Below are 144179 nucleotides of genomic sequence, written 5' to 3'. Positions count from 1 at the left end.
AGCACTCATCATGATTTACATCATATGCAATACATCACATCATAATTAGAAAGCACAAGTATTGCATGCATAATTGCAAATCATAAATGTTTCATATCATGATGGTATCAATTTTGTCAAATTATATCCTACCATGCATGATCAATAACTCCTCATTTGTATTTCATGCATTATTTCATTTCATCTCATAAGGAATATCAAGAAAAGTTATTGGATGAGGAGATAAATATTTTATGAATACACGGAATTGTATAAAAATCATATCATAAGTGTTTCGTGTATTCATATTATCACATAAAGCATATTATCATTTTTAAGATTCATAACATGAATAACGTTATTACTATTTCATCAAAATCAATTTCGAGATTCACACAATATCATGAAATCATTAATCTCGATAAGATGGGAAAAGCATTTAACATGATTGATGCATGATTCATATTTAAAGTGTATCTTATGTCGTAAATATGAATCAAGCATTTGTCAAATCTGAAATCATCCTCAAAATTACATTCAATAAATTCATGTATGACAAGCATAGATTTATTGAAAAATCAATAAGATAGAGGATTACATTTCAAGTGTTCATCAATTGTAGCATTTCATCATATGGTAAGATATCAATGCGTAAAACTGTGAAACAAGATTTTGTTTGATATCTTGATACAGGGCATGATGTACACATTTCGAATATTTTAGCAAGTGTAGCATTGCATCACATGGTAAGATATCAGCTCGTATGATGCAAATTTTTTGTTTGATATCTTGATACAGGGCATATAGCAATGATAGCAATCATATATTTCTTGGTGATGCAAGTACGGCCTAATCATAGCATCAGTGATAGCAACCATATTATCATCAGTAATAGCAACCATATCATTATCAGTAATAGCAACCATATCATTATCAGTAATAGCAACCATATCATTTCATATTTTTGCATTTACATTATTAAATTATTAAAAATATAATTTTCAAGAAAATTTAAAGAAAAAGAAAAATGCATCATGAAGAACATCATGTAATTTCGAAGTAAATTAAAGGCATTTTGATTACCTTAGCGTCGAAAGGCGTAGAGGCGTAGTTTGCTACCTCGCCTTTGTTGATTTTCTCCTCGTCTTCGGAGGAGCTCGATTCATCCCAGTTTTTGTTCTTCTTCTTGCGTTCAAAGCAAGTAGTTCCGTTCTTTTTACTTTTTAATTTTTGTTTCATTTGTAGTTGAAGTTCACCATCACTTGAGCTTATGCTCGAGTGGTCTTCAAATGTTCTATGTCCCAAATCCTTCCTGTTCTTTGGAAGGTGGTTCTCAAGTTCTTCACGTGCATTGCACGTCATTTCATATGTGATCAATGAACCAATTAGTTCTTCAAGTGGAAATTGGTTCAAGTTTTTCGATTCTTGAATAGCAGTTACTTTTGAATCCCAAGTTTTAGAAAGTGAGCGCAAAACTTTGTTAACGAGTTCAAAATCCGAAAAGCTTTTACCAAGTGATTTTAAACCATTGACGACATCCGTAAAACGGGTGTACATGTTAACAACGGTTTCGCTTGGTTTCATATGAAAAAGCTCGAAATCATGCAGTAAAATATTAACTTTCGAGTTTTTGACTCTACTAGTTCCCTCGTGCGTGATTTCAAGAGCACGCCAAATATCGAAAGCCGTTTCGCACAAAGAAACCCGATTGAACTCATTTTTGTCCAAAGCGCAAAATAAGGCATTCATAGCCTTTGCGTTTAAAGAAAAATACTTCTTCTCTAAATCCGACCATTCGTTCATCGGTTTAGAGGGAAGTTGAAAACCGTTTTCAACGATATTCCATAAATCCAGATTTAGAGAAATCAAGAAAACTCTCATTCGAGTTTTCCAATAAGTGTAGTCCAATCCGTTAAAGAACGGTGGACGAAAGACCGAAAAGCCCTCTTGAAGAGCCATTTCTGTCGGGTGTAAATCCGAAATGAGAAATACCCCGCTCTGATACCAATTGTTAGGATCGAGAGCACTAAGAGGGGGGGGTGAATTAGTGCAGCGGATATCTTTTAGCGATTAAAAACAAAAGCTGCGTTCGTTCGATAAAAATCAGTTTTGAAGCAAAAGCCGACTCAAAGATAACTTACGTCTAAACGCAGTTTTATGTCTAAACACAGATTTACGTCTAAACACAGATTTACGTCTAAACGCAGATTTACGTCCAAACTCAGTTTACGTCTAAAACGCAGTTTTACGTTTAAACGTAGTTTATGTCTAAACGCAGTTTTACGTCTAAAACGCAGATTTACGTCTAAACGCAGATTTACGTCTAAACGCAGATTTACGTCTAAACGCAGTTTGCGTCTAAGCGCAGTTTGCGTCTAAACACAGTTTGCGTCTAAGCGTAGTTTACGTCTAAACGCAGTTTGCGTCTAAACGCAGTTTGCGTCTATGCGCAGTTTGCGTCTAAACGCAGTTTGCGTCTAAACGCAGATGACAGTTTGCAGTTCTAAATGAAATCAAGACGTAAACGTAAACTGCACAGAACCTTGTTCGTAAAAGCGCAGAAGATAGTTTGCAGTTGTAAATGAAATCAAGACGTGAACGTAAACTGCACAGAACCTTGTCCGTAAAAAAAGTGCAGAAGATAGTTTGCAGTTGTAAGTGAAATCAAGACGTAAACGTAAACTGCACAGAACTCATTCGTAAAAGCGCAGAGAGACAGTTTGCAGTTTGTAGATGGAATCAAGACGTAAACGTAAACTGCACAGAATTCGTTCGTAAAATCGCAGAGAGCAGTTTGCAGTTTGTAAATGGAATTAAGACGTGAACGTAAACTGCACAGAACTCGTTCGTAAAAGCGCAGAGAGCAGTAGCAATGTAGGAGGTTTGCAGTAATGATAAAGTGCTCAAAATAAACGCAAACTAGAGATTTAGAGTGGTTCGGTCAGTCTTGACCTACTCCACTTTTGGCTTCCTCCACCGATGAGGTTACCGACGTCAACTAGAGGCCTTCCTTCAATAGGCGAAGGCCAACTACCCTCTTACAGATTCACTCCTTTTGACGGGCTTAGGAGACAACCCTTACAGATGTTTTCTCTCCTCTCTTTACAACTCAAACTTGAAGAACAGAAGGAGGAGGAAAACTAGCAGTTTTGAGCTCTAAGAACCACTGAAAAGATCAAGATTTCGGGTAAGTTCTTACTCTTTTCAGTGCTGAATGGGTGGGGTATTTATAGGCCCCAACCCAATTCAAATTTGGAGCTCAAAACGATCAAATCCCGGAATTCCGGGATCAGGCAGTTGCACCTCTTGACTGGAGAGGTTGCACCGCCTGGCAGAGCTCGAAGACCGAGCTCAGGCGGTGCCACCTCTCTGTCAGGGAGGTTGCACCGCCCAGTCTTGCTCGAAGACTGAGCCCCAGGCGGTGCTACCTCCTGGCTGGGGCGGTTGCACCTCCCAGTCTCGCTGGGAGACATAGCCTGGGCGGTGCTACCTCCTGGCTGGGGCGGTGCCACCTCTTTCACTATTTCAGCTCACTTGGTTTGGCTCCAAACTTGGCCCAAACCAGTCCGAACTTGGGCCAAATTGGCCCCTACTTGGGTTATAGGATTAACACCTAATCCTAACCCTAATTAATGTGCTAACTATGATTTTAAAAACATTTTCTAAGCTATTACAAAGTCCGCAAGTCAAGACTTCTTCTGGCGAGCTTCCGGCAAACTTCCGGCGGTCTTCCGATGAACTCTCGGAAACCATTCTGCGGACTCCCGGCAAGCTCCTAGACTTCACGATTTGTTCTTAGCAAGTTCCAACGAGCTTCTTCGGCAAGCTCCGATCTTTCTCGGCGAGCTCCGCGAACTCCCAACGAACCTTCCGGCGAGCTTCCGAAAAACCCTTCGGCAAGCTCCCAACTCATTCTCGGCTAGTTCCGGTAGCATTCCCGACGAACCTTCGGACTTCCGTCGAACTCTCGAACTGGCAACAAATCCTTCGCGCTTGACTCCGACACTTTGTTTCGCTTTATGTCTTCATCGTTATCATAGTTAATCCTGCACAATTAAAACAAAACTTCGATCGAGACAATTAATCCTAAGCAATTAACCAAGTTGTCCGGCATGTCATTGGTCCCTCGACGCTTCGTCCGATTCTTCGGCGCATCGTCCTTTCCTGCAGCCTATTGCCCAATCGGCCAGTTGACTCCGCAACTCCGATATCCTTGGCACAATACCCGCTCTTCTTGGCCCGATGCCCGAGTCCACGGCCCGAAGCCTTCTGTCGATACGTCGACCGATCCACCGGCCCGACGTCCAATCTTTTGACATGTTCCTTCGGCACAACATGATTTTCCTGCTTTAATTGTCTCATCCTGATCGAAGCACCCTGCGTCACTCAAAACATAGATTAAATCATAAACATATATCAAGGAGTTTCATCATCAAAATACGAGATTCAACATCTAGTACTACCATGAGAAGAGTGAGGATGAGACATAAAGATAAAGATCCTATTATTGAATCATCGAAAGATGAAACCATTGGTAAGTGTTTAATTTTTTTTTATTTTGAGTCACTATGTTAAATGCATAGTTGTTGAATCATAATATGTGTTACATTCTTAAATTAAGAATTTTTAAAAATACTTTAATAAAGCATAAAATTTGTTGAAGATCCTAAAAATATTGTTAGAGTACTGATAGATAATACAATTCAAAAAATAAATTAATTTTTTCTTTTATATCGAATATGTCAAGAACTACTTGATCTATAAAAAATACTATAATATCGTATGTAATAAAAAGACTACTTAAAGAGTATCATTTGTTATAAAATGTATAAAATTACTATTTAATATGTATGTTGAATTATCTGTTGATGATGTTTTTACTTCTAATTATAAATATTTTTTTTTTGTTGATTATAAGAGTTGTTTCGTGAGAACGAAGGAGATGGAATAGAAAACAACTTAGATAGAATTTTGATGATCTATAAGATATAAGATTGGTACACTTTAAGGTAACAATTTATTTTTCTTGGCACCGTATTGATCATTAACAACTTCTGCCATGCTTTGAAGACTTCTGATCTTGAAGACCTATATTTTAACATGTACTTGGTGGAACAGTTACGTAGGGATGGCACAGATGAGAAACTTATTTACCAAAAAGACAAACTTCTACCATGTTGTAACAATGGTTGCGTGATGATCAATTTGATGTTTTAAACTATATGTATTGATCAGAAATAAACAGTCTTCTGTCGGTCAAGTTGATAGACGCTTATGATGTTATTTTCATATATCTGTAGTTACCTACAGCACGTTATCCAAGCATAGATAGATACCTTTTTCTTGGCTTGCAGTACAAATTCAAAGTTTATCTTCTAATTAAAGATCTGTCAGACCAGCATTGCTTGTAAAATGCTTCAAGTTGAATCAAATCTATAAGAGACAACTAAGTAGCACATTGTGGATAGGAGCACATCCTACTGAGTTACGAATTCTATAAGTTGATGAATCAAAGCCTCAAGTGTATAGTACAGCAAAGCTAAAAAAAAATGAAACCTACTGAGTTACTCATGAATTCTAAAAAAGTTGAAAACTGTATCGGAAAGTTAAAAATAATGTCAAATCATCATGCCCCAGATACGCTAATCAGTGATCCGTTGAAGTGCTACAATGGCAAAGATTAGCGATTGTGCGTCATAAGGTAACCCTTCAATGATCACTGGTAACAATTCTCTTTGATTCACAATATTCTAAGACTGGTTGGTTGTCTAAAAATGACATCTATAGTTTAACAGTCGTTATATATAGAATAAAGAGCACAGTTGATCAGTGTAGGCTGCCGTCGTTATAGTTGGAACATTATGAAAAGTTCAAAGAAAATAGTGTAATGTTGTGAGGCTGTCATGTCATGATTATAACATATACCAAATTGCTAATACAATTGGAATCTATAAAACAATTTGATGTCATTTCATAGAGAAGGAGAAGGAGAAGCAAAAGCAAACAGATGAATCAGTGATGGTGGAAACCCAATCATCTCTAAACATGAATCTAGACATCCTTATCGTCCTCACGTGCAATGGAAAGCTCCCGAACCCACCGTTATCAATCAGCGGCACTTTTGTCATCCTCCACTTTGTCCTTAGCAAACTATAGAAGTTTCAGAATCGACCCACCAGCCTTCTTCGGCGCCACAGCGAACACTCCCAATTGTACAACGGACAAGTGATGAGCGAGTAGGTACGGTAGTCAAGCGGATGTGGTAGGCGAGCTGGGTCCGATGGAGTGATAGCAAACAGTGCAGGTGCTACGATCGAGCGATGCAAGAGCGGCGACAGTCGAGTAGGTTCTGTGCAGTGGCGATGAACGGTGCAAGTGAGGTGAAGATTAAGCGATGTAGGTACAGCTGCGACGAGCAGTGTAGGTGCGACGATGATCGAGTGGTGTAGGAGCAACGATCGAGTGATGTAGGTGTGGCATCGACGAGCGATGCAGGTGCAACAAGTAGCGGGCAAGTAGATCGAAAAGAGAAGAAGAAGAAAAATCGATTAAGGCGAGAAGTAAATATAAATTTAATAATTTAAAAATAATAAAATTATGTTTTTATCCTTTTCATTCATATCATTTTTTTTACACGTAATAACACATATGATTTTTTAAATCAATCAAGTTAACGAGAAAATTTGAGATTAAATATTTCACATTCTTATATATATAAGTTTCAATGCTATTTACTAAAGTACAGAAATCAAAATTAGTAATATGTAATTACCCAGAAATTGCATGGCCATGGTCACGGCTCCCAATGCTCCTGCCGCCAGCCCAACCTGCATCAACAGTCCCACCCAAACATGCGGTTCCCATTCGACTTCCCGAAAAGGCGAGATTCGTTTCGACTCCAAGAAGCCCTTACCGACATGTTTTGAGTTTCCAATTAGAATTCCGCGTCCCCTATTTTGGAGCCACCACGATAGGATCTCCACACCCGCTCAAGACATGGCTCTCTCTACCTCAAATTCCGTTTCCATAGCCCAAAACTTCCATCACGACCTCCCTTCTCGTGCTTCCTTCATAAGAACAACAACATTATCAATCTTGAAAACAAGAAGAAGAAGAAGAAGAAGAAGAAGAAGAGACAGAAGTGGCACCCAAGCCCATCATCTGCTTGTGATAGTGAATCCTTTATACGACTCTAATCCGCTAACCTGTCGTCTTCCTCGCTCCTCTTTTTCCCCGATGCAAGACACTTCTTCCTCTTCTACTTATTCGCCGCGTGCGACAGTTCGGAGCTCGCTGATCGAGCCCGACGGCGGCGCGCTCGTGGAGTTGGTGGTGCCGGAGGCCGAGCGTGCCGCGAGGCGGGCGGAGGCGTCTCGATTGCCTGCGGTGAGGATCGGGCCGGTCGACCTGGAGTGGGTCCACGTGGTCGCGGATGGGTGGGCGAGCCCACTGAGGGGGTTCATGAGGGAGGCGGAGTACCTGCAGAGCCTGCATTTCCGCTCGCTCCGACTCGCTGATGGCTCCGTCGTGAACATGTCTCTGCCGATCGTTCTCGCGATTGGGGACGAGGAAAAGGAGGCCATCGGGAAAGCGCCGGATGTCGCTCTGACTAGCCCCGGCGGCGATTTTGTTGCCATTCTCAGAAGGTTCGTGGTTGCTTCTTTTCTAATATATATATGTATATGCTTAATGAACTCGCGTGCGTTTCCTGGTTTCGGGGTTCTCTTTTATTTATAATATCTGAATTCTCTTTGCGCTCTTATAGATACAAACGCGAATTATAGAAAGTAATGAACCGAGTTCTGTGGATAGCATTTCAACTGTCTGGGAAAGAACATCATTGGTGGCTGATCTTGGATTATTTTTCGATGTAAACTAAGACAGGAAAGTCCACAATGGATTTCAACATTTGAATGGTGAGGCATTGTATTAGAAGAGAAAATGTAAAATTTTAAATTCATGCCTTTATGATTACACGATGCGTGATGTTTCAGCAGTATATCTGCTATGACGCAGGGTTACATTAGATAAAAGATTAAATTAGATGAAGAAATTGGCACAAGAGGGGAGAGCTTTTCTGTTGCTAATGAAAGTGAGATGAGTGAACAGAGGCATTATGCACATTGTTATGATAATACAATTCATAACTAAAACAATACCAGCTCTGATGAATCTTCTGTTTCAGAATTATACATGATACAGAAAATGACAAGAAAAAGGGAATTAGTGCATTCTTTTCTCCTTTTCTTGACATGCTGTCGAAGTTGACAACGGCCTTTCTTCTTGAGACTGTTGTCGTACATTGGATTGCTATAAATTCTTAAGTTTTATTGGATGTTTTTTACTGTTACTATAGCTTCTATTTGACATTGATATTTATGAAATACCCAAATTAAAAGGATATACCAATGATTCCATAAATTTTTTCCATGGGGTACAGCTTGATTGCTGAAGCTCTTTTGCTGGCTCAAAATTTGAAAGTATTTTATTAAGCTGGATTTACTGGAGATTTGAATTAGGACAAAATTTATTGTTTCTGCAGACAAATTTTAAACTATTGGGATATGTGGTGCAAGTTAATGCTTATGGATGTTTCATACAGTAATTTGCCAGCATTTGCTAATTTATTTAGTTGACTGTAGAAAGTCATCAGGACTCTTGAATAATTATTGTTTTCATGTTTTACATAGCTTTTAGCTTTGCAAAATGTCTGCAAAACTGGGACCTATATTTTATTTCACATGATAAAAGCCCTTTTCTTTGGAGGAATACTTTGCAGCAACATTTAATCTTCGTTTCATTCTGTATGCTTCACTTTATAATTACTTGTATCCACCTATGGATCAGAGATGATCAACCAAGTCCAAGTCCAAGTCTAAGTCCAATTCCAAATCCAAGTCCAAGTCCAAATCTATGTCCAAGTCCAAGTCCAATTCGAGTTGCAGTCGAATTGAGAAAGACTTCACTGATTAGCAGTCTAAGAGTCCCCCTCTACAACTATAGATAAAGGGGTCAATAGCCTTAGAAAACACAAAAGAGAGAGGTAGTGACAGTCTAGAGAGAGGCGGTTGCCCTAGAGAGAAGGGGAAAGAAAGAGGGAAGCAGCAACAAGTTGCAGCCTCAAGAAGTCTGAGCTATCGTTCAATAAGTCTGACCTTGTTGCTCAAGAAGTCTCTTCATAGTTGCATGTTTAGTTATTCCTTTTCAAGAAGTAGATTGTTTTCCCTTTCAATTTTCTCTTTTGTTTTAGTGACTCTATCAATCCTCCCACAAAGTGTAAATTCGCTTAAGGATCAAATCACTTAATCCTTTCCCCAAACAGATCAGGTGGCATCAGAGCGATGATCCTCATTTACGGTTGGTTATCACCGGGCAAGGATGTAAAGATTCAGGAAAACTATAGGAATTGAAGTTTCAACACCGATCGCTGCTAAATAGAGACGATGATGCAATGGTAGAAAGTACTCCAACAATATCAACGGATCTTATTGCCAAAGCCACATTGCTCATGTAAAAGATGGAATACGTACTAGGTTGGATCCAATCTCAAGCCAACACGACAATGAAAGAGATGGAGATAAGCACATCAAGGCAAAAGAGGAGCCATCTTCATTGAATACGATAACCATTTGTCGAAGATGGACGATGATGATGATGATGATGCCATGGAACCTATGGCAAAGGCAAGGCTCCAACCTTTTCAAGTCGAGGCTTGGATTGACATCCCCATCTACAATGGCTCCATCAACACAAAGCTGCTAGATGCTAGGCTCGATCAACTCAACACCTACTTTACCCTATACTAGTATAGTAGCGAAGACAAGTTTGTACTCGTGTGACTCAAGTTAACAAGCCATGCTCTAGAATGGTGGAATGTCTATCTATGAGCCTACGGCGACAAAGAGATGACAATGGGGTAGTTTAAAATGTTCATCCAATAAGAATTCTACCCAATGTGGATGGTGATGATTATGATGCCATGGAACCTGTGGTGAAGGCAAGGCTCCAACATTTTTAAGTCGAGGCTCGAATTGACATCCCCATCTACAATGGCTCCATCAACATAGAGATGTTAGATGGTAGCCTTGATCAACTTGATACCTACTTTTCCCTATACGGGTATCAGTGATTTCAATAGGCGCTCGGGCGCTCGCATAGGCTCTTGGGCGAGGCGAGGCCCAAGCGCCTCGCTTCATGTCTAGGCGCCTCGCTTCATAAAGGCGCCGCTTGGGCGCTCACCCGAGCCCAGGCATCAGGCGCTTCGGCGAGCACTTGGGTTAAAACAAGCGACCGAACCAGATTTTTAGGTCTGGTTGGTCTCCGGTGCTTTAGTTGGTTTAATCGAACCAACTAAATCACCGATATCAGGCTCTCTCTCGCGATTTCCCCGACTTCCCCAACCCTAACACTTGCAATCGCGATTTCTTCTCCGCTGTCGCTGTTCTCTACTGCCGCTGCCATTATCGCTGCTTGTCGCTATTATCGCTACTCGCTACTACCAAAAACGCTGCTCGCCGACTGCTCGCCATTGCTGTCGCCGCTCGCAACTCCCGCACTGACTCCCGCTGTCGCTCGCCGCTCCCGCTCTAGCTACGGTTGTCGCTTGCTACCGCTGCCGTTGCCTCAGCAGCCTCGGTCTTCTCACACTCTTCTCACTATACTGTTAATAGTATATTAACAGTATACTGCTAACTGTATACTAATAATAATATTTTTATTTATTAGGTTAATAATATATTATTTTAATTTTAATACTATTAAATATTTAAATAAAAAATATTCTCTTATGATTTATTTATTTATTGTGATTTTGTACCTGATTTTCTTAATTTAATAGCATATTTTTATTTAAATAATTATATTTATTAATTATATTATATATTTTTATATTTTAGCTCCTCGCTTCGCTCGGGCGAGTGCCTTGAGCATTTTTGGACCTTGGCGTTTTTTGGCGCCTAGCGCTTTTTAAATCACTGACTGGTATAGTAGTGAAGACAAAGTTATGCTCTCGTGACTCAAGTTAACAAGTCATGCTCTAGTATGGTGGAATGCCTGTCTATGAGCCTATAGTGACAAAGATATGACATTGGGGCAGCTTAAATATTCATCCGATAAGAATTCTGCCCAATGTGTTACCTTAAAGATTGTAGGAAAAGATTGCAAAACTTGCACCAAGGACGAGACCAATGGGTGCAAGACTATACCACCGAGTTTCGATGACAAGTGTTGGGGCTCAGAATCTCCTTTGACAGCCACTTAACAGTGATGAAATTTACCATCGGTTTGCATGCTCAGATCAACACTTAATTGAGCCTCTTCAAGGTTTGTGACATCTTGAGTGCCAGCAAGACAACCATAGTGATCGAAAGGAAAAATAAAACCCACACTAAGAGGATTGTAGAGAAGGCTAAAGAGGGTTACTCAAAGGCTAAGAAAAATTTCGATAACAGTAAGAATCCTTCTTCCTTGAAGAGAAGTGACCTCTTTTGCGATCACTATAAAATTGCAAGACATATAAGAGAGATGTGCTGGAAGGTTTACCTAGAATTTTTCCTAAAAAAATTGAAGAAGAACTACCAAAGTCGATTGACAATGGTTTTGATGGTCGACGAAGATTTTATTGAACATATGCTGGTTGATCGTGCAGATCTGGGTGATGGTGAGGCTAAAGATTATAGACTCGAGTACATTCCCCGGTCCAAAGGTTCGAGAAGGGCTCTTTACACTAAAAATTCATGTGAAGCAAGAAGTCATTGATGTGATCATTGACACCAACAGTTAATTTATATGACATGATTGATTTAAACAAAGAAAAAAAATCAGTTGGAGCATCAGAGACTGCATGATTTTATTTATATAAAGTATAATCAAGCACTCATGGTGGATATAATTTGCGAGATAGGTTAAATCCGATTTTGTTATATGACATCCATGATTCAAATGAATAGATAATAGGACAAATGATTATTAACATATTAAATGCCGAAGATGCTTATGTTTTTCTTCTTTTACGGTGATAGTTTGAGATTGGGAGATGTAGCAGACAAGAACATTATCTTGTAAAAATAAAGATGAGTTTAAAAGTTTCAAGTTTAATACTTGTAATTATTGAGTAGTAGAAAGCTAATATGAAGAAGACGAACAAGAGTATGAGGGATACAAATCAAACGATGGAGATGATGACAAAATCAAGGATGTTTATGATGAAGTGGACCTTAATGATCTTCTCTTGTTTTATTATTTTTGTTGTTAGATTTATACAATGTAATACTTTAATGCTTTATAGATGGTTAAATGAATATAATCTGATCTTTTAGTGGTGATATTTTGAATATGAGCTGATATGGAACTCGTGTATTGTTTAATTTTCATTTTAATAATTATCTTCCCTTTTTTTTGTAATTTTTGTATTGGTGAGCATCTCGCTTCACTTGGGTGAGCACCTAGTGCTTTTGGCATCTTGGAACCTTGACGCTTTTAACAACACTAATCTCATGGTCATATTGACACTCCCAGGATGCACAATCCTTACTCCAAGCTCAGGTTCATTGTTGACATTATTGTTGTGACTTTCATATTGATCAACAATGTCGGTTCAAATACATGCATATGCATTTCTTCCCACTATTTTTTTTAATACAGCCTTAGGGTTTTTCAGGTATCTAGCTCTATCATAAAATCTTGTTTTATCTCCTGCACACCATTGTACATTTGTTGACATTGGAAAATCCACCCTATTTAGCTGGTCCAATTAATGTAGTCATCGTCAATGCACTACCAATGATGATGGTGCTCGAAGCGATAGGTGTGCTATCATGCTAAATTGATAGTCTCTTGCTTCAGTGTCATTCTCCTACAAAAAGATATCAATTTTAGTTAGGTACACAGATTTTTAAATTACATTTGATATTCAAAATCAAGGTTGAATTTATAAGGGATCGCCTGGATCCCTGCAAATCTGACTTTGATTCTTGTGAATTAAGCCGAGATCCATGAAGATCAAGGCTAGATCAACATGTGTAGCCTTGATCCATATGGATTTAGGTTTTATCTGCATGGATTCAGACTTGATCCTCATTAATTTAGTCTAGAGCCGCTAGGAACTATGCTAGATCAATGAGGACATTCATATGAATCTTGATTATATCTATGAGGATCTAGGTTAGATCAGTGATGGTCGAAGGCTGGAAGGTCTAGCCCTCATCTGTAAGGATTTAGCCTAGATTTATGAATCTAAAGTTTGATTTAGGTATTTTCTTCATAGATTTGGGGTTAGATCCACAACATCATTCTTACAATACAAGAAATTACAAGAATCATAGTTTGAAAATAAGATTCATATTTACCTTTTCTGAGAGAAAAGTTGAGCGATCTTTTGAGAATAAGGATTCAGTTTGTTGAGATTGCTCTCCAATTCGATAGAATTTGAGTTTGAAGTGTGGGATTATGAGACTTTAGGAGAAAAATTGGGTTAAAAATTTTTGATATTAGACGAGGGAATAAAGAGAGGTCAAACAGGATGAAACAAGGTGTTTTAGTATCTTTTAAAAGCCCAAGAAACCCTTAATGGGTATTTGTTGGATCTGGTTATTGTTGGCATGCTTATTGCCCAGTAGACTGGTTCCGACAGTCTAAACTGGGTGATAAGCTGGTTTACTAGGGTTACCACATGGTAATGTCTAGACTAGATGGAAAGAAGTTGCCTTAAGAGCGTATTAGTCCGACCAGTTTTTTAAACATTGTTAGCAACATTCACATGTGCTAGGGTGATAAGATGTCATTGAAAACTCCTGCATTGGCTGCCCAATTACCCCAGAATCACCTACATAGGAACAGTTGGTCCGCCAGCTTGGGTGGCCTTGTCTCTCATAAAGTTGATTCAATGATGGTTGATGGGATATTTTGTCTAACTGATGACAATATAATAGCCAATGATGAGTTCATCAAATCACCAGAAATTTGCATTGCAACAGCAATAATAAGAAAACCAACAATGAAGGATTCAAAAAGAAACAAATAATTAAATAAGGAGGTATTGAGAAGATGAGAAAATGAATGACATATCAGCCTAATTGTTTGATTTCTTTTTCATTTTAAATGATGGAAAATTTTATCTATATTTTGGATGGCTTTTTCTACATGCTGAAACTTATTACTTGCATGATAAATGAAATGAAGCCTATTGCATTCTATGGAGATCAACGTCAATAATCAAGTCAAGCCTTAATGTTAAAAGATTGGGTTTTTGGGCTTTTGAAATTCTGGTGGGGAGTGTGCCTCCTGTAAGTTGAGGCTCTAAATGTGAGCCACAGTGTAGCTTAGTTTGCCATAAGTGGCCTTCAGCATCTCTAAACTTTGTTTCCATATGCTAGTGCATAATATTTGGAATATGCAAATGAATGTTGATATTCCGATATTAGTAAAGTGCTTCAATTTGCTGTCCATGTTGGTATCTATATTGCATATTCTGATCTTTCTATGCCAAGCATTGACTTGAGTGATAGGAAGTAGTACAATGTCTATTGACTTATCTTATCTTCATTTTGTAGTGCATCCCAGTTTGCTTATTAAATCTAAATTTTAATTCTTCACCATGCTATAATGTCTAACATGGTTTACTTGTTGGGCAGAATTGAAATATACAGGCATAACAAAGAAGAAAGAATTGCTAGAACATGGGGAACAATATCTCCTGGGTTACCCTATGTTGAGGAGGTAATTACCCGGGCTGGAAATTGGTTGATCGGTGGGGATCTTGAAGTGTTGGAACCAATCAAATACAATGATGGTCTTGACCAATACAGGCTCTCTCCTCGAGAATTACGCAAGGAATTCGACAAACGTGAGGCTGATGCTGTATTTGCTTTTCAGTTGAGGAATCCTGTACATAATGGCCATGCCTTGTTGATGAATGACACCCGTAGGCGCCTCTTAGATTTGGGCTATAAAAATCCTTTATTACTACTTCATCCTTTAGGAGGTTTTACCAAGGCAGATGATGTGCCCTTGTCTGTGAGGATGGAACAACATAGCAAGGTCAATTTTTATTGTCCTTGTTTTAACTTTAGTTATTGGCTATGATTATATGGAATTCCTAAGAGCCTGATACGTTATAAGCCGTCATCTATGAAACAGGTTCTAGAAGATGGAGTCCTTGACCCTAAGACAACCATTGTGGCAATCTTTCCTTCTCCTATGCATTATGCAGGGCCAACAGAAGTACAATGGCATGCTAAAGCACGGATTAATGCAGGTGCTAATTTCTATATTGTTGGTCGTGACCCTGCCGGAATAAGTCATCCAACTGAGAAACGGGATTTATATGATCCTGATCATGGGAAAAAAGTATTAGGCATGGCTCCAGGCTTGGAGAAACTTAATATTTTGCCTTTCAAGGTATGTATGTGGATCTCACTAATTTGAACTTTTTGTTTGTCTCATTACATTTTATAAGTTGTATGATTGTGGAACTGAAGGATTGACTTTTTAACTACATGCATTTAGTTATTCTCTCATGCAAGGATTTGAATATTAGTCCAATAATAATACCAGTAATGGTTAGGAAAGATATGGTATTAACATACCCGATGTATGTTGACCTGTACCATCTAGTATCATCGAGAAAAGGAACATACAAATATATATCTAGAATGGTATCAAACTGCATGTAATATTACCGATGTTTCTTTGTACTACTCACAATATACTGGTGGAAATGAACTGGTCAAAATATGCTTGCATATAAAAAGTTTGTAATTTCGGTAGATTATAGAAGTAGACATTGGAGTTAGTATCAATTTGACCAGCTACAGAATGTTTGCTCTAGGTTGGATTGGCTAAAGCTATTTTTTGGCATAGCAGTACTTTTTTATTTTTTTGTGCCTGCGAATATTTCATTTGTATTCTATTGAAGTAATTGATTTGCATGTATGAGTTTGCCCCAAAAGAGGGACAAAGAATGATGGTGGGACCTGGATAGTTTTAAAATGGTTATGGTACAAACAATTCATGTCTGGTGTTGAAACACTTCTCTGTTTTAATTAATGAGAGCTTCAGCTTTCCTGAATTTAGGTATCCTAGAAAGTTTATTGGTTGTGCCCTCCTTTTACTGGATACATGTTTAACTATGTCTAGAGAAGGAAGTGCTGTAGGTTCGTAATATATGTATGTTTTCAATCCAGCAATCTTTTTGGATGATAATATACAATCTGAAAGATGGAAGCCAGTTGAAGCTTCTTTATAATATAACTACTTTTTGTTGATAAAACTTTTAATCTGAAAGTTCCATAGTTTTACATATAGATCTAATGTTATTAATAATATATTTTCATCTGTTAAATCTTTTACTCTTCTCTGTTTTATGGTGTTATTCGCAGGTAGCAGCTTATGACACTGTGGGAAAGAAGATGTCATTTTTTGATCCTTCTCGTGCTCAAGATTTTCTCTTCATCTCAGGAACTAAGGTATGACGTCTGTCTCTTTGGCTTGCTTCTATCCCTTAAAAGCATCTCATTTTAAATTGATAGAGTTTTGCCGGGAAACTCTACCCATTTAAGAGGAATATATATTTAATAGTTTCGATGAATATGTTATTTATCCAAGTATTCGATAACTTAACACGTACCTTTTACATGTTGCTACAGATGCGTACGTATGCAAGAAATGGGGAGAACCCTCCTGATGGTTTTATGTGCCCTGGTGGATGGAATGTTTTAGTGAACTATTACCAGCGCTTGCAAAAGGAAGAAACAGGAAAAGAATCTGCTGTTGTATCTCTCAAATCATAGTAAACTGATGGCATGCATGAACATTGGGATGGTGATTTGCCACGCTCGTAGATCAGAATATCCCATTAAGCAGAGTTTATTTCTTTGGCATTTTGGTTTTGTTGCTTTTGGTGTCTGTCCCAAACTGAGCATCTGTTTTTTTCTATCATCCATTGAAGTTCCTTTAGGAATACTGTCAAGTTAAGATATTACAGTCAAATCGAATTTACAGACAACTGGTTCTTGCAGTATAGGAGAGGAGGGAGACATTTGGTTCTATCCAATCGAATTATTATGATCGCTGTTCTCTATGCATTTATGCGTTTCATGTGTATTTTAGAGCTCAACGTCTCCATCTTTATTGTTGATTTGCCGTAGAAAAATTAGGAATAGAAGGAAAAAAATCAATGGAAATGTTCAATTTATCAGCTTTTCTATTTTTTCTTCGTAGATATGGACTGCCAATGCAAAAATTTTCTTTTTAGTTTCGTGTTATTTATCTCGAAACAAAGGAAAATCATTGGCTTAGATAACATACTTATTACCAAAGTTATTGGGGTTTTCCTCCCACTAATTGTTTTGATATAACAAAATAATATATTTTTATGTATTTGTATAGTACAACATCTTATTATGTGTACGCCAAGTGTTTTATCAGGATAAATGGATATGAAAACTATGTATTGATATTTGAGGGCTCAAAATGCCTCTATTCTTCAGCCATATAATAAATGAAAGTAATATGAGATTCACTCTAGTAATACATTCCCCATGTTCATGAACGTTTGTTTGGAAGATGTTACTGAACAGATTTTGCCTATTATTGAAAGATGATATCAACTGGGCATTTTCTCATGCATGTGGTGTAACATTCCAATTAGGCTAACTAGCTTATAACTTTACATTCATCATATTCTTATAAGTCAATCTGAATCTTGCTCACATCTAATATGAGATTAATTGGCTGTTATATGTGCTACCTCTTTAGAACTGAAAGACATTTGGTTGGAAGATGTTGCTTAATAAGTTGCCTATTATAGAAAAATTGTATCAGCTGGGCATTTTTTTTCCTATGCACGTTAACACCTCTTTGGAACTAAAAGTGATAAATAAACATATTTATTTATTAATTACTCTTTTGTTTGGTTGGAAGATGTTGTTTAATAGGTGATATCTATTATTGAAAGAATACACCAATTGGGCATTTTCTCCTGCGTTACCTCTTTGGAACTTAACTAAAAGTGATAAACAATAATACTTATTTATTGATTGCTCTTTTGCCAAATAGTTTAGGTTATGTTTCAACAAAAATTAGATTTTTCAACTGAGTGAATCTTGGCATGATGGACAATAACTCAAGCAAGTAACTAAGATCGATCAATAAGGCTCATTAACTTTGAGAATATTAATTTTATACACTTTTGGTTAATAAGGAAGGCTTGAAATATGATGGTTTTAGAGAAAAAATTAGATGACTTTTCTAGAAAATACTCATATTTTGAGTTTTTTTTTTAATTAGCACCCCTCATTTTATTATTTTTTTTCCAAGCAGTATCCCTAATTAAAAAAAGTTAGCAAACTATCTCTAAAATAGTTTCTCGCTTGTTATAGTGTTTTGACCATCATAATAAAAATATTATAAGACCTACTCAAAAGTATCGTAAATGATCTAAATGGAATCTTAATCACAATCAAACTAATCAATAGCGTTCATAAAATTTTTAATACCATAATAAAATACTATAAATCCTATTAAAAATATACTATAAATGAGCCAAATGAAAATATTATAATAGTTAAAAATAGTAAAAAAAAAAAAAGAAGCATAAAGATTTGTTGAAAAAAAATTTGAGGGGTGTTTTGGATATTTTTTAATTAGTGATGTTGCTTGAAAAAAAATAAAAAGAGAGGGCACTTTTTGGAAAATACCTAAAATATGAGTATTTTCTAGGAAAATCATAAAAAAAAACTATTCCTACTTCTATTTTCTATAAAGTAATTATGAATGCTGCATAGGATCACTGTTTTACAGTAAATTAAATTTATACTTACAGAGTTATCACTCATTATATATGCTATTTTGCAGATAAGAACATTACTATCTCACCTTAGCAATGAGAAAGAGTAAGCATGAGCCCTTGCTAGTATAGATATAGATGATGACTTATAGATATTTTAATGTGTATAGATTATAAACGGTGTATAGGTAAACCATGTAATTTGTTTAGCAAGTTAATATATTTCAAATTTGTCCATTTTTTCACTACACTATTTTTGAGAGCATATGTTATGGATGGAATAAAGTTCAATAAATCTAGTGGAAAAACCGTATGGATCGTCAGACTTGGGTTAAATGGCAAATGCCTACTCAGAATTAATTCAAACTAAATACAAATGGCTCTTTTATTTCTTAATTGTTTATGATACCTATAATTGTTTAAAATAACTTGATTATTTTAATATAAGAACCTTTAATATTTTTTAAATTATATAATTTTATATTGAAAACTTAGTGTAGGGACCTAATTGAGAATTCTAGAATTTAAGAGTGGTTTGTGATAAGTTAGTGGGAAAAAAAGTAATTGCATACTGTTATTTTGTTGCTACCTTATTCTTGCTCTATCCTGGACACATTAAAATGTTATTTTCTTGCTTGCCACTTTACAACATTAAGATTTAGCTAAGAACTAAAAATTACAGAACAAAAGTTAGAATCTTACATGTTGTAACTAAAAATTACCTACCATGGCACACTTGGGAAAGAGAGGGAAGTGAAGGAGAAGAAAAAGAGAAGTTGCTTGGTTTTGGTTTGAGAATTTGGTCTAATTTGGTATCTCCAAGTAAAAAAATAGAAGGTATTTGCTCTAATTTAATATCTCTATGTAATTAACCCTCTATTAGCAAACATTCTATCTGATCCTAAAGAAAAATGATCTCTAGTTTCTTATTATTTATGAGTAATTAGTTATCCCTTGCTCTGAGTATAAACTTCAATTGAGTTATAAACTCCAAAATCCTAAAATTAAGAGCATGCTTATCTTTATTTTAACTGTAATGTTATGTATGAAATTATAAATTGAGTACAATTTATCTTTTATAAAGTAGACTTGTAGATCTTTTCATCAACCATCATATGAATGATTCGAAACACAAACGTCTATCTAAACATGTATTTGAAGTGATCCCTTCGATTCTTCGTAACTCTATATAGACAATTCTAATTTATATGAAACTTATTTTATTGAAAAATAGACTCCTTTATCATTCCATCAAAATATTATTTGAATGAATTGGATCAACAATATCCACTCAAATGCTTGTTCCAGCTAATCATTCAGAGATTTCTTTAGTCCTCTTCTTCCTCCTTCGCAGAAGTACAAACTTACCGCCACAAAATAAATACATACGGTTCTTCCATCCATCTGAAATTTTGATTATTATTTAATGTTAATTTTAATAAATAATCGGACAAATTTAACTTGTTGAATTTTTAAACAAGCAAAATAATTAAAATATAAAAATAATTTAACTTGTTTAACATTTTGGTAATACATTTTGCTGATGTTTATCTTTGTAGCGATGCAAACCATGCTAAGCAGCATGATTAATCCAACATGATGTTATTTTCTTATTATTTAAAAATATCTATGCATGGAAATATTAAGTAATAAATAAAAATTATGAATATTGATATATGAGAGTATATTGTTAAAATCGAGTTGGCACTAAGAGGGGGGGGGTGAATTAGTGCAGCGGATAAAATTACGTCGGTTTGAAAAATTCTTCGTTTGATTAAAATCGATTTCGGAAAGATGTTAATTTAAAACACGTTTGTAAGAGTGTGAAGCTAAAGTAACGAGGAAGTATGACAATTTGCAATAAATAGAAATAGCAAACCAGAAATACAAACTAGATTTTATAGCGATTCGATCATCGTGACCTATATCCACTCCCGATTCCTCTTCCGTCGAGGCCATCGGTATCCACTAACGGTCTTTCTTCAATAAGCGAAGACCAACCTCTTTCTTATAAGTATATTCTCCTTTTGACAGGCTCAGAAGGAGAGAACCTTTACACCCTCACAACCTCCTCTTTTAGACTTCGCTAATACTCAATTCTTATGTGTGAGATGAGAGAGGTATTTATAAGCTTCAAGTGGATTCAAACTTGGAGTCTAAAAGTGTCTCATCCCTAATTTTTGGGGTATTGGATGTACCACCGCCTATGTTGGACAATACCATAGCTTACAGCACTGACACTTGACTGTACCACCGCCTAACACCCTGCCACTAGGTGGTACCACTACCCAATCTAGTGGTACCACCACTTGATAGTCTCTCGGAGACTGTGTTTGGGCAGTACCGCTGCTTGACATAATCTTGGATCACTGTTTGGGCTTTTTACTTGGCCCAACACAACCCAAACTTGGGCCTAGTTGGCCCCTAATTGAGTTGGCTTAATTACATTCTAAACTGACTCAATTAGACTTTAAACTAACTCAATCTAGACATAATCGATTATAAGCAAATCTTATGTTATCCAGCACGTTATTGGTTCTTCCGGCGCTTCATCCGATCCTTCGGCGTATTACCTAATCAGCATGTTGTCTTCTCGCAATATCTGATCTCCTTGCCGCAATGTCCGATCTTCTTGGCCCGATGCCCAAATTCATGAACCGAAACCTTCTACCGACACGTCGATCGATCCTCCGGTCCAACGTCCAATCTTATGATATGTTTGCTCCGGCCCAACATCTGATTCCTCCTGCTTTAATTGATTTATCTTTTATGATCGAAGCTACTCCTGCATCACTTAAACGCACATTACATGACAAATACATCAATTAATTTTATTATCAAAATTCGAGATTCAACGCATATAGGTACAACAAGTAAACTACTGTTGATAGTACAACTTCTTATTCGGATTAGGGAGTCATTAAAATGCGATAGCTAGATAATTCCTCAATAATTTATAAGAAATAATGTGGTCTTCTCTATGTCGTCGGAATAATAAAGAGCATACTCAGAGAATAAAATCTTTTCATTCATCATTGCATGTTCGACTTATGCTATAATGATCTTAACTATGTATAACAAGTACATGCATATATAAAATATTTAGATACTACATTTATTATTTTCAATAAGGAAATTTGATAATTATGAGACAGACTATGTGCATGACTGATTTTATTTATAACCGACATTGTATGAATGCATATTGAATGAATCAATCCCTGGATAAATTTATATACTCTCTTGTCCCTATTTTGTATCAATTTTGTTCACATATGATATACACATTTGATTATATGTATGAAATACGCACTACACCAGAATGTTATTATTGATTTTTTCTTTAATTTTTGTTCCCTAATGGCATTTATGCTCAATAAATTTACCCTTTTGGATTATAAAGATAAGTAGCGTTAGAAGAATGTCTGATATGAAAAGAAAATTATGCTACATGGTATAGAATATCGTAATGGAAACAGATTCATGCATGATAACATACATGAAGTGTAAAGTTAGGAATTAAATTATCGCATGATGTTGTGAATCACGCAAGTCAAAGAGAACAAAACTGTCTGGAGTTTATACCTGCGCTGCTGAAACCTCAAAAAACCATGAATTTTTCATGGTTCATCCATATAGTTTAGCGATAGGAATGCCTTCAGAAAGTAGCTCCAGCAAATCAACGTTCACGTACGTCTTATGCAATGTACATGTTCATTATTAGAAAACAACTGATCATTTGCAAAACATGCAAAGAATGAAGAGTAGAGATCACCTATGGTACGTCTGAAGAAAACAAAACTGGTTTAGAAGCTGTACACATTTGAACTAAACAAATTTTGCAACAATTAAAATGCATACCGTCTACCATTTCCATCTAAGAATTGATCAGTGTGCCATCCTCTCATCTTCAATTCAGATAAGAAAAATGGAAAAACACTCTCCATCCTTTCATATGCTGCATACAACATGGGCACTCCTGATTTCTGACCTGCCGTCTTCATATCTGCTGCAAAAGCTGCGACCAACCACCCCCTTAGTGCATCCTCCCCTGATGCGTTCTGCTCAAGGACCATGTAGTTGCATTTGTTCTTCAGGCTGATCAGAAACTTTTCCTTTGGGAATATGTCCTTCAGTTCTCTCAGCGTCGAAGGCTTCTTCACAATCTTTTTAAGTGGTTGCCCAACCATCACACCTCCTGCTTCCTCTATAATGCGGTTAGGAAAGAGAAGATCTTCTCGGTATCTAATGTCAGCTGGGCTAGAAACTTTTCCACTCTGATTCAGATGCAATCATAAGAATCAGCACAAAGTACAAAAGGTCATGAATGTTACTCAGTGTGGCTTAGTTAGCACCTTGACAAAATCTGCTATGATCATGGCTGTCCTCTGTGGATTAAGTGTGTTCACTGGAGCTGCGCGCATTTCTTCTACAACACTATAAATATGTATCACAGAAAGCAGAGGAGCCACTATCATCTGCAAGGAAGCAATCTCGAGAATTTAGAAGCAGCATCTGTTGCTCACCAGAAGATACTGCCGCACAAGGTGTTTCTAAACTTGAAGACAGTAGTACCATGCCCATAAGGTCATGTTTTAATATATATATAAATACATACAAGCATCTCTGCTACATTATAATACACACATAGGGTGATCAGCCAGACCTGACCATGTTACAAGTACTAATGCAGCCATAGGTGCTGAGGGATCCCAACATGGCACCAAATCTGAGTAGCCTCCCTTCTGCATGAAGACCGCTATTGCAAGGGACTCCCTATGTGGTCCGACTGATGCCCAAGCATGTAATCCCAAGGTGGATAAGGTAGGATAAAGGAGAGTGAATCTAACCTCAAAGACCATGCCTACAACCACCTTTTATATCTGATGCCCCCTGTCCGCGTACAATTAGAGAAATATAACCTGAAACTGTTCTGATTGCGACTGACGTGGCGGAGTTGTTCATTGGGTCAATAATATGACTTCCACGTATCCAGCCTAAAGTGAGTGAATACTCCCCATATCATTTGTCCCCCTAGAGATTGTACTTTGGGTAACACTTGACTAGATGTTGAAGTGCAATAACTCTCAACTTTTAACTGACTCATTGGCTGCTGTTGAGAATTACTTGAAAACCCAACTAACAGGAATAGATAGGGTGATATTTGATAGGCTAAGAAGGGCACATCCGACAACTTTTGATGCTTAGTCCATAGAGGACATATCAAGTGATCTTCAATTCTTAACTCGAGGACACATCGAGAAATCTTCGATGCTTAGTCCGAGACGATACATCAGGCAATCTTCGATGCATTGAGGAATCTATGATGCTTAGCCTAAGGAGGATGCATTGGGCAATCTTCGATGCTTAACTCGATAAGAGCACATTGAACAATTTTCGATGCTTTAGCCTGATAAGGGTGTCACGAGCAATCTTTGATGCTTGGTCCGAGGGCACATTAAGCAACTTTCAATTCTTGGCTTGATAAGGACACATTAAGCAACTTGCGATGCTTAGTTCGACAAGAGCGTATTAAGTAGTCTTCAATGCTCAACCCAAGGAGGGCACATCAAGCAACCTTTGATGGTTAGCTAAGAAGAGTGCCTCAGACAATCTTCAATGCTTCTCCCTAGGGGATACATTAGGTAATTTTCAATACTTAGCCCAAGGAGCGCTCATTGAGGAACTTTTGATGCTAAGCCCAAGGAGGGGCATCAAGCAATGTTTGATGCTTAGCTCGAGGAGATCCACCAAGGAACTTTCGATGCTTAGCCCGAGAAGGGGTATCAGACAATATTTGATGCTTAGTCCAAGGAGGGCAAATTGAGTAACTTTTGATACTTAACCTGAGCAACATGCATCAAGCAATTCTTCCATGCTTAGCTCGAGAAGGGCACATTGAGCAACTTTCGATATTGTTAGGGAAACAATGTCGTTGACGTCTTCGTCAACACAACATGGCCCTTATCCATATGCGAGGAGTCGTTTGGAATAAAACATAACCTCTCCAGACTCATTACCTGCACAAAGACTAAGATCGAGTGTAGCTTCCCAAGCCGATCCCTCTGATGCTTAAGTTAGTACCAAGATCCCTACCTCTAATTTAGAGCTAAGGGTGCGTTTTTATACCGACTTTGAGGAGAAAGAATATCTTATAAATATTTCGTAGGGAGGCAGATTATAACCAACCCGAGCTGCACCCTGGACTTCCAGGAATCTTCCTGTGAATATTCTATAGGGGAGGCAATTCGTAACCAACCCAAGCTACCTCTTGGACTTTCGGGAATATTCATACGAATATTCCGTACGAGAGATAGTTCATAACCGACCCAAGCTACCCCCTGGACTTCCAAGAATATTCTTGTGAATATTCTACGAGGGAGACAGTTTGTAACTGACCTTAGCTGCCTTTTGGACTCTTATCCATATTGGCAGGAGGGTATTGGCATTACGTGCCATCGACATGACGAATGGTGGTTAATTGATTCTATATTCCTTATCATTTGTCTCCTCACGAAAGCGTGCTTCGAAGCTTTTGGGGTTCAAAGCGCGTCGTTTGGTTTTTTTTAATTATTTATTGTAGGTTGAGTTTTCATATGTCTTGGGCATACTTCGCCTTGTGATTCCGCCATAGCGATTTTTTACTTGGCGCAAGTCGGAGTTTCCATGACTCGTGTGCCTCGAGCACCCTTTAGCCTAATCTTCAACTATAACGGGTTTCTTTTTACACAGGTCGAGTTTTCCCGACTCATGTTTTGGGCATACTTCGCCTTGCACTTTCGTTATAGTGGTTTTTATTTGGCACAAGTCGAATTTTCCTCAACTCGTGTGCCTCGGGCACTCTCTGGCATGATCTTCTGTCGTGGTAGGTTTCTTTTTATACGGGTCTGAGTTTTCCCGATTCACGTATCTTGTTGGAGCAATCCGGAGGAGACACTTGATCACGGAGGGTGACTACATCGTATGAGGGTGGAAAACTACCTTCCCCAATCGGCACCATGTGGTAATGGGTTTGATTCCCACAGGTAGTGCCAAGTATATCTTCTTTATATCCTCCTCGATTGGCGCTTGAATAATGGAGGCAAAAGAGAGAGACACTCAAGGAAGTTTCCTTAATTGGCGCTTCAATATCGTCGGAGAGAGAGATTCCCCCATATCTCCTCGATTAGTGCATCGACAACAGGGGAGAGGGAGATTTCTCCATATGTTCCTTGATTCGTGCCTCAGCAGCTGATAGAAGAGAGATTTCTTCCTTGATTGGTGTCTCAACAGTAGGCAAGGGAGTGTCCCTTCGATGTAGTCTCAAAGGAACACTTGCACCAATCTTGAGAGGAGAGAGGTCATCCTTTGTCCATAAACCTCCCTTAGTTTATTTAATGGGACTCATTCCACTGCTCAAGCCCTAACTTTGGAAGCTTTTTCTTGGCTTCAATTCCAAAAAGGTGAGTCGATCCTTAGGTCGTCCAACATCCGACTTCTTTAGTGGGGCTCATTCCATTGCTCAAGCCCTAACTTTGAAAGCTTTCTTCTCGGCTTCAATTCCAAAAAGGTGAGTTGATACTTAGGTCATCCAGCGTTCGACTTCTGCAACTCAGGCCGGGGTATCTCTCCCCTCTCACACGAGTTCTTTCCAGTCCACCGACTACTAGTCGATCGAAGTCCATACCTTGTCCTCCGATAGTTCAAGGTGGAAAGGGGTCCTGAATTCAAGCGAAGCGAAGCAGTGGTGGGGCAGCTTACTGAATTCTCTAATCAAGGAGCGGAGTGCTCCCTCGGCCAGTGGCTTGATAGGCCTTGGATGCCCATAAGAGGTTGGCAATTCATCGGGCAAGACTCCAACGGACGTCAATGCTAGTGGTTGCCAAACTATTGACGATGGCTGATGTAAGGTAGAAGTGAGGTAGAAGTGAGGTAATAACCTATATTATGTCGACTAATGCTTGTATTTGCTATGTAAGGTTCAAGAATGCCTCAGTAGTGAATGAGTAGATGGCTCGACAGCTCTCCCAGAGATGAGATTCTAGGATCGTTTAACGAACGCCAGTACTACATTGGTGCTCGCAGCGAGGTGGACGCATCAATGTAGGGAAAAGGCAACTACTGCCCTATCTGAGTGAAAGTGTCGCAGTCAGAGGCGGAGCCTCACCCGAATGTTAATGGAAAGGGTCGGCCTACAAACGCTCCTACGACATCGGAGGTTCATGCCCTCCTTCTAGCGCCAAAATATTAGGGAAAAATATCGTTGATGTCTTTATCAACACAACGCAGCTCTGATCCGTATGCGAGGAGTCGTCCAGCATAGAGTGCGACCTCTTCAGACTCACTACTTGCATAAAGACCGAGGTCAAGGGTAGCTTCCCGAGTCGGTCCATCCGATGCTTAAGTTAGTACCGAGGTCCCTACCTCTAATCTATTGTTAAGGGTGTGTTTATATACTGACCTTGAGGAGAAGGAATATCTCATAAAGATTTCTCAAGAGAGGCAGTTCGTAACCGACCCGAGTTGCCCCTTAGACTTCCGAGAATCTTCCTGCGAATATTCTACGGGGGAGGCAGTTGGTAACCGACCCGAGTTACCCCATGGACTTTCAAGAATATTCCTACAAATATACCATGGGGGAGATAGTTCGTAATCGTCCCAAGCTACCCCTTGGACTTCTGAGAATATTCTTGTGAATATTCCATGGGGAAGGTAGTTTGTAACTGACCCAAGCTATCCCCTGGATTTCCAAGAATATTCCTACAAATATTCTGCCAGGGGGCCAGCTCGGTAATTGACCCGAGCTACCTTTTGGACTCCTATCCACATGGGCAGGAGGGTGTTGGCCTTACGTGGCATTGACATAGCGAATGTTGGCTAACTACTTTTATATTCCCTATCAAATACTTAGCTTGAGAAGAGTAGATCGAGCAATCTTCGTTACTTACCATAGAAGGGCACATCAAAACACTTTTGATACTTAGCCCAAGAAAGGCATATCAAACAATTGTTGATGCTTAGCCAAGTAGGATGCATTGGACAACTTTCGATGATTAGTCCGAGGATGCATCGAGTAAACTTTGATGCTTAGCCCAAGGAAGTTGCATTGAGCAATCTTCGATACTTAGCTCTTATATGCCAACTTTGATAGCAATCTCCAAGATTTGATTTAGTAGTTGTCTCCAAGATATAGTTTGATTTGACAAGCGATCTATCCTATATCCTAATTTGATTTGATAAGTTGATCGATTCTCACATATTTGCAAATGTCGCTACATGTGCCAATTGTCATTATTGAGTGAGATATCAAAGATGACAAGGCGAGAATCTGAAGGTGGAAAAGGCAAGAAGATGAAGAGGCATTTGCGATTCAAACAGCCTCAGTCCCCTATATATATAGCCTCTCAGTGAGGGGACCACATTGCATCTTGAGCTTTCAAAGTCCTCCCACTCCTCGACTTTAATCAGTGTTGCCTCATATTTCCTCTATCCTCTACACCTTAGGTCAGGTATCATGGTGATAGAGAACCATTTAACTTTATAAAGGTTCTACGTAAAGAAATCAAAAAAAGTCATCAATTAATGGGTCTAAAAACTCTAAGAGTTGTGTGGAAAATTGAATAGTTTTTTGGGCTTTGTAGGTGCTAAACTTGGGACTCTACTTTTGTATTAAGTGTACTCTTATATTAAGTACATTCTTTTTCTTCTCAACTCTTATAAGTTATTTTAAAGTTGTTTAGGTCTCCTGGAAGTTACATCGTGGGTTTCCAAAAAAGCATACAAGTCCCTAGGAGGTTACTCTTGGGAATCTTTACCATCATGGGAATAGTTTTTTGGGCTTTATAGGTGCTAAGCTTGTCAATGGTTAAATCACTTCAGATTTGAATAAAAAAGAATTACATCTTCTCTCTTCTAGCCTTTTTCTCTCCTCTCTAATCTCTAATATCACTTCTCTCTCTCTCCTCTCAAATCTCTAATCTCACTCCTCTCTTGCTCTCTCTATTCTCTACCCTATTCTACATTAGTTTAGTATCAAAGCTAATCAAGAAACCTACCCTGTATCCAACTAGAAGCTTCAATCAACAATTCAATCAACAGTGACGTCACTCACAGATCCTTGCACCTCCAACGTTAATCCCTTACACGTAGAGTTGGACTTTGGGCCAACTATCCCAATAGAATTGGTGGACCACTTACCTCCTGGTGCATGATAATTTTTGAAAACTTCACTAATAATTTTGTAAAAAAATAATATATTTCATTAAATAGTGGTTTTCATTGTTTCTTCTCCCCTCATTCTCCCTTTTTTATTCTATTTATCACCCTCTCTCTCCTCTTTAGCTATAAATATGACACCATTATAATTTAAACGCTTGAAAGTTGTTCCAAAAAAAAAAAACATAACGTGAGAAAAGAGAAAAGTGAGAGAACCATTTAAAACATTGTATTTCTACCTTATGCACTAGAATAATTAACAACCTCATTACCAAAAGAGAATTTGCCAATAGCATAAGAATCGTGACTATGCGAGGTGAAAATCAACCCAATTTTAATGATTCCTAAAACTAGCAAAGTGAGGTAGAAACCTTTAAGACAAAACTAGCATTACCATAACATAATGTTGAACCAGTTATTTGACCAAATAACTCATGTCCTATTCCCAGGCTTCATCATTTTTGCCCAAGGTGCTACCACTGATCCAAAAAAGATCTGCATCATTTTAGAGTGGCTTGAACCCAAAACCCTTTCTAAAGTTTGAAGTTTGCATGGATTAGTCTCTTACTAAAGGAGGTTCATTAGAGGATTTAGTACCATTATGGCACCTATCACTGATTGTCTAAAGAATGGCGAGTTTTTTTGGGCTTTGGCTGCTATCAAAGCCTTTGCTGACGTCAAAACGAGAATGACTACACTAACACATAGTTATTTCCATTGTCGGTTATAACTTGGACGATATTTTGTTCACCAATTTCTTCCACAAACTTATCAAGCAACTCATATATCTTTTCTTAAGATTTTATAAAAGATGATGCATCGATTGAGTATTAACTTCACAAACATAGTTTCTAAAGAACAATTGACCATAAAATTAATTATACCTCTATGTCTCATGTCGGTCCAAGCACCTTACATAATAGAGCAACCTTGCTTTACCTATTAGTCTTTGCAACCCTTTAATAATTCATTTGTAAAATCCAACTCTTTTTTAGCAATGGAACTCACAACTCATAATAATTTGAAGGTTTTAATCCGCCATCATATCTTCCAATAGCTTCAATCATCACTTTAAAATTGTCTAAATAACAAGTATTAAGGGGAACACCAGGCTAATAAAAGAAACAAGCAATGTACTGAATTGTTCTTCCCCCTATTTCCTTATCACAAGGATCACTTATATTTGTTTGTCTTAATTTTGCTCCTACTTGCCCTTCTTGCTTCAATAATCCTTAATACATATATAAGTCCATCGATCCCTTTTTACCATTCTTAACAACCATGACTTCTTTTTCTTTTCAATCATAAACTCTTTTTCCATTTGAATTGACACTTTCTAAATATTCTTCTTCTTCATCATCGGTAATATGTTGAACATTACCCTCGGATAAAATCTTATAAGACTCATTCCTTTGCATCGTTTTTCAGTCATATAAGCCAGCAACTTCTTTTTTATATCAGGTGAACACTTTATGCATGTTGATGCATTCTTCAAATTCCCCACTTGATGCTACTTCGCACAGAAAATACTATCACTAGTGGTCTTATCACAAAAGATGCAAGTAACTACATTAGGATCTTTATGATCCTTTAGATAATTGTATTTCTAAGAAGGATCCTTTCTTGAATTTTTTGATGAATCTTCTGAATTGCTTTGTATACTTGTCATTAATCCTGAAACCCTAACAACAATTCTAAATAAATAGAGTCATAGTGTGAAAATCTAAATAGGGACTATTATATGATGACAATAGTTAACAATCTATTAACAGTAGTTAGAGGGAGAGAAAAGAGCCACTGACAATGGAAAGTGGGGAAGGAGAGGGCAACGGTGACGGAGGAACTTTCAGATGATGACAGTGGCAATGGAGGAAGCTACGGACAACAGCAGCAGCAGTGAAGGAATCTTCAAACAACAACAACAACAACGGAGGAAGTTGCAGATGACAGTAGTGACGGTATCGAAAGCTACAAACGACGATGTTGTGGGCGAAGGAAGCTTCAAAGGTGTCCATCAGTGGCGGAAAAGCTACAGTCCTCTCCCTCAACGACGAAAGGAGATGTACATGGAAGCAACGACAACAGAGGGAACTGCGCACGAAAGCTAGGCCATTGGACCCGTCCACCAACGATAGAGGAAGCGTCAATCCTGTGTGTCGACGACGGAGGTAGCATCAGATGAAGCGTCGACGACGGAGGCAGCGACAGTATAGTATGTAGCTTAGTTGGTTCAATCGAACCAACTAGCTAGTGTTCAACTGAACCAAAATTAATAGTCTGGTTCAATTGCTTCATTCGAGCCGGGCACTCACCCGAGGCACCCGACGCCTAAGTTCAGGTGAGCATCGAGGCAATGCTTCATTGAAGCGCGCAGCCTGGTCGAGGCCTAAGGCACTCGAGCCTCACCTTGCCTCACCTGAACGCCTAGGCGAATGCCCGGGCACCTATTTAAACCCTTGATCCTATATAACAAGACCAACGATACTTCACACATTACTAAATTCTTCTTTCAAGAAGTGGTTAAGTTACATAGTTTAACCTTAATTATGGCGTCCAATAGAGATGTGAAATTTGTTAACTACTTTTGGAAAACTTTGTGAAAATTATTTAGCACAACTTTAAAAATCTCTTCAGCTTTTCACCCTCATATTGATGATCAAAGTGAGGTTGTTAATCGTTCCTTATGAAATCTTCTTAGATGTTTAGTTAGTGAGAAACTAGGAAATTGGGACTTAACCTTACCCACAACAGAGTTTGCATATAATAACTTAGTCAACCACTCCACTAGAAAAAGCCCATTTGAAGTTGTCCTCGACTATACTCCTCTTACACCCATTGACCTTGCACCCTTTACACTTGATTATCGTGCCTCAAAACCAACCCACGCCTTTGCTCAACATATCCGTGATTTGCATGCTAAGATTCGACGTAAAATTGTCCTGGGTAATGAAAGTTACAAACTTGCTGCTAATGCATGTTGTAGGAGTCAAGAGTTTAAAGTTGTGATTATGTCTTGGTTTGTATTCACTCTAAGAGATTCCCCAAAATCTCATTTGAGAAGTTACCTGCTCAAGCCATTGATCCTTTCCCCATTATCCAAAAACTAAGATATAATATATATGTGCTCAATTTGCCCTCTGACTTAAATATTAGTACAATTTCCAATGTGGAGGATTTAACTCCATATCATAGTACTTTTGAGCCTCTTTCTCTGCCTACTAGTATTCTTGGAGGTGAGAATCCTCGCAAAGCACCAACTCTCCCATAACACAAGGATGTCGTAGAGGCCACTCTTGATGACCGCTTTGTAACATTTGCTGATAGCATCACTCAACACTCTTGACTCAAGTGGCATAATCGTCCAGCTTCCGATGCCATCTAGATTACTTTGGAGGATCTTCGTAACATTGCACCAGACTTATTGGACCAGTACCTTGCAGATCACTCTCTGGGATCGAGTTTTTTTCCTTCAAGGGAGAATGATAGAGAACCATCTAGCTTTATAAAGGATTTCACAATAGTATATTCTAGGCAAAGATATAAAAAAAAGTCATCAATTAGTGGGCCTAAAAATTCTAAGATTTGTATGAAAAATTGAATAGTCTTTTGGTCTTTGTAGGTCTAATCTTGGGACTCTACTTTTGTATTAAGTGCACTCTTGTATTGAGTGCACATTTTTCTTCTCAACTATACTAAGTTATTTTAAAGTTGTTTAGGTCTCTTGGAAGTCACATTTTGGGTTTTTAAAAGGCATACAAGTTCCCTAGGAGGTTACTCTTTAGGAATCATTGCCTATATTACTTGTACTAAGGCTCCTAAACCCCTATAAATAGTGGAGCTTGTCAATGGATGAAGAACTTCAGATTTGAATGAAAAAGAATTGAATCTTCTCTCATCTAATCTCATTCTCTCCTTTCTAATCTCTAATCTCTAATCTCACCTCTCTCTTTCTCTCCACTCAAATCTCTTATTCACTCCTCTCTTGCTCTCTCTACTTCTCTACCTTGTTCTACATCACATGGGGTCATTCATCTCTGAGAATTCCTCTAGATCACGATCCCTTGGTTGGCGAATGGCTAAGGGACGAAGTCTCATCCTCAGGGAGCTCAAGATCCATAAGAGAATCCTCATCCACCTCTTTGGAGGGGTCACCAATTGTCGACCCGAAGATCAAGAGAGGCCTTCGGATTTTGAAAGGTTACAATGACAAGGATTTTTGTGTCACACCTGAGTTACTAGAGTGGTTATGCCTTAGGACCTTTATTCTGATCAAGTACAAAATGCTCGTGCCTAAGTCGGGGATTCAACCTTATGAGCTGATGTGTAGGTACTTTTGTATATTCATCTAATCATGTTGATGTGCCTCCAATAGTGGAAGATATCATCCTCTTAGATGATACCCAACTTGTGACACTATCTCATTATATTCATCAAGGAATGCTACCATATCGATATAGCAACCATTAATTTATTTCATGTATGTTTTAGGATCTGCAAGAGTGTCGATGGGTACTATCTTGTAGTCCGAGAGGGGTTTAAGATTATTCAGGGGTCCCATGCTCCAACAAGGGGTGGAAGGACCATATTTTCTTTGTCGAGATAGGACGAGACTAGGATTTCGTTCTTGGGTGATCGACTCACTCTGTCATGAACACTCTTTAGGTATTATCCTCAAAGGAGAAGAGTCATGTGCTTCGATTAATGAAGGCCCTATCCTCTTCTTTAGACATCAGATAGATGCACGAAGGGTGGCTCATCAAAGCCAATTTAATCTTGACTCCTTGGGGTATGCCTTTATAGATTCCATTGTCGAGCATGTTATCAATGTTCATATAACACCCTATTTTTTTAGCAAGAATGGATCTAAGCCAACTTAGTGTTTCTAAAAGTGCTAGGAGCCAAGGTCCCAAAAAGCCTAAGGCGCTAGGTGTTTACTTGCCTAGTCGCCAGCCCGAGCAAAGAGAAGCGCTCTTAAATATTAAAATTTAAAAAATATATATTATGATTGATGAACATAAGCACAAAAATAAAAATAACACATCAAACTGGAATCATATAAACTATAAAATTACATTATTCATCTTTTAATAATAAAAATGTCAAAACAATGAAGTTTAACTGATGTTATGTTTTAAGTAGTGTTCTTCATAGTGTTTTCATATCAATGTGATATATATGGCTAAATAGAAATATGTTAAACAGGTTTCTATTGGTGGAGACCTATGCTAAATAGGTTTCCGACTAGCGCTAAACAATTCTAAAGAGTGGATCATTATGGTGCTAAACTATTTTAACTAGTGTTAAATAGTTCTAAAGAGTGGATCAATATGATACTAAATAGTTACAACTAGTGCTAAACAATTGTAAAGAGGAAACTAATAAGAGAAGTAACCGATGACTGTGGAGATAGGTGGGGGAAGGAGAGAGTAGTGGACAAAGATGAAATGGTGGATGAAGGCAATGGATGAGGTTATCGACGATGGCGGACGAACCAATGGAGCTGCAATGGTGGGCAAGGTTGTCGACGATAGCAGGCGAAGTGAACGAAGGCAACGAACATAGGGTTTCACTGGGTCGAGTGTTAGGAGGGATGGGGGTGTTAGGGTAACTAGATACTTGGCACCTGGGCTCAGTCGAGCGCCCGAGCCATGCTTCATTGAAACGCCTTGCCTGGAGGTTTTGTGAGGCGCTTGGGCCTTGCCTCTCTTCACCGAGTGCCTTTTCAAAACACTGAGCCAACCATAAAAGGAGCGCAAGGAGAAGGCCTTAGCTCGAGAATATACTCCCCACAATGGTCAAAGTTCACGAGGGAGATGTAGCTGTCGAGACACCGGCTGGGAGCATAGTTGGTGCACAAGCGCTTACCTTTGGGGTGCGCTTATCCCTTGCAGTAGGGTCTCCGGTCCACCGACATCCCACGAAAGGATGGGAGGATTAAAAATCATTACCTACGGGATGGGTTTATCACATTGCTAGCTAGAGGTGTTGGTAACCAAGGCAGCTAATTGTGTAGTAATAGTATATTGGTTTTGTTACCAAGTACCTTGTCGACTTATTTCAATGTATTGCTAGTAGTTCATCTTGGTAAAAAACAACCACCTTTTGATAGGCTTGATAGATCGAATTTGTGATTCTAGGTCCATTATATCCACTCAGAACAAAGAGGTGGACAAGCTTCAAGAGTAGGTGGAGGCATACATCAATCTATAAGAAATTGTCTACCAACGGCAAAGTTGGCCAAGAACAAGACAACTCCTTATGGCACAAGGGTATGCAAGGAGAGTCCTTGAAGATTGTTCGAACTACCCATTGGAATTCTCAAACAACTACCTCTGGCCTCAAAGCAAGTGGTGAAAACCATCGTCACCAACAAGGATTTAAAAGAGGCCCCTTCGAGAAGGCAATGCCTCGTGCAAGCATAGGTGCCTTTTGGCCATTCCCAAGATGTAGGCTGAATACCCAAACCTACAATTCGAGGACTCCTACACCAAGCGGCAAAAGGACTCAAGCGTCCAAATGGAGACTAAGCAAGACTTCAATGATAATCCCTAGTCTTTATCCAAGGAAACTATCAATGTCATAGGGGAAAAAGCTAGTAGCACTGATGTGGGCAAGTAAATTTAGGACATATTTACCTTTGTTCTTTTTTTGTGGGTTGTTTTGTGTAATAATCCTGACACTCTACATGTACGCCTTTGAACTTCAAATGAAATATATTTTTTTGTTAAATTACATGCTTTGTCTGATGTGCCACACCCGATGGACATGGGAGTTAGAGATAAAACATCTTGAGGTTGGAGATGTGCCATGTGCGTGGGAGTATCGTTCGAGCATCCTGAATTGATATATTTTGGTTTGGATAACTTCACTAACCCTATAAGGTCCCTCTCAATTCAATGCGATCTTTCCCAATGAGTGAGACAAATCACTGACCTCTACCTTTTGGCGGAAAATTTGTTTCCGCACTAGGAGAACTAATGTCATTTGAGGTGCCGAGGGTTCCCGACCTAGCCATGAGTTGCCTCCCTCTTGACAAATACTATTGTCAAGAGGGGCTCTCGACATGTACCCTCCGATGTTGATTTTAATAATCTCAAGATAAGGCAGGATTGAAGAAGAGTGAGTTTGGCCTCGAAGATCATGCCTGTGATCACATTTTATAGTTGGTGCCCCTATTCGTGAGGGGTTAAGAAGATGTAGCCTGGGACAAAAATTATTCGAGGAATATTTACTAATTTTGAGTGCGACTGACGTCATGGATTTGTTTATTTGAATTTTGATTGACTTCCATGTGTCGAGACCCAAGTGAGAACAAATATTCCCAATATCAATATATATATATATATAGAAATTTAAATTTATAGGAATATATATCATGTTGTGGCTCTTGTTTTAAAGAGTGCATAATTAGCATTTCGGTACTTGTCTTGAGGAAGGTAACAATTCGAACAAACAGCCCGAAAGTTGGATCCATAGCTTAATTCCCAGACCACTCTAGTTTCTTTGGACTGATAGGATTGAAGCTAGATATCATAACCATTGGACCCACCCCTCAGTTGTTTGGAAAATTTAGGCTTACACTTATGATTATAATATGATTGATTTCTGGTGTGGCTATGGTCGAGTTTTGCCATGCTAGAGGGGTTGAGAGGAGCAGAGGAGCTCAATCTGACTAAGATTTCTCTTAAATTTAATATGCAGGGAATTATTCATTTTGTCCAAGGAATGTCTACTGTTCCTTAGCATCTAAGATCTATTATTACTAATATATGTGATTAAAAGGATAGATTAAATGTAAATGCTGTATAATTTTTTTGTTCCATCCTTAGGAAGGAAACCACTTAGCTCATAGCATGTCTCAATGTAATAGCTTTTTGGAGTTCAGCTGCTCTGGCAGCTGCTTGATTCTATGTTTAAGTACTATTGAAGCGTATGTTTCAGAAAGGAAAAAAATAAAAACAAATGGCTCTTACATGCTTTGGAATAGCTCTATCGACGTCTCGGAAAGCCAACCCCAATCTGATAGCCCATTATCCAACAGGCAACCAGCCCCAAAGAAGACACCACACTAATATGTGTGGGACTTGTGCAAACGTAAGCCCTTCGCGATATCTAATCTACCTTATCAGTTGTGTGAGGAGTGCTTACCTCCGGAGTACGCTTATCCCTTGTGGTGGGATCTCTAATCCACCGAGATTCCATGGAAGGATGCGAAGATTGTGAATCATTACCTCCGGGGTGGGGTTATTACCTTGCTGGCCAAAAAGGTGCCCGTGCTGCCCTTAGAGGTGCCGGTAACCGAGGCGGCTCATCGTGCAGTACTAGTAAGTTGGTTTTCTTACCAAATCCGATGTTGATTTCTTCCAATGTATTGCTAATAGTTCGTCTTTGTGCAAAACAACCACTATCTCATGAGGTTGATAGATTGGATTTGTGATTTTGGATCTATAATATCCACTTAGTTTGGTGCATTATTTGGAGTATCCTAGTACACATGGAGGCTATGTTTATTACTATATAAGAACAACAATCTCAAAAACAATAAACCCTTTCTTCTTCGGTATTAAATTCTTACCAATCTTAGGAAACAACGTGATAGTTCCTGAACCCTTACGCTATGCTGACTATTTAATCTTCATTACCTATCTGTTTGTTAAGACCCTAGACACACTTTGAATTTAAACTTTACATGAACCCGAGCAACAGGCAAATTATGAAAATAGAATTAGCAACTTCTTGTCCATTTGACGACAATGAAAAGATGCAATGAAGCATAGGTCATGGCTTTTAGCTAAAATAAGAATGTTAGGAAGATATTTCTTGTGGAATAGCTATTGAGTTATTTAAGTAGAACAAACTATTTCTGGCCTTAGCATTGCCACTTTGTTAGCATAAGGATGCCATAAGTTATTGCGCACCGAAGGCAATGCTGAGATGAAAATCACTTCTTTGGGAAGAAGATATGCTAAATTGCTTTTGATAATATCAGTTGTACCAATTCATGAACAGGTAATCAATGGGAAAGATAAAAAATAAATTACAAGTAGTAAAAAATTATGACCGACTAATGGGACTCGAGAATAAATTTTCCAGAACTACACGCTGACAAATATCAAAAAACAATTATAGTGCATGATGCCAATCCTAACAGCAACAGAATCACCCAAAGATGCCTGGATATTTATAAGATTCAATTAAGATCAACCAATTTCCAGTGAAAAGGTCGAACAAAGACACCTTTGGCTAATTATTTCTCAATATCCTTCTGAGTTATTTAACTTGAAACATGTTCTGAGACCTATTGTGTTTCCAAGGTCTGGTGTCCACTAAAACTAGCCCATGTCAGTTAACGGTATCCTCTAAGTTAGCTTCATAGTGCATTTATCTTATTAGTTGGATTTATAGTACATTATTTTCCTCCATAAGATTAGAAATATATACATGCTTGAATTCCTTTTCAAAAGTGAACGTTCAAATTATGAAATAATTTAGCCTGTAAGTGAAATATTAATGAATAACCATGAGAGACTAATAAAACATGAATGCCAATGTAAAAAAACCAATAAACAACCTCTTATCAACAATATGATACTGCAGGCAATTTTATAGATGTCATAGTTGAGATAAAAGAATATACCTTTCCTTGGATTGATGAGCACACTGTTGAGGCTAATTGAATGCCGACTCCTATTCCAACAACATTAAAAAGGGTGGAGATGGCCTCTCCTTTTGCAAACAAGTCACTAAGATTACCTTCTTTGGCAAAAGAGGAATAAATTGGTAACCTGGTAGCCCTTGCAGCGACAACAGCCAGTCCCTACAATTCACTCAAGTAAAATTCACTATCCAAAAGTGATGTAGAAAGTGATATTTATTAGTATAATTATTTAAGTGAAATAAGGATACAAAAAAGGTTGTAGTAAATGGACTGTCCTTATGCAAAGAGATACAAGCTACTGAAGAAAAAGCAAACTTAATTTTAAGAAAAATGTCTAGTCTCCAAATGGAAGCTGACAAGAAAATTGAAGGAAAAAAGGTACCTTTGCAAAATTTCCCAAACCTGCCATTTCTAGAAAAAGATGTGGGCATAAAGGTGAAATGACCTCCAAGCCAGTACCGAGATCATAAAGTACATCAGCTACACGAACGAGAGTACATACAGATTACGACTGAAGTAAATTGGTCACAACATATTTTCTTCAAAAGAAAGAATTTTACAAAATGCAGAAGAGTCAAAAGAGTAAAGGCATGAATAACTCTTCTTGCAATAACAATTATTATGTTATTATAATTAACTTGATGGTAGCAAAAAATTGACAAATGTTCAATATTAGTCCCAAATTACCAACCAAGTATTCTCCAACTTTTTGGCTCTGAATCCATTCTTGCACCCATATTGCTACAGATGAGCTTCCCAGCATGTTGCATGCCATCTTTTATAATCTGTAAAGCATTAAGACATAACATAAAGTGCCTAACAGAATCCAGCATGAAAATATCATTGTAGTATATTTCATCTCTTACCCAGCTCACAGCAGTCGCTTGTGCAGGGGTAGGCCGCAAACCTGCAGCAAATAGTAGTGACTGAGCCATAGCCCAGATTTGTTCTCAGCCCAAAGCCATGCTATAAAGTCATTAAAGTAATGCTATATAATTAAGCATTTAACTATACTATGAGCACAGACAAAACCATAGTTTGACAAATATGCTCACATAATTCTAGTCCAATAATACACCTAAAATAGTCGAGCATCATTAGGGTTATTCCTGACCTGAAATTAGTTTATATAAATATATATACTACCCCTTGTCATTGGTTCATAAACCCAAATTCTAACCCCAGTCTTGTGTCCCCTCACATTTCCATAGTTTTGCCTCCTTGACCAAGTAGACCAACACTGCCAGACAAAAGCCTATTCCGCAACTGAACTGCTAATCCACCACTAGCTGGAGCTATGACATAATAAGCTGCAAGGCCAGCAAACCATGATTTCAATGGTCAATGTTTCAATAATCAATTTCTTCTAGAGACAAATTCCTTTAGGAGTGGCTTTCAAACATCGTAGACTTCTATGAATTGCTTCTAGATGAACCTCTTTAGGAAAATCCATGAACTGGCTTACACACTGCAGTTCATTTGAACTAATCATATAAAAATGCTTGATGTGGACTGAAACATTGGCTCATGGTTTGTCAACCCCTAAGGTATGTTAACCTTATCGATAAGGAGCTTAAATCAGTTAATTTGTTTTATAATTGAAAATGTCCAAGTTATTAAGGAACTAAATTGTTGCTTTTTATGGCAATTATGCGAGTATAAGATAGTTTAGATACAAATTCCACATAAAATTTAGAAGGTACTTGCCCAAATGCATCACTTTGCCAAACTGCAATCTATTAGAAGCAATAGAACAGAAGAGACCTGAGTTGACAAGACAGATAATGCAGCACTGGAGAAGTGTTGTAGAGCTCGAAATTGGGTATAAATCAAGTATCCTTCATTAACACTGCACAAGCAGTAATAATTGTAATAGACGAAAATTGAACTTTACTGTTGCTAAAAGTATAGTACTTCACATATCAAAAAAATTTACATAGCATATCTTACCTATATGGATATCCTGATGGAAAGAATTTGTTACGGAATGATTCAACCATTCTCTGGATTATTGGCCGTGAATCATTAGCAATCTTAACCTAAAAACCAACACAAGTTCTCAATTAAACAAAAACTCTTACAAACAAAGCTAACATGTATGATGAAAGGATGAAACGCTTCTCATTTCAAAGAAAATTGAAAGGTTCCTCTAAAAGAAATCGATTTATGATCTCTACTTACACCTTACATCGAGAAATATATACAACACTACAATCACTAAACCCGGTGAGAAGAAAAAGTTACATTTAAGCACTTGTACACAAATTAGTCAGGAAAGACAAGATCAAGGGTATCTACAATCCTCATTGTTGAGTTTCTCCAAAAATAATCATAGTCTTGTCTTACGTTAGTCTAACTAAGGTGTTGTTAGATTAAAGACAATAATCTTTTTAGTCAATTATATATTCTGGATTTAGTTGACCAAGTCAAGGGAACTTTTTTCTATTGGAGTTTGTTAGAGCTATTTTGTTAAGATATTGGGAGGTTATACTTGTTAAGTTTTTGTGTAATTAGGCCGACTAGGAGTTGTTACGACTTAGGATGTTAATGAATTTTTGTTAGTCTAAGTTTAGTAGCTATGGGTCAAGTTCGGGTTTTTATGTAGTTAAAAGTGGCTGGATTATGTAGCAAATATACATATTTTGCATTACTGTTCCGCTTGCCTTTAGGAAGATCTGTCCTATTCAGTTGTGGATCCAGAATCGAGAAGAGACGATAAAGAGGCTTTTCAAAAGAGACTAATCCAGCCCATATGTGTTGGGCAATTGTTTCATCAAATAGAGCTCCAAGAAAGTTATCAACGAAAGGAAAGGATATTTTAATTTCTATACCTCGCATTTTATGTAATAGATTCCTGGAGTTTGCGTTTACTGCTCAAAATCGTTCGAACCAAGTTATTTAGTATGACGGAACTTGCTTCTAATTCGCATTTCCCTTTCTTTCTTCTTTGAACCAGATAAAAATCAACATTTAGTCTGAAAGCTAGCCGATACTAAAAGATTCTTTCAAGAATCCAACTATCGGAAAACACGAAACAGCACAAACAAAGAAAGGAAAACAAAACAAAACAAGGGTTTACAGAGAGATGGCCGTCGGCGTCGAAACTGCAGATCTGGGAGATAGAACCGGAGGTTTCGATCCAGAAATCGGGCCGACGAGGCTGCCCCTCATCTGCTCTTTTCTTCGGCCCCTTCAGCTTCACCTGAAAATGGTTACAGAAAGGGGGGGGGCGGGAAATCACATAGATAGCGAGGAAAAGCTGGTGGGAAACAAAAACCTTTGAAAAAAATAAATCATATGAGAATATTTCGCTGAACCAGAATGGAGTTCATGAGGCGCTTCTCTGATTCCGTCGCTGCTTCTCGGAGAACTCGGTGGGATAATGAAAGAAACCGAAACTGAACTCAGGTCTTTTCAGGTTCCCCCACACCGCGTACATTTAGCTTTCCCCACGCGACTCCACCACCTTAAAACCATGTGGGACCAGCATTTCTTCGACGCATTAGGGCGGAGTGTGGGAAAACACACGTAAAGGACGTAAAGTACGCCTTCTTCGAAAATATCAATTTACCTTTATATATATATATATATATATATATATATATATATATATATATATATATATATATATATATATATATATATGTTTGCGTTTTACCGATGGCATCCTTTTTATGGGGAGGCTTTTTCGTGAATTAAGCGAAAACACCCTCTATCAATTGCTAAAACGACCTCGAGAATGCATGCATGAATATACTTTTTAGATCAACAAAATCTTTTGTTCATTGGAGTCCTAATTTACCCTTTGTTTTTTCTTAAATTATTTCGTATTATCTAATCGATTCCGTCTCATAAAATAGGAGAAACTCGTTGCCAATGAGACTTCAGTGTGGGTAGGCTTTGTCGATGAAGCGTTTGTGGAAGGTTTTGTCGACGAAGCATTCGTGGAAAGAAGGCTTCACCAGTGCATTGTCAAATCCTTTGTTGTGTCACTTTGATGAATCCTTCATCGCATCCTCCGTCTTTGTTTGCTGCATGCATCAACGTGCAGAGAGCTTCACTATGTTCGTGGAAAGCTTTGCTACCATCGTCGAAGGCTTCTTTACTACTATGTTGGTGATGCGTTGATGGGCGTTGCCACTTTGTTGTCAACCCGTTGAAGAAAGACATGGCCGCTACATCGTTGGATCCTTTGTTGTATTGTCGAAGCATTTGGTGCAACAACATCTCAAGCCGAAGAGTGGAGGATTCTTGGTGTGGCGATCGTGGAAGCTGTCTTCACCGTGACCGAGCTATGTCACCAAGTGTAATTAGTCGTCAAAGCCTTCACTAGGTCACCCTACCCTAGCATTCATCGGACAACATTGATCGTTGAAGCTTGGATCCCGAGTGCAGCATTCATGGAACTCATCTTCATTACGATCGAGCAACTCATTCATTGATGTAAATGTTCATCTTCAAGTAGGCCATAAGGTGAGTGGCGTCATCGGTTTAAACTTCGTCCAAGTCATCGTTTTAGGTGTTCATTGGGTTTTCTAACCAAATTGATGCATTAATCCTGTATTCGTTGCATAGTTTTGTAAAGCTAGCGGATGAGAGCATGTAAAGTTAATATCAACTACTATTATCATAGGGGAACTTGTTATATAATCTTTTTTTAATGTTACAATAGTTATATATTTGATGCTATTATGTTGAAACAATCTACAATATTAGATGAATACATCTTTGTCTTGTTCGTATTTGTTTGCTATTATAATTTTCCAATGTCATTTGAACACAAATACTAGGCTACTTTTACATGGATGATCCTCTTACAAATGAAATATTCAGTATTCTAAATGAGATGAAGATTTTCAATCAAATACAACCATTGTCAATCCTGAAATATAAAAAAAATACTTTCGAAAAATAGTCATGAGATATGAGACTAAATTGAAGAATCTACTTTAGAATAACTTCAAGCTTCAAACTTTGTTTTGAAAGCAGTCATGAGATACAAGACCAAATTGAAGGATCTATTTCCATACAATTTCAAACTTATAATTTTAATTTAAATGAGACATTTATAATGGATGACAATGAAGATAGTTATGAGATATTTAAACAAGACTAGGTTGAGCAAATAATAGCAGAGGAAGTCAAATAAGATATAGATCATAATATATATATATATATATATATATATATATATATATATATATATATATATGTTGTGTATAATATTGTTGGTGAGCATATCAATTTCAATCTGGATATTTATGGTTTGGCTCTATATCAAACAAACAAACTAAAGATGGACTTATCAACAATGGGCTATACATTATTACAATTATGAATTTATGAAATCTAAATTTTTTTGATGTGAAATGAAGATTATTGTTTGTAGAAGTTACAAGCACAATATAAAGTTAGTTATTATGGATAGAAAATAATTGCTTATGAAGGTTTTACATGTTGAATTACAAAATTTATCAAAAAGCACCAATGCAATAATGCCTAGAGAAAATTGAGATCATCCATCTTGCTTTAGCAAATTTATAACTGAATAAATCAAAGAATAAGATCTTACAAATGAACAATAAACTTTTAAGATAATCATTACAAATATTTTAAAAAAAATTAGAGTAGTTGTTTCATATAGAAAAGTATATTTGGCATATGAAATTACATTGAAAAATAAAGTTCATGGAGACTTTGATGGGTCGTATAGTGAGTTAATACCTTTCCAACGAAAGTTCAAAGTTCATGACTATCAAACAACTATTTGTTTAATTAATATAGAGCATGGACATTTTCTTCAGGTTTTTTTTGGGTGTTCGAAGCATGTTTGCATGATTTATGCATTACATTCATCCAATTATCAACATAGATGCAGCATATTTATTTGGAAAATACCTTAATGTTTTGATGACAGTGATTGGTGTTGATAGTTCTAATAAGTTAATTTTTTGTTATATTTGGAGTAGCATAGACTCATAAGAATAATTTTATTTTGAGTTGAGAAAATGCATTAGTGTGCATTGTGAATCTTTATGTATTTTGTTAATGAGAAAATTTCAAGAATTCTTGCAATAGATAAAAAAATATTTTCAAAAACACATTATGGTTATTGTATGGTATATCTTTTAAAGAATTTACTAAGTGATGTATTAGATAGGAAAACAACTAGAGTTTTTTAGGCTACCACCAGAGTACTTATTGAGATCAAGTCAAACTGATGAAAAAAATCATTTCAAAAGTTATTATTGGATTTAAGAATTAGATAAAGAGAAGTGAGCTAGTGCTTTTTTTAATGCAATGTTAACAATGAATGAATGGTTTGAAAAATGTATGTAGACTTTCAATAATATATATGATCGAGGTAAAAAAGAAATATCAAGTGATTTTTTTTTATCGTTATACTACCAATATTATTACTAGTATATTGACACCGAAAAAAAATTTCTAGGTCGTAAGATAAGGCTCGATTCTATATTGTTCACCCATAATTAAGTAACATACAATTATAGTAGATATGGAAAAAAGAATATATTCATGTTAGTGATATAATATATTTAGTATTGAATGCTTTTATGCAATGGTTGCTATTGGGTTTATGAATTCTAATTCATATCAATATTATGATGATTATTTTTTAGCATAATATTTATAAAATCCATATAATGACATAATCTTTCTAACAAGAAGCAATCAATCTTGGATTAAAAAAGCTCATAAGAAAATTATCTTACCTCTAAAGAGTGCAAAATAATTAAGTAAAAAGAAAAAGAACAATGGCAAGATCTCTAGAAGATTTATCATGTGTCAACAATTAGGTCTCAATGGATGCTTATATAAATTTTCACTAGTTGTATAAGTCAATATTATCAATTGTAAAGTAATGTGGTATCTTTAGTCTTTTTGTATAATCTAATTTTGATCTTAGTTTTTTTTTTGTCTATATTGGGTATAGGAGGTGATTTTTATATATATATAGTGTACTTATAAAAATTGTCCATAAATATGCCACAATATTATAAAATATTATAAATTATTATTAATTGTGAATATAAAATTACCATTGTGCAATTAATCTAACAATCCTTGTATAATTATATTTTAATTGAGTTGTTAAAGTAAATTTTAGTTAAGTTAGAATCATGTTTTGGTTAAGGTATCATTGGGATAGGATCTTACAATCCTACCACAATATGTCAAATTCTATCAATTATCCTAAAATATTTTAAAAATTAAAAAGTCTTATTAAGTATCTTACCAATATGTTCTAGCAGTTCTATCAAAGTTTAGATAGTTTTAGTGAAGTTTGACTGAATTGTGCTCGATTTTAAACTAAATTACACTTGATCATAACACATATTCAAAAAAAATTAATTTTGATAATTAATCATCACAAAATATTCAAAAAATAGAAAATGACCTAGTAATCATCTAACTAGTCTATCATATCTTAGGATTTCTGTAGAAGTTTAGATAAGTTTCATGGAGGTTCACCTGAGTTACACTCATTCTTGAACTAAAGTATATTTGCTCATAGTATTTAGCTAAAAAAAATCTAATTTTGATAACTAATCATCCTAAAATTATTAAAAAATAAAAAAATCTGAAGAATCATTTTACCATGTTTTAGTAGTTTTAGAAGTTCACCTTTTTTTTTAACTAAGCTATACTATATTACAACATTTATTTATACAACCCCAATTTTTATAATTAACCTTTACCCTAAAATAATTAAAAAAAATAAAATATCTTACTAAAATTTATTTAGTAAAATATCTCTATAACTATGTCTAAAATATCTCTAAAAAAAAAATAGCAAACATAAGATTAAAAATTATTCTATAACTATGTCATATATACATCGAAATGGAATTTAGCTTACCATCAATACTAGTACACAACCTCTAAGATATCTAATAATCTTCATGTCATTATCCCATTTTATATTCTTTATCTGATCTCCAATTATTGAAATCTTCTTGATGAGATAACAATGCACAGTTATCACTCAATTATAATTTGTCAATAAATCAAAATCATGGACAATATAAAGTAAAGCATGTGTTGAAGTGTGTAGTTCATTTTGATAAAATATAGAGTTCAAACAAAAATATACAAAATATACAATTGACAAAAATTGATGATGTCTACAGTATCATCATTAGAAACAAGCCTACTCATGAGATTTTCTATATTTTTTTTCTATTTGTCAGCTTCTCTATAAAGTATTTCTAATACATATATCCTGAAATTGTTCCTTTTAGATTGACAACTTCTTCACAGTTTGGTACACTCAAAACAAGAGCAACATCAGTGAGATTAAAGTCAAATGGGACACTAGTGAATATAAAAGTGCATCCCTCCATCAAGTAATCCATAATAGAGTAGCTTAATAAGTCAAAATGTTAAGAATATCTCTAATATGATTAAATGGAGTCCTCATAAGTAATTTACATAATACTGCTTAAGATAAATGGAGAGCATATGACCTCTACTCCTAGAACTCGGTTCACATAGAAACCATTAACCACAACCATTAACTATATACTATTGGTAGATGAGGTAGTGGGTGATGAAGGCATCATCCACTTCACATCTAGCAAAAAATCATAATTAATTAGTTGTATATAACAATAATAATACTTACTATAAATCATTGTGTAGTAAACTATTTTACACATCATAATTCCTTCAACTGCATTTTCATTAGCACCTTGAAATCGAAAGGATCTATGTAAAGCCATTCTATTTATGTACAAAAGTAAATGTTATTAATGCAACAAGGATACAATATTTTCAATGTAGGGAACCAAAATTATCAAGTAATTTTTCCTAATATAAGCTAATGATACTCACTAGAGATTAAATAAGTATTAAAATTTTATTAAGGGACAAACTAGTACAAAAACATTATTAGCTAACAAAGAAGATGGCTTTAGGTAAACAAATAAGATGACTATATTAGCTAACAAAGAAGATGACTTTGGGTAAGCAAATATAGCATACTTTTATTGATGGTGACAACTTACATTTGAAAGGTTGAAAGTTTGCTTCTGCTGACCTAAGTCATTTAGTTTTAATGATGATGTAATTTTGATACAAATCAATTTAAGATGGGTTGCATACGTGCGAGTACTAAAAAAACCCGATGCACTACCATCCCTATCCAACACTATAATTTCATAATAAAAACAATTATCCTGTAATTTTAGTATAATTTTTACCTATATTAGTATTTGTTGGTGCACATGATCCAATTAATTTAATCATTTGAAGCAAATCCATGACCCAATCCTCTCATGTTGCCATCCCCTATTTCCATAGGACTAGTAAAAGCCTATAAGTAACTTGACAAGGAACTTTTTTAAGCTTCCGTAACAACCACTTACACCCCAAATTTTATAAAATCTAGAATTTTTATGGATCTCCTAGGCCAACTTGCTTCTCATCATTCTAGTGATTTAGATGATAGCAAGTAATATGATATCTTTTGGAATACTTTTCCCAAGAAATCAAAATATTAAATTCATATCATTGGTTTCACTTATCAGTCGTCACTGAAGAGAAGCTACAATTGCGAAAAGTTACAATTAAGCATAGAAAGCCTATAAAATGTTGTCATGAATGAAAAAAACTAGAGGAGACTTCTGCGCCATCGACAAAGAAACCCATCATCGAGGAGAACTCATCACCATTAAGGATAGGTCATTATAGAGGATATATTAGCACCATCGTCTATAAATGGAACCTGATGAGATATAGCTGTTGTCATCGAGGAGATGTTCGCTACTGAGGAGAGCTCATCATCTAGCAAATGTCACTGCCACCCAAAGGTACTAGGGATACACTCGATGGAAGTGTAAATTTTTAATTATCTTCGAAGGGATTTAAAATGAACTGGTTCATTTTGAACTAGTTTAATAAGTCTGCAAACTAGATCAGAGCTAACATAAACTGATTCGATAAGCCTAGTTTATTGGCTTCATTAAAATTTATGAGAAAAAAAAGAGCATCCCAGTGTCATCGGATAAAAACTCAACAATGAGTATTTTTTGGTAAAAATATGCTTGCAAATTTATTTTAAAAGTAAGTATGTACTGTAAGCCTACATTGAAAATTTAGCAATGGGTAAGTAGTAGAGTTAGGATCTAATTTAATGATGTTAGTAGATCTATCAAAGTCGTTATCAGCTAGATGTACATTTGTGGTTTGAAAACAAATGTTTCAAATTATTAATATATTTAAGAAAACTTTTCAAGAATATGCGATTAAAAGAAATTTTGAGATTAAGCATGTTATACGAAAATTTGAGATTAAACATGTTATTACTACAAGTTATAAGATCAAAGCTCATGGTATAAATTCAAAAGCATAGTTGGATGATAGTAGCATGTTGTTGTCAAAGTTTTGAAATAACCAATTTTTTAAAAGATCTACTATGTAATCTACCTCGACAAAATCAATATCATATTGAATGTCCAGTGTCCTTATCACAAAACAACTTCTAGCAAATGAAGAATGCATATTGAGGATGATTTTTTTTGTCAATATCCATGTTGATTATGATTTTTGCCAATATCCAAAAAATAAGTTTGGAATTGTTATATCATATAAAAAAAAAAGCCTATTTAGAATGGGAACCATCACCTAACAAAGTTTGTGGTGATCCTGATGCATCTCACATTGAGTTATTACCATTCATAAGAGAATTGAAGTTCCAAAACTATGAAACAGCTATTGAAATGGTAACTATACATTTTCATGGAGTATTTTGGTCATTTGGTCCATGTCAAAGAAATTATACAAAATACATATGACTAGTGTGATTAGTATTTTCATAAAGTATGCTAGTGCATTGATTGACTAAAAGGTTTCTTCTGATTTGCTTGAATGAAGTGCTAGTGTGAATAGAGTGTTGTCGATCTATTTGGTGTGGTAAGGATTGAGACGAGAGATTCATGTGAATGGTTCTTATTTTAACTAAAAAATTCTCTAGCACAACCTTAGTCATTGACTATAATTATATAATTAGTGATTGTATTCCAAAAATTATTATTGCATGGTTCATTTGTAAAGAAATCTTGAGAATGCTATTGGAAAGGTGTGAAACTATTCTGGACTATTGCTAGGCGACTACTATGGACAAACACAATGAATTTTGCATAAAATAAGAGAACAATACATAAAAAATCTATGGTATGCAATTTCAAATGGTACCCCTGGTACGGGCGATACGTACCGGTCCGACGACATATCGGTACACGGACCGTTTGCTACCGGACGAACCGTGTTACAATGCTACAGTAATACACTATAGCAGTGCTACAATGTACACTGTAAAGTGTTACAGTGCTGTAGTAAAAGGAAATAACTCGGTAAGCCTTGATGTATGGCTTAGTATATAGGTATCATACTGTACCGAGCCAGCCTCGAAACATCGGTATGATACGATATTGCATACCTTGAAAAAATCATCATTGAATTTATCAACTTGATAAGTAGAAATGAGTTAGTACATTCTCCTCTCTATGGCTCTGGTTAAAAAGTATAAATTCATGGCTTATAGATATTCATCACTTACCAATTACCTATATGACTGAGATGACATAGAAAATTTGCTTAGTTGGTCTACGTTCAATATGAAATAGCAGAGACATTTAATACCACGTTGACACCTTACATAGAACAATAATTGGCCAAAGGAGAAAACTCGATACTACAGTGGTAGATTGCATACCAACATTGTTACAAGTCCAATGCACATTAGAAACTATTATAGTAGATTTAGAAATAAGAAGTTGCTCTGATCGTTTTGTCATTCTTGGAATTCCATACTCTCATACAATGACAGCTATATTATATGAAAATTGCAATCCCTATTTGAGGATTACTTTCTAGTAGAAAGCTGAAACCAAACCCTGTAGCGATAAAATATTTCTGACAAGAAGCATATCATATTGAATTTGATGCAATGATGATTATGTTATATTACCTTCTAAAAGTCTTGTTTAAGTACAAAGGAGAAAGAAGACTCCAATTGAATCAATATAATATTAAAAAAAAACTCTTTGGTGCATGTAATTAGGACATAATCCTCAATCTTATCAATTTTCACTGGCATAAAGAAACACATATAATTGACATTTTCAAGATTATATATATATATATATATATATATATATATATATATATATATATATATTTATTTATTTATTTATTTATTTATTTATTTATTTATTTATGTATGTATGTAACTTAAGGGCAATTTTATTGAACACATTTAGGGTGGAAAATGTAACATTTGAATGTATTGCAAAATAGAAGTTGGTGTAATTATCAAATAATACCTTTTTGTGATAATTTTTTGGTCAAAATAGAAACTCAAAACTAATGCATGCACATAGTTCTTTACTGATACAATGCAATGAATTTAAAAAATATTTATTTTATGCACTCATAAAAGACACTCATAAAGAACACATTTTAATTGTTGGGGGTTTATTTGAAAGTACCCAGAAATACAGAATTGAATTTGTGCTACAAATGATATCCAAAATTGACCATAATTTGTAGGTAAGGTCTTTGTATAAGGTGCTTATGATTGTTCTTAGCCAAAGAACTTAAAACTAATGCATGTACACCAATTTACTAAATAGCATAATGACTAGAAATCTTAGTCTTATTATGAGATACTTGAGCCTCACAACCTACCACTCATTAAGAAACGTGGCCATGTTTTACAGAAAATGTATTTATCACATGAATCTTCTTTGATATGGTTCTTGGACTCAAAATCACAATATTAATGCATTTAGAAATCACAATATTCTGGTTTGCCAAAATAGTGTAATAGAAGCCCACCAATTATAAAGCACTCAACATGGAATAACAAATATGAACGTATTTGCATTTACTTGATACATTCATTTTTTAAATCACAAAACATTTCAGTATATACAGATTCTTTAGAGAAACCACAAAATGTATCAGTATAAATACATTCCTATAAAGGTTACACATTTTAAATGTCTATTGACATTCTTGTAACATCCATCATCCTAGTGTCTTTACTATAAATTAAGCTAAAACACATTTGGAACAGCTCATCAGTGAAGAAGTCATTGCATATTTGCAATCAAAATTTTATTGTATCTTCTTGGTTGAGATTCAAAGGTTTGATTTATAATATTATTATTTAGTGGAAGTTGTAGGATCAGTGAAATTAAGAGAAAATAAATGGAATAGTTTGAAGGATAGATAAGAAAAATCATCACTCACCTAAAATACTCGAGTTTTAGGTGAGTGATGGTCATTTGATGATCTTTACTTGTTAATCTGCATCTTCACTAAAATGATGAGTATCAAGAAGAGGAGTCAAGTCCAAAGGAGTTATGAGGACTAGTAGTTTAGCTAGTAGACCAATTATATGTAAATATGAGCCAAAATAAGATCTCATTGACAAATATTTTTGCCCACATAACTTTTTAAAAGATTTTTGAAACTTCAATTAACAACATCAGATTGACCATCAGTTGTGGATGGTAAGATGAAATGAAAAATAAAATATTATTCCCAAGTTCCTCCAACGAGTATGCCAAAAATGACTCAAAAATTTTAAATCTGTCAAAAAATAATAGATTTAGAAATACTATGGAGTTTCACAATTTCATGAAAATATAAGTTAGCAATTTAAGATGCATATGATGTTTTGTTGCATGCAACAAGATGTGTCAATTTAGAAAATTGTTCCACCACAACCATAAATAATCTTTATTTCTCTGGGTTGGGTTCTAAGCAAACCTACATCAAAATCTAGACTAATATCCTTCCAAGGAGCATTAGCAATAGGTAGTGGATTGTATAAATCTGTATTGTGGTCATGACTTTTTATAATATAACAGATTTTACCACCTCACATCTTTGTTCATTTTTTGCTAATAATTTTTTTTTTTTTGCATGTGTTAAGTTTGGCAAATGAAGTGCATGAGCTTCCATAATGATAGATTCTCCTAAAGAAATTGAGAAATAAAAAAAATAATTAGCTTTAAAAAGATAACCATCATCAAGTAGGAACTAATTATGATGGCCACTTTCACACTTTTTTGAAATATCCTTGAAATAACTCTTTTAGAATTTCAAACCCCATAATTTTTCCTTTTAATTGAATAAGTAAGGAGTATTTTTTGCTTAAAGCATCAACAATAATATTTTCAACATCAAACTTATGATTAATAGTAAAATTATAGACTTGCAAAAACTCAACCCATCTAGTATGTCATCTATTGAGTTTTTGTTGATTATTGAGATATTTCAAAGTTTCATAAATAGAGTAAAGGTAGTAAAACACAAATAGTTTTGGTAGTAGGTAATGATTCCAATAATTTAAAGCTTGATTTCTATAATTCCTTAGTATAAGTAGAGTAATTCTTATAAGATTCATTCAACTTTTCACTAAGAAAAGCAATTAGGTTACCTCCTTGCTTATATTGCAAACATCACATTCAACTTAAGAACTTTGTCAAAAGGTGGGAATATTAGGATAGGAGCTTTCGTTACCTTGCTTTTTAGAATCTCAAAGCTCTTCCGGGCCAATTTGTCAATTTAAAACAATCAAAATCATAATAGAATCAAATACTTTTATAAATTGATTATAAAAAGAGTCAAGACCATAAAAACTTCAGATATCATATAATGCCCTTGGTGTACCCTAATACAAGATAACTTCCACTTTGCTAGGATCTATATAGATTCCATCTCTAGATTTATAATTGGCTAAAAAAATGAGACTATCAATGAAAAAATATATATTTCTTAAGTTAGCATATAACTTTTGTTCTAAAAAAGTATTAGAAACCTTACAAAGATGCTATAGATATGGCTTCTCGTTATTGCTATAGGTGAAAATATCAGCAAAGTATACATCAATAAATTTTTCGAAAAGAAAATATAATTCATGAGGCACATAAATGTACTAAGAGCATTAGAGAGAACAAATAACATTATCATCCATTCACAAAGATAATCTAATATTTTGAATGCTAATTTTCATTCATCTTCAGGTCACATACAGATTTGATGATAGCCATTATAAAGATCAATCTTAGAAAATATAATTACCTTATGAAGTCAAGAAGATCATCTAAATGCAGAATAGGAAGGTGATAATATTAATCTTATTTATAGCTCTACTATCCTTAAACATTCACTATGATCCATCTTTCTTTGGAATAAGAAAAGCTAGCACATCATATGGGTTGAAACTTTCTTTTTATCAAACCCTTAGCCAAAAGTTTACCCACTTGTCTTTGTATCTCTTCGTTTCATACTTATTGTATAAGTTATTTTATTTGATAAAATAGTATTACATATAATATTAATATTATATTTAATATCTTTCATAGGTGGAAGACCACATGGAATCTCCTCGGAGATAACATCATGAAAATTATGAGAGGGGATCTCCACTATTCTCATTCTTCTCTGAAACAATAGGTGCATATGCTTCATTGTTTATCTCAAGCTCCCTTTCGAGTCTACAAAGAGAAAGAAAATTATTTTCCTCCTTTAAGGTTTTAAAATAAATTTAGTTTAAAATATCCTAAAATAATCTTAACATCATCTTTTGATGAAAGAATAGTTATTTTTAAGGTCACTATGAAATGTTTTGCTATCATACTACCAAGAACACCTAAGAAGTATGTGACAAGCATCCGTGCAAATAATATTACACTATACTTTATAGTCGATTCCAATTGAAAATAAAATAAAATAATATTTATTTACCTTGATTCCATTATCTTTTTATAGCCATAAAAGATTATAAGGTGGAGGATGCTTTTCCATCTTTAACTTTGATTGGTTCACTATCTCGGTAGACACCATATTTTTGAAGCTACCATAATCAATTATCACACATCAAACTTTCCTTCTATTTCTTCCTAAATAATATTTAATTTTCTTTGAATCATAAGAGATTGTCCATTTGCATATGCAATTTCTTTATCTTCTGTTACAGTATCTGGATTAGTATGAGCCTCCTCATCCATTCGATTGTATCACCACCCACTTCCTCAATTAGAATGATAATTTTGTGATTAAGACATTATGAAGCAATATGTCCATAGTTGTGACACTTGAAACATTGATGAAAACTCCCACCAAAAGAGTTTGAGGGTAGCTTGGAATTAGCCCCGCCATCACCCTTTGAGATCACTTTTACTGTAGATTTGATAGTTAGGCTAAACTTAGAAGTAGACATTTTCTCGAGTGGATATGTCATCAGGAGCTGTAGATCGAAATCCACTCCCTGGAGCCTTTTTTTTTGTTTTCGTCAACCTTAAAAGTAAGTTTGCAAACATCATTATAACTCTAATAAGGTTGTAGTTGGACATTACCAATCTTGAGCCTTATCACCCTCAAGATATCTTACTATAATTTGCTTCTTTGGTTCACTAAGATCACATTTTATCATAAGAATATTAAATTATAAAAGATCATTTTGTTTGAAGTTATGGAACTCGAGAAAAGCATCTTCCTTGTAGATGGATGTTAGGAAGATATTTCTTCTTTTAATTTTCCTTTTTCATATTCTCCCATGTTAAAAACTTTCTTCCAATCTTGTTTGAGCACCCATCAGGACGTTTGTAGGAGAGAATTGAGCATACTTCAACTTCCTTGTAAATCAATTCTAGATTTCTAAATCTGGAATTGATAAATGTCTAATTAATATGATAAATATATTATAAATCATCTCAAAATTAGTATGAAATGAGTATTCTTGATTTATTTAAAAAATAAAAAATTAGTGTGTTTATCATGATTTCTCCGAATTCAAAGTCTAAAAACACTTATCTTTCTCAAAAGTCAAAGCATATATATATATATATATATATATATATATATATATATATATATATATATATATATATATATATATATATATATATATATATATATATATATATATATATATATATATATATACTGGCTTTATAGAAAATGGTATAATCTGAAAAAGATGGTATCATCTTTTTGAAATTTTATCTAAATAAGATGTATAATGTGAAAAAACACACAAAATATGAGACCTTTTCTTAAGAAATTACTAAATCTCGAATGTCTTAAGATAATTTATTAGAGTATGAATTTCTTTTGAATTCATATAATTAGAAAAAGTACAAATCAGTATCCTTTAGCCTTCTTAAAATGAGGAATAAAAAAAATTTACTCTGGAGTACGAGAATGATCTTTAATCTCGAGTGGAAAAGGGGAAAGAAAATATTGCTATGCGCATGGAAAAACATAGTTGCTGAGAGGCGACAGAACATTGATTAGAAGAAGAATAGATGGAAGGTGTGAAGGTAATCTTCATGGTTAATAATATTAGGTAAAAGATTTGAAGTTTATGCTAATTATAAAGTAACTACAATTGACTATTATAATTACCAAACATGAAAAAGGATATAACGCCATCCTCATCTGGTGTGATTTAAATGAAAATATATATATATCATCTTTCATCAAAGTTTAAACCTTTTCTGATTTGGCATCTTTCACCTTTATGGAATGATCAAACGTTATTCAAGTTGGTTCATTCGCATGGAGAAATTTCTGGGAAGATATATTTCTTGTAGGCCCGTTGTGATGTTAGAGCAGTTTAATTATAGAAAGAAATTTTGTAATGACCAACTGGATCATTCATTGGTCATGGCTCATTTATGGAATCAGAGAGAATGAATATTGCACATTGGATTGAATTTTCATTTATGTTCATGTTAATTAAAGTTGAAAAAGATAGATAATAATACATTGATAACATCTCCAGCCTGTATCACGCCGCCGGCCGATCGGTCTTTGGAACCGTAAAAGACTACCGTGACGGACAGTTTTCAGGGCGATTCGGTCGTACTTGCCTAAACGACTTGTATATGGGTTTCAAGAATCTCAAGGGGACAGTGGTTGTCTGACTTTAGTTGATCTCCAGCAGCCACAAGAAGGGACATACAAAGACTTGAGATGCTCTCAGGATTCTCCTTGATTTCTAAGGAATAATGAACCAGAAAAGAGATCCTTACGTTGGGTGTTCGCTTTCGAGTAAGATCTAAGATTCACCAAATAAATTATTCGCTTCGGCTGTGGAAGACCCATCATGGCCTTTGCTTGCATTCCCAGCAAATCCACACTAAGCTACCGGCAGACGTAAACCACTTCTTAATTGCGAGCTGATGTTTGGTGCTACGAGTGGTCCTTCGTCCTTACTCTGAAAGAGTAAAGATCGCCTACATGAAACTACTCTCATCCGAGGAACAGGAACGAATAAAGTGGCTAGCTGAATTATCTATCTAAATAGTAACAAAAAATTCGTTGGTCTTTAAAGATTAATGTCATTTACATGTTGGATAGGAACTAAGTGGTGTGGCAAGTTTTTGCAGTAAAAAAGCTGTGAGAGGCGTGTTTATGAACATCATGTACATCAATCAATCACGCCAGAATTGTGGTGAGGGAATAGCAATCCTCACCCGAATCCATCAGATACACCCAACAATCAATTCGTGTTGCTCCTCCGGATTCGAAGATCGAGTGTTTCCGTGATCTCGAGCTCGAATTCCACTCTCTCTGTTGACTCGATTGATCCCTCTTTGACTTCCTCCTCGATCCTTGTGGCTCTGATTTTGTCACAAAGGGTAGTAGATTAATAGTGATCGGAGGCCCAAGGGGATACAAGTGTCACTTTAGGCGTTAAAGAATACCATAACGACCGCGTGAGCTGTTGTTGCTTGCCGTCGCCGTCAACTCCCTCGCACTATCGGCGAACTGACTAACGGCGACTTAATGGCGTCAAAGACGTAAAATATAACCCCCAAGCTCCTCCCTCTCTCCATTTCAATAAGCGAGAGAGAGATCCATAGAGAGAGAGAGAGAGAGAGAGAGAGTCGTCTGCCTCCTCTCTTTCTCCATTACAGTTAGGATCAGAGTTGCGATCTTTCTTCACGCCATCCATCGATCGATCAATTTACTCAGTTCCTAGAATCGGATCGCGCGGCAGCCATCAGGAGGGGTGGACGCTAGTGGCGAGATCGTAAACGGAGAGAGGCTTACCACCTGTCGTTTGTTACAAGGTACGCCTTCTTTCCGCTCGTCATTTCGGTGATGGATGATTCAAACTTTTTGGCCTTACGGAGGGATTTTACCTTCGTATATATATGTATATACATCATGATATGCTATTTTGCTATTCTTACTCAATAGAAGAAATAGCACATAATAGCAGGGATTTTTAGATGGTCAATTTTTTGGTTTCGTGATTACTGAAATTTATGCTAACAATCAAACTCCCTCCCGTCGATGGACTGTGGGGCAGTTTGTTCCCTGCGTTGTTGTGTCTAAGTCATGTAGACGAAGATGAGGGTACGGCGTAGAAATGGGGCAGTTAATGCATCTGGTGGAGCTCCTCTGTTTCGATAAAGACAAATATAGTATAACACGATCAAGCTGTCTGTGTGATTAGCGGTCGGTTAGTGGATCCCTCGATGGGACATGGGTTTGGAAAATATTACTATTATTATACCATAAGATGCCCATCGAATTGAACGAGCGACATTTTCTCTTTTTTTTTATTGGTGATGCTCAGGAACAAGTGGCTTACCATGCTAAGGCTTGCTTGGCATCGTTTACTTTCTGTGCCCGTCGAATATTGTAAGGAAATCGAGATGGGAAACACGTTCGCTAGTCCTAAAAATATGTTGTAGTGTCCTAAAAATATCTATTTCAACTGTATGTTTTTCATTCTAATAGAAATTGGAACAACCAACATCACACAGATATATAGTATTTTCATTGACCAAAACTATTGATTGTCTTTAATGAAATAGATAAAAGACTACATGTAATTGCGTATTGGAAACAAATTATAATTTTTTGTCCGAAGAAAATAGGATCAGTGATGATCGCCGTAATGATTATGATTGGGGTGGTTACTAAGAACTTGTTTCGCATAGTTGTGTTAAAAAAATACAACGGTTCATAGGAAATATTTGGTCTATCAGTCATGCAAGTCTGCCCTTTGTATTCCAAAGATGTCATAGTAAGACTATTTCGGTCGGAGATTGCGGCTGTAGTTCCAAGCCATCGGAGGTCAAACAGGCCTTAATTAATGGTCCATCCATACTTCGAACTCCAACGTCCCTTGTGATCTTCCCAGCAAGTTCTGTTCTGACCGCGTGACCATTTAAATTTCCTATGTATTTAACATCACTCAGTTGTTGGGAGTATAAACATCCTCATCAGTCCTTAAATTTGCAGTTCATTAGCAGCAATTATTTCCGATTAATCAAATCCTATATACGTTGGGATTATAAACAAAATGATGTTGTGAATCCTACAATACTTTTCATGGTATATTTGAGCATGCAACTGTCTCCCATCATGTCTCTTTCTGCAACTGACCTGACTTGGTTTTAGTGTAATGTATATACTGATAGAAAAGCATGATAAAATGCATGAACAGAGCAGCGTTTACTGAACCATGTTATTCTGATTTCAATGGCTAAATCTCCTCCTTTCAGAAACAGGAAAAGCATCAGCAGTAGGAATGTCGGAGGGTACTACCGGCTTTCAGCTTGGCGTGATCGGGTCGCTGGCTCTCTCTGTTGCATCTTCCGTTTCAATCGTCATATGCAACAAAGCTCTCATCAGCTCGCTTGGCTTCCCTTTTGGTTTGTCCTTCGTTTCGTTTCCCACTTTGCATCCTCTTCTCTCTCTCTCTAGGGTCTGAAAAGCCTGACATAGTTAGAGAAACTGGTTCTTTTGCATCAAACTATGGAAGTTGTGGGAAATAAAATAAATTCACTACACCACTCAACAAGCATATTGTTCATGTGAACAGTAAGCTAGAGATGAATGCAGATGGGGGCAAAATAAATTCTGAACGATAGTATTCGTTAGTTATCAAAGCAAATTTAAGTCTCAATTAGTGTGGATTTTGAATTACGAGCAGCCTCGACCCTGACAAGCTGGCATCTAATGATGACCTTCTGCACGCTGCATGTGGCGCAGCGTTTCCACTTCTTCGACCCAAAATCTATCGACGCAAGGACCGTTGTCCTCTTTGGGCTTCTCAATGGCACGTCCATTGGCTTCCTCAACCTTAGCCTTGGTTTCAACTCCATTGGATTCTATCAGGCTAGTAATTTGTTTTACATCCCTAATATTGCTTTTATCATTCAGAAGATTATATATGATTTTTTCTTCTAGTTATATTTAATATCTAAATCCATTTAACTATATTCACACATTCCTATTACTGACATGGCAGATGACGAAGCTTGCCATCATACCTTTCACGGTGCTGCTGGAGACCGTCTTCCTGAAGAAAAATTTCAGGTTCAATCACAGGAAAAATACTATAAATGCACTATTGTGCTTTGACATTATAACACTTGCTACGTTTCCAACCAGTAGGGTAGACTCATCCTCAAGATAACATATTACAAATATTATAACCCCATCCTAAGTAACTCAACTCAGAACCAAACCGTAAATAAAGCTAGATCCGAATGTAGCAATAAAATGACAGGTGAATAGGTCTGACTTGAGGATCAGTTGGTATAATCCAAGATATCTTGAAATTAAATATGGGTGTTAATTAGTCACAAATTCATGCTCTTAATGGAAAACTAACAAGGGCTTATTTGCAGCAAGGGTATCAAGCTCTCTCTGCTTGTGTTGCTCATTGGAGTTGGCATTGCATCTGTTACGGATCTCAAGCTAAATCTTCTTGGCTCCATTCTCTCTGGTCTTGCTATTGCTACTACATGCGTTGGCCAAATTGTATCCTTGGTTTTAGATCTGATATTTAGCTGCTCGATCCGCTTGCTCACTCAGCTACAACAAGTAGACCAATGCTTACTTTTGGTGTCCGGATCGATCAGGTTGAAGACAATGTTTCCTTGACCATAAATTTGAATGGTAGATGACGAACACAATTCAGAGGAGGTTGAAAGTTTCGTCTACACAGCTTCTATACCAGTCATCACCGTATCAGGCGGCTATACTATTTGTTGCCGGCCCATTTGTGGACCAGTTGCTCACCAAGCGAAGTGTGTTTGCCTATAGCTACTCCCTTCTGGTTCTGGTATATTCTCCACCACATTCTTAAATATATATATATATATATATATATATATATATATATATTATATAATTTTTTTTGGAAAAATAAAAGATGAAAGCAGGATTCGAGCCTAAGATCTTATAATAAATAGTTTAAAGCCTTTACTAGCGAGGCTAATTGACAACTTGAAACTAGAGACTATACTTTATCCAAGCATAATGTCCACATTGAGAATAGTGTGCATCATAAGTTAGCTTAGCAAGTTAACAGTGATCTAATTTGAACCTGTCTAGATAGGTGTAACATATGTAGGAAAATAATGTTGTTCACACTTAACAAAAGAACATTGGATTAATGCTATTCCATACTTGGTAATTTTCTTACGTGTTAACTTGGACATCACATAATTTTGTATTCTTTCTCTTGCTTCATATATAGGACTCTCGCATTACTAAACATACATGTTTCATTCAGTCATGTAATCAATAAAAATCTATTAGAAAAATATTCAAGATAAAGATAGTCCAACACTGGTAACGAGATTAAATGTGTGGTTAGATGATATATACTCAAACTTTTCTAACTAAATTTTGTGTCTTAACACTTCATTACATCTCCTTTCCTTTTGGTATGCTCCAAATGATCAACTAGAACTAATAAAGAAGTAGAAATAAATTAATTATCCCCCACCATTCTGTTTCTAATACTTCAAAAATGTTTCCCCATATTTTTTTACTAATGTTTGACATGAATGTGAGCATGTACTTTAGTAGGGACTTTGGGTTGGATCTTGTTCTGATATGGATGTGAACATGTGCTTAAATAGGGATTTATCATCCTATCCTGTTTGATCGCGGTGTCCGTGAACTTCAGCACATTTCTGGTTATTGGGACAACATCACCGGTGACATATCAAGTTCTTGGCCACCTCAAGACATGCCTTGTTCTTTCATTTGGCTACATTATATTGCATGACCCTTTCACTTCCAGGAACATTATGGGAATCCTGGTTGCCATGTTTGGAATGGGTCTTTATTCATACTTTTCTGTGAAAGAGAGCAAGAAAAAATCAGCAAATGACGTTTTGCCCATTTCCCAGGTTTGTTTGACTTGAATTCTCTATGCTGACCTTGTTAACATAATCTTATTCTTTTGTGATTTAAGCTTATAATTCCTCTAACAAATATTTTTGGTACGAACTTTATGATTCTTCACCCAGTCTTTCTGGAAAATCTCTAAACAGCATTTGGTTCTTAGTTAGAATATGCCAAGACATTATACACGATGCTCTATTATTTTGCTCTTTTATATGCATCACACTCGGATAAATGATGAAAATAAGTCATATGAGCCATAATGGTACAAAAATGAACGTTGAGCTCTTTCTCTTATGCACTTTGACATCTTCTGCACTTTGTTTTGGCAGATGACACACAAGGAGACGACGCCACTCTTGACAACCAGAACCAATGACAAGGATGGCAACGAGAGCAAGAAAGTGAATGGAGTACCTACAGCTGCCAAGGACTCCGAGTAGCACAAGTCATCCAAAGCGATTAACAAGAAGAATAGGCTTATATTGTTCTACTGTAAAAGGCGATTGAGCTGAGCATTATAGTTGATTCATTTAGAGAAAGTATAAATCTCTCTTGTTATTGCCCATATATTATAAAATAAAAGTGATTTTGTTACATTATGCTGTTATGTAATTTTTTTTAATTGGGATTGAAATATAAATTATTATAAATCAAGTATAGTATCATATATTTTTTGATAATATTATTAAATGAATATCTCGAATATCATGAAGTTTTGATAGATCTGCACATAAAATACTATGCCCTTCACTTTTCTTATGCACCATTATAATTGATATAATTAAAGAATGATTATGCAAATCCAAAGAACAAAGTACTTGGATAGAGATAAATTGAGAGGGCCACTCATCAAAATAATCTTCCAAGATTATGACTCTTTTTATTTTAAAAATAATTTTTATAAATAAATTATTATTTTTTAAAGAGTATTTAATATATATATATATATATATATATATATATATATATATATATATATATATATATATATATATATATATATATATATATATATATATGAATTTAAAAAAAAAATCTTTAGCTCAGGGCACAACCGTTATTAATGGCTTCTCATCTAAGTTGATATTCTTTTCATATATAATATCAAACGGGCTGCAGGGTAATAATATTTTAAATATCTATCTATTTGACACACGTCCAATCAGAGAATCGGTGGAATCCCGAAAGAACAAACAGAGGCAGTGGAAGCGAGGGGAACGGAGGGATAAAGCGTGCCGGGGGCAACCAATCAGAAGCCCCAAATCTCCGATATCCCCCATCTCCTCCTCCCCTCCCCGCCACAACCAAATCACCGTCAATCCAAGCGCCACACGCGTCTCCCTCCTCCGCCACAAGCACGGCGGTTCGACCCAAGCACACCACACGCTCGTCTCTCCGGGTCCCCACTCGCCCAGCCAACACTTTCATTTTACCTCTCTCCTCTAGTATCTATCTATCTCCTCCCTCCTCTAGTTTTTGAACAAATCTGTAGTGTTCGCCCTCCGCAAAGGGATATTTAAGAAAGAAGGGTCGACAAAGTTGACGTTCTGCTTAGATTTCAGTTATTCAAAGAGGAAGAAGAAGTTGCATTTGCGAGGTCTCAATCCACTTCTATTCTACAATGGCAGCTGCGAACAGTCTCGCCACAGCATTTCTAGGTACGGCGGCGGCGGCGGCGGCGAAGGCGGAGCCTTTCCGTGCAAACAGGTCATCCAAGTCCACCGCGTCTCCTGCTTTTAGCTTTAGGGTTTGCCAGAGAGGTGTGGCCTTCGTTGGGAGCCGGAGAGGCGTTGTCCGAAGGAGCCCGCGGTGCGAGGTTCAGGTTGATATCAAAGAGAAGGCAGCAGCCAGCATCTCTGCCATCGAGCAGTTCAAGATCTCTGCCGACCGTAAGTTTATCTTTTCTCTTTGCTTTGACCCAGGGAATCTGATTTGCAGTAATAAAAAGAAGACAAATAGAAACCAACTTTCTTCATATTTTATTGATTTATTTACCTGCAGATACTGTTAAGTAGCGGTCAAACATTTGATCACTCTCTAAAGGCAAAGGTGTTGCCTTGGGCAACTACTCGTAGAACTAGGACCATGTTACTCTTGTGGATCCATATGATGTTAATTAGAAAGGCTTGTCCATGAATTCATTTACTGTTATGGGAACTCGTCAGTTAACTAGCTTATTTATTTCGTAAGTTGCGTCGATTGTCCATGCTGAAATGTTTATTCATTCATCATCATTTTGGAAGGCTTCTACGAGTTATTTTAGCTATACTTTCTAATTTTTATATTCATTAATGTAAAGCATTAGTATGTCCATATTGTTTCTTGATGTGAAGTTTCCTAATAGGTTCATGCGTGGGTGGCATTTCATTTCATCATTGTGATTAGGAATTCTAGTTTGCTGAGTGAGGGATCTTGGAATTCTAGTTAGCCTGTCTTTTGCAGTACTGATGCCCTTCTGCTTCTTAAGCTTGTCATTCAGTCGAGTCATCATGTGCAACATAAAATTTTATGGTTTCGTGACTCTTCACTCACTGTTTCCTGGAACTCGTATTTGCTTGTACATCAACATAAGTGTAATTTAGCTTCAGTATGCCTTGATGTAGAACAAATATGCCCCATGCTCTAAGTGAATCCTCAGGCAACTTTCAGGATGAACTTTGTCTTATCCCTTGGATCATCACACCCCCATCTCTTTGTCCAGATATACTGGCGTTCCACCGAGCTCTGATGTCTCCGGCCTTAGAGGTAGTCTTGAGGTCCTGTCTACACAACATTAATTTGTCTCATTTCTGTTCTCTGGATCTATTAGGATGTATGGAGGAGCAGCAAATTTATGACAAGTTTTATTAGAGAGCTAGCTGCACATTTTTAGAGATTTATTTATTTTTTTAATCTCATCGTTTGTGCTGGATGCTTCCATGGCTTCCTAATTAGAAACACTACTTTCTGCTCCAGCACAACTGGAGGAGACAGTGGTGTATCTTCCGACTCTCCTGAATTCTCATTCTTTTTCAGGTTACATGAAGGAAAGGAGCAGCATAGCTGTTATTGGCCTAAGTGTCCACACTGCTCCAGTGGAGATGCGAGAAAAGCTTGCTGTTCCAGAGGCACAATGGCCCCGTGCTGTTGGAGATCTGTGCGGTTTGAATCACATAGAAGAAGCTGCAGTTCTCAGTACCTGCAACAGAATGGAAATATATGTGGTTGCCCTTTCCTGGCATCGTGGAATCAGAGAAGTAACGGAGTGGATGTCTAAGGTAGGTAGCTAATGTTTTGGCCTTGTAATTAATATGACATAAAAATGGGAACATAAACAGCGCTTTCCGTATGGTGTTCCTTACAGACCAGTGGTATTCCAGTTTCAGAGCTTAGACAACATCTCTTCGTGCTTCGCGACGGTGATGCCACGAGGCATTTGTTTGAGGTATCAGCTGGGCTTGATTCTCTAGTCCTGGGAGAAGGACAGATCCTTGCACAAGTTAAACAGGTGGTAAGAGTTGGTCAAGTTAGTGGAGGGTTGGGGAAAAACATCGACAGGATGTTTAAGGACGCCATAACAACTGGAAAGCGGGTTCGTAGTGAGACCAACATAGCATCTGGTGCAGTCTCCGTAAGCTCCGCGGCTGTTGAATTGGCTCTTATGAAGCTCCCAAAGCCCCACTGTGGATCTGCCCGAATGCTGGTGATTGGGGCCGGCAAGATGGGTAAGCTTGTGATCAAACATTTGGCTGCAAAAGGATGCAAAAAGGTGGTGGTTGTAAATAGGTCCGTGGAAAGAGTAGAAGCCATTCGTGAGGAGCTGAAAGATATTGAAATAATTTACAGACCTTTCTCCCAGATGCACTCATGTGCTGCTGAAGCTGATGTCGTGTTCACAAACACAGCATCTGAGACACCATTGTTCTTGAAAGAACATGTCCAAGTTCTTCCTACTGTGAGCGAGGATGTGGGGGGTGTAAGGCTCTTCGTCGATATATCAGTCCCTCGGAATGTGGGATCCTGTGTTGCAAGTCATGAGCATGCACGGGTTTACAACGTTGATGATCTTAAGGAGGTTGTCGAGGCTAACAAAGAAGACAGGTTGAGGAAGGCAATGGAAGCTCAGACAATAATCACTCAAGAGTTGAAGAGGTTCGAAGCATGGAGGGATTCTTTGGAGACTGTCCCTACCATCAAGAACTTAAGGTCGTATGCTGATAGAATCAGGGCATCGGAGCTTGAGAAATGCTTGCAGAAAGTTGGTGAAGATGCTCTGACGAAGAAAATGAGAAAGGCAATTGACGAGCTCAGCACCGGTATAGTTAACAAGCTTCTCCATGGGCCACTGCAGCATTTGAGATGTGATGGCAACGATAGCAGGACTCTGGATGAGACCCTTGAAAATATGCATGCACTTAATAGGATGTTTAACCTACACACTGATCAGAAAGCAATCTTGGAGCAGAAGATCAAAGCCAAGCTGGGAAAAACTCAGGGTTGAGTCACCTAACTTCTTGTTGGATGGGCAACCCAATACATTTCTTCGAGACTCCTCTGTGTTTCTACATATTTTTGACATCTTTTCGTTCATGATCTCAGCACATTCGCCCAGTCGATCAATAAGAGAAGAACCTTCTCATAGACAAGCCAGATCGATGCTTTGGCAGTCCCACTGCTGTAGTTTCTTATATGATGGCAGCCTTTGTAGTTACTGATTGTGCATGACACATCAACTAGTTGTACATATATTACATGCTTCAACTGCTAAAATTGATCGAATATTAGGTTGCTTGATTCATTAATTATTTTCCCGCTAACATATTCATATATATTAGGTAGATAAGTCCTAAGTTTTATGTGTCCTAGTTGGGAAGCTAACTTTTATATATATATATATATATATATATATATATATATATATATATATATATATATATAGCTAGAATGGGTGTTAGTATCCTATTTGATGATAAATGTGAAAGTTTTGCATGGTTTGTAGGAACTTAACGAGGCCAAATTTGGGTAAAAATAGTCCAAAAATCCCGAATTTGATATGTTTTGAAGTTAATTATAATATTAAAAGTATTTTAGTTCATTTTCAAATATAACAAGATTTAGATTTTCTAAACCAACTAAAATTTTCATATTATTAGTCAAATATGACACAGACACTTGTTCCAATATTTTTTTATTTAGGAGGATTTTAGAATTATTATTTTTATTTTGACATATATTTAAGTTGATTTTGTAGTCTAATGTATCGTAGTTTATTTTCAAGTGTAGTGACAAAGTTATTCTAACCACTTGAAACTTTCCTAGATATTATTGAAATATGATACTAATATCCATTCTAGTGTTTTTTTTTCTATTTTAAGGGTATTTAAGAATTATTATTTCTCAATCATCACATATTTTTAGGTTGATCTCCTAATCGAGTATATTTTAGTTCACTTTGGTGTCTAATGATATGAAGTTCCTCCAAACCATTTGCAGCTTTCCAGTCAAATGTCATACTAATTCTCATCCCATTATGTTTTTCATTTTATGAGGATTTTATGATTATTGTTTTTTATTTTGGCATATTTTAAGTTAATTCTGAATGTATTTTTGTTTATTTTGAGTGTAACAAGATATAATTTTTCCAAATGACTTCAAACTTTTCAAATATTAGTGTAATATAATAATAACATCCATTCTATTAATTTTTTTCATTTTAGAGGTATTATATAATTATTATTTCTTGATTTTGGTATGATTTTAATGTTGATTCTACAGTCAAGTGGATTTGAGTTTATTTTTTAGTGTAACGAGACAAAGTTTGTTCAAGCTTACATCATATAAAGCAAATATAACATAGATTATGCATCCATTATTTTTTAATTCATGGTTGACTTTATAAATTTTTTTTAAATTACTATGCTTGAGGCCTCTCTAAAGCATTTTGTCAACATTGAATTATGTAGTTATAGAGAAATATGTGAAGAATGATGGTAGAAGAGGAGGGAAAGAAAAATGAATGGCTGAAGGGTCGACAAAGGAAAAAGGCGGAGGGTGGCATAAGAGGAAAAGGAAAAAATAAAGATGGAGCGATAATTAATAAGAAGAATGAGAAGAAAGAATAAATAAAAATAATAAGTGAAGGGGAAATCAAGAAAGAAAGGAGGAGAAAGAAGAAAGGAGAAGGGGTGAGGATATAGAAGGAGAAGAAGGAAAAGAAAGAAAGGAGGAGAAAGAAGAAAGGAGAAGGGGTGAGGATATAGAAGGAGAAGAAGGAAAAAAAAGAAAGAATGGGCTGGGGACTATAGAAAAAACATATAATAGGATATATTAATTAGACTAAATATAAATTTTAATTTTTTGATTAAAAATACTCAAATAAGGAAGGGATTGTGATTTTTTTTGGACATTGATGAGTATATTTGTAATATATTTTGAATTGTTCTTTAGTTGATATTAAATAAGAGAAAGAATTTATGAGATCGAGAGATCCAATGGTCAAATTAAAAGTGCTAAAAAAGTGTTTAAGGTTAAATAGACATTCAAATAGATTCAATGGTCAAATTAAGCATCGGAACTAATTTAATTTTGGGCCTCGATTAATTTTGGGCCTCGATACAAATTGATAATGATCAAGATTATTTTGTTCGATACAAAGTATGTCACCCGATATGTTCCAAGACGAGGAAAGAGGAGAAGGAGCAAATAAGTGGGGTGGAGTGATCTGGGAAGAGAATAAAGAAAAAAGAAAGTGTAAAGGGGTGATTACTTTTTGTGATAGAGGATAGAGGTGCACGATGAAAGAAGTGGAAAGACTGTTAAGAAGAACTGGATTGAATAAGACAAAAACTGATGTAGGTTTTTCTTAGAATAAATCGATTAAATTAAAACAAAATAGATCAGATACAATTCATCAAAATTATATTATAATCCATAATGGGTAAGGGCATATTTGTCCTCTTTCGTAAATTTTGGATAGAGGAATATATTTTTTTAAATCTTGGGTTGTTTGAATATTCAAAGTGGACAAACCAATGCTGCATCAATTCTCAACGCTGTCACAACGATCAAGTCAGCCAAAAGCCACAATAATATTTGACTGCAGACCGTGGCATCCCAACCACTGGGACGGCTAATTAACTTTTGACGATCGAAAGAGGGATGAAAGGCTACTGTCCAGTTGTAAATAGTCTCATAATTGAGATAGACTTCGAGTGGATTGTAGAAGCTATTAATAAGGAAGTCTTCTTCTTACTCGTACACTCTGATATTTTTGTTCTACTCAATCTATTCATAAAGTAGAGGGTGACTCAAATTTTTAAAGAAATCAATTAGTGTTCTCACTGGTTTATTATTTTTATTAGAACGTCTATGAAGGGTCGGGATCCTAATCTTTTATTTTATGCTTGGATGAGTAAACTGTTATCTGTAATCGTGTTTTGAGTTAATACATAGCTTTTATCGTTAAAAAAACCTTTTGTCGCACATATAAGTTAAAATTACTATCCGTCGGTTCCTCGTCTTGCCTCTCCTCCGACCCGCATCCGTCCGTCGGATCTTCATCTCCATCTGATCGGTTCTCAACTGCCTCCTCCCTAATCTCATTTAATCTGTTCTCAACTGCCTCCTGTCTCATCTCATTTAATCTGTTCTCGAGTGCCAGTCAAGAGGTGGAAGAAGAAGGGCTTCAGGAGATGTCTCGGAAGAAGCGCGTGATGTTGCCGGTGGCGGAGGTCGATATCTCCAACATCAAATACACGCCGCAACACATACAAGGTTTCAAATAGTTTCCTCGATCTCTTCCACCGTCACGGTCGATCTCCCGATGGTGATTATGTGATCTATCGTTTGTTTATCTTCTTGTGATTTTATTGTTGGGTGGCTCGCAGCTCCACATTTGACTGGCTTTGGATTTATGCTTTTCACTTGGCTGATGGAAGCCCCGCTTATCGGTTCTCTCATCACGTCTTTCTTGAAGCACAAGAACGGAGTCACCGAGGTTCGTATCTTTCTGTATCCACCAATTTTTTGATGCAACGATTCTCGCACCTTTTTCGTTCATCTCTGTAGTATAAAAAGGGAAAAGAAAAAAGGGGGATATTACTAATTTGGACATTGCTCGTTTTGTTACGCAGATGTTGAGGAATACTGTGATTCCCGAGCGACCAATGTTTCGGCCTGAGTTCCCACCTCAAGGTGCTCTTGTAAAATTTTCAGATGGAAATTATTGCTAAGTGCCTATCTTTTCCTTTATGATAAAAAAGGACTCATCGTTTTCCTAAGCTTATTCATGCTAAAAAAATGATTGACACTCTTCTCTCATATCATGCAATTAATAGGTTATTTTTCTAGTTCCTATCCTATGGTTTCATAGTATTCAAGTGAGCTGCTGGAAAGCAACATGCTTAGTATAGTTACTGTACCTTTTCGTGTTCGATAGACTGAAAACTACACAAGTAATGGCTGTAATAGGCAAATTATGCTTGATATCTGCCTCATTAGCCATGTGACTTGGCCCAGATAAATGATTGAGTTCTGAATGTGATAAATTTCAGACCCAGAGACAGGTGTAGTTGTCTTGGATGAAGACAGACATCCTATTGCTCGTCTTGAGGCAGCCATGGAGTGCCTTCCATTATATGATCCCTCTCGCCACTGGAATCCTGACCGCCCTTCTAATTTTTTGTATTGGACAATTCGTGATTATGCACATGCTTATCGATCTGATATCACAACTCCATTAATTGTAAGTTGCTAAGAGATTTTGAAATTTTACTGTTTTATTTAGACGGGTGGACAGTCCATCATGGACTCAACTTGCATGTAATCTAGGTTGCGGAGCGCATCATTTCTGCTGTGGATGAATTTAATGGCAAGAAGCCACCTGTGCCACTTCTGATCTCTTTTAATGCAGATGAAGTGAGGAAGCAAGCTGCAGATTCCACAGAAAGATTTAGAGCAGGTGACACTAATGCATACATCTTCCTAGAGTGTTGAACTCTTGTCTCCCATGAATTCTCTGGTCTTAGAAGAGACTTAATGTGGACCATGCAGGAAATCCCTTATCCATCATAGATGGTGTCTTTATTGCCATTAAAGATGATATAGACTGCTATCCACACCCAACTAAAGGTCAGATTGGCAAGCATTTACTTATTTGTTAATGAAATCTTTAGAGATGAATTTATTTGTCGAATGCTTCACATTCAGGTGCTACAACATGGTTTCACGAGGTTCGCACTGTCAAGCAAGATGCGGTATGCGTTTCTAGATTACGAAGTTGTGGTGTGATACTTGTAGGAAAGGCGAACATGCATGAGCTGGGGCTTGGAACAACTGGGAACAATCCCAATTATGGGTATTTATTGCTCTAATGCTATTGGTTGTGGCAAAGATGGCTTCATGTATCACACTATATTGACTTTATTCACAGTACTGAGCCAGTTTGATATCACAATATTAGTATTTAGAAGTTTGGTGTCAGATATTGTTCTCCCATAACTGGAAATTCAGCTTCTTTTGCAGAAATTTAGCCTGAATATTTTTTGTTCATTTGGAACCAAAATTTAGGAATTTACTGAGCATTCTAGTTGTAATGCTTGTCATCAAGGATGTTACTTTTGGGTTTAAAGGGAATTATATCTAGATTTAATTCTTTGATATGGTTAAGAATCCCTTGTTTGAGTAGGCATTGTTAATAAATTTAAATCACATTGTAATTACAAGGGAATTTGTTATGCTTAGTGAAAGACAATTAATGGGGATATAATTTTTGCATAATGTGATTTGTTCCTGGTGTTGTCTTTGCATTTCAAAGTAGTGAGATCATTTTGTTGTTTTGTTATCTCTGAACTGAATTTTTATGCTTTCATATTGAAGAATACTTATTTGTCCATAGAGTAAAAATCATGTCCATATATACATTCCAACAAATGGTTTCTGCTGTTCCATGCAGTATAGAGGATACATAATTGACAGACATGTTGGCATGTGCCGGGATTGATGGCATGGTGGTTGCATAATTCTTGTTGCCACCATTGTTACCATGCTAAATTGATAAGTCTCAAATGTTGAATCTTGAGTGAGAATGAATACCAGGCGGAAGCTTTATTTTGTGAATGTGATCATTGATTCTCTTGAGAACTCGACAAGAACCAATCTTCTTCTTTTAAGTTTGTTATAAGCTCTTGTTGGGAAATGCCCCTTTTGGAAAAACCCGTACAAGATTTCCTTCAAGGATATGATGATGTTTGTTGAAATTTTCTTTGTAAGCTTGATTACTGCTTACTAATTTCTTTACTTTTTTGTGAATATTTCCCATGGTTATTGCAAAATCTTCTCCTTTTTGCTTGATAGGTGATTCAAATAGAGTAGCAAGTAAGGATTGCAATATTGTATTAAACCCCCATATCAATTTGAGGTCGGACTAGTATGTATCAATCTGTATTAGTGTCCTTGGTGTCGGTACATTGGTATGGATCGATATTTGGAAATCAGATAAAAAATAGAAAAAACACATTATTTTAGAGTTCTTTTACCAAAGAATTTTAATTTCGAATAATATCGCTCGGTACTAGTCCGTCAACAGAACGGTATGCGAATTGCCTGTTACCTTGCGGTAGCGTCAATTGGGGCTCTTTTCGCTCCGTTATCATCCTAAATTGATCACTATATTAGCAGAGAGAGAAGAAAGAGAAGAGAGAGAAGAAAAGAGAAAACCTAAAGATTTGGAGCCGCTCTCTCTCGACGATCCCAATCAGTCGTCGTCCTCCCTCGCTGGATGCTGCAGATGATGTCACCTCCTTGTCTGAGGCGATGAGGCCTCAATGACTTCTCTTATCCGCGCGGGGAGAGAAGAAGCCTTAGCGACGTCTTGGTGATGTTGCGGGGAGAACCGATTTTTTCTCCCTATGCAGATAGAAGGAACGAGGCTTTTTTTTTTTTACTTTTTTGCGCGGGGAGAAGGAACCCTCGGCTTCTTCTCCCCTCGCGGGTAGAAATCGAGCGATGTTGCCTTTTTTTTTCGCATGGGGAGAAGGAAATGGTTTCTTCTCTCCACGCAGGCAGAAACCCAGTGACGTCGCCCTTTCTCTTTTTTTCTTTTTTTTCGTGTGGGGAAACCAAGCGACATTGCCTTTCTCTCTCTCTCTCTTTTTTTTTTTTTGCACGGGGAAACCGAGCAACGTTGCCTTTCTTTTCTTTTTTCGCGCAGGGAGAAGGAAACGATTTCTTCTCCCACGTGAGCAGAAATCGAGCATCGTCGAAACTCTGGTACGGTACGAAATTATGAACTTTGCTTTTACCTACTTTCTTGGATTTTAAGATCAAATTCTAAAGTAAATCTAATCTATAAAATAATAGAATACAAAATCGAATTGCTTAGGCTAAGGCTTGAAGGCAGGAATTCTTATCTTTAAGGATCCATCTAAGAACTCTATTGCACATTTTCCTCTTGGTTCTCCATCAAATAAAGATTGCTTCCTTCGGTTGAAGTGCTTTTCACCTAAAAAACGAATAGAGGGGTTTTCTTAGGTGTGGAAACTCTAAGATGTGAGCCTTATTGTTATTAAATCTTAGAAAAATTATTTATAAATTGGTATAGGTAATATGTATCTTATGATTAATTTTTTATAAATCATAGGATCTCATGATCTTACGATCCTATCCTATGATCCGAGTGTGTGAAACCCTTTATAATCCTAGGTAGGAAAGTGAATTTGACAACCTTGGTTGAGTATCAAGACATGGTGGAAACTTTAACTTGTAAGCATTACCATTGATTCTCTCGAGAACTTATTAAGGATCACTCTTCTTTTCTATAAGTTTGTTATAGGCTCTTGATTGGAAAACACTCCTTTTTAAGAATAACCCATACAAAATCTCCTTCTTTAAAGATCTTTATATGATGATGCTTGTTGGCATTTTCTTTGTAAAGTTGCTTATTGGCTTCTAATTTCTTCTTCATGAATCTTCACCATGGTGATCACAAAATCTTCTCCTTTTTTTGCTTGATAATGATGATTCAAGTAGAGTAACAAGGATTAGATAATGAGATGGAACATGACCATAAATGATCTCAAATTGACTCTTGGTAGTAGAACAATTAACCACCAAAATATTGGCAAAGTCAGTTCTAAGCAGCATGACCCATTGTTTTTTGTCATCCTTACTGTTTATGAACTCTTTTAAGTTTTTGCTAAATTTTATAGTGGGTAGGAACTCAAATTCTTAACACATCTTATAACTAAGCTGATTAGTGACTGTAGTATACTTTTCTGTCTTGAATCCCAAATATTCCTTATTTTATGCACCATAAGTTGGTGTCAGTCATTGTGGTTGTGGTTGTGGTTGTGGGTTTGTCCCTCAGAAATTTTATATGTATGTCATCCAATTTTTCCCTTTCTGCTGTCTCTCTCTTAGTCTTATGTTAATATACTAATTTATATTCTATTTTGTATAGAACGGCAAGAAATCCATATTCATTTGAAAGATACACAGGTGGTTCTTCCTCTGGTCCTGCAGCACTTGTTGCATCTGGAATATGTTCTGCAGCTGTAGGGACAGATGGTGGAGGTTGTGTGAATGTATTCTTTGAGTTGCTAGATACTAATGTTTCAGAATGCTCGCACATATTCAGATTCATTTACTTTCTGAAGGCAGGTTCAGTTAGAATTCCGTCTTCACTTTGTGGCATTGTGGGACTGAAAACAACATTTGCACGAACAGACATGACAGGGTATTACTTTTTTGGACCCCTCCAACTAGTTATTTAATATCATAACTTCATCATTAAAGATTTTGTGGATGGAACTGGAAACTAGATATTATTCCTGCTGAAGTTCTTAGTTAAAAATCATTGTACTTTCCTTCTGCTACGAATCCAAGTGCCAATGTCAAATTCTTAGATTACTAAACATTTTATGTTTTCTACTAACAGAAGATCAAATTTAACTAAGATGTTTTTATATATTGTTGCCTCCAAGTTATTCTATTTATCACATATCAGTCCAACAACCCTTGTGAAAGATTGTGTACTAGAATCTGTGACTTTTGTATAGGTCATTATGCGATTGTGGAACTGTTGAAGTTGTTTCTCCTCTTGCTGCCACAGTTGAGGATGCTATGCTGGTGTAAGAAGTTCCCCACACTGAATATGATATATACTTGAAATTATCTGCACAGTTTCATTCCTTTTTCTTCAGAACTATGTTGTTTCTTGTGTTTTGCAGCTATTGTGTCAATGTAGTCCGGTAACCCAAAAACTGCATCAAAATTTTGGTTATCTTTAATTTTTGGATATGGACCCAATATTACTGGATAATGTGCATGAATCTGATTTCGGATCCAAATTTTATAGTTATCAGATATGCATCCATACTTGAACCTTAGGGTTTCTTTATTTATGTCATTCAGATCGAATTTGTGATCCTAGGTGGATCTGGCCCGACAAGGCGACAACACCACAATTTTTTGGCAACTAGACTGGAAAATGCAAAGACAGACTAAATTGATCTTATAGTTGAAAATAAATTGTGTGCTTTAGTTTACTTCCTGCCTTTTAGAAAACATAACACATGAAGTGTTGGAGTTCTGGACTGGATTGCAAGGATATGAGACTAAAGTAAGTTGGTTTGAGAACTTTTTGTCGGCAAGGCAACGGATGCCTTCCTTTTTTGTCCCTGAAAATTTAGTTAAGGAGATCTTACAAAATGACCTACCACAGTACCAGCAGTGCTAATTTTGGAGGAATTACAACTTGTTTTAGATGTAGTAGCAAAACTATGCACCACGTGGTTAAACTCTCCCTGTATGCAAGTGAAATCTACGACATTTGACTACACTAAATGTCTGATATCTGGAACAAAACCAAGGAATCGGACCAGTTCCTTTCTCAAAATTTATGACAGATTCTGCATCCATCTCCACAAGAACATTTCTTAAGTTATTCTGTTTGATTCTCCTCAGCCTTTCCAACAGTGAAATGCACTCTGTCATGGAAGGTCTAGCTGCTCTACAAGGTCCTCTTATCACCCAAAGGTCACCATCAGCCTTCCTGATTGCATATCCAAAACCTGCAAGAACATCAAAACCCTTATAAGAGCCATCAGATTCCTGTATAAAATTGCATCTGGGAGCCAACACTCCCTTGAATACTCTCTTGAAAGCTGTTTTGCCTCCCTGAAGTCCCCTCAGATTCAATATATCTAGTGAAGCAAGCTTCTGAAATAGACATCACCTTGCATAGCAAGAAGGGGCTGGTGCCGTGGTTGCTAAATTTGACCTTATTTATGTTTGCCATATGGACCACAAGGAATTGGCAATAAGACGGTTTCCAATTAGTAGAAAATCATGTCGAAGGAGTGTTTGGTAATATAAAATGAAAAACAAATCGATGAAATTACCATGAAAATTGAGATTAATTTCTTATAACATTTATTTCCTTAAAAATTATGGGCTCTTGTCCTTCCTTTTCTTCTCATAATAACAGTTTCTCTCTATTTCACTGATGATCAATGATCAATATCATAATAATGGTGGCCAAAGAAAACTAAGTCAGTTAGTAGCAGCATCTCCTATCTTTCAGACTTTCACAGTTATAACTGTAGATTTTTCACCTTTCATTCACCTCAACTTCACTCTTTTTCTCCTTTTCTACTGTTCTTTTTTTCATTTTCTCCTTCCGAGGTCATCAAATCACTTAAAACTAACCAAATCGTTTTATTTTAGTTGAGTCTGATTGATTCCAACCAATGGCTATACAGCCACGAAATTAGCCACAATCAGAGTGATCATTGATGATGGACATAAAAGGTGCTTATCATGTTGGAGTTAGTCGATACCATAATATGTGTTACAAAAGACATTGTTTGCATGTGAGAAAAGGGAGAAGTCAAGGGAACCAAGTTGTATTTGCATGAGTTGTCTTTTGCAATACTGGGAACCATGAGACAGCTACATATTGTCATCAATAACATGGGATCTCTATAGTGGGTACAATTGAATTCACACTGACACTTCCCCAAAAAATCATTCACATCCACTCTAATAAAGACTTTCTTCAGGAACTACATCAATTTAACATATACTATAAAATTTCTAGAACTTCATACTCTTGTTTTGGAACCTCTTGGATAGTTCTTTTCCATAGTGGCTTAATCTAGTCTTAAGCCTAATCGACATCTATTTCCCTGAGTAGAATTTGATGTTTTTTATCAACTACTTGTTCTATGCTGATATCATGGATCTCCAAATTTTAAGTTGATAAGTGGTGTTATTCTGCATCCTAAATTTGAAATGGATGATGAGGTAATCAAAATTTTAGTTGTCTTCATATATATATGGGCAGAAAAAAAGTGTTATTTCTTGATATTCAAAATTGAATGGCATAAATCGTGCCCATGATTCTGCAAACCTTACAAAACTAATTGCTGAAAAAAAGTGTATTTGCATGAGTGGTGTTATTCACTTAGTTGGCGTTTATGAAATGTAACTGTAAGTCTGTAAGTAACTCTACGGGCTTAGTTACAAAGTGTGGAATACTTATATAACAAATGTAGTTTGAGTTTGACAAGCCAAAAAGTTTTTAAGGATTGTACATTGGAATCTTCACCTGGTGGTTAGCAGATAATGATCTGTTGTTGGATCTTTGTGGCCTAGATTAGAGGTCAGAAATTGTACAACATGATGGCTAATGCATAGTGCTGTATACCTAGTAGGCAGCATTTGGTTTGGAGTAAAGCATTAAAAGGTAGGTTCTATTTGGTTTTCCATATAGCACCACTAGTTTCAATCTTATTAATTGTTTTTGGTACAAGTTCCTATTTTTATTTTGTAAGAAAAAGGAGTCTCTGAATACCTATGATGCTAGAAACTTAGGGATTTCTACTAAACATAATGCCTTATCTATAGTTTAAGAATTGCCATATGATTGTTCCAACATTATCTCAATACCAGATTATGTGATTTTGAAAATGCTATGGTTTTGACTTTTGAGTGGCTTACCCTTTTCTGCAAGAACTGTTAGTGTCCAAGATCCCATAGAAATTAGGTGGGTAATAGTAGTCTTTCAATCTAAGGTATATCCTTTTCTATATCAGTTAATGGCTTTTTCTGTGCCATAGTAGATTACTTCAGGGAATGCAGGTGGCAAATCAAATATCTATATGGTCATGAGTTCATGATACCCTATTTGCTAGTTACAAGCGAAAGCTAAATAATTCTGGGCAGCAAAAGAGAAAAAAAAAGAATTATAAAGAAAACAAGGTCACTTTAGTTTAATACTCAAAATCTGGTACAATCACTTCATGATCCTTGCTAAAAGAAGATTTATAGGCTTTTAGTTACTAAATAATGGCCCTTCTAAATTTTGATAGTTTGAAGCATGTTTCAGAAATTCCACCATGTGAAGTCCAATAAAATGATCCAAAGAGAAGGGTAGTTCCATTATTTTCAAAAATCAAAATCATTCCTTGATCGACCAATTTTTAGGTTTCACTGAATGCTAGGACTTTGTTCTTCTGTAAAAATTGTACTCTAATGATAATTCTTAAAGTTCATATAAAATTAGTGTAGTCAAAACTCAAAAGCACTAGGCACTAAGGTGCCAATACTAGAGGCCGAGTGAAGCGAGGTGCTTGCAAGCAAGGTCTGCCATACCGAATCGTACCGCCCGTACCGGTCCGATAGGCTACCGGTACGCGGACCGCCCGCAACCGGGCGGTACGCTAAAAAAAACCTCGTATTGGACGATACTGGGTAATATCGTGCGGTAACGGTCGAAATTTCGATCGTTACCGCCCGACACAACTCTGTAACGGTTGATTTTGACCGTTACCGCCCGGTACCACTCGGTAACGGTCGAGGTCCGCTACCGGGCGGTACGCTAAAAAAAACCTGTATCGGACGATACGGGGTAATATCGGGCGGTGACGGTCGAAATTTTGATCGTTACCACTCGGCACAACTCTGTAACGGTCGATTTCGACCATTACCGCTAGGTACCACTCGGTAACGGTTGAAATCGACCGTTACCGCACTGTAGCAGTGCTATAGTGCTCCAACGGTCAATTTCACCGTTGGAGCCCTTTCTCCTTCTATTTAAGCCATTCTTCTCTCCCTTATTTCATTATACTCTCTTAAACTCTCTCTCAAACTTTTTTTTTCTCTCCTAAACTTTATAAAACAATGATTTGTGAATTTAATCGAGGCTAATTTGGGAAGATTAAGAGGAAGAACTTTCTAATCAAGATGTATGTATTCGTTTTCTTTAATTAGAGAGTAATTAAGATATTTAAGATTATGATTAGTGTGTTTCAAGCATATTAAATATTGAATAATATTTATGATATTAAAATAAGTTTAATTAAGTTTTATTAAAGTTATTTAATGCTGTGATTAGTCATTTTAATGATGATTTAATAGAAATTTATTCGATTTTATATCAATTCAATGTCTTTAATACCTATTAGGGTATTTGTCATGTTTATAGTGGTGAAAAAGAGAAGTAATTAGTGAAAAATTAGCTATATTAATCGTATAATTAGTGTAAATAAATGATGATTTTATCATAATTTGACTCATATTAGATTAACATTACATATTTAATATTTTTATGTGTTTAACATATATATGATGGTAAAATATGTTTAATTATGTTTTATTAAAGTTATTTAATACTGTGATTAGTCATTTTAATGATGATTTAATCGAAATTTGTTCGATTTTATATCAATCCAATATCTTTAATACCTATTAGGGTGATTACCATGTTTATAGTGTTGTAAGAGAAGTAATTAGTGAAAAATTAACTATGTTAATCGTGTAATTAGTGTATTTAATGATTTTAATACTTCTTTTATGCATGTAACATATTTATGATGATAAAATATGATTAGTTATGTTTTAATAAAATTATTTAATGTTGCGATTAGTGATTTATGATCGATATTTAGTCAATTTAATATAGTTTATTTGATTTAAATTTGGTAGGATCATGACACCAAAGGAACAGCCACATGATGATGCATGAGTTCATGCCCGAAAGCTAGATGGAAACCGTCATCATTGACAATGTATTTATTGTGACTATATTGGCAGGGGTGGAGGAATAACTCGGGTGAAAATGCATTTGGTTGATGGGTATCCTGATGTTGCAAAATGCAAGAATGTTCCAACGGAGATCCGTAAATTATTTCAAAGCAAGCTTAAACAAGCAAAGGAAGATACATTAAAAAAGAAGACAAGAGTTGAGGAAGAATATCATAGAGCTACACAGGAACCAGTTTATGATCAATATGAGGGTTGTGGCGATGAAGTCGACCCGGATCTCACAGTTGGGATTCGTGCATCATTGAAGCATCAGTATATGGTCGATGAAGCAATGAGGCATCGACGACCTGACTCACAATTGGAGCATGGTAGTGGTAGTGGAATCCAGAGGTCAACCAGTATGAGGCAACTAACTGCTCCTTCTTAGTTAGGCCGAACTAGTAGCATGAGGTATGGTGGACTCCGTGATTTTATGAGAGGTCTTGGCTGGAGGTCCGCACCAGATATTGTTGATATTGATCCGCAAGCCTATCCTCCACAAATAGCGAAACAGACACGGATTGACGATACATACAAAAAAAAAAAAACGGGATATTAGGAAGGCAATCTCAAAATGGTTCAACTTCCATAGGATTCCAGCCAACACAGCCCAAGGTCCATATTATCAGAGCATGGTCTCTTCTATTCAAAAGTCTGGCACGAGGATCTAACCTCCAACACCGAAGGAGATTTACAGCGTGTACTTAGATGAGGAGGTGGTAGAACTAAAGGATTGGATCAAATCCTTCAAGAGGCAATTAGACGAATATGGAGTGACATTGATGTGTGACAGTTGGACAGGACCAACAAGAATGAGTATCATCAACTTTTTTGTTTATTGCAATAGAAGAGTGGTGTTTCATAAGTCCGTTAATGCTTCTGAAAAGATTCAAGATGCAAACTACATTAAGAGCTTGATGGACACTATGGTAGAGGAGATTGGACCACAGTATGTTGTCCAAATAATAACCGACAATGGAGTGAATTTCAGAAAGGCCGGTTTGCAATTGATGGAAAAAAGAAAAACTTTGTTTTGGACTCCATGTGTAGCTCATTGTATAGATCTAATGTTGAAGGATATTGGTGAGTTGGATGCGGTCAAGAAATGTGTAGCTCGAGCACAATCAATTACAAAGTTTATATATAATCGTCATTGGGTCCACGCTTTAATGTAAAAGTATGTAAATGGTGAAATACTTCGACCTAGAAGTACTCGGTTTGCTACCAATTTTATTGCATTAAAGTCATTACAGCAAAAAAGGCATGACTTGAAGTCAATGGCTACCTCAAAAGGGTGGTCTGAATCCAGATATTCGAAATTGAGCGATGGAAAGAAGAGAGAAAAGGCCATTCTTTCCTCTAGATTTTGGGAGACTATAGCAGAAATCATAAACGATGTGGAACCACTTTATATTGTCCTCCGTAAGGTCGATATGGACAAGCGTCCACAGATGCCATATCTTAAATATATATTGATTTCAGCAAGAGAGGAGGTCAGAAAAGCATTTAAAGATGATTTTAAGGCCGAGCAATACGTACGAATCATTAATCGTTGGACCGAAGTTCATATGGATCAAGATATCCATAATGCAGGTAAATTCATATTCAGAATAATTTAATTTATTATTATTTAGATAATAAAAAAATCATACTAACAAAATTATGTTTTGGAGCGTATTATCTAAATCCGACAATTTAATATCGATATGCTCTCAGAACGTAAAATAATTTCCTAACGACACTACGAAATGTTATATATCGGCTCTTGCCAAACACTACCGAGGCAGTTGATGCTCTTATGGAGGGTCGATTATTTCGAGAAACAATTGGTTCATTCTCCGACGTTGTAGCTGTATCGTGTCGTTACACTATGGATCATGGTGAGGAAAAGTTGTGCATATTGATTATCAATTATATTTAATGTTAATTATTTGTTATGCTAATAAAATCTTATTTATATATTTTTATAGTCGAGTGGTGGCTACAATTTGGAGGCGATGCACCACATTTAAGGAAGGTTGCCGTTCGTATACTTTCACAGACAACATCTAGTGGTTGCGAACGTAATTGGTCAACGTTTGCATTGATTCATACGAAGGTCCGCAACAGACTCTCCTACAGACGGTTAGAGAAACTAGTATATGTCCATTATAACATGCGGCTAAAATTGCGATGTGCTGAGTTGGATAAGGAGCTAGAGGAACCAGATATTGATCCCATTGACCTCTAATTCTACAACGAATATTCAGAGCCAATGTTAGATTGGGTTGAAGCAGTAGAGAACCAAGAGGATCCTCTATTTGATGAGGCGGGAGATCCTCAACGTCCTTCACATTTTATCACCGAGGTAATGGAAGAAGAAGAAGCACAACCCCAACAGGTGGAAAATCCCCCTCGATTACTACGTGGTAGGAGTCAAACTGCTCGAGGAACTACCGACATCCAACGGTCACACTCGTCCGCCCAACGTGCAAAGGCAAAGGGGAAGGCAGTAGCATCAGTTGCATCGTTGGAAAGAATCGAGTCGGGCAACGAGACACATTCACAATCACATTCTCTTTCTTGCTTGGTCCAGAGACATGACAGCAACATAGACAGCAGTGCCTCGACAGATGATGGCGGTGATGCCAGGCAGTCGTTGGTCTCGTCTACACAACTTGAGGGTGGTGAATGGACTGAGGAGCAATATTTTACACATGCCACTCAAGATTCAAATCATGGAACTCGACAAGATACTGATCAAGTTTATGCGCGAAAGGGGAAGGGGAAGACAGTGGATGAATATGAACAAATGCGACAGAGCATACATGATATAGACATAGAAAGAGGCTCATCGTATTCACAGCCATCGTATTATGGAGAATCATACGGGCAACAACAGTATGGTGATAGTTGGTCATCCTTCTCTGAGCAACAGTATGATACATAACAGCAAATCAATAACAAAAGTAGAAGCTTTGACATTCACCAATATATGCCTCAAGAGCTGCCTCAAACAAATATGATTCATGACGATCAATCTACGATCAGCACCACATTGATGCATCAATGACATACGGTATATCAATACACTATGTCATTGGATCAATTTCATGATTCGGTCCAACAAACGTATCATATTGATATGCAGATGTATCGGATCGAGGACCCCGATCCACCATCCGTCGAGGCCCGTCGTTCGTTTTGATGGTAGAATTAACAATCAGATATATCTACATATGTGATTATTTAATTCATTTGAATTTTAGAGTTTATATTGTAACAAAATAGTCTAACGATTCAACTGATTTTTCTGTAGATATTTCAATCTATAATGGGCTGAAATACGAACCTTAAACAAGACTACCTCAAAGCCCGAAAAAGATATGTGATACTATTCTTACCTAATTTACATTGATTTTGCTAAACTTATACTTTTACTATATTTATTTGTAACTTGAAAACCCTATCCTAACTTTTTTTTTTAATTTTCAGGTATTTTCGGAGGGTTAAATCTGTGAAATTAGGTGTATCGCTCGGTACATCGTACCGTACCATACCGAGCCCAGGTTGAAACGCCGGTACGATACGGTAAGGCGAACCTTGCTTGCAAGTATTAGAATCATAAAAAATATAATTAAGGAGACACATCATCACTAAATTAAAAACAAGACAATAGTTGAGTTTCGTAGGGTGTTGTCAATTGGAGAAGCATGGGGGAGGGAGAGGAACAATTGGGGAGTCTAGGCAAAGGATGGCGATCGAGGAGGAGAAAGAGGGAGAGCAACAACGGAATGGAAGAAGGGTTGGGGGAGAGAGAGGAGAGCACAAGGGCGGAAGAAGAGGAGGGAAGGGGCTATTGATAAGGCTTGGTAGGGGTGATGGCAAAGGAGGATGGGGAGGGAGATAAGGGGAGAGGGGAGAAGCACGGAGGAGGAGCGAGGGGACCTAACAGGGAGGCTCGACGAGGTCCGAGGTGGAGGAGACAGAGGAAGAGCGACAATGAAAGGGAAGGATAGGCGGGAGTCACACCATTTCGTTGGGAGGGGGGAGAGAGGGAAAGGAGGAGGAAGTGCTACCGTTTGCGAGAGAGGAGGCATCATTGAGGGTCACCTTATGCATGGATGCCGATTGTCGGTCGCCTTTGCATGTGCAGGTTAAGGATAGTTGACTACAAATTATGCTTCCTTATCGATTATAGAAGGAATCAAACTTAGGCAAGGTTTGCATGGCGACAGTGGGCCTGGGGGCCATTGTGTTCGATTACCAAGGGAAAACAACATCGGTAGGGTTCGTGTGCCACATGTCGTAGGGGAGGTGGGAAGGAGGAAGGCAACATTAGTAGGTCTCACTAGAGGAGGATTTGGGTAAGGGATTCAGTTGAACCAACTTTATTAAGTCCAATCTTCCAAACTCATTGGTACTAATCCACTAAACCAAGCCTTATTTAAATCTGATGTGGGTCTGAGCCACCCGGTGCTTGGGCTCAATCATGCACCTGGGCTGCACCTGCTTCAATTTGTCCACTTGGACCAATTTGAGATGCTCAAGCATTGTCTTGCATTGGCGCCTAGGTGAGAGCGCCCATTAAATCACTGTCTAAAATCCTAAGTTTATGTGCATAGCTTTTGGCACATTAAGTGCATTGTTATTTGTCATTTTTGTCAATGGCAATCTATTGTAATGGTTATGTTGTAATATTTTAAGAAAGCTTGGCCCTTGAGGATTTATGATCTTAGTGTTCATTAATTATGCTTATGGGCATTTAACTGTTGACTTTTCTTTTCCAATTTGATAGTAATAAGTGATGTTAGATGTTTTAGCTTTGTTAAACCACTTGAATATGTAAAAAAAATAAGTTGCATAAATGTGATTTATTTTTTGAAAATAAAAATAGGATATTATGCTATTATGTTCTCTAGTCAAATATTGAACTGAATTCAAGCATTTCAAAATTTACTAATTCTTTGTTTCCTGCAGATCTTTGTGAAGCTTTCTCGGCATGTTTGATAGTTTCTGATATAATTTGTTTAGATTTATTATTGAGTTTTTCACTTGTATTGTCTTTTCAAAATGGAATTAGCTGATTACATACTTCATTTATGTTCTATGTATTATATGTTTACCTATTTATAGAGCAGATAGCCATAAGCTAGCATCATAATATTTCTTTCTTGATCAGTTGGTATGTGATTGAAATGGATTCATGGTTTTTCAGTTATGCAGCAATGGCAGGCTCCTCTAAAGCTGATAGAATCAGTCTGAACCCAGTAAATATTTGTTCTTGCCTCATTTACATAAATTAATTGAAAACTTTATTGATTGTTTTATACAGAATTAATTATCAATGCTATATTGAAGCTTAAGTTCCATTTTGTATTTGTTCTGCATTAGAAAAATATGAATTCTATAATAATTTTGGTTAGGAAGCAGAGTTTCTTATTGTAATATTACTAGAATTGATGAAAAATGTTTTGAAATGTTTTCATGATTTCTTGATGAGCTAATTTCCATGTCACACCTTCCATCTCAACAGACCTATGAGCATTTTGATTTCAGGCACATTAAATTTTTGGATTCAAATAAATGCAGACTTGCTAAGTTATTGTACAGTATTTGGGATGGTTTGTAATGTACAATAGAGGTTTTATGGGATGATTAGATTGTAATTGAATCACTCATTCCTGTACAGTATATTCTGTGAGACAGTGCTATGCAAAAAATTATTTAATCTTTTTCTTTGATAAATCTCACAAAGTGATTTACCCTTGAGCAGTAAATTAATTTCTGTAGTCTTAAACATGCAAGTTTTTGTTGGAAAACACCCTAGTAGGTGTCTTGTCTAGCATGCATAAGAAAAGGTCTTATTCTGTATTTTTTTATGCAGTATATTATTAGTGCTTGTTGAGTGTATAAACATACATGTATTTGTCAATGTGTAGAGGTATAAAATAGTTATATTGGTAGATGTGAATACATATATGATTATAAGTATATGTATATGTAGTTATTGACATGTTTTTGAGTGAGATATATTTTTTATCAGTTATTTCTACTCTGGTTATTTTGCCAGCAAAGAATCTTCTTGGATTGTTGTCCTTCGTGCATAATTTGAAATTTTAGCTATTGTGCCATTGGGGTTCTGTAAGATGCAAATATCATATTTCAATGATTAAAGGCATAGAAGTATTTGTCACATAACCGATCATTCTAGAACTGACAATCATATACTCATATATGGCTTAAATGGATGGCAGCAATAATCATACAAACTGTGTCAAAGATCACCTGGTTGTATGGCTTGCTTATGAACAGTATTTTCTCCATTTTATTTCAGATTTAGTTTTCCTACTAATTTCATAAGCATCACACTTTTTGTTGCTATTGATTTATTGTATCTTGGATATCTTCCCTTGATATGCCAGTTATTTTTTATTCTTTTAAAAAAACATTATTTTAAAATAATATTTTAATTCTTGCTATGTATACAAGTTCTGTATCATCTTCAAGACTTCTTTTATAGTTTGTGCCATGGTTTTCTATATTTTGGTTTGTTACCAATATCAGTTCTTTAGCAAACTGGTCTAGTACTGGCATGATGGGATGCATTGTATGTTGGTACTTGGTATGCCCCATAGTTTTTGAAATTTGATTGGAGGAGGATGCGGGAACGATTGGTAGGAAGCGAAGAAGAGGACAAGGAGGAGGTGGTGACTGAGTACTCGAAGAAAGAGGAGGTGGTGATAATAATGCAACTGAAAGAGAAGTGGCTACCATGCCACAAGGAAGACATGGCATGATGTAGCAAGTTAAGATCCACAAACAGCCATTTTAGCAAACACTTGATAGACAAATTACAAATGCTGACTTCGCAAGCTCTAAACGGTTTCGTGACAAAGGGTCCAAGGTGGTTCGCCACAGCCAAAGGTCCCCACAAGTGCTCATATGATATTATTGCAAGGCAGCAAACCAGCCCTATACACTATCTTAAAAGCTCATCTATCCATATACCACCTAGGTAGCTCCTGGATGCTATGCTTGTTGAACTCCGCACCACTTTACGAAGTTAGAAAACCCCTAAAATGGTTGTATGGATGGCCTTTTTTAGGCAGCTTTGCCATTGTGTGATGACTGAACACAACTTGCATTTATAAGCTTGAAACGACCACAAGAGTTAACCAAAATGAGACTGCCAAGCGTACTGCAAGCTCTTTACATGTTGTTCAAAGTATAAACAAAATTGAACGACATGGACATACACGAGCATTACATCAAACATTTTATTTACAACTTTGTCGGTGACATTCTTCTCCACTTATTCTTTTGACGACATTGTCGAAGCCTTTGTAAAATATTCAATCTTCTGCTCTAATTACAATGCACCTCTTGGCTCCTAGTTACACTTCATCGTTGTTGTTGAGTAGTCGAACCTTGATTCGCCACGCTTTTTTAACTCTCCAATGACTTTGATCTGGTGTGGTGTCGATGGAGTTGTGCTGATCCTTTGTTGGTTCCTGAAGATCCTTTAGACGAAGGAAAAAACTTTCCTCGTAATGCACTACTCTCTCAAATGTCTCATGTCGCTTGAATTGAGTGGATGCCTGTTGGAGCTTTAATGAGCATTGCCTCATAGACTTTGAAGTTTTTGAGGTCTTCCTTCCGTAAAATTTGCCCATTGATTCTTTTTCATTTAGTTATTTCCTCTAAGTAGGTTCACGTCACTTTTGCTTTTGATTGACATTTTGTTGGGAAATGAAACAGACAATTTACTCTTGATAGCATCGATCACTATTGGTGAGAATTTGACAACTGTTGTTTTTCACTAAGTTTCTTCGAAGGGTCTTTGAACATGTGTAGAGCTCTTTTGGATAAATAAGAGAATTGGGGTACTCAGTTTCGCCTATTCTCGTAAGAGTTGAGAAGGTAAAGGCTACTCGCTTCGCTTGCCTCCTCGACGGTTGTACTCCATGCATTGAGTTGATTACTAGCCCTCGCCTGCTCTTTGCTCACACTTTCGAAACACCGAAAGTGTTTGCACTCCTTGTGTTGAGTTAGCAATTGTGATTCACCTTTTCACTATTATTGAACTTCTGAAATATAAGTTTTGTTCAAAAAGAGTAAAATTTTGTCTCGACTTGGAGCAAGTCTCGAATAATTTTGGTTGCCTTTGAGATTGTATTGTCTTTTCCAATATTTTTGCCACCTACTCCTTTGAGTAGAAAAGGTACAACATAGGTATTGTTTATTTTATTCCTTAGTCGAGCATGTTTACATCGATCTAATGTCCTCCACTTTTGACTATTTTGACGAGAAGCCCGTTGATATCGGTCTTGCGAAGTTCCTTGGCCTTTGCCCTACAGCCTTATCTCAGTACTTGAAGTTTGCTTCTGCATTCTCCATCTCCTCGGCCCCTTTCATGATCAAGCACTCTCCCTCCGTGAGAGCGAGGGGTCGATGACACCATGGAAGTCTCGCCTTTGTGATACTATGGCATTGTCATGCCTATCGCCCAACTATTCGTCATCGCATATTTGCATCCATTTTTTCGTGATTGGAAGATTCGCTTCTACGGCATTGTGACACTTCTTTGAGTCCACCTCCATTCTAATTGACACTTGATTTTGGGTAGCTGAGTCTATTTGGACTCGTCGTTGCTTCTCTCGTGGGATTTCTCCCGTGTGTTGCATTCTTTTGAACTGTTCCACCACGATCCATTGCACTATATCGCCTCCTAGTGACATCTCTATTGCATTCTAATCCTTGTGGGATGAACCCGGACTGCAATCTCTTCATGTATGGCCTTTGTCAATACATCGTAAGGCCTTTGCTACCTCCAATTGTATTATCTCCTTTGGTAATTGACCTTCATTCACTCGCTCTCGGGTCATACCTGGATAAAGCATATCTCTAGGACAGTCCGTCGCCTAATAGTGCCTAAAGTCCATTCAGTTCACTAAAGTTGGTGCGCCATTGTCTGGATCCAGGGTCTCTACCCGCCAACACAAACCCCACCGCGCCCTGCTTCCTTCGTGGTAACTCAAATGACATCACAACATATTCATAAAGAGTACTTGCCTCCGCATCCTCTTACCTCATACTAAGGCCTTCTGACTCCAACTTCGCCTCCGTAAGTTGTCTTATTAGTTCCTTCGTTAAATGCTTCGCTGAGATAAGGTGTATGTGCCTCGAAGCTCCTTTCGACTTTGGCACCATGTAGGTTGAGTCAGCTCCATCAGAATGAGGGACCCATGGAATGACATGATCCTGCTCATGCGTTTGCAAGAGTTCATGTCATTGACCTCTGTTCAAGGAAAGCTTTATATCTCCACTCCGTGTTCCGTCTTCTATGTCGACTCCCTTCATGCGGCTTAGGCACTTCACTAAGTTCCACCCAAGTTGTTTCACTCCTCGGTTTGCATTGACTTGATAGTGACCCTCACGCTCTTTATTCCACGGGTCAACCCGTCGTCGAGTTTGATCTCCACATCGACTCTGAGTGTGTCTTCATTTGGTATTGCCTTGGATAGCTCTCCCACTTGATCTCATAATGCGTTCACCAATGCATTACTTCATGCGAGATCATAGGGTGACTCCTCGTCGCTCGTTGGGTTCGTTGAGTTTTTTGAAGTTGTTGTCTTGAGGTACCTCTCCTTAACATATGCGATCTGTTGCACATGATTCTCTCTCTAGAGAACCGGGACTTATTCCTCCTGGATATCTGTGTTGTTGAAGTAACTTTTCTCTTTACATCTTTTCCTTTTAAAGTTTTGGATATCATTATCCCTTTAGACTACTCCGCCTTGTTAAACAAACTATGCACTGTGTCGCCCCTACAAATGCACTTGCTAGATTGCGATTGTTTTCAATACAACCCTCGCTGTGCCTCTTAAGGCTTAGCAATATGCTGAATTTGTTGTACACTTTAGTCTCCTACAGATGTATCCTTCTCATGTTGAAGAGAAAGTTTTAATGCTATATGGTGTCGAGTTTCGATAGCCTTGGGATAGCCACGGACAATCCATCATCCATATACAACTCCTTGCATGAGTACCAAATTCTTCAAGTTAACAATTCTTCTCACTTTTGAAAGCTTTGTATAACTCTTTCGGTTGCTACGCAACCCATCCCACCTTGCAAGGTCTCATCCTTTGCCAAGTACCCCACTTGCCTTGAGCACCGTCAAGTTTGGTTACCAACATCGAGATGTAGCTTTAACTCAGCCATCCTAACTTTTGTGCGCTACACGTTCTTCCCAACTCACTTATATTCGTGGTGCTTCTCGCACGAAGTGTTGACCATTCCTTTGAATGCCAATCTCGGATGTCTGCTCCTCTAAGTAACTCCTTTCTCTACATCTCAATGTCCATTTCTCCAAATGGTCATGCGTGCTGGCTGCCCTCAACGCAGCGCCATTAGGTCCCTCATGCTTGCATGTTAAGTGTTTCTAAGTGTGCTTGTCCTTCTCTAATACCATTTGTCATAGACTTGGTTGGTTTTGCCTAAGACGCGCGACACCCTTGCGTGTCCGTTTGCAAAGGATTTGCCTCCTTAAATTCTCTTATGATCTCTTAAGGACCTATAAAAGAGAAGACGGGTTAGAGAAAGCGTTTAACTTGGGTTCCACAAGTAGTTATTTTAGTAAACACTTGATAGGCAATGCAAATTACAAACATAGACTTCGCAAGCTCTGAATGGTCACGTGATAATGGGTCTAAGGTGGTCCACCATGCCCAAAAGTCTCCACAAGTGCCCACATGTCACTGTTGTGGAATAAGATAGCAAACCAGCTCTAGACACTACCCTAAAGGCCCATCCAACCATGTGCCACCCAGATAGCTCCTGGGTGCTGTACTGGTTGACACTCCGCACTACTTTAGGAGCTAAGAAACCTCCAAAATGGCTGCTTGGATTTCTTGTTTTTGCACAGTTTTGCCTCTCTGTGACGATTATACACGATCTACGTTTACAAACCTAAAACAACCACAAAAGCTAACCAAAATAGGGTTGTCAAGTCTACTGTAAGCCCTCTACATGTTATGAAAAGCATGAACAAAATCGAAAGATACGAACATATACAAGCATTACATTGAACACCCTATTTATAGCTTTGTCAATGACAGATCAATACGGGGGTATTTTAAACCTTAGTTATGCTTCTTCTTGTTGAACTTCCATTTTAATTAATGTCTCCTTAGAAAATTCTAAGCAGTATTTGATTTGATTTAATGAGCATCGAAGTAGATAATTCTAATAATTTCACTCTTATAATTCTGCCAGGGAACTAACATAACTTGTTCTTGTTTTGGTTTCCTATCTTTATTTCCTATAGTGTTGGTTTACATGAATCATAGGTGATATAACAGAAATTATTCCTGATATATGTGTAGGATGCTGCATTTAATTGGAAATCTAAACATATTTGTTTTATGTGCAGTCACCCCTCTGTTGTCCAAATCTATCTTCAAGTAATAATTTGAACATCTTACAATCAGTGAGACTGGGAAAATACACTGAGGTAAGGTAGAATGGCTTTTTACATTTTGATATATCTTTTTCATAAGAATGCTACGTGTATATTAATTTCCATATGCAGTGGTTTAATGATGTATCAAACAATGATATCTCAAATAAATGTGAGGATGCTGTTAATCTTCTTTCAGCAAACTTTGGGTGTCAGGTAAGCTTATAATTTCATATAATTGCTTCAAAAATTATTTTTAAAAGATAATTCATAATTAGAAACCTTATTTATAAAGGTGGAATAAAGTCGATGCTTCATGGTTGATGTAACGTGCATTTAAATATGTATCTATATATGCCTTCGTTGTAATTAAAGTTTTTCTTTTGTCTCAAGATAATAGAGATTACATTACCAGAGCTAGAAGAAATGCGGACTGCCCATGTAGTTTCCATTGGTTCAGAATCACTCTGTGGATTAAATGCTTATCGTGGGGAAAGGTTGGAATTTTCACCCTTGTGAATTTAGCTTCCTTTTGAGTTTATAGCTGCTATCACTAGTCATTTCTTTGACTTGGTTACATAGGAAATTTTGTCTTCTAGATCTATGACTAGGAACACCCTTTTGAAAATCAAAGGTTTTAATGCTTCACCTTGCCACTTCTATTGAGCTTTCTGCTTTTGCTTACATTGATGTCATACTAAATTTTAGTTAAATTATTAAGTTGATTTGCCATATGGTATTTTATGGCATGAAATGACACTGTTGATTCGGATGTATCCGTTCCTGCTGAACACATCAGGAGAAACTTGCAAAATCCATAGAGGAAAGTTCTTGTCCTAATATTTCTAGTAAGAATGTAGTAAACTAGTAATTATTTTAGAACCTTGGACTGAAATTTACAAAGTCTTGTTTTAGAAATAACTTAAGCAATCGGTGAATAATTGCAGTTTTTTGATTTATGTGTAAACCACAATGATATCAGTTTCCACTATATTAATTTGCTCTTCTATGAGCTATCTATTCAACCTCTTAAATTGAGGGAAAGATTGAGTGTGAATAGGTTTAGGAAAAATGACCATCACCATGCAATTGTTGGCCATGATATCCATATTAGTGGGGAGATTGTGAATACTAAGAATCCTATCAGGTTAATGTCTTATATGCTCTATCTTGTCTTCTTGTAATCATCTACTGTTTTTTCTTTTCCTTTATCCTCATGGCTATAAATGAATAGCAAGGATTTGTGTGCATTGTAATTGATTAAGGGCTAAAGTTTCAGTACTCATTCACTTACAAAGAGTGAGTGAGGACTCTTGAATCGTGGAACTGCATAGTTCCACAGGATGCCAAGCATATTGAGAATTTCTCTTGGATATAGACTAGTACATTAGAGCGGTCCCAACTCGAATAAGAGGATTCCAAGGTGTCATTAGTGATAATGTATCTAAATGGTAATGTAAAACTTTTGGTGGCACATTTGTTGAGAGGATTGCAACACAATAGTCGCTATGTTGTGACTTAGGAAGACTTAAATGTGAATTATGAACTTAGTTTATGCTAGAGAACACTAAATTCATTGCGTGGTATATGTTGAGGCATTTCATCTAACCATGATAATTCAGGAGTACGGAAGTAGTATTTTGCACTAATGCTGGATATACATAATGTGTTTGAGAAAGAAAAACTTTTCAACTTACTGAATAGTTCAAAGCCTAGGCTAATGTCTATGAGCTAGCAAGTGTAATCATGAAAGCATAATGACTTATGAATTTCTCTATAGCAACTACAGAGAAGAAATACTCATTGGAGAAGTGCTCTCTGAATGCTTTCGAATGAAAGGACTCAAAGATCAAAGGACTTTAATGGAACATTTATGTAAAAGGAACGACCTAGAATCTAAGATATTCCTTTTGTCGGGTGGATGTCATTCGATGATGGAGTGTTAATAGAGGAAGTGGGCTCTCAATGCACTTATGACTTCTTTTATAGAGGAAAAGGGTAAGGCTAAGGGAAAATCATCCGACTCAAGAAGGTCGTGATTGAGTAATGACTAAGACGTCACCTAGACCTTATATGGGAGCTATACATTTGTTGACCGCATTGCTAGCTAAAGTCCGAGAGAAACTAAGAAGGAGCCAAAAGAGAAGGGTGACTCTCTAAGCTTGAGCGCACCAAAATCGAGTAGCATTGAAAGATTGTTGAGAGGACCTCTCCTGGGGATGGTGCATTTGTTGAATCCACAAGTTGGGAGCCATTAAACTGAACGAGACAAAGGGACATTACAACCTATTGATGTTTGTGGACATTAAATTAAATGAGACAACTTGCACATTGGACACACAAGCCATAAACAAGTCCGTAGCAAATAGAGAGGCAAAAGACTCAAACTGAAATTAATGAAGCGTTTGAGCCACATGAAGGCAGTTAATTTGAAAGCAGATAAAGATGAGTTGATATCTTTGGCTTGGTGAAGTGATATCAAGATGAGAGTCAAAAGGACATTACTCCCTTTGCCAATCCTATTTTTGGAGTGGCAAAGGGAGTCAATATCAAGATGAGAGATTGAGTGGGAGTACCAACTTCATGAAACTTCCATTGCATGATCTCTATGTCATTCTCGGACTAGAGTTTCTTAAGAGACTTAAACAATACCCATGACATTCTTGAATTTTCTTTTGCTGATCGGAGGTGACTCTCCATGCATGGTGCCACTTTTGAAGAACACATATGCTCTCGAGAAAACAAGTGGAAGAATAATTTAGATAGGAAGACCTTACTCATCTTACACTGATATAGCTAGAGTTGGAAAGCCTTAATGCAGAGTGGGAGTCTATCAAGATGAACATTCTTGAAGAATATGCCATCATCAACCCTTTCTTTGTGGATGCAATGTGGAATGATAGTTTGAACTCGATGAAGTTGAAGATCCTGTCGGCCATCTATATTGGGCATCACTCAGAATCAAAGAATTTCTAGGACCTCTCATACAAGTTGTTGTGTGATAGATTGTTCTAGAACTTATCTGCACTCCTGAGTTTCTCGATGTTCTCAAGAAGTAAGACCGATAGAGTGGACTTCAGTGCCAAGTAAAGTCTAAAGAATCAAAGTTGGAAGTGGCCTTGCAATAACTATTTAATCACCTTTCGGTGATTGACTATGCCAAAGGTAATATGTCTGTACACTATCTTCTCATCTCAAAAGCAGAGGATAACATAGTCCTACTAGGAGGAGATGATGATGTATTCAAATGTGAGGGACAAACTTCACCGAACAAGACCATAAACTCATCATGCTCAACGACACAACACTAGCAAAGGTCCAACTAGTAACACGCAAGCTCTTGCCAGGTGATAGCTCTAAGGGGCTTGAATGCAAGTATGAAGATCAATGTTGATCATCTCTTGTAGATTAATAGAATTGAAGGATTTAGTGAGAAACATTCCAACCTTGCTAACGTCCCCAATTGAACTTAGTGGCGAGCTAAAAGAAAGTTGATGGATTAAAGTTGAGGACTTATAAGTGGAAGCAGGAAAGCATGATACGGTTGATGATGATCAACTTGTACCTTACCAGAAGGCTTAGATGAGGAATCGATGAATTGAGGTCTTAAGTCTACTAACGAGGTATGAGCCATCAACAAGATACGTCAATATTATAATTAGTTGTGTCCAAGGTTTGACTTACCGGTCCAAGCTTGTGTGCCGGTCGATCGCTGTGCCGCTCTATATCGATGTACCGACACATGGTACGCTGGTGCATACTAATGTGTCGACGAGGAAGAAAAAGAGGTTGAAGAAGAAGGTCTACTGGAGGAACAGAGGAGGAAGGAGAAAGAAGGAAAAAGAATAAGAAAGAAAAGGAGGAGAAGTGCAGCGATACCCGGGAAGCAATGACAACAGTGGCAGGTCGAAGGGAAGCAGTAGCATCACAATGGCGAAGTGGCAATGCCACTGCAGCATTGCAGCGGCGAAGTGGCAAAGACGTAGTGCCGCTGCAGCATCACAGCTACGAAGCGATGAAGAGGTAGCATCACTGCAGCGGTGAAGTGGCGAAGAGGCAATGTTGCTGCAACATTGCAGTGGCGAAGAGACAGTGCCATGGCTTCGTGCATGATAAGAGCCCTAATATATTTTGTTTAAAGGCTGAAATGGACTAGGGCCCACCACTTTTTGATTTTTTTATTATTTTAATGCAGACCACCCTAGACGGGGTGGTCTGCGTATTGGCCAACGCCCGGACTGGTATGCATCACCAAAACCGTACCGTTTCGGGTGGTACAGCAATTCTTGGTTGTCTACCTCAAGCTCTAAGCAATAGCAACTTAATACTACAAACTACAAAAGCTACCAAAGCCACACCAAAGGAAAACTTTCAAATTTAGAAGGCCCATTTTGGATCTCGAGGCTCATTTTGCTGGTAACATATCAATCATAAACTTTAAGGGAAATGATGTCCAAACTAGTTTTGTTAAACGGTGGTTGGATGCTTGCCTATGGTTTGGTTAAGGCAAAGGCAAGTTTGGAGCACCTCAAATGTCTTCGAGTGAGGTGCCTCTTAGGTGAGTGCCTCAACTTCGGCATCAAGCATTCTAGATGCTCGCCTAAGCTGGCCCAAGGCTAGGCTCAAGTTGGGCCTGCTTAGGTCTAAACCCGTTTTAGTAATTAAATTTGCCAGAGAATGTCCCATCATGCTTGATTTCTCGAACCTGGTTTAGGGTAGTCAAATAAAAAGCCACATATGGAAGTTTGAATGTGTCAACAAGAAGTTTTTCACCTAAAAGAGATGATGGTTTTAAAACAAGGTACTTTTGATTCATAAAAGTGTGAAAGTATAAGGGGAGGGTTTGGAGTCGGCATGTTCACAAATACTCCTATTGACTTACGCTGACTTTGAGTCATTAGTTACAGAAAGAATAGAGTTCAAATCACAAAATGTTACTCATCTCATGAAGGGGATGCTTTGGCTTATGAACCCTCGATTGATGCCTTAAGTAACAAATGTTGGCTAGCATAGGAATCAGTTGTTGGCAGAAGAGTTGTGCCAGCATCATGTTTTTATCCTTGAGCAGGATGAAAATAAACTACTGGATGTATTAGTTGGATCATCTACAGGGACAACTGTGCTAAATAATACATTCAGATATCAAATTTTGATTGACTAAAAAAAATGGTAAGTTGACATTGAACTTGCTATATTTTCCTCCATTCTCTAACTTGCTCAAACCTCGGTGACATACTTCAAGATGGCCTTGGAGTGGGTCGTAACTTCCATTTTTGCCTCTATTCTCGGAGCACATTTGACGAGTGATAAGCCTGCTCAAACTTCTTAGGCTATTTTTCCTTTCGATGTTATGATCGAGACAATTTCCGTCTCCTTTACAGAGGGATGTAGTCATTAACAGCCTCTCTGAGCTTGGACTGTTGCACATCTATCTCTACCTAGACGTGGGCCCATAACACAAGCATTTATTTCTTTTATTTCTGAAGCTAATTCTCCAAGTAGAAAACTTTATCTTAGAGTTGAATGCTTATCTTTTAGCTAAAAATTCCTGGAGGCCTGAAGTTGGGGTTTCCTTTCCTCTTATGCTCATTTTCTTAGCTCGGTACTTCTTTTGGGTTGACAATCACCATACACAAGCTGAGGGTTTATAAAGTGCTTTAATTACTGGGCGGTGGTCTTCCTAATGGTTCGGGCTTTGTCTGATACATTTGGCACTTTTAGGTCCTACATCGAATGAGATCCATGACAATTAAAAGAGAATACACACCGAACAACAACTTGGAAAGATGCAACATGAAAGCTCAAAGAGGACAGAACGACTTACCACCAGGAGTGGTGCGGCTGAAGCCTGTCCTTGTTAATGTATCTTGGTTTGAAATGAAAGAAATTGTTGGATAGCAACCTATCTCTATAGTTCTCTTGCTTGAAGTCTGTCAAAAAGTGTTTTGACATTAGATAATTCTGGCGTTTTCTTGCTTGGGCAGAAGGTAAAATCCTGGCCATGTCCAACATAAACAAATTACTCATTCCAACACATGGTAGAAGGGAGAGCTACTTAACTCTAGAGACTTGACACAAAACTACCATAGATCTGGAAGAAGGAATAAAACAACTTCATTGCTGGAGCTCTCTTCCGAAGATGTCTATCCTACAAAGTTGATCAGTTAGTGCTAGGAATCAACACTAATTGGTTTGGCATGAACCTCCACTCTCTCAAAAGGTATCGTTGTATGTAAACATGCATAGGGTGGTGCTATAATATATACATGCCTTAGGTAGAGGGACTAGGAGGATGTATTTCTTTTAATGAGTTGTTCACTCCCATTGTTTATATCTACAATAATGACAAGTGGTGTGGAATGAATTGAAGATTTCTCTAGGAGTTCAATCTCTCATCTTGTAACCACTTCCTTGGAGTTCTTCTATGAAGAATTCGATGATGAAGTCCCTAAGCTCTATATGATGTTGTCGCATTCAAATGAATAGAACCCTATGCTTCATTGGCCTATGGAACCATATTTTTTCCCTCATCAATATTGATGGGCCCAAGATTCTCGAGTAGGGATGAGCAAAATTAAGAAGATAGGAAGGTGAAGAAGAGGAGGGAGAGTACAGAGGAGGGAAAATATTCAATACCAGACATAATCTTCTTTTTATGGCCTGAGTTGGAAAGAGTCTGAGATGGGAGGCTCTAAATGTTTTAGGAGATCAAGGTGAAAGTTGAAATTGTAAAGGTGGTAGTAGTAGTAGTAGGAACTAAGAAAAGAGGGAAGCTCACAGGTAGTCTGCCTACTGAGGCTGAAAATTTCAAATGAGTGATTGTATCATCAGCCTTAAAAAGATGAAGAGGAACAACGGGTAAACCATAATCATGGTTCGCTTTACTGCTCTATATAGAAGTACAATCTGCCTACTGAGGCTGAAAATTTCAAATGAGTGATTGTATTATCAGCCTTACAAAGATGAAGAGGAACAACAGGTAAACCATAATCATGGTTCGCTTTACTGCTCTGTATCGATGTACCGACCGACTGTTGGAATGGTACGTACCGAACCGTACCAACATATCGACACACGGTATAGTGGGGCATACTGACAAACCGATATATATCATCCATGCCGAGTGGTACACTACAGTACAACGAACCTTGCCCATAATTGACCGAGGCAAATAAAAAAATCAATGCCAGATCGGTGCATGATCATCTCAAATTCAAAGCAAATGATGCATAACTAGCAAAATTATCAGGGCATGTCTCATTACTAGCTTGATAATTGTTAAATACTAGTGACAGTTATTTGTTAGCCGACTTGACATTATCCCTCCAATTGAATTTATCATGAATCTATATGGTCGGTTTGTTATGGATTTAGTTGGAATTGCCTAAGTCGTGAGGCACCCTTGCGGCCAAGACGCGAACTTAGCTTGAGTTGCCTAAGTTGCGAAGTGCCCTTGCGCCAACTTCTTGAACTTAGTTGGGATTGCCTAAGTCATGACGCGCCCTTGCGATATGCGTCCGCAAAGGTCAGCCAATTTGCAACCTCACTCAGGTCCCGAAGGACCTATAAAAAAGAAAGTTGATTAGTTCGAAAACGAGTGGCGGACAAGTCCCGATGTCTCACGGAAAGGGAAGCTTTACAAGCAATTCAACGAGCACCATGCGTGCATAAGAGAAAAGAGGGGAAGGAGGAAAACAAGGATTATAGAAGGTAAAACGAATAGTTGCAAGTCCACAAACAACTGCTCACCGGGTGCCGGGCGCGAAGGCAAGTTCCTGTCAAGTTAACGTGCGAACTTGTGAAGATTTTTCAACGCCCAACAATATACCGAAGCCCCATCCAACCCTGTGCCACCTGGGGGGTTCCAGGGTGCTGAGATGGCTGACGTTTCACGTGCAGCTGCGACTTGCAGAAAACAAGCCGTGGCACGCGAAAACAGAGCTGTTTTGGGCAGTTCGGCTCGGCGCGGCGAGCGGTCGTATTGCAGCGCTGCAACCTGTTCAAACATGCATTTTTACAAGCAAAACACACAAAAACTGAGGCAAAACATGCTGCCATGTCTCGGTACAAGCATGCAAAAGCGACGAACTGTCATGGCCTTAGCTGGAATTGCCTAAGGCGTGAGGCACCCTTGCGGCCAAGACGCGAACTTAGCTTGCGTTGCCTAAGTCGCGAGGCATCATTGCGGCAAAGACGTGAACTTAGCTTGCGTTGCCTAAGTCGCGCTTAGCCCTTGCGATATTGCTCCGCAAATATCAGCCCACTTGTAACCTCTCGCAGGTCCCGAAGGACCTGTAAAAGAGAAAGTTGATTAGTTCGAAAGAACGAGCGACGGACAAGTCCCGACGTCTCGCGAAAAGAGGGGAAGCTTTACAAGCAATTCAGCGAGTACCTTGCGTGCACAAGAAAAAAGAGGGAGAGGGGGAAAACAAGGGCTTTAGAAGGTTGAACGAACAGCTGCAAGCCCACAAACAGCTGCTCACCGAGTCCCGGGTGTGACAACAAGTTCCCGTCAAGGCAATGTGCGAACTTGCGAAGGAGTGTTCAACGCCCGGTACTATACTGAAGCCCCATCCAGCCCTGTGCCACCCGGGGGGTTCCAAGGGGCTGAGATGGTTGACGTTTTGGTGAGCGGAGGCAGATTCCAGAAATCAGCCCGTGGCACACGAAAACGGAGTAGTTTTGCTCTGTTTTGCTCGGTTCGGTGAGCGGTCGCTTTGTAACGCTACAGCTTGTTCGAACTTACATTTTTACAAGCAAATGACCCAAAACTAAGACAAAACATGCTGTCAAGCAGCTGTATATGTAGGTGTGAGCGACGAACGGTTCGTTGAACGGAGTTGTTGCGAGTGCGCGACGACCGTTCGTGACAGAACGGTTCGTTGTTGCGGGTGCGCGACGATCGTTCGTGACAGAACGGTTCGTTGTTGCGGGTGCGCGACGACCGTTTATGACAGGTTGGTCTAGAGGAATACATAATATTAATGAAAGGGTTCAGGCTGAAAAAGCTACTTGCAAATTTGCAATACTTTGAACAATATAAAATTTTGTTCATTTCATTTACAAAGGTTTACTTAGAGAGAAAAGTGGGATTGATTGACCTCATTCGAAAAAAGCAGAGTGGGAAAACATGCCTTGAAACATGAGGTCCCTGAGTTAGAAGAGTGAAACTTGACCAACCTAATCAACTCTCTAAAAATATCCTCCAGTTCCTTCAAGTCCACCATAACCAAAGGTTTCTTGAACCAATCCTCTATAGCATCATTGAAATAAAAGGGAGGTGGAGCTCCTTGGGCTGAGCTCTAACTAATTTTAGGGTATTCTTGAGATGCCAATTCTACCATAGTACCTTTACCCGTAGTACCCGTAGCCGGTAGGTACCTTAAGCAAATCTTGCTAGCCCCATCTATGATCAAGAAACCTTGATTCTATAGTATACATCTATCCACCAATGAGAATGTCCACAACCATTCAAATTCACATGGAATTCAAAAATTGCTGAAATAATCAAAATTCACTGAAATTGGCTGATTCATTTTGGAATTGGAGATACTGGTTGAGTCCAGGCAACTCCAATATTTTCATCCAATTTTGACTTGTTCCTTTCATTTCTGCTGGCAAGTTGATGTTCTCTAAAAATTGCAGTTCCTACGTTTGGGAGGGATCAGTCTCGAATGTAGATTGGGATTGATGGAAGATGAAAATTATGGTCTTTTTGCCTTTTTACATGCTTTAGAATCACTTGATGAATTACTATAGATGCAAGGGTTGTCTTATCTTGATTGATTACAATTTTTAGCATTGCTAATTAATTAATTCTTTAGCTGCTTTTCTTTCAGAAGTATAATGCACTGAGAATAGTATATTTTTAGGAAATATTCCGAGTTAACACTTGATACTCGAACTAGTTTGGCTCTTTTCCGGTCATTCTCTGCGGCTGACTATGTTGCTGCTCAACGCCTTAGGTGAGCATATACAACACTCTCTTGTTATTTGTGCATCTAGGATTTGTAGGTTGATATTCCAGACATCCTTCTACCAATATTTGTCATATGCATATTGTTAATGGATACTTCTTTTATCATTGTGTTACAATATCTTGCACAAATGTATCTTGAACTTAAAATTCAGAGTTGTATGTATTTATGATTTGTTAATTTCTTATCTCATCTCAAATGAGATAGTTTCTTTGATATTTTTTGCTACTCTTTATAAAGGATTGCCAAATCGGTCCATACTGATGTATCAACCATGTGTCAGTATGGTATGTATTGAGGAATACTGACATATTGTATGTCGGTATATCGGGATGTATCGACGGTATGCTAAAAATCACCAAAAATGGCTCTAAAAATATCTGAAAAATAAAAAAAGGTAGACTAGGGTTCTAATGTTGAAAATAAATATAAATTTAGTATAATTTTAACAAAAATAATCTAAATTAAGAAAAAATAGTTATACATCTTTTTTGGATTTTATGGAGTAGCTTTGTGGTACGTTTCGGATTATTCTTTCGTTAATATTAAATTATCTACAAAGAAATGATTTGAATTGTTAGGTTTTTTTAAACAAGGTAAAATTTAGGATTCAAATGAATTAAGTACTTAATTGATGAATATATTTGGTTCTACCATAAAAAAGAATGACGGGACTCCATGAGTGATGGATCGAGGTCCTCGATCCTATATATCTATATATCAATTTGTTATGTTTATTAGATCTAATTTTAAAATTTATCCCAAAACATAGTATACTGATACGGTGTATCTCATTAATGCATCAATGTGGTGATAGTCGTAGTTTGATTGTCGTAGATCACACATCTTGAGGCAAGTACGATTGTGACAAATATTGGTGCGGAGCATGGAGAATAATGTAAGAATTTCTACTTTCACGATTGATCTGCTATTTCATATCATAAGATCGATCATTGTACTGTTGCTCGGAGAAGTATGACTAACTATCACCGTATTGTTGTTGGCCACACAAGATTCTCTATAACACGACGATTGTGAATGCGATGAGTTTCGCTCTATGTCTACGTTGTGTAGGTTGTTGCATTTGTTCAAAATCATTCATTGTTTCCCCTTCCCTTTTTGCTTCTATATATAACTTGATTAGTATCTTGTTGAATTCCATTATCCGAATCTTAGGTGCCATGTGTAAAATACTATTCGATCTATGCACCACCCTCAAATTGTGTAGACGGGACAATCGACTCCCCGACATTGCCACCATTTTCTGTCGAGGTACTGCTGTCCACGTTGTTACTATGTCTTTGGATTGTGTGGGTTGTTGAATGTGATTAAGAAGGTTTTTCGTTGCTCAACTCGATTCTTTTCAACAGTGTAGTTGATGCTATTGCCTTCCTTTGCCTTTGCCTTTGCATGCTGGTTGGACAATTGTGACAATTGGGTGTCTCTAGTTGGTTACGTAGTTTGACTAAATGTTGTCCGACTCCTTCCATCATGTTTTGATTGAGGGGAATCTTCATCCTACTAGGGATGTACTTCCTTTGCCTCTATTGCTTTTGTGATAAAACCTAAAAGACATTTAGGATCTCCTACCAAAGATCCTACTAGGGATGTACTTCCTCTTCCTCTATTGCTTTTTCAGTGACATCGTCTCTCTTCTCCCCATGCGGGGCGACGTCGAATACCTAGAATCGAACATTTCCTATAAAGCCATTACCGTGTGGCCCTACCTCTTTTGTTGTATTGACTTTAAGGTAATGAAATTTATATTAAACCGAGTGATTCTAAGCCAGAGTATCTAACCATTTATATACTTTTGAATTAATGAGTAGATCCAATGATAATTATATATAAACTTTATGATCGACTATGCTTGAACTACCCACTTGTTGATTGATGGTAGCTCACCAATATCCTTCAGCATTAGATCCATACAATGAGCTCAACATAGAGTCCAAAACAATATTTTCCTTTTTTCCATCAATTGTAAACTGGTCTTCTTGAAATTGGCTCCATTGTCGGTGTCTATCTGGACAATGTATTATGGTTCGATCTCCTCTACTATGGTGTCTATTAATTTTTCAATATAGTTTGCATCTTGAATTTTGTCAAAAGCATTAACTGACTTATGAAAATTCACCCGTCTGTTGCAATAAACTAGAAAATTGATAATACGCATTCTTCTTGGCCTTGTCTAACTATCACATATCAGTGTCACCTCATATTCATCTCATTGCCTCTTGAAGGATTTGATCCAATCATTCAATTTTGCCATCTCCTCATCTAAATATATGTCGTCGATCTCCTTGGATGTTGGAGGTTGGATCCCCATGCTAGACTTTTAAATAGAGGAGATCATGCTCCGATAATATGGACCATGGCTGTGTTTGCTCGAATTTTATGGAAGTTGAACCATTTTGCAATTGCCTTCCTAATATCCTGTTTCTTTTCTTTTGTATATGCATCGTCAATTTGTGTATCGTTGTTTTTGAAAAATAGGCTTGCGGATTAATATCAATAATATCTAGTGCTGATCTCCTGTCAAGTCCTCTTATAAAACCACGGATTCCCTCTTGTCTCATGCTACCAATTCAGCTTAACTAAGGAGGGGCAATTGGTTATCTCATGCTGGTCGACCTTTAGATTCCTTATGGCATAGGCCCACTGCCACCACCACGATCCTATTGCGAGTCAGGTCATCGATGCCTCATTGCTTTCTCGTACATGTACCGATGCTCCAGTGATGCATGAATACCAACTCTGAGATCCAATCGATTTCATTGTCTCGACCCTTATATTCGTCACAAATCAGCTTTCTCAACTCTTGCCTTCTTTTTTATTGTATCTTCCCTTGCCTGTTATAACTTGTCTTGAAAGGATTTACGGACCTCCGTTGGAACCTTCTTGCATTTTATAACATCGGGATACCCGTCTGCAAAATGTATCTTCACCTGGGTGATTTTTCCACTCTTATTATAGTCACAATAAATGCACTGCCAATGATGACGGTTCCCATCTATCTTTCGAGCATGATCTAGAAAGATATCAAACATCATATTAGACATTAAGTCATTAATCACAAAGAATAGGTTTAATCATCTCATAAATCAATAAAATTCTAGAAAGTGAACACATACCTTTTGATTAGAGTGTTTTTACTCAATCCTCCCAAATTAGCCTCCTAAATTTAATTCAAACTATAAATCATAGCTTTGTTTAGTTTAGGAGAGTAAAAATATGAGAATGAGAGAGAGTTGTGAGTGTGAAAGGGCTTGAGAGAGTTGAAGAGATTGGGAGAGTGAAGTAAGTTGAAAGAGATTCAAACGGTCAATTTGACCATTTAAAATAGGGCAATCTTAACCATTGGTCGGTAATAGTCGAAATCTGATCGTTACCAACTTGTACTAGTCGGTAACGATCGGATTTCGATCATTATTGACTGATACAGACCCTATATCGAGCGATATAGGGTCATGTGACGGTACTGCCTGGTATAGGGCGATTCACGGACCGATCACTTGTCGGACTGATATAAACCGCTCGTACCAGGTTGTACGCTTCGGTATAGTAAACCCTACTCTTTATAATTGTTACACCTTATAGATACTAAACAGGAACTTTTGTTCTTTATCAATTTTTCTTGGTCTTCTTTGAAATATTGTCTTCATAAATTGTCAGCCATGGAAGGTAAAAACTGATTGTTATTGGAATTCTAGTGTTTTATAGAATTTAAAACGTATTGATGCTGTTTTATCTAGGAAAAAAGAAATTTATTTTTCATGGCTGCTCAATTTTTCTGCTATAATGGTTTTGGAACTCTCTTAAAGGGTTGTTGTCTCATGTGGACCGATAATGTCAATCCTGGCTTGGACCAGTACGTTCCATATGTTGATATGTCGGTACATATCGATTTTCGAAAAAAAACCAAAAAATATGTGAAAAATAATTTTAAGTGGTTTTTATACTAATCTAATGCTATTTCAATAAGAATAGAATGCAAATGAGTCATAAGTCAATAGTAATTCTAGGATTTTAGGATGAGATAGTGAATTTATCCTTTTTTGGATCATTGAGAGGAGGAGAGGTGTTGCTTTGGCTTGAGGTTTCGGATCAATTCATCACTCTTGGGATAAAATTTTTCTTAGGCAAGTGTTCTAACCTATCCTACATAGATTTCTATTCTTGATTTCTTCTTGTTTATGAGCAATTTATGGAGTTTTATCCTTTCTAATGGCATCAATCTTATTTGAGCTATAAATTTGCTAATCTGAAAATTTTGAGAATCTTGACCTATATGTCTTGTTTTAACTATAACATATTGTATAGAATTTTGATTTGGGTAAATCTTAATTCTTTGGAAACTAGACTCTTATATCTTTCTTTCAGTATCTTACTTGAATGATTTGGAATGCAAATGCCTGCCCAAATGTTTGTTTCTTTTGATTATTTGGATTCTACAAAATAAAGTTAATATTTTCTGATCTCTCCAGACTAAACTGTTTGTAACTCTCTATAGACAACTCTAATTTGTACAAAATTTACTTCATCTGAAAGTAGACTTATATATCTTTCAAATAATATCTTTCTTAAGTAAATTGAAGTTCAATTTATTATCTATGTACCTCATAGGTTTTATAGATGTAAATGAGAATTTAATGTTTTTATTGTCCTCAAACATAATATCTTAGATCCTGGGTTTAGATTGTGGATGAATTATAATTGGTCCTCCAACTCGGATTTCAGGAAGATTAAACTGTGCATGAACTAAAGTCCTTTTCATAGAGTTGTGTAACTATTTTTTAATACAATTTTCTAAAAAAATAATATATCTCTTACAACAATGATTAGTTATCAAACCTACCTTCACATTGATAATCTCTTAGCTTTCACTCTCGATGCCACACTACCTTTAAACAAATATGTAGATTTTCTTTTTTTAGCACAAATAGAGTCCGAAGGAAGTATGTAACAATATGCCGAATACATTTTAATAAATAAAATAGTCTATATCATGCAAGAGTAGAGTATCAAGGAAAAGGATTATCAGATTAATATAGTGGAGATATGCTCAAAACAAATGATTCATAAATACCACATGTTGCTCATATATTGGTGCAATAGAAAGCTATCATATCAATCATGAATGATGCCAATTACCAGTGCATTTACTTCAATAACACATGACATATCATCTCTATATTGCATGACATAGAGTAAAGCCACCTAAAAAGCAACACATATTTAACTTAGGCAAATGCATGAGAAATATGCCACTGTCACACATGAAAATGTAAGATAATTGAGATCACAAGCAATGCAAAGCAACCAATTTTTATTAGGAACAAAAGACTCTTGAAAACAAGCTGAATGGTCATATACAAAGGGCATTCCGAAGGTAGGTGCAACCCCAATGTTCACCTAGCACTTCCATAAAATAAAAAAGTGAGCACATTAAAAATGTATCACTCCTCATACATATAATCAAGGTCCTATCTGGTTTGGTGCCACCAACAATTGACGTTTTACGTTGTAAGACTATCAATCAGAAATCAACCCGTGGAATACAAGAATAGAACTGTTTTTGAGTTTTGGACCATTTTCCCCTTTGTATGATGCCACACAACTAGAAACGTTTTATAGCAGAAATAGAAAATGAAAAGACTTTCGATAAAGAAAAATGAGGCTGATAGTAGTACTTTCTGCCCTGTACAATCTGCCTACAAGAAAACACTCGAAAACACCAATAAACAATGGAAAACAACAATAACCGAAAAGCATCATGGACATGTGTTGAACACCTTGACTGAAGTGCTCCAGGACAACATGTCGAGTTATGGGTTCAATACATTTCTCACAGGATGATATTACGTCACCATTATTCATATAATATTTATGAAAACTAATCCATTTTTGTAGAAATATTAATTTTAATTCTCTTAAGGCTACTATTGAGTACAACATATACTATCCCAACTATCCCATTGCCTCTACCTTGGTAGACTTGAACACTATTCCTTTGTTGGTCCGAAGGTTTACCCCCGTTGGAATCCACAATGGGTATAAGCATATGGTAAGTGAACTATCAAGAACCTTACTTAAAATTAAAATTATATATATAATAACTATAAATGCTCAATTACATGTCTCACATCAACACTACAAATTATGCATCACTATGTAACACCAAATTATGGTTTATGATTTCTGATACACAATATGAAACTAAATAATTAATTATATAACTATATTAACTTTCATAACATTAGCAAAACTTAATAGCTTCACTGGATAAGAATATAGGTTTTGGTATATAATGGTTGGTTTGTTAAGTTATTATTCATTAATATACATAGTTGCCTGATGCAGGAGAAGGATAATGTATTATTATATGGAAGCTTTCAAGAAGGTTGACATCATAGTAACCCCTACAACTGGGTAAGCATTTTCAGTTTGTGTTCATATTCCATTAATCATCGTCTACCTCTTATGGGTTGCAATTTCTTAGCATCTTCCTTTGGTGCTGTCCACTTGGCCATGTCTATATGCTGGCCCATGCTATGGAGCATAAGTCATAAACCATAATCAATTAATATAATCAGATTCTAATTATGTTAACCTGGGACACATGTTCAAGTAAAAGTACTAGTTCGAGAAATGCACAACACGATCATCATATTAGTGATTTTGTTGATTTGTTTGGATGATTTGGTCGTTTGGTAAATTTGACGAAACAACATTTGTTCTTTCTCATCGTCATCTTGATTCTGTTGGCCCTTCCTGCTTCAACTAAGTTGCCTGCTACTTCTCGGAAACCTCTACAATGACGAAACAAGGTTGTTCCAAGAGATTGAAGATCCTCTCAATGGAAGCCATCTTTTGAACGAGTGAGAGGGAGAATATCTGGTTGGCACTTGTCCAAATGTGGTTAACACTTGAAAACCGATCACTGTTTTTATATAAAACAGAAATGTTAAAAAACTTGATGAATCACCAAACTACATTTTAGTCATTTGTTCCATTAAAGATTTTAAAGCCACTACACTGACTAGCCACAACCATCTATTGCAACAAAGGGAAAGACCATGATACATAGTAGTGTCATAGGAGATCTTCAAATTTTTAGTAGAAAGCAACCAGGATTTACTGGAAATCATGGCACAGTCGAATGAACTTTGCAATGTCCAGAACAACTTCCATTCCTAGAATGATGACAAGGACCCGTCATTTGTGCTCTGGCACTTCATATCTGAACATGGATTCCAACAACGTCCTTAATTGCAGACTCATTGTTATTTTACTCTCATGAAGCTTGATAATAATTTCATAATTAGCTAAGAACTCATAATCTGTCTGCATTCCACTAGAAATCACCACATAAGAGTCAACTACCTACAACCAATTGTTTGGTACCTTCTGTTGAGTTCTTAGTTTGTGAAGTGCTCGGATTATTGGGTCATTTTATAGTAATATGTTGTGTCCTGGTCCTTTCCATGTATATTGTGCATGTGTTTCTGAACTAAAATGACTTAATTATCCTTTCTAGTCATCTAAAGCATTTAATTTTAAGGTCTGATAGACCATGACCAGGACAACTTCTTGTTCTCATTCTAAAGTTCTTTAAGTTACATGAAATTTCAAATTTGAGGAAGCTCCTAACAAAGTGATAATAGCAGCGAAATAATGTTTAGCTGGCTCTAAAGCATGCATTCCCCCTTCTTTCTTAAAATCTCCATGTAGTGCTTTGATTTATCGGTCTTGTTCTATTGTTGACACAGCTGTCTCAGAGTTAAGATCACTTTGGATCTTTCTTCCTCGAATACTAAGATAGCTTTGTGGAACTGTTAATAATTTCAATCTCCTCGATGCAGCTGGCTGAGTACTTCCTCTCTCTAAATTCCTGTCTCTCTGGTTATGGCTTTTCCTTCTCATCTTATATCCAATGACCCTTTATAGCTTTGTCTCCTCTCATTGCTCCTTTCACTTCTAATTTAAATACAATGGTGTTCTTGAATGTTACACATCACCATGGCTGCTTACATTCCCAGGTTGGTCTGCTTTCTCTCCTTGAGTGCCGACTCATACTCCATTATTTCTTTTAACACACATTGATTACCTATGTGTGCTTTGTTTGTGAACGTGCACTACTTAGTTGCTTGTTCACCATTATTTAGTTCAGACAATATTTAGATTTCGAATGATAAACTTTTAATTATTATTTACACGGTAAATTGGTTATATCATGATAATTTTAAGTGATCATGATTATTATTCACATTTTATTTTTTGAATTGCAAAGGAAAAAAAGGTTTGGGCTAAGTTAATAGGATTGGAGCAATTACTTATTTGTTATTCAATAATTATCTTTTATGAGTTGTATTTATATTTTGTAGATCTAATATCAGGATTCCTAATTTTTATTCTAGAAACATATCTAATATAGGTTTTGACCTTGTTACCATATAGGGTTTCATCATTTATTAGCTGATATAAATTGTAATATAATAGTGGTGGCATTTTGTGAATGAGCTCTGAGCAAAATGTGTGATAAACATGAAGATTTTAATGTTATACTGTTGCATGATAAACAATTCTATTTAAATGAAAATTCACTTTAAAGACTATCTTTCCATGTCTTACAAGTAATTTCGTTCAAAATTTATCTTTATAGCATAACCGCACCAAAAATTCCATTAAGTTCTCTTCAGTATGGGGAGTCAAATTATGAGACTTCAGGTAAGTTGGATGCTATAAGCCTATAAATGTTCCTGTTGCTACTATTACTACGTATGCTGAATATTTCATGAATCAAGTCCATTAAAATTTAGCCCTTTTTCGCAATAATTGTTGCATATATTTATAAATTTTGTCTAGATCGTGATTATCTAATGTGAGCATGCTTAAAATCAAAGGTTTCTGTAATTATTTTACTTTAGAAGAGAAATTCACATATGTTTCTCTAAAAGTCCTTTTGCAAGCACAAGGAACGATGTGGTACCCTAATCTTATTAATTGTAAGCATAACTGTTGAGTATAGTCTGGGTGACAGAATAGACAAAATAATTGAGTACTAGGAAAGTATGTTCTAGACTTGGTAAGTTTGATTTAACAAATGCAGGTCGTCTTTCTTTTCTTATTTGATGTATTTTGTAAGCTGATACACAATAGAATATAGCTGAGCAAATAGACTATAATACTTCATCCATGCATAAATAAATCAATTTGCTATCGGACACAACACATAATGGTTAACCTCAAAATCACTTGATCAAACTTATTTAAACTTTGAGAAGCATTTAGGATCTAATGCAATGTGAAATCTGTTCTAATCAGTGTATGCATGCTCATTGCCATAAATTAACCTTATACACAAGTCTGCTAGCACCTTTTTGCCCATTCTTCTAGAGGACTGCTTCTTTTCGCTGCAAAAATATACTTAAAAGGAGGCATTGATACTCGTATATACTTTGAAGAGGATTTTGGAGAATTTTCTACATACTTCAACTTCAAATAACCAATAACATGAGTATATTATATATATTATATTTATAAAACATAAATATCACAACATATATCGCTAGATAATAATAATAATTGCAATGGTACTTGTGTTTCCATTGGCTTGCAAGGTGTATAATCTAAAAGCCAGAAAACTACATAAATTCAAATTATGAATCTTTATGAATTGGTGGCATTAGACTCATTGCATCACTGGAGAACTCAAATCCACAAAATATTGTATTTTCCTAGAAAAGGATAAGGAAGAAAGTATATCATATACCATTTTCTAAGGCTTGATAAAAAATATATATATGTACAAATTACGAAAGTTATTAGTACCATTAGGAAGCAATGTGGACCTTATAATATTATAAACAAAAATTAAGCTTTAGAGTTACCTAATTTTGAAGAGATATACTTTGGAACTTCAAATGGAAGGTTCTCTTTTGACAAATTTAAGAAATTTCAATGGATGAGAGGATATTTGAGAAGATAACTATTGAGAGTAGGGAAGAGAAAGAGAGGAGGCTTCAGAATACAAGTAGAAGTTACACTTGGAGCCTTTGAAGCTTAAGAAGCTCAACTGAGCTTCTTTTGGAGACTAGTCATCCCTCTTTCGAGCATTGATAATAACTCAAAAAAGCATTAAAGGGGGAGATATTAGAACCCTTGCAGATTCTAAGCTTGGGGTTGATCTCTTTAGGGGATCGATCTCCTTAGAACTCTATAGGGGTTCCTTCCTCCAAATTGTTGCTCAAAGGCTGCAGAAAAGATTCATCTATTGCTTATTAAAAGAGGATGAATACATGACTATTTATAGGGTTTCTAAACCCTAACTCCTAATAAGACTCCTACTCAAGATTCCTATTTCTAACCAACTCCTAATAGGATTCTTACTCAAGACCCCTATTCCTTTACAACTCCTAATTCTTCTCTAAGAAATAACTTTCAAACCCTAGTCGGCCTTTTCACATCTTTAATAAGGGTCGGCTTAGGAAGGTTTTACATAAATGCCCCTCTCAATTAGGACTCTTCTGGCTAGTGTCCTAACAGACCCGCTCTCTTCAAATCAGCCTTGTCCTCGAGGCTAACAATCCATGAATTCTGGGAATTTGATCTTCATGTTGTCATAGTTCTCCCAAGTGGCACCTTCTGCTGGTAAGTTCGCCCACTATATTAGCACTTCAGTAGTAGGTCTTCGTCGTTGAGTCACGATCCGTCAATCAATAATGGCACTCGACTAGGTATAGAGTTCTCCTTGGGTAGTCATATTTGGTGGGTGGCTTTGGGCTGTCTCCAAGCACCTATTCACCACTTCCATCTGGCCGTCGGTTTGTGGGTGATACGCCGTACTCCTTTTCAATTTAGTGCTCTGCATCTGGAATAACTCTGTCCAAAATCTGCTCGTGAAGATGCAAGTAGAATTTGGCACAAGCACAATGCGTCTCTTATAGCGCAATTCTTTTGAGTCCCAACTATAATGAGTCTTCGGATCTTCCTGCCATTCCCTCTTAATATTTTCAGGGATGTTGCTAATCGAAAATGAAATGACTGAAAATTCAGCTTGCTTAGGTAGCCATGAAAGCGCATCTGCAACAATATTCTCTTTCCCTTTTTTGTAAGTTATTTCATAATCATATCCAAGAAGCTTTGTTACCCATTTTTGCTACTCGGGGGAAGATATCTTCTACTCTAAGAAATATTTTAGGCTTTTATGATCGGTCTTGATTTGAAAGCATCGTCTGATCAAGTACGATCTCCATTTGGCCACCGCATGCACAATCGCGAGCATCTCCTTATCATAAATAGTCATTTTGAGATGGGAAGGAGATAATGCCTTACTGGTATAAGCGAGGGGGTGGCCATCAATAATGAAAGTCTTGCCGAAGTCGAGTAGCGCTAGTATGGGCGTTGTCGTCATTGCAGCTTTAAGTTTGTTGAAGGCGGTGGTGGCTTTGTCCAACCATTGGAAAGCATCTTTTTTCAGCTAGGAAGTAAGCGGTGCACTGATCTTTTCATCGTTTTTTATGAACTTGCAGTAGTAGCCTATTAAACCGAGAAAGCCACGTAGCAATTTTATGTTCATCGAGGTCGGCCAGTTCTGCATTGCTCCAATTTTGGAGGGGTCCACTGCCACACCTTCCTCTGATATGATATGTCCAAGATATTCCATCTTCTATTGAAGAAAGCAAAAATTCATAGTGGTCGTTGTGTGTTCAAAAGGTGGTTTTCGGTATGCCTTCTTTGCACACTTGTATTTAATGATACCTGGATCAAAGGTCCAGCTTTGTGAAGATTTGTGCTCCCTTTCATCCAGCAATTCATCTACTATTGGAATAGGGTATTTTTCCTTGACGGTTATGTCGTTGAAAGCTCGGTAATCAACACACAATCGTCATGTTCCATCCTTCTTTCGTACGAGGAGCACCGATGAAGAGTAGGGGCTGCAACTTGGCCGAATAACTCCTATTTTAAGCATATCTTTTACAATCCTTTCTATTTCATCCTTCTGGAGATGTGGATATTGATATGGCTATGTATTTGCTGGAGGTTTGCCTGGAAGAATTGTTATACAATGATCATGCCGACTGGTAAGAGGTAGGTTGTGCGGTTCGTCAAATATATCTAAAAATTTAGCAAGCAAAGGAAGTAGATTTGGATCTTCAAATTCTGTTGGCTCTCCCTTAGTTTGCTGCTCATGTTGTATCAAAAAGTCGCTGCATGCTTTATGCAAAACCTTCTCCATTTGTTGTGTGCAAATCGTCGTTACGTCGCCACCACGTTTCCCGTGCAGTATCACTTGTTTCTCCTTACTGTAAAATTTTATAATTAGTTCATAAAATTCCAAGAAACATCACCTAATGTCGTCAACCATTTAATTCTGAGCATGGCCTCATGATCATCAAGAGGGAGGAGGAAGAAATATGCAATTATCTCTTGGTCCTGCAGCAATAATTTCACCCGCGGGCGCCTACGATCATACTTTAAAATCCATCCGTTGACGACCTTAACGTCAAACCTGTTGCAATTCTCGATCGGTAAGGCCATCCGGGCAGCAACCTTACTGTTTAGGAAGTTATTAGTGTTGCCCGTGTCGATGAGAACAGTGATCGGTTGTTGTTTGAGAAGACCTCCAACTTTCATCGTTTGCGGGTTTGAGTAGCCGGCTAGTGCATGTACTGTAACTTCGGTCGGTTGTGGCTCTTCTTCTGCATCTTCTTCTTCATGTTCAAGGCTCTCTTCTGGATGTTCAATGACCTCTTCTTCTACTGGTTCAATCATAAGAAGTCTCCTTTTACTACAGCGATGCTCATGGCTTTACGGCTCGTCGCAATGCCAACATAACCCCTTTGCAGATCGCTCCCGAAGTTCTTCTCTTGTTAAACTTTTTAATGCAGGGACTCGATTGATAGTAGGGGGGCTGAGGGCTTCGATATTGCTGGTTGGGGAGCAACCCTAGTCCTCCGGGCTTCATGGTTCAATCGCTCTTAAAATCGTGCGAAAGAGATGGCTGCCATAAGCGTGTACGGTTGTCGCGCTTTAACTTCTCCCCGGATCTCTGGCCTCAAGCCCTCAGTGAAGTCCCCAATAGTTGTTTTTTAGACCATTCACTAGTTTGATTAGATAACCTTTCAAACCTGGTTTGGTACTCTCGAATGGTGGAGGTTTGTCGGATCTTTTCTAGTTGTCCGTCAATGTTCTCGTAATCGGTTGGTCCGAAGCGGATCAGCAGTCCTTCTTTGAATTGTCGCCATGAGAGGACTCCATGAGTGTGTTCAAACCAGTCAAACTACTATGTGGTATCCCCTTCAAGATGTATAGCTGCAATTTTCACCATTGATGCGTTCACGGTTTTGTGGTACCAAAAGTATTGCTCCACGCGCGAGATCTAACCAATCGGGTCTCCTTCCCATCGAGGGAAGTCCACCCTCATGCGTGGATAGTTGGGGTCAGTCATAGAGCCTCCCCTCTCTTGGAAGTCATCTCTTCGGGCTTGGTACGATTGGTTTGATCTCTCTCCTTGATGTGATTTCTTCGGGCTTGGTGGTTGGCCCAAACTGAGTTCGGTAAAGAGAGTCCGAATCTTATCCTTCATTCGGGCCTCGAAGGCTTCGAATTTAGCATTGATTACCTCCTCAGATGCCATAGTATATGCCTCCAAATCTGTGATGTTAAGATCTCTCTTTTGTTGTCGGGTTAAAGGCATGTATAGGTTGAGAGAAGTGATGGTCGAAAGGGTTGGTGGATTGGTGGATGTAGGCTGCGGTTTAGGCTTATTTTGTGGCTGTTTTGGGTGCAGCTTGAGGGTGTGGTTTGGTGGAGTTTTAGGACTGTGGATGAAAGTTTTGGATCTGTGGTAGATGGCAGCAAAGGTTTGATAGAAATCAGTGGAAGTTGCTGCAAATATGTGCTGTCTTGTAAGAGCAGAATTGTCGTCGAAGAAACAACGATTTCTTGATGAAATTTCCGCAAAAAACTTGAGAGATTTGAGGAGGAAATTGATAGCAAAATCTCAGTTTATATGACAGCAAGAATGTCCAATTTAATCAAGAAAATTTTGATAGTATTACAGCAAGGAAATTGGGGCAAGTTGCGATAGCAGAATTCTCGTCGAAAAATTTCAGCGGTTTGCAACGAAAATTTGCAACAACACAATATCGTTTTTAGAGATGAATTCTTCAATAGATCAATATTAAATGGAAGCCAAGATGATCTATGAATTGTATAAGAAATTTCGTTAAAAAAGGATTGCAAATGGATTGGTTAAGGCAACAATATGTGTGGCTGAAATTTTCTGCAGATTTTCAAGTATAGCAGATTGGACGTAAAAGATCATTGGTTTATATTAAATATTTTTCAACGAAACGAAAGAGAAATCCACTGTTAAGAAGTGTCAAAGCTATTATAAAAATTTCGTAGAGATTTGGACAGAAAAAACGTAGTAGCAAGATCAAATGAACTGTGCTATGCGGTTGGAATTTTACAGCACAGATTTTCAAGTATAGCAATTTAGACGTAAAAGATAAATTGTTTATATTGACATTTTTCTGACAAAACCAAAGGGAAATCTACTGTTAGGAAGTGTCAAAGCTGCTATAAAAATTTTGTAGAGATTTGGATAGAAAAAACGCAGTAGCAAGATCAAACAGACTGTTATATGCGGTTAGAATTTTGCAATGTATCTTTCGTCGTAGAGATGAAAACTTTACGACGAAAAGTTTATGCAGCAATTTTGGAACAAATTTTTTTTTTGGATTTTCGAATAAGGATAACTAAATTGCAGCAGCAGTAAGGTAGGAAACCAGAACCTATTGCAATTCATGGGGAGATCAAAGGATGATCTGCGGTGGTGGAGATGACGATGAAATTTGGCGACGATCTTTTAAGCAATTGTGGGAATTGCTTTAGGCGATTATGGAGGGTTGATGGATGGCTGTGGAAGGGCAGCGAGAGGCCAAGAATGTTGCTCTGTTACCAGGTGTTAGAACCCTTGCATATTTTAAGATTGGGGTTGATCTCTTTAGGGGATCGACCTCCTTGAAACTCTATAGGGGTTTCTTCCTCCAAATTGTTGCTCAAAGGCTGTAGAAAAGATTCATCTATTGCTTATCTGTTAGAACCCTTTTTCTGAGCTTTTGAATAATGTTTATTGAGTCTGTTTAGTCCAGTTGTTTATTGAGTCGATTTGGTTCAGTTAGAGTCAAGTAGAGGTTTATTTAATATTTATTTATTTTTAGAGCTCAAGTCCTGATGGACTCTGGGTGGAACTCTATAAATAGGGATGTAACTGCTTCTTTTTAGTAATCTATGAAAAATACTATTCTGTCTTTTGACAAACCTTAGGAGGCCGATCCCCTCGAAGCGATCAAGGAGGCCGATCCCCTCGAAGTGATTATCCCCTTTCTCTTCTTCTTTTTTACGATAAGACTTTAGGATCTTATCAATTGGTATCAGAGCGACGATAAGACCTTTAGGGTCTTATCATTTGGTATCAAAGTAACGATCCTTGGCGTAGCCCACCACAGCCTTGCTTCCCTTCTTCCCCACCACCACTACAAGGCAACTCTTTCTTCACCGCTGCCGCTGCTTCTCCCCGGCCAGTGACCTTCGACCACCGCTCGACCTCCTCGCTGCCCCATCTCGTTAAAAAAAAAAAAAAAAAAAGAAACAAGAGAGGAAGAAGAAGCCGCAGCCACCCCTGCTTCCGGCCAACCCACCCATCGTTGCTGATCTTCGGCCAGCGCCCACCATCGCCCCGCTTCCTGGCCAGAGACCACCGTCGCCGCTGTTCCCCGGCCAAGAGACGACGCTGCCAGCGTTCATCCCAGCCCTACTACCGCTGCCCGCCTCCCCTTGGGTCGCAACCGCAGTGTAACATCCCATTAGTCCCACATCGGAAGTGGGCAATGTGTATGATTAGCTTATAAGGGCCTGATGAGTGTACTACGTAAACTTCAGCTTAAGTATTTTGGTCAGTGGTTTAGACCAAACGAAGTTGATAGGCCAGTTAGCCCATCAGACTCGAGTCGTGACATTTGGTATCAGAGCCGACCTAGTATTTGGGCAGGGTGAGAGGACTCAAGTAGGAAAGGGCTACCCGTGGATGGAGTCAAGAACTCATCGCGGCGTGGAGCCACCACTGAGTTCATCCTCACATGCACTATGCTAGCGTTCGATCTGGGATATGTCGGGCCTTGACGAGGTCGTCAAGCTAATTGAGTTGGGGATATTGTAACATCCCATTAGTCCCACATCGGAAGTGGGCAATGTGTATGATTAGCTTATAAGGGCCTGATGAGTGTACTACGTTAACTCCCGCTTAAGCATTTTGGTCCGTGGTTGAAGGACCAAAATGGAGTTATTGGCCAGTTAGCTTATCAGACTCGGGTCGTGACACGCAGTCGCTCGACCTCCCCTCGTCGGTGATCATTGGTGACGCTGCTTCCAACCGCGCCACCACTACTGCCTCCTTCTTCACTGCCGCACCGTCGTTGCCAGCATCGCCAGCGGCTCCGACTGTGGTGCGATAGAAACAGAGCACCCTGTTTCCCATCTCCAGCATCGCAACTTCCCGGCCAGCGACAACGCTCGCTGCCTTTTTCTCCACCGTTGCCGCTGCTTCCCGATCGCTCGATCACCGCCGCTGCAAGGCAACCCTAACCAAGCCCCCCCCCCCGGGTCGTAGCCGCAGCCCCTCGTTGCAGCGGTTGTAGAAACAGAGCTTCCTTTGTTGCCGCAGCCCCTCGTCGATTGTAGCCGCGCCTCGAGCGCCGTAGCCTTTCAGTCGACCCACCACCGTTGCCAGCCACCGTGAGGCGATCGCCGCTCCCCCTGGCTCGGGCGAGAACGACCGCTGCCACTCCCCCTTGCTCTGCCCCTTGGTGACCGAAACAGGGCAATCCTCTTGCTGCTGCGAAGCAGTCGCCGGTCCTCTTGCTGCTGCGAACGCCGGTTGCCACCACCGTCGCCGTTGCTGCCCAGCCAGCGACGACGTCGCTCGTTGCCCAGTCTGCCACCGTCGATTCGTATTTTCCACTGCAGCCTCAACCTCGGCAACGCCACCGCAGCTGTCCTCCAACAGCACACGCAGCAAGCTCTTGTGCGGTGCTTCAACCTCGGTGACGCACGCACCGACTCCTCTTCTCTACCTCGGCCGCTTCAACGGCACCGTCGCGTCCTCAACCGCACGCGATCCCTCGGCATCACCAACGCCTCCTTCCGTAGTGCGGTAGAGACAGAGCAACGCTGCCTTCCATCCGCACCGTCGCAGCGACAGGCCCTTGGCGACGTTGCCCCAGTCGCACCACCATCGCTGCCTCCTAGCCCTCAACAGTAGCGATCCCTCCACGCAGCGACCACAGTAAGCATCGTTGCCTCCCACGCAGCGAACGCAGCTACATCCCCACATCGTCGCAGCAACCCTTCATTCCAATAGTGCTACCACCGATTGCATCACAACAACAGCACCGAGTAGGGCAGTGATTTATGCCCTAGTCTTGACACCAGAAATAGGAGTTGAGATTACAGATTTGCAGTCTTACAAAATGGCCACCGATAACTCAATGAAAGCATAAATGAAAGCATTGGAAATCAGAATTGAGAACCGGCTGCAAGAAACACTTAATGATTTCAAAAAAAGCCTACTGGAGAGCCTTAGTAAATTTCAACAAGGTGGGAGCTCAAGTTCTACATTGCACAGATCTAGAAATACTAGAAAAGGACTCTAAGATTGTGACACAATCTACTCGTACATGAAGGTGGATGGACAGCTCGCCAAAATTTGTCAGACTTCTATAGTGTTGGAATATCAGAGTAGGTTTGAAAGATTGTCAAATCAAGCTAGAGATTGGTCGGAACGACAACTTCTGGATACATTTATTAAAGGGCTTATTCCAGAGATTTGGTGTGAAGTTAAGGCTCGTCAACCTCGCACTATGATAGCTGCGATCTCATTCGCATATCTACATGAGAAAAAAATCAACAGGGAAAATCATGGAAACAGAAGTGACAACAACCAGATGATTAGTAAACCACTGGCCCCATCTATTCCCAACCAAAGCCTTGACACCCAAAGACTAACCCAAGAAGAACTCAATGAAAGATCAGCAAAGGGTTTGCACTATGATGAAAAGTGGAGTATGGAGCACCAATGTAAACATGGGCAACATATGATGATTGAGCCAATTGGAGAGGAATCGAAAGCAGAAGAGTTGGACTCCGATTACGAAGGTGTGGAAACTGATGAAGATATTGAAGCCATCACACATACAGTGCATGCATTGGCTAGCTATGCTAACCCACAAACTATGAAAATCAGAGGAACTTTGAAGCATCAGCCTGTCACTATGTTGATTGATACGTGCAACACTAATAATTTTATGGACAGGAAAGTTGCAGCCCGATTAGCTTACCGCATTGAAGGCTCTGACAGATTCGAAGTAAAGATTACTGATGGATGGATTTTAACTTGTGATAGCAAAGGCCAGGAGTTTATTGCAATGATTACTACACTAAAAGATCGACCTGTTGCTTACACTGTCAAAAAGTGGAGACCATACTTACTTGATCAACGGGTTGTGATGCGTTGCAGATAGTCTATGGCTAAAGTGCTGAAAGAGAACCTCCCCGAGATTGATGCTGCTCAGCCTTGAGGACAAGGCTGATTTGAAGAGGGAGGAACTGTTAGGACCATTTTTCTGAGCTTTTGAATAATGTTTATTGAGTCTGTTTAGTCCAGTTGTTTATTGAGTCGATTTGGTTCAGTTAGAGTCAAGTAGAGGTTTATTTAATATTTATTTATTATTAGAGTTCAAGTCCTGATGGACTCTGGGTGAAACTCTATAAATAGGGATGTAACTGCTTCTTTTCAGTAATCTATGAAAAATACTATTCTATCTTTTGATAAACCTTAGGAGGCCGATCCCCTCGAAGCGATCAAGGAGGCCGATCCCCTCGAAGTGATCATCCCCTTTCTCTTCTTCTTTTTTACGATAAGACTTTAGGGTCTTATCATTTGGTATCATAGCGACGATAAAACCTTTAGGGTCTTATTAATTGGTATCAGAGCGACGATAAGACCTTTAGGGTCTTATCATTATCAAAAGAGGATGAATACATGACTATTTATAAGATTTCTAAACCCTAACTCCTAATATGACTCCTACTTCTAACCAACTCCTAATAGGACTCCTACTCAAGACTCCTATTCCTTTACGACTCCTAATTCTTCTCTAAGAAATAACCTTTAAACCCTAGTCGACCTCTTCACCTCTTTAATAGGGGTCGGCTTAGGTATGTTTTATATGAATGCCCCTCTCAATTAGGACTCTCCTAGCTAGAGTCCTAACAGGAGAGCAGTGGGACAAGGAGGAACTAATCAATCCTGCGAGCAGGATGCTCGATTTGGGTCGTTCCAAACTCATTATAACAATAACGGTCCAACTTATTACATAAGGAGTTCAATATTATTTAATCATAGTTTGAAAACTAACAAGAAGAAGAACAAGTCGATTGTTCAAAAATACTCATACTGAAATGGCATGCACTGCTCCTATTGTTCTGGGTCTCTGAAAAATTTTACAACAATAACGTTAAGCAATAATGCTAAGCAGAGGAATCTCGAATAAGCAAAAGGTGTGTCAAGGCAAATGCTACAGATAAGTTGATAAAAGGATTTCACAAATGATGATTAATGCATGAAAGAATGCAATGTACAATCCACACAAGGATAGTATATATACAAATACATCATCATATACACATCATCATTAGCAAATGGGATGCTCGAATCTCTCAAGATAACTCAACTTTCATAACAGCTGATAAAGAGGAATCATATTGTACTCCCGACAGCTAATGGAGTAGTGCCTCACCTGTCACAATGACGACACATCTCCCCTGTCCTTGGCAGGAGACCAAACAATTGCTACGTCTGACGGTCTGCTAATCCCTTAAGTACCGAAGTCATCTAGATAATTGACCTACTGGTACTGGTCTACTGTCACAATAAAAAATCAAGTGTCCCTTTACTCAATATCATGCATCAATCAACATGACCATATCACATCAAACCTTGCATCCACATACATTTACATATACATATAACATACAAGGTGGGAGGTGTCAACATTGAGGTAAATCGAAGTCAAAAGGGGTTGATAGAATATGACAATGGTTGAAATTTGCAAAGTAGACAGATCAATTGCATGATTGGTTTTATTATGCATTATGAATTTTGATTTATTTACTTTACCGACAGATCAATTGCATGATTGGTTTTATTATGCATTATGAATTTTGATTTATTTACTTTACCTTGTATAGTTCATATACTTGATTATATTAGGTCTAAATCATTAGTTCTAGGTTACTATGGAAGTCAAAGTAACCTAATAATTTTATTTTTGATCATTTTGCTCTGTGGTATTTTCTGTATTTCTTATGATTTTCTGCATTGTTCTACAGTTTTTACATATTTATTAATTATCTATATTCTAATTTGTTACAATTCATGACCTGGGGCTAGCTCTCATGGCCCACAAAGCCAACCTATGGGTTGGGCTTGCATAGCCAGTCCATTACTTGGGCTTATGTAGAATTGGGCCTCTCCAATCTGGATTGGAAGCATAGCTGGGGCTCAATTAGAACGTGGTCGGGCTTGACCACATGTAAGGATTGAGTTCAATATGGGAATATGACTTGGGTTATGTGATCAGGTTCAACCACCTGTAAAGATCGGGTTCAATCTGGATATTGATTCAACCAATAGAGGATGGATTTAAGTCAAGAGTGAGTCAACTAGGTTTAAGTTAGTCCAGCCAGATTGCACTGATTTGGCCAGGTGATTGGGCTGGACCATTCAAGGTTGGTGCACCTTTGCAGACTGCATGGCAGTCTGCTGTGTCATTAATCATGCTGATGTGGCAGTGGTTGTTGCTAACGTGGCAACACTTAGCGATGACATGACAAGTCCCATGTGGCTGTAGTGCACCCTGCTGTGTCAGCATTTATCAAAGATCTTACAGTGCTGATGTGGCCATGGTCAATGCTGACAGGACACTTGTCAACGGTCACTTGCACCTCAGTAGTGATATGACATATTAGTGTATATTGTAATAGTCTGCTGTGTCAGCAGTCACCACAGACTTGATGATGCGTATGGGGTTTGGGTTTGACGAGCCGTCAATAAACATGATCATTTGGATAGAAGTTTTATCGGAGGACAGAACTATTATAGGAAGAGTAAAACCGAAAGAAAACAATCTTTATTACTTGTAAAGTTAAAGTATTAACTACAAGACATAAACAACGGAATAAAAGCATGGTAGAAGACTTATAGATGCGTAAGAACATAGGTTTGAACATCAGGTAGTTGGCTTTGGGAGGCTCCTCACAATAGTTGGACGAAGCTTTGATGCATGGTTTTGGCTGCTAGATTTGCGACAGTTGTCTGCTGCAGAATTCTGCAGCAAGCTGAAAGAAGTCTCTTCGCGTGCTGATCTTGACTGCTTCGGGAGGGCTATCAAGACTTTTTTCCTCTTCTCTTCTTCTGCTGCTACTCTGACTAGGAAGTTGTCCTAGGTCGGCTGGAAGGCTAGATGGAAGAAGGGTGCTGTTACTGTTTTTCTCTCCTTTTTCTCTTTTCTCCTTTTTTTCTCAGCTTAAGGCTGGTTCGCTTCTTGAGAGGGGGCACGACTTGGGTTGCTTTAGGATACTTTAGATGGGGCTCTCCTCCTTTTATAACTGAGGAAGGGGTGGAGTCTCATCTAGGTTAGGACTAGGTGAGTCCTAATGTAGTTAGGATTCGTAGAGTCCTAATGCCTTAGGTCTTGGAGAGTCCTAATGCCTCTAGGACGTGTTTTAGGGCTGGCTAATGAGAGTCATACTCCTTGTGGCTGCCCCTGTTTGTGTGAGGGCTGTCTAATCCTAGTGCTAGTAGGGCTTGAATTAGGGTAAGTGGGCTGCTCTGATATGAGCTTTGCTTGGCCAAATAAGGCTTCAAGTCTTCAAGTGGCCCTTCAAGAGTGGTTTAGCCAATTCAGTTGAGTGCCATTGAGATTGTCCCTGATCACTTGACACAGCTTGGTGATAGTGTGGCAGTGGTCAGCGCTGACATGACAGTAATCAGCACTGATGTGGCAATGGTGATAGGGGCAAATTAGAGTAGACTGCAATGCCTGTTGTGTCAGCAGTCACTGCTGACTTGACACAGCCTGGTGGTGATGTAGCAGCAGTCAGTGCTGATGTGATAGTGAACAGTACTGGCATGGCAGATGCTGTGGATCACTGGCATGCCAATGGATTCAAATTCAAGTATTTATTGCTATTTAACAACAAATATTTTCATGGAATGATAATAAAAGATCAAATAAACTCTAAATTGGAATATTTCCACATGATTTCTACTTCACATGCATCGTATCAGTTGATGGAGGTTAAGGAATTCAATTCAAGTGGAAACATACACGAGATTAATCTCTAAGAGGTGATAACTAGATTAGACGATTGGGCGGATGGGACCCCTACCTTGATCATTCCAGTGATGTCCCTCCATCTTCCGGTGAAACCCTCCAATGACTCCTCAATCTCCCCTCCACCGTCAATAGAGAGAAGAAGAGCACGGAACCCCGAATAATTAACGACACCATGCACATGGTGTCGGTTTCACTTGCTTCCACAATGTCATTGCCATAACAACAAATTATTTGTTTGTTGATAACAAAACATAGAAAATTACTATTATGCCCCTCTAATCAATCATTCCACAAACATACACCAGTTCTCCAGCAGATTGGTACGTACCAGTCTAGGTGGTCAGAGATCCATGACAATGACATTAGGCTTTGCACAGGCTTAAAATAATCAGGAACTACGGGGGCGGGGGGGGGGGTAATCATTCCATGAATCTTCCTAAAAGCTAGTGAAATGCCCATTTCTTAAAATAAAGAATCAAACGTCAGAAAAAGGAATCATTGATTTAAACAAAATTTCCAAACTTAGATCCATTTCTGTGCTTAACAAGTACTTGAAATAGCCTCAAACTGAATATTAAACCTTTCCAAACTTTGCAAGTAATGCAAGTTCAAGGGTTCATTTGCTGGCTTCTTAGAATCACTGCATCCACTTCACAAAACAAATGAATTTTGCATGTTCTGTATGATGATCAAGATAGGCAACAAGTCAACTAGATCGAGCATAACATTTTTTAGAAAAGGACAGTGGCATTCGGTTGTGATGACATGAGATCTTTAGCCCTTTCTCCATCCTTTCTCATATGTTTTACACTCCACTTTTTTGTTTTTGCCTGGATTAAATTCTAACTGATCAACACTAATTATCACAAATATATGCCATTTAGTATAGGTGTATTAAGGTTTACTGAAAACTGGCAATAAGTGTTGAGATCACATTCTATTTTCTATAACAGAAATTGTCCAGAAAGCTCAGATGATTCTTTGACAGGTCGAATTTGCATCCATTTATTGCTAACATCTTGTTCATCTATTGTTTATTTGGATATTGTTAAGGTGAGCCTGAAAAGAAAAGCATTAATTTTGGTAAACTTTATCATTGATACTGTAATTGTTACAAAGATTCAGAAGATATTCTGGTCATTTCAATTTATTCAAATTGGATGTCTAACTATAAATCTTTGCTGCATGAAACTAGTATGTTTAAGTATCATGATTTCAAGTGAAGAAGCTTTTTACTACTGGCATTCTTTTGGGTGAAAGTTCTAACATTCTGCGAACCCTCCTCCCTCTACTTGGTCCAAAAATAAGGAAAAGAGAAAGACAAAGAGAGAGAGAGAGAGAATGATAGAAGAAAAAGAAAAATCAATATCTTGTTTTAGACATATAATATTTTCTTACAATTATATCAACGCTGAATGTGTCTAGAGTAGTTTATGATCATATTGTCCTGAGAAGAAAGTTCATCATGAACATAACTAGATTGCTGAGAATAAATCCATCTTTTCCACCACACCAAATGCATTATGCAGGTACAAATTTTAGTTGAGTTTGAGTACCACCTTGAGCTAATTTTACTTTTTATTCTTTTTGTTTGACTTTGATTTCCATTTTCTGCTAATGCATTTATTTTTAATATCTAATTGAATTTGACATGCACGATTTACTGATTCACTCTATTTTACATTTATTGATTATAGGGTATCTCATGCGGTTCATACTAGCAGGAAATCTTCTTGGGCTCCCAGCTATATCAGTGCCTGTAAGCAAATAATGTTCTTTGTTGTACAACAAGAAAATCCCTGTAGCTTCAGTTCCTTTATTATATATAGTGAAATAACAAATGAAGTTCTATTTAGATAGTATACATGGACTGAAAATATTTTCAAACTTTTATTACATGAAATGGTATACTTGTCAAGTCAAAATATGACACCGTCCACTACTCATGAAAGCTTGTCATAATATCAATGAAAGAACTAACCGGTGAAGATTCATGTGTTACTTGGATTTTAATTTACTAATTCCATGGGAGAGAGCCCCAGATTACTAGTGCAATATGTACAGTTACATGAAGTAGCATGTAGACAAGTACAGCAATCGAAATGTACGGGATTCTTCTAAAATAACATAGTGAACAATGTCCATTTGGAAAGTAGAAGCAAAAAGGAATGCATAAAAGCAGAAATGCAAGCACCTGTGTTATGAGTCAACTAATTGAAGAAAAAAAAATCAACTAATTCAAAAAGATGGTTGTGAAAAACTGACAGACACCATCAAGGACTGTTATCTTGTGCCAATGGTATCAGTCGTGCACTGGACTAGTGAACAGGGATGATCTAGTCGAGTTCAAATTGAACTCCAATATGGTCCAATTGGAGTTTCAATCAGACTACAATTCGATCCTGATCAAACTGAACCAATCTCAAGCTCGATTCCAAGCTTAAGGATCAGATCAAAGTCAGTTCAAGTCTCACTCAGGTGCAGCACAAACTGAGTTCTAGTCGAAGTCCAATTTGGCTCAATCGGACTTTTACTCTACTCCTATTCAAATCCAATGCAGAGTTTTAATTACAACAACAAAGTAATTAAAAGATGTACCATATGTTGATATCTTGATTATCATGAAAAAGGTCAGAAATAGCTGAAAAATCACTAAAACCCTCTTTTGTGAGTACTTTTAATCAAGGATTGAAATATCGTATCGTACCAAAGTTTCGACCTTCTCTTCGGTACGGTACGGTACTATATACTGAGCGGTATACCGTTCGGTATATATATATATATATATATATATATATATATATATATAATTAATTAATTAAAAAACAATGTGTAACATCGTCGAGGCGATGTCGTAGAAAAACGAGGCGGCATCGTTTTTCTACATATATATATAAATAATATATATAAATTTAAAAAAGATGTGCAACGTCGCGTCGCTTTTCTCCCCAAGCGGAGTGTCGTCGTTATATATATATATATAACGACGACGTCGCTCCGCTTGGGGAGAAGAGCGACATGATGTTGCACATTTTTTTTAAATATATATATATATTATTTAATACTAATTTAGTGATATTATTATTATATATATATATATATATATATATATATATATATATATATATATATATATATCACCCGGTAGCAAACGGTCTATGTACCGGTTTAGTGTCGGACCGATATGTGCCGCCCGATACCATTCGAAATTGTATGCCTTGCTTTTAATACTAATTTAGTGATATTTTTATTCTATTTAAATAAGAATAGAGTTTAAATGAGTCATAATTATCCCTAATTTTGTTTTAAAAGTAAGATAATGGATTTAATTGAGCCAAAAATAAATAGGGACACAAAAGTCACCCTTAACAAGCTGCAATTAGGCATAATTACCCCAATTTCGACCTAAAAATATGATAATAGTCCTAATTGTGCCTAAACTTAAGAGAAAGATACTAATCACCTTAACATGACACTATTAGGCAAAATTAGCCCCAATTTAAGCCTAAAAGTAAGATAGAGGAACTATTTAATTCTAATATTAAGAGAAATACACTAATCACCATTAAATATAACAAAAAATGGAATAATAAGCATCTAATTATGTCAAATTAAAATTAAAGCATAGAAAGAACATGAATACCTTTAATTGAAGAGAATTTGGTGAAATCCCAAGTTTGAATCCCTCCAAAGGAAGAGCTCGATTTGCACTAGTCGTCAGTTAGGATATTTAATCAAGTTAGAGTGAGAAAGAGACTGAGAAAGTGAGTGAGAAAGAGAGGGAGAAAGAGACTCAGGAGTGAAAGAGGGGTAGGGGGTTTTAAAGTTTGACCATATTGGACCAGTACGATCAAAATTTGACTGTGTCAAATGATAGAGGGGTTGTCTCGAGCATACTAGGAAGAACTCCCCCACTTGTGTTCTGCCCAAAACAGGTTCACATATTGGTTATCAGGCAAACAAATACCGCTCATTTTGTATAGTTTATGATGGTATGACAGTCCTTGGACACCACATTAGAACATTGCTTTTGTTGAATTTTGTAGTTTTGCAAGATCCAATAAGCCATAATCTCATGTAAAGAGTTCTAATTTGAGAACAATCAAGTGATACATATTCAACAGTCTGAAAGAACAAACAGTGAGTAAACACTTGAAACAGCCATCTGTGTTTACTCGTATTCATGAAATGGAAAGCTGGAAACTCTCCAAATTTTTATGCTTCTGATGATGTAATAATTATTGCATTTGAAGTAACCGTGTTTATGTATTCAACATGTGATATGCAGATTGGTTATGATAAGCAAGGACTTCCAATTGGTTTGCAATTAATAGGACGCCCATGGAGTGAAGCCAGCATCCTTCGAGTGGCTTTTGCTGTAGAGGTATAAAGTTTGTCTTGCTTATAACTATATATATTTTTAGAGCATGTTCTTTTACTTTTTACCTGCCAACAAAGCTTCATCAGAACTCAGATGTTGTCTTACATGATCTTCGACTTTATTATTTAGTTCCTTTATGCAAGAGGTTGAGATAACTTGTTTGAACTTATTGTATAGCTTGCAAGATTGATCAAATTGACCAGAGATATATATAACTAGGATTAACAAAATCTCAGATTGGGTCAGAAAGATTAGAATTGGTTGAAATTAGTTAAAAAAATGAGATTGTAAAGCATAGCAAAATATTAGAAAATGATAAGCATAAAATTGAAGGAAAGCTAGATGCTAAATTTGTTTATATTTCATAAAATATTAACTTGCTAGAAAGATTCATGAAATCAAATTGTAAAAGATAAAAACTACATAAAACATAATTGATTGAGAATTATTGTATAATTTATTAAAAAATTAGTATTAGTAAAACATATATAAAAATTAATGTGCAAGAATTTTGTACATGCCACATAAAACATGCTTCATAAAATTGGTACTGGAAATGGGATTGATTAGGTTAAATATCAATGGCATCACTAGAATCAGTGGAATCGAATCAACTAGATCGACATCAATTGAAATAATTATTTAAGTCATTAAAATATGGAAAATAATATAAAATTAAAAATAGATAAAGTAAAAACGTTTAGAAATAAACTATATTTGATGCAAAAATATTCTTATATCTTTAATACCTCAAACATGAAACCAAAATATAAAAGATAAGAGGTTATATGAAAATATAATAGAAAATTTTAGTGAATATAATTATTATAATTATTTCGAAATAAATAATAATCATTATTGTAACTAATTCTTAGCCTTGTGCATCTTTGTTTCCTTAGTGATCATGGACTACTAGATTGCAATTGTTTCCTTTACATATAAGATAATCATCTATCATTCTGTTGTCTAAATTTTTTGGGCCATATAAAATTATAATAATGTGTTGAAGGTTCAGATGCAATTGCATCTAGATACCATGTGATGTCCTACTTCTACATACCATATTGATCTGTCCATATAATGTCTTTCTTGTCCATGCTTCATAGGATTTAATGTCCAAGTTCAACCTTGAGGTTGAAGATGTATACTAATACAAAACTCTTTAGACAAACTCCCTATAGTTTTAATATTAGTGGCTATATTATCTTTAATAATTTCAATTTACTTAGTGCATATACCTTTCTTTTCTAAAACCCACCATAATAAATCTTTAGAAATTTCATTATAGACTTTCTCTATATTAATAAAATCCATATACATTTTTTCTTCATAATATTTTATTTATTTTTAAATAAATAGCTTATATTGTTGATCTTTCAACTATAAAACCAAATTGATTTTAAGATATATTCGTTTCAAGTCTTATACAACTTTTGATAACTCTTTCCCAAAGTCTTATGTCCTCATATCAAGGGGCACAAGGGTCTTTCGAAAGACCATGGGCTAAGCAAGGTTCTGAATACCATGCTGTACCAATGTACCGATCAACTATCGGTACGGTATGTACTGAGCTGTATCGAGCTTACTGACATACAGTACACCATGGTGTACCAATGTATCGCCCATACCAGTCCTCTATTGGACTATTATGTATCACTTGTATTGAGCGGTACGGTACGATATTGCAAACCATGGGGCTAGGCTAGTTCAACTATGAACTTAAAAAAGAACACCAATCTAACTTATAGTCACCCAATCAGGTGGAAGCTTATGAAACCTATTGACCCTCCCCAGACCTCGTATTGGTGAGTCTCTTGTATTGGGTACACCCCCCTTTTTACTACATTTAAAATATTAACATGATACAAGAATGATAAAAAAAATTATCAAATAAAAAGGTCTCATTTAACTATTTCATGTTTTTTAATCACATTTCTAACATTAATTTTTCGGTGGACCATTAACATAAAAGCCTTTTGGGCAAACATGGAATACCTAGATACCAACCTTAGATCAACCATATGTATGTCAATGAGTCATTTATGGAGATGGGGAAATGGGTTAGCATTTAAATAAAATACCCAATAAGTGAACAAGCCTCTTTCATCGAGTAGGTAAATAAGACTTGAAACACTTTTAGATAATTTATAATAATTTTATAAATAAAATATTTATATGCATTAGGCTTTGAACATATTAACATAATTTATAATGTATCAATAAGAACAATACATGCATTTTGCATAAGAATAAATTAATATATATCATATACTCGGGTACTCATCTTCTTCTTTTTAGAAAATATAATAACTAGACACTTAGGTACGTATTAAATCCGTGAGGATCAACCCCACCCTATGAATATCCTTGCTGGACTTAAACGTCATTCCACATGTCGGGTCATGGATTTGCGTACATTTCTCATAGGATGACAATATCTTAACCCTCAAATTCATCTGATAAGATATTTTTTCTTTAATTCTCCTATAAGGCCACTATCAAATATAACTCATATTACCTTATTGCCTTGACTTTTTTAGACTTATGTATCATCCCTTTGTTGGTCCGAAGGTTTACCACCCTTGGAATCGGCAATGAGGTATAAGCCTTTTTATTTGAATTATTAAGAACCAACTTGATTCTATATATATATATGTATATATATATATATGTATATATATATACATATATATATATATATGTATATATATATACATATATATACATATAGTATTTATTTATTTTGATTGCATGTCAAATTGTTACCATACATGCACTTCTAGAAATGCTAGATTCATATTATAAAACAATCATGTCACAAGTCAGGAAGACTACTGCTATATAATTATAAGAAGATAAATAAACTATGATATATCATGGAATTTAATCAACAAATATAAAATACAAGCTCACCCAATTTTGATATTCAAAATAATATTTATAACTTACTAAATAATGGAATATATTTTTAAAACATCTAATCAGGTCGACAACTCATTTACCACCGATCCAAGTCCAACTCTAAGCTAATCACTTATAACTCTAGTCACTTTATTAGAATTTGTTAAGGTATCCAAACCATTCAGTCGTTGCAGAGTATCATGCTAGTTTAAAATCTAAGTATTTCATGAATGGCATGTGTCTTTCTGTTCTAGCCTGCTTCACCTAACAAGATTCTACGCATTATACATGCATCCAACGAAACCTTTACCTTCCCATATCTTGTCAACTAGTATAACTTTCTCTGTAGACACTCGAAAAACAGGAGCTTATCAAAATCTTTAAATATAGGTGAAATAGCCCACAAGTTAAAGAACATTTAGATAATTTTTTGCAGAAGCAATATTTGATGCACAATTCTACCCATTGATCTACAATGGTGTACTGGTTACAGCTTCTTCAATATTCTTCATCTCTATAGCATTGATCCCCACCTAACCCTGTTGTTTTTGTACTGCATTAATATGGGTCATGAAGTCACCCCTTTCGAACAACTAAGACAGATTCTACATATGTCAACCAATCAAAACATCTTTTTCTAGTTTGAAAACCAATGCAACAAGTGACCTAGATGGGGTTTCAGATAACGAAACCTTTCTTCAAAGTTGTTTCAGTCGAGACATAGGTTTCACGAGTCCATCTTTGTTCCAACATCATCCTTCTCTCTAGCTTCATAGGTCTCATGGATCTTGCCCATGTAGGAGAGGGCCTAATTGATGAGAACTTTCAGATGACGAAGCCGGGGTAGAGACATGGTAGAGATATTGATGTTTCACCTTCTCTTCATCACATGTTTCCATCATTTGACACTGAATAGCATTGTCGAAGTGTGTAAGAGCAGAGTGTCTCGATCTCCAAGCGGTTAATAGAGAAGAGATGGGTAGAAGAAGTGATGTATGATGGTAGCCATCACTTTCAGTTACATTTTGTAGGCTATAGAATATTTAGGATTTTCTCCCAAGGCGAGGAACTTATTAGCAAATCATACCCTTTTCTTTCCTAAATTAGGTCTTGTCTCATAATGTAAATCTATTGATCTCAATGGATAATTTAGTCAAACAAAGAGAATAATAATAAATCAAAATAATGATAATATATTATCACCATAAAAGAAATCGACAATTCTTTAAATAAATTTTTAGCTAAATGTGCTCAAGCAAACGTGTCAAATAAGCTGAAGTTGAACAATAATTTCCACCTCTTAGTGAGAAAATTAAATTATTAATTTATAATTTGATTGTTTAGTAATCAATCAAACCAAGCCAAAGTGAAAATTAAGTCTAGTAAAAGAGATATTCAAGTTTAGTCAAATCAAATCTAATTATTTGGGGTATCACAAAGTTTTATAATATGATTCATGATTTTAGTTTTTTTATAATTAGAATAGTTTTATATGTCACCCTTATTTTTGTAAATTTATAATTAGAACAACTTTGTACGTTACCTTTATTCTTGTAAATTAGCACTAAAAAGCTTTTTCTCCATTCATGAAGCATCTTCCTAAGTCTCGGTTGTTTGTTAAATAAAGAAGTTAACAATGCTATTCCTTAGTCTCCTAAACTTTTCTAGACCTTAACGGCATACCATCAAGTCCCTCACTCTTAGTTACATTTTTTAAAGCGTTTTTTACTTCATTGTCTGTAATTTTATGAGCAAACTAAATCTATGACTAGAATCTATCGTTAAAGCTAAGTTATCTGTGGAATGTTCATTAAATGCTTTATAAAAATAACCTCATTTTTAATTTCGTGTTCCTCTATCTTTATCATTAATGCATCTAATTTTACCTAAATCCTTGCATTTTCTTTCTATATCTTTAGTAATTCAATATATATCTTTTTCCTATCACTAGTACCTATCTTATTATAAAAATTATTATACTTTGTACCTTGCATACTAATAGCCCTTTTAGCCTTTTTTTTAGATTTTATATAGCTTTTAAATTTCTCCTTATTTTTATAATTTTGTCGATCTTTAAAGTATAATCTTTTAGTGATAATTATTTTTAGAACCTCCTCATATCACCACCAACTCTCTCGTAAGGCTATGCATCTACCTTTAGTCTTGCCAAGAATCTCCTTCATTAAGTTCGTAATCTTATTGCCAATTATAGTCAAAATAATGTTAATATTAGCCTCGTTTAAGTTCTAAACTACCACCCTTTTCATCCTATTCTTAAAAATCCTTCCATTATTATTTTTAAATTTTGCCATCGAGTCCTAGTAAATTTTTCTGCTACCTTTTTCCTCTCTTATTTTCTAGAACAAATATATTTTCTTCTTCCAGTTTAGTCACATCCCACCAATATGATTAATTGTGTTTCTTTTGTTCATATTATTAGGGTTCACCTTATTAGCCTATATTTGTGTATCGATCGATCAGTGATACAGTATGTATTGTTCTATATTGACATACCATGTGTTGGTACGGTGGTGCATACTGATGGTACAAAAAAATGACCAAAAATAACTGTAAAAATTCCTAAAAATAAAAAATAGTTAGATTAGGGTTTTTAAGTTAAAAATAAATATAAATTTAGTATAATTTTAGTAAAAATAATCTAAATTAGGAAAGAATAATGACATATATTTTTTTTGGGCTTTAAAGAGTAGCTTTATGGTATGTTCCGAACCATTCTTTCATTGATATTGAATTATCTACAAATAAAATATTTGAATTTTAAATTATTTGTTCAGCAACTTAAATTTTAATATTCAAATGAATAAGTAATCGATCAATAGATATACTTGGTTCTACCACCAAAAAGAATGACAGGACTCCACGAGCAGTAAATTGGGATTCTCGATTCTATGTATCTATATATTAATTTATTTGTCAGACTCAATTTTGAATTTGATCCCATGACATAATGTACTGATACACCTTATGTCATTGGTGCGTTAATGTTATGATGGTCATAATTTAATCGATGTGAGCCACACATGTCCGGGGCGGCTCTTGAGACAAGTAAAATTGTAGTATGTAGTGGTACGAAGATTGGAGAATAATGGAACTTCTACTTTCACCACTGATCTATTCTTCTGTATCATAAGATCGATCACCGTACTTTTACTCAAACAAGAATGACCAGCTATCATGTACTGTTGTTGGCTATAAGATTTTCTATAATATGATGGTTGTGAATACAACAAGCTCCGCTCTATGTCTACTTTGTGTAATCTCTGCTACTTCTGCTCAAAATCATCCACTGCTTTCCCCTTCCCCTTTCATGTAGAAACTTGACCAGTATTTCGTCGAACTCTATGATTAAATCTTAGTTGACACATATAAAATATTTCTCGGTCTATGCACCACCCTCAAACTGTGTAGATGGGACCATTGACTCCTCGACCAACATCATTCTCGGTCGAGGCACTATTGTCCACATCGTTGCCATGTCTTCGGACTGAGCGAGTTGTTGAATGCGATTGAGGTGTCTCATCACCCAATTTGATTCTTTCAAATGGTATGACTAATGTTATTACCTTCCCCTTTGCCTTTACCTTTGCACTTGCACGTTGGGTGGACGACTGTGATGGTTGGGTGTCTCTAGTTCCTCGAATAGTCTGACTCGTTGTTGTCCGATTCTTTTTGCCACGTTCTTACCAAGGGCGATCTTCCTTATGTTAGGGATGTGCTTCCTCTTTTTCTATTGCCTCGGTGATGAAATACGAAGGAAGTGGAGGGTCTCTCGCGTCATCAAATAGAGGACGAGGCGACGTCTCCTCTTTTTTGCCCGTAACGTCGCCAAGGCGACATCGCCTCTCTTCTCCCCACGATGTCGAGGATTCTTCTCCTAGCGCCGAGAGTAGTCGCCAATAGATGAGGAGGGAAAGCGGTGTCGATCTCTAGGTTCTCTTCTCCCTTTTCTTTCTTCCCTCAATTAATACCACCCTTCTCCCTCTTCTTTCTTCTCCCTTGATCACCGCCCGATTTAGGACAGTAGCGGGGCGGAAATAGCCCAAATCAACGGTACCGCCTAGGAGTGGGCTGTCATGGACTTAGCTGGAATTATCTAAGTCGTGAGGCACCCTTGCGGCAAAGTCACAAACTTAGATGAAGTTGCCTAAGTCGTGAAGCACCTTTGCGCCAACTCCTCGGACTTAGTTGGGATTGCCTAAGTCATGAGGCGCCCTTGCGACATATGCGTCCGCAAAGGTTCAGCCTAATTGCAACCTCGTACAGGTCCCAAAGGACCTGTAAAACAGAAAGTTGATTAGATTGAAAACGAGTGACGGACAAGTCTCGACGTCTCACGAAGAGGGAAGTTTTACAAGTAATTCAGCAAGCACCTTAAGTGCAAGAGAGAAAAGAGAGGAAGGAGAAAACAAGGACTTTAGAAGGTAGAACGAATAGTTGCAAGTCCACAAACAACTACTCACCGGGTGCCGGGCGCGAAGGCAAGTTCCCGTCAAGTTAACGTGCGAACTTGTGAAGATTTTTCAACGCTCGAAAATATACCGAAGCCCCATCCAGCCCTGTGCCACCCGCGGGGTTCCAGGGTGCTGAGATGGCTGAAATTTCACGTGCAGCTACGGCGTGCAGAAAACAAGCTGTGGCACGTGAAAACGGAGTTATTTTGGGGCAATTCGGCCCGGCGCGGCAAGCGGTCGTACTGCAGCGCTGCGAACTATCATTGCTTACATTTTCTAAACAAAAAACACACAAAATCAAGGCAAAACATGTTGCCATGTCTTTGTAGAAGCATGCAAAAGCAATGGACGATTCGTTGAATGAAGTTGTTGCGGGTGCGCGACGACCGTTCATGACAGGGCAGTCCTTGTACCGGTCTACTGACGAACCGGTACGTACCGCTCGGTACAGGCAGTATTATTTGAAATTCAAATCCTTGCTCTAACATAAATTGTGAATCTTCATTGTAGTATTGGAGGTCAATGGTATCAGTCTCTAGTTCCTTTGGCGCCTTGTCCAACTTGGCACACCACAACCTTAGCTGTATATTATAGTGAACATATAAACCAGTTTCTCCAACCGCCTATGCGATAGCTATTGCGGGCCTTCATGCGAATCAATGCGAACATTAACTAGTTACATTCGTAACCACTCGATGTCGTCATTTGTGAAAGTTCACGAGCATCAACTTTCTTTAAATTTGGTGTGTCCCCTCTAAATTGTAACCATCACTTCGATTGGAAAAAGATATAAATAGGACTTTATTATTATAACAAATAATTAATGTCAAATTTGGTTCATAATCAATATTTAATTGACTAAATATGGATCAAATTTTGATCAAATATACTAAAAAATACACTAATTACAGCAGTAACATAGTTAATTAAACCCTAATTTATCCTCTTTCACTACTATAAACATGTCAGACACCCTAATAGGTATAAAGATATTCAATTATCTTAATATCGATCAAATTTTGATTAAATCATCATTAAAATCATTAATTACAGCATTAAAAAACTTAATTAGAACCTAATTAAACCTGTTATACCATCACAAACATGTAAATCACCTTAATATGCATGTAATACAAAGACTTAACCCATTAAGTATCTAATTTGAAAACAATCAGCATTAAACACACTAATCCCAACATTGAAGATTTTAATTATTCCCTAATTAACACTATTCTAACAATATAAAGACCTCAAACAATATATTGGACATTGAGAACATAGAATAGGCTTAATATTCTTATAAATCATCAAAGATCGAGAAAAAAAATACCTTTAATTAGAAAGTTCCTCTAATTTAGGTATTAACCTTCCCTAATTAGCCTCTCAAGCTTGATCTAATCTACAAATTTCAGCTTTGTGAAGTTCAAGAGAGTGCAAATGAGAGAATAAGAGAATATGTGAGTGAGAAAGTGATTAAGAGAGTAGATGAGTTAGAGAGAGTGAAAAGAGAGAGAACGAGGGAATAGAAAGGGTTTTTAGATTTGGTTCAAACAGTCAAATGGATCATTTGAATTCAACAAATCCTAATCATTGATCAGTATCGATCGAATCTGACTGTTACCGATCAATACAAGTCGGTAACGATCGGATTTTGATTGTTCCGATCAAGACAAATCCCGTATCAAGCGCTCTGGGGTCCCTTGTTATGGATCCCCCGGTATAAGGTGGTCTATGTGCCAGTCCCCTGTTGAACCGATATGTACTGCCTGTACCGTCCGGTACAGGTTAGCACAATGAACCATGCATACTATATCTTAATATCATGGAAAACTAGATTATTAAGCTCTTTAAATGTTCTTCCTTAGATATTCCTTCAAACAAGAAGACTACAAGTGTTATGATCCTACTTCAAAGAAATTACATTATGGATGTTACTTTTGGTAAAAGTCTATATTTTTCTATAAACTCTTCTTCATCATAGTTTATGAATTTGGACATTTTAAACCATATCTTCCTGTTTAAGACACATCTAGCTCTATATCCAACTAATTCTATGAATGTGGATGGGATAAATTGTGTCTTCTCTGCACTGCCGCTGTGTTTATTCCAAAAGGTGGCCCAATCACTACTTGAGCATGTTCAAGTATCCCAGTTTGATAATAGGTACTAAATTTAGTTCTAGCTCCTTTCCTAAAATAATGATTTGAGCATGTTCAAATAAAATAATCACTCACATTTGAGGACCTAAATCTACCAATTGATAACTTATCTTCGTAACATAGAACTGTCTTTACAATATTATGTCCATTTGAAATTCAAAAAATAGCCCATGAGGTATTTAGAGAAAGGAGTTGGAGAAAAGCCATGACGGAAGTGAATTCCTTGGAAAAACAATGAAAATCATTGAACTTCCAAAAGGAAAGAAACTAATTGAATGTAAGTGGGTATTCACTATAAAATATAAGGGTTGTTGGTACTTGGTACTCCAGAAAGGTGAAATTATACGAGATTCGGTTTGTAACCAAAGGCTATACTCAAACATATGGGGATAGACTACCAAGAAACCTTTCACTTAAGTTATACAAAATTAGAATATGATACATGTATTACTATATTTTAATAGATAATTTGGTTGATCTCTATAGTAATTTGATATTAAAATTGTGTTTTTGCATGGTAATCTTGAGGAAGAAGTTCATATGGAAGCACCTTTAGGACTTGATGAAGGATTTAAATATAATAGCGTCTGTAGAGTAAAGATGACATTGTATGAATCAGAACAATCTCTTGGAGAAATGGTTTGGTAGATCTTTAAAACCAATGAGAGAGATGAAATTTCAATAGAGCTGAAGTGATCATAGACTTTTTATCAAAGGGTGACCAATTGGTAAAATTTCATCCTTAATTGCATGTCGATGTAATTATCAGAGTCTTTTTTTCAAAGGGTGACCAGTTGGTAAAATTTTATTTTTTAATTGTATATGTTGATATAATTACTATTGGCAATTACCTTGAAGAAATGGAGACTCCGAGATATACTGGCAAAGAGTTTGTGATCTAAGATTTGGATAAGCTCAAGTATTTCTTGGGTATTGTGACAGCTCACTCATGGAAATGAATTTTTATCAGCAAGCAAAAATATATCATTGGTCTTCTAAAGGAAATAGGAGTGTCTGGATGCAAACCAACTGGAAACACTTATTGAACAAAATCACAAGTTGGATGATGGTATGGAAGACACGATTGTAGACCAAGGGAGATGTCAATTATTTGTTTCGCATAAGGTTTGATATCACTCATGAAGTATGGTAAGTTAGTTCATGCATTCTGCTAAAAATTTCTTCTACAAGCAGTTCACAGTATTCTATGATATCTAAAGTCCATTCTGAGCAGAGGTATTCTATTCAGAAAAAAAGTGCAGTTGGGTGTAGGCAATATAAATTGGGCTGGGTTGATGACATGGAAGGGTAAGAAGCAACTAGTAGTTACTCGATAATGCAAAGATACAATTTAGAGCCATGATATTCATGAGCTATTATGATTGAAAAAAGTAATTGTTATTGAGTTGGAGTTAAATGGGAAGGAAATATGAAACTATATTGTGATAATAAGAAAATAATCAGTATTGCCTATAATTTCAACATGATCAGATAAAGCACGTTGAAGTGAATCAATATTTTATAAAAGAAAAGCTAGATAGTGGATTAATCTATATTTTCCCTTATATCAACAAGTAGACAAGTAACTGATATCCTAACTAGAAGTCTTCTGAGTCATTCTTTTCAAGATATTATTGGCAAGCTGGGAACTGAAAATATTTATTAACCATCTTCCTATTTTGTTTACTTTCTTGTAAATCTAATCCTAATTTACAAGGATTATTTAGGATTTTTCATAGTTTCCCTATTGTGGAAATCACTTGCTTAAATTTGGGGAGATAGTTTCCTAATTTTGAGAAGATCAGTTTCCTGATTTTGTGGAGATTAGTTTGTTGATTTTGTATGATTGAGTCTCCATTTGTGCAACTGTACTCTATAACTTCTGTAAGTTTTCTAAAATCAAGTGAATGATAAAGAATTTCTTTCTGCAACCATTAAAACGTAAAGGAAAGTAAGAGAGAATAAAAAGGATCACATCATGTGCACTCATATAAGATTGATCTAGCTAGGACTATTGGTTGCTGCAAAGTAAAATGAAAAGTATTCGAGTCTCAGAAGCTTCCTTGAGAGCAGTGATCATCTTCAATGGAAGTAGAAACCAAAGAGGGTCAAATATATCCAAGTCTATTCAGCTTTATAGCCATGGATGGAGATCTCTTCGAATTACCTGCCATAGAAATTTGCATTTATTTCTTCCAATTTTTAACTATTAACTTACATCAGAGTTGGCAAAATTTTCTTGTATTCCAAAGTGGATGAAGATACCTTAGACATCTGGGACACTTCTTATATGTTACATAATAATGTTCTAACAGATTTCGAGTTTATACACATTTACTTCAGTTTTCTTAGGGGGTTCTGTTTTAAAATGTTCCACAATTCATGAAAATTGCCTCCCTGACAAAAAAAAACAAATAAGGGGAGTGGTGGAATTGCTCGGAGCCTTTTGGCACTCTAGCATGATTGTGTGTCTCAGGAGTCCCAAGGAAAGAAACAAAAAGGAAATTCCCAATCGATGAAGTGCTATGCAGTTCTCAGTGCCAGAAGCATTTGAGAAGGATCACAACCATTTTGCGGTGAGAATGGATTGGTAAAAGGTTAACCCACCATTGTGGTGACGTGATTATTGCCACCAATGCAACCCCAGCTTCATTTATGAGACTCGCTCGGTGTGAACTCAGAATTTGCTGTGGCGTACCTTTTCCGTGAGCCCTCCTGGATATTATTTTATATACTTACTGCTTGTTTGTTAAGTGTCAAATCTGTAAAAGCCAATCGACTTAAGGTAGTAAGTAACCTGACAATCGATGTCCAGGAATGATGTGGAAGCACAATCATGCAAGTCCATATAACGCTTTTCACAGCACGATTCTCCTGTGACGAACAGGAATCTTTATTTACTTATTCAATGGTCATAGGTCGTGGCAACCTGTTAATCTAACATGTTTCGCTATGCTTTCAGGAACTCTATCTAGGTCATAGGAAGAGGCCTTCCCAATTCTATGATGTTCTCCAAGCCACCTGAAATGTCCCATCTGCATTGTATGTATTGTTCGCGCCAATAAAAGATTCAAGGGCCGGCACCTTCGGAGCCTTTCAATTTTAAGATGGGATGATGCTTAAAAGAAATATTCGTAAAATATCGAAGATTTGGATTTGTTGTTGTTGTTGTTGTTTGCCTGGTTTGTGTGTACCGCGAGGACACGTGTTCCTCAAAGCAAATGGAGTTTTCAACAGAGAAAACCAAACTAAGGTTATCTTTTCTGTGGGGGGAGAGAGAGATTTGGTTTCTGTTGCTATCCGTATCCACCCATATCTTTTCCTTGAAGTCGTACCGCGTCATCATAGCATTTCTTAAAAGTCAGTCGTAGCGGATAGGATCGGCATCCTTCCACTTTGGTCTAATGAGCCGAAGCCACCTCACCAAGATAAGATTTTACCAAGAACCGCACTATCTGCTGTCGCCCCACCATGCCTGTCTCCATCTTGGCTCATCCACCGTACTTCCCAAGGACAGTGTCGCTTCCACTTCCCACCAATGAACCCTCCTTCGAATTCAATTACATGCCGACTTCTTTAGAAAACGTAACGCACTATTTCTTGTTTCCCCATCCATGCCCTTCGTCAACAAGCCTGGCTGCTTAACCGTACTCTGCAAGGACGTACAAAGATATTCCGCTTACCACCACCAACAAACCCCCGCAAGCATCTCAAGGAGATAAGACCTTTGAAGAATGCACTCTCTTTTGTCGGTTCATGCCGTCTTCAAAGCTCATTGATTGTACGCTTCCAGGACACACCGTATGCTATCTTCATCTTTTACGGAAAGAAATGGTATGATTAATGCATGGTGGTATGTCCAGTTAAATGTTCTAGAATTCAAAGCCCCTGGCGGGCATAATCGTAGATATGCTTTCCTCAAACTTGAGCACCAAAATGATTTGTTTATGTGCTTTTTGTGTGTTATAATGTCTACTATATTACACCACGGAGTTGTCTATCAAATACAAAATTATCGTTAATTTTGAAAGAATAAGAAAGCTTTTCTTATCATGTGAAAATATATTTTTGTCATGATTTTTCATCATTTTAGAAGAAAATCAAATCGGAGTCAATATATGAAGTTGGGATATCACTGTTTTTGCTTTAGTACAACTTTAAAAAAAATAGTATAATCACATTCATTCAGAACTAGTGTAATTGGAGTCTATATATGATTTTTTTCACTGAAACTTTCCAAGCCTCCATATTAGATAATGGAAGGGTTCTTCAATGAATTAAAAATAATAATAATAATAATATACTTCATAAAATATTCCAAAATCATATCAAAAGCAATGTGCAAGGTCTTCAAAGGAATTCAATTGAATATTACTTTATTTGATGTGATTATACTATTTTTTCGAGAGGGTAATACTGTTCATAAATACTCTTAAAAGAATAGCATAACTCAGATCTGCATATATTTTTTAGCCAAAAACTTTTCAAATCTTCATATAGGAAGTGCTTTTTCTTAAGAATAAATGGATTATATTGTGAATATATTTTTATAAAAATATCAGATTTAATGCATCATAAAATTATCAAAAATCAGTGTAGCCTTGCATTTTACATCATTAAAATTAAAAAATACGAAAAATAAAAATAAAAAGGGATATGGAAGGTATTGAGAAGAACTCAATGGTTTTAATACAGTTCAATTTTTTGTTCTTTTAAATCGAAAATCTTTTAATTTTGGGATGTGTTATTAAATGCATATTATATTATTTTTATTCCTTAGAAAAACCCTTTCATTACCTTACAAGGAGGTTTGAAAATTAAGTTATTTCTGTACATTATAAACACAACATAACCTTATTCAAAATTAGTTTTACTCGATCCATATATAACTTTTCTATTCAAAAACTTTCCAGACCTCCATATAAGATAATGGAATGGTTTTAGAAGAATAGAAAATATTACATGTTTTTGGATAAAAAATCTCAAAATTAAGATAGATACTTTCGGCTCAAAATGATCAAAAAGTAGTGTAATTGGGCATCTTATATTGAAAATAAGATTAACAGCAACCCGAAAGGTATTTAAAAGAATAAAATAAAATAAAATTTTATTTCACATAATTATATTATTTTTAAATAGAGATACATTATTTTTTAAAATTACTAAAAAACAATATAAGTTCATTCAAAATCATTATAATTAGGGCATATATACGAGTTCATTACCAAAACCTCTATATAAGGTAATTGAAGAGTTCTTAATGAAAAATCTATGATTAAAGAGTTCTTATGGGAATAAAATAATGTAACAGGTCATTTTACATGGGAATAAAATATATGATATGCATACTTTTTTAATGAAAAATCTTAAGATTAACACACTTTCCAAAATATCAAGAAAATAATGTAACAGGTCATTTTACATCATAAAACACATAAAACTATACGAAATGATTTCTAAAGTAATGTTGAAAGCTTTTGAAAAATTCAATTGAAAATAGCTTGACACTCAAACATCGAAAGGAGCTACCTTGTTTTTAAATACTATTAAAAGATATACCATATTCAAAATTAGTATAACTAGTGTCCATCCGTTCACCCAAAACTCTTTATAACCCATATAAGGCAATTGAAGGATTGAAATATTAAGATTGATAAGTATTTTGAGATTTATGAAGCTACTATCATAGGAGAATAAGATATCCTAGTATGAGAATGAATTCTCGAAGAAAACTTTAGAAATTAGAGTTTAGTTCTTATATAAATATCTCATTTATTTTTAGGTTTTGATGGGGATGAGTCAGATGTGAGAGAGATTTTGGATGCTCTTGGATTTTTTTCTAGAGTGTCTAGAGAGGGTGCTCATTAGAATTTCTAAAGAGAGTGAGAGAAAATATATAAATTCTTTATGCTTTATGTAAGAGGTAGTTTACTTGAGTGGGGATTTTAAGGGTCATATAAATGATGTCACATGTTGAAGAATTTATTTATTTATCCTGAATATAGGTAGAGAATTATCTAACGTGGGTTTCTTGATTTATTTATTTTTATTTTAATTTACTATTTTAGATTTGGGTACTATTTATGGGAATAAAATATTTTTATAGACATAATTTAAACCCTTTTGGATTGTAAAATGACGAGATAGGATTTGAAATCTGAGCATATAAGATTTAAACTAGTTGACAAGAGTGTCTAGCGGATCTGTCTCTAGATACTAGTGCCTAGTTAACACTTAATTACTTCTTCCTCCATGGTTACCTTCTTCGTCCATTTATTTGCAGAGCATAAATTTTGCTTTGGCTATTAATATTACGTCGAGGACTAGTTTGAGACTGTGTGTGGAGAGATGGCCAAAGACATATTTTGAGCTTGATTTTGTGCATCAATTCAAATTAAGGAAAATGCAGGTGATTTGCGTGTAGCTGCTCATTTAAAACTTTCTATCGACTTGACAATGATAAACAATAGGCTCTTAGATGATAAGAGAATCTC

At 36.9% G+C, this 144179-nt stretch overlaps 5 protein-coding genes across 9 annotated transcripts; 4 read left to right on the top strand and 1 right to left on the bottom strand.

The window, feature by feature from the left end:
- The first annotated feature begins 6811 nt into the window (after positions 1 to 6811).
- On the top strand, positions 6812 to 17056 carry LOC103981922 (ATP sulfurylase 2). Its single transcript, XM_009398688.3, has 5 exons — positions 6812 to 7625; positions 14610 to 15015; positions 15115 to 15375; positions 16356 to 16442; positions 16623 to 17056. The coding sequence occupies exons 1-5, from the start codon at positions 6976 to 6978 to the stop codon at positions 16764 to 16766; spliced, it is 1548 nt and encodes a 515-aa protein (XP_009396963.2). The 5' UTR covers positions 6812 to 6975; the 3' UTR covers positions 16767 to 17056.
- A 5509-nt stretch (positions 17057 to 22565) lies between these two features.
- LOC135610213 (protein root UVB sensitive 2, chloroplastic-like) lies at positions 22566 to 42059 on the bottom strand. The gene is made up of 10 exons (XM_065104428.1): positions 41933 to 42059; positions 41695 to 41817; positions 40566 to 40654; positions 40380 to 40464; positions 39482 to 39541; positions 39307 to 39400; positions 38998 to 39095; positions 38595 to 38774; positions 23119 to 23241; positions 22566 to 23040 (listed from the first exon to the last, which is right to left on the bottom strand). Exons 1-10 carry the CDS (start codon positions 41945 to 41947, stop codon positions 22612 to 22614), a joined length of 1296 nt encoding a protein of 431 aa, XP_064960500.1. The 5' UTR covers positions 41948 to 42059; the 3' UTR covers positions 22566 to 22611.
- A 15466-nt stretch (positions 42060 to 57525) lies between these two features.
- On the top strand, positions 57526 to 62417 carry LOC103981923 (UDP-xylose transporter 1). 2 transcript variants are annotated; one of them, XM_009398690.3, is made up of 8 exons: positions 57526 to 57733; positions 59186 to 59329; positions 59611 to 59795; positions 59929 to 59996; positions 60311 to 60443; positions 60586 to 60747; positions 61553 to 61825; positions 62153 to 62417. In XM_009398690.3, exons 2-8 carry the CDS (start codon positions 59206 to 59208, stop codon positions 62261 to 62263), a joined length of 1056 nt encoding a protein of 351 aa, XP_009396965.1. In that variant the 5' UTR covers positions 57526 to 57733; positions 59186 to 59205; the 3' UTR covers positions 62264 to 62417. The 2 variants fall into 2 exon arrangements, with proteins under 2 accessions (XP_009396965.1, XP_009396964.1); XM_009398689.3 differs by having other exon boundaries at positions 59180 to 59329.
- A 662-nt stretch (positions 62418 to 63079) lies between these two features.
- On the top strand, positions 63080 to 66600 carry LOC135610212 (glutamyl-tRNA reductase 2-like). The gene is made up of 3 exons (XM_065104427.1): positions 63080 to 63712; positions 64839 to 65080; positions 65167 to 66600. Exons 1-3 carry the CDS (start codon positions 63445 to 63447, stop codon positions 66301 to 66303), a joined length of 1647 nt encoding a protein of 548 aa, XP_064960499.1. The 5' UTR covers positions 63080 to 63444; the 3' UTR covers positions 66304 to 66600.
- A 2738-nt stretch (positions 66601 to 69338) lies between these two features.
- On the top strand, positions 69339 to 140842 carry LOC135610211 (fatty acid amide hydrolase-like). 4 transcript variants are annotated; one of them, XM_065104425.1, is made up of 21 exons: positions 69341 to 69375; positions 69463 to 69575; positions 69689 to 69798; positions 69935 to 69995; positions 70355 to 70545; positions 70632 to 70761; positions 70854 to 70931; positions 71010 to 71157; positions 74260 to 74372; positions 74460 to 74535; positions 74858 to 74929; positions 85084 to 85135; positions 91300 to 91380; positions 91459 to 91542; positions 91720 to 91823; positions 101199 to 101291; positions 107667 to 107735; positions 109969 to 110033; positions 125470 to 125531; positions 128061 to 128156; positions 140648 to 140842. In XM_065104425.1, the coding sequence occupies exons 2-21, from the start codon at positions 69494 to 69496 to the stop codon at positions 140708 to 140710; spliced, it is 1830 nt and encodes a 609-aa protein (XP_064960497.1). In that variant the 5' UTR covers positions 69341 to 69375; positions 69463 to 69493; the 3' UTR covers positions 140711 to 140842. The 4 variants fall into 4 exon arrangements, 2 of the variants coding, with proteins under 2 accessions (XP_064960498.1, XP_064960497.1); XM_065104426.1 differs by lacking the exon at positions 101199 to 101291 and having other exon boundaries at positions 69339 to 69375; XR_010486069.1 differs by lacking the exon at positions 109969 to 110033 and having other exon boundaries at positions 69343 to 69375; positions 140648 to 140698.
- Positions 140843 to 144179: the final 3337 nt, after the last annotated feature.

This window comes from Musa acuminata, chromosome BXJ2-4 (assembly GCF_036884655.1).
Source record: "Musa acuminata AAA Group cultivar baxijiao chromosome BXJ2-4, Cavendish_Baxijiao_AAA, whole genome shotgun sequence".
NCBI lineage: Eukaryota > Viridiplantae > Streptophyta > Magnoliopsida > Zingiberales > Musaceae > Musa > Musa acuminata.
The sequence above is the reverse complement of the archived record's forward strand: the minus strand, read 5'-3'. Positions and strand labels throughout refer to the sequence as shown.

Bases quoted from the DNA above. Each gene is read 5' to 3' on its own strand.
- LOC103981922 (XM_009398688.3), top strand. From the start codon at position 6,976: ATGGCTCTCTCTACCTCAAATTCCGTTTCCATAGCCCAAAACTTCCAT. The intron at 15,016-15,114 runs GTCAATTTTTAT...TCTATGAAACAG, and splicing joins GGATGGAACAACATAGCAAG to GTTCTAGAAGATGGAGTCCT. The intron at 16,443-16,622 runs GTATGACGTCTG...ATGTTGCTACAG, and splicing joins TCTTCATCTCAGGAACTAAG to ATGCGTACGTATGCAAGAAA.
- LOC135610213 (XM_065104428.1), bottom strand. The intron at 40,655-41,694 runs GTAAACCCTTGT...GTTGGTTTTTAG, and splicing joins ACGCCGACGGCCATCTCTCT to GTTAAGATTGCTAATGATTC. The intron at 23,041-23,118 runs GTGCTAACTAAG...CATCTGAATCAG, and splicing joins TCATAGCAGATTTTGTCAAG to AGTGGAAAAGTTTCTAGCCC.
- LOC103981923 (XM_009398690.3), top strand. From the start codon at position 59,206: ATGTCGGAGGGTACTACCGGCTTTCAGCTTGGCGTGATCGGGTCGCTG. The intron at 59,997-60,310 runs GTTCAATCACAG...GCTTATTTGCAG, and splicing joins TTCCTGAAGAAAAATTTCAG to CAAGGGTATCAAGCTCTCTC. The intron at 60,748-61,552 runs GTATATTCTCCA...GTGCTTAAATAG, and splicing joins GCTACTCCCTTCTGGTTCTG to GGATTTATCATCCTATCCTG.
- LOC135610212 (XM_065104427.1), top strand. From the start codon at position 63,445: ATGGCAGCTGCGAACAGTCTCGCCACAGCATTTCTAGGTACGGCGGCG. The intron at 63,713-64,838 runs GTAAGTTTATCT...ATTCTTTTTCAG, and splicing joins GTTCAAGATCTCTGCCGACC to GTTACATGAAGGAAAGGAGC. The intron at 65,081-65,166 runs GTAGGTAGCTAA...TGTTCCTTACAG, and splicing joins TAACGGAGTGGATGTCTAAG to ACCAGTGGTATTCCAGTTTC.
- LOC135610211 (XM_065104425.1), top strand. From the start codon at position 69,494: ATGTCTCGGAAGAAGCGCGTGATGTTGCCGGTGGCGGAGGTCGATATC. The intron at 69,576-69,688 runs GTTTCAAATAGT...GGTGGCTCGCAG, and splicing joins CACGCCGCAACACATACAAG to CTCCACATTTGACTGGCTTT. The intron at 101,292-107,666 runs GTGAGCATATAC...TGCCTGATGCAG, and splicing joins GTTGCTGCTCAACGCCTTAG to GAGAAGGATAATGTATTATT.